Here is a 111,760-nt window from a genome sequence, read left to right on the forward strand (position 1 = left end):
CATGGGAAAGGCAGAGTGGTAGGGGTGGGAGTTTAAGGATACTGTTTTGGGAATGGACAGCAATCTCATGTAGATCTAAGTACATACCTCAAGCTGCCTCTGGAACACAGGCTGCATCACGGCTAGCTTCTCCAATCCCCAAATCCAAACCCTGACTCACAAGTTAAATGGCTTCAGCCAGTGATACAAAAGAAATTGAGACTATGGTCAGCAGGTACTACACGATGGTTGTGTCGGCAAATTTTGAACATGATGTGGAGGATTGTGAAGGATGGAATCCCATCCTTCTGCATGTGCCAATGGTGATTTGATTACTAATTTAATCACATTTTTGCACAAAATTGTGGGCCAAAGGGTCTTTTTGTGCTGTGCTGTTCTATGGTATTTGGTTATTGGTCTATTATTGTCACACATACTGAGGTATAGTAAAACATTTTGTTCTACATGCCATTTATATCAATAATTTCAAAACACAAGTAGATAAGGTAGCACAAGGGAAACTAACAAAATGCAGGTGATGTTATAGTCACAGAGAAAGTGCAGTGCAGGTGGATAATAAGATGCAAGTGCCAAGAAGAAGTATATTGTGAGGTTAAGAGATCACCTTTCTCACAGAGGAGTTCTGTTCAATAGTCTTGTAACAGCACAATAGAAGCTCTCTTTTATTGCATCCAGAACTGACTATCTGCCTTCAGGAACATATCAGGCATACCCAAACCAAAAACTGTCATAGTCTGCTGAGAGCTAGATCTGTGGCTTTCAAGTCTAGTGATTCAGAACTATATAAAAAGTCTAAGTACAACCTACAGAAGGCCATTTTTAGAGCAAACATTAATTCTCATTGAAATTAGAGATGGAATTAGAAGCATATCAGATCTGGCAGGGTTCGCAGGCCTTTAGGTAAAACCTAACAACATGAATGGCAGTGATGCTTCACTCCCAGGTGAGCTCAGTGCTTTTTATGTACATTTTGAAAGGGAAAATAAAACTACACCTGGTGTGAATCCCTGCAGCTTCTGGTGACTCTGTCATTTCTGTCTCGGGTCCCAACATCAGAACATCTTTCAAGGTGCCAGGCCTGATAGAATACCTAGTAGAGCATTGAAAACCTGTGCCAGCTAACAGGCAGGAGTGTTCTCAGGACATTTTCAGTCTCTCACTGATGCAGGCAGAGGTTCCCATCTGCTTCAAAAGGGTTATAGTCATACCAGTACTCAACAAGATATCAATAAATTAGAGAGAGTGCAGAGACGATTTACTAGGATGTTACCTGGGTTTCAGCACTTAAGTTACAGAGAAAGGTTGAACAAGTTAGGTCTCTATTCATTGGAGCGTAGAAGGTTGAGGGGGGATTTGATCGAGGTATTTAAAATTTTGAGAGGGATAGATAGAGTTGACGTGAATAGGCTGTTTCCATTGAGAGTAGGGGAGATTCAAACGAGAGGACATGATTTGAGAGTTAGGGGGCAGAAGTTTAAGGGAAACATGAGGGGGTATTTCTTTACTCAGAGAGTGATAGCTGTGTGGAATGAGCTTCCTGTAGAAGTAGTAAAGGCCAGTTCAGTTGTGTCATTTAAGGTAAAATTGGATAGGTATATGGACAGGAAAGGAGTGGAGGGTTATGGGCTGAGTGTGGGTAGGTGGGACTAGGTGAGATTAAGAGTTCAGCACGGACTAGGAGGGCCGAGACGGCCTGTTTCCGTGCTGTGATTGTTATATGTTATATATGTTATAAGAGCAGGGTGAGCTGCCTCAATGATCACCACCCAGTTACACCCATATCTACTGTGATGAAATGCTTTGAGAGATTGGTCATGACCAGAATCAACTCCTGCCTAAGCAAGGACCTGAACCCACTGCAGTGTGCCTTATGATCACAACAGGTCTACAGCAAATGCAATCTCACTGGCTTTCCACTTGGGCATGGATCACTAGGCAATTACAATTCCTATGTCAGGCTGCTGTTTGATTACATCTCAGTGTTAAACACAATCATACTCTCTCTACTAATCAATAATCTCCAAAACCTGGCCCTCTAGCCTCTTCTGCAACTGGATCCTTGACTTCTTCATTAGAAGACTTCACTTCCTCACATCTCTTCCTCAATGACAATCAACATTGGCGCGCCTCAAGAACGCATGCTTAGCCCACTGCTCCACTCTGTACACCCATGAATATGCGGCTAGGCATATCTCAAATGCCATCTGTAAAATTGTTAGCAGAATTTCAGATGATGACAGGGAGGCATACAGGAGTGAGATAGATCAGCTGGCTGAGTGATAATCACAACAACAACCTTGCACTCAACGTCAGTAAGACCAAGGAATTGATTGTGGACCTCATGGAGAGGAAGTTGAAGGTACACACATCGGTCCTCACCAAGGGATCAGCAGGGTGAACAGTTTCAAATTCCTGGGATTCAACTTATCTGAAGATCTATCCTGGGCCCAATAAATTGATGCAATTACAAGGAAGGCACATCAACGGCTATATTCCATAAGGAGTTAGAGGAGATTTGGTATGTCATTAAAGACTCACAGATTTCTACAGATGTACTGTAGAGAGCATTCTAACTGGGTGTATCACCAGGATCCGAAAGAGCTGCAGAAAGCTGCCTGCTCCATCATGGACCTCAGCTTCCCCAGCATCCAGAACATCTTCAAAAGGCGATGCTTCAAAAAGGTAGCATCTATCATTAAGGGCCCGCATCACCCAGGGTATGCCCTCTTCTTATTGCCACCATCAAAGAGGTGGTACAGGAGCCTGAAGATGCACACTTAACACTTTAGGTACAGCTTCTTCCTCTCTGCCTTAGATTTCTGAATGGACATTGATCCCATGTACACTATCTCACTAATTTTCTTTTTTTTTGCTCTTTTTTTTGCACTTATTTAATTTTTTTATATAGACTGTGAATTCCGGTTAATTGGGACAAATAGTGACCAATATACTCTAGTCCAATTAAGCAGCTGCTCCAATTAGCTGATGTTTTCATGGAAATAATTAAGAAAGGTATATAAAAGATAAACTACTATTTAATTGAGTAACCGTTTATGTATTTAAATGAAATACAGAACAAATTAGAACACTACGAATACTACTACAGTACTATAAAACTGTGTATTAATTTGTTCCCTATAGTTATTGAGGGAGGAATTACAGTGCCGTGTTCTTTTACTAGTCTAAGTGAACAATATCAGTGCAGACACCCAGTGTGGATAATGGACTGCCCTCATACAATTTTTGACAGTTGCATCCTCCAAAACTTCATTTTCATTGTAACATTCAGGATGACTGTTGATACCTTCAAATTCTTTATAGCTGAAGTAGTGAAATCATTTCATTTTCACCAATGGCTGTTTCTGGTATCTCTAAGCCTGAATGCTTGAAACTGTAGATAGGTGACCAAAATTGCACACAATAAATTAGACCTCATCAATATCTTATACAATTTCAACATAACATCCCAACTCCGTTGATTTATGAAGGCCAACGTGCCAAAAGCTTTCTTTATGACTCTATCAACCTGTGATGCCACTTTCAAGGAATTCTGGATCTGTATTCCAAGCTCCCCGATCTACCACACTCCTCACTGCCCTACCATTCACTGTGTAAGACCTGCCGTAGTTGGTCCTTCTGAAGTGGAACACCTGATACTCATCTACTTTAATTTCCATCTTCTATTTCTCAGCCCATTTTTCCAGCAGGTCCAGATGTTGCTGCAAACTTTGATAGTCTTCCTTGCTATTCACTACATCCTCAATCTTGGTGTCATCCACCAATCTGCTGATCCAGTTTACCACTTTGTCATACAGATTGTTGACAGACAGAGCACCGATCCCTGCGCCACACCACTAGTCACAGCCCTCTAGTCAGAGAGGCAACCATCTACAACCACTCCCATGCTTTATTTGCGAAGCCAATGTCTAATCTAATTTACTACAGTACCTCATCTTGAATGCAAAGCAACTGAACCTTCTTGACCTACCTCCAATGAGGAGCCTTGGTAAAGTCCACGTTAACAACTCACTGCCTTGTGTTCATCAACTTTCCTGATAACTTCCTCAGAGAACCCTATAAGATTGGTGAGACATGACTTACTACGCACAAAGCCATGCTGAATATCCCTAATCAGTACCTATCTGTACAAATATTTGGTCTCTTAGAATACCTTCCAATAATTTTTCCACTAATAATGTTAGGCTCACTGGCCTATAACTTCTTGGCTTATTCTTAGAGCTTTTCTTAAACAATGGAATAACATTAGCTATCCTCCAATCCTCAGGCACCTCATCCATGGCAAAGGATGTTTTAAATAACTCTGCTAGGGCCCTGCAATTTCTTCACCAGCTTACCACCGGGACCAAGGGAACACATTGTCAGGCCCTGGGGTTTATCTACTCTAATTTGCATCAAGACAGCGAACACCTATAATCTGTATAGGGTCCATGTTGATCTGCTGATCCAGTTTACCACTTCGTCATACAGATTGTTGGTATTTGTCTCCTAAGCAAATACAGATGCAAAATATCCATTTAAGATCTCTCCCATCTTTCGAATCTATGCATAGATTACCACAATACTCTTCCAGAGGACCAATGTTCTCACTTGCAATCCTTTTGCTCTTAATATATTTGCAGAAGCCCTTAGGATTCTGCTTCTCATTGTCTGCTATACTAACCTCGTCTCTTCTTTTGCCCTCCTGATTTTCTTCATAAGTATTCTCTCACATTTCTTGTACTTCTCAAGTACCCCATTTATTCCTTCCTACCTTTGCCTGCTATGGACCTCCTTTTTCTTAACCAGGGCCTCAATATCTCTCAAAAATCAAGTTTCCATAACCTTGTTATCCTCACCTTTTATTCTGACAGGAACATACAAACTTTATACTCTCAAAATTTCACTTTTGAAGGCTTCCCACTTACCAAGTACATCGTTGCCAGAAAATAACCTATCCCAAATTCTTTATGATACCATCAAAATTGTCCTTTCTCCAATTTAGAATCCCAACCCGAGGACCAGACCTATCCTTTTCCATAGTTACCTTGAATAAATAGCATTATGATCACTAGGTACAAAGTGTTCCCCTACACAAACTACCCTACCCTGTTTCATTCCTGAATAGGAGATCTAGTATTGCACCCTCTCTAGTCGGGACTTCTATGTACTGGTTAAGGAAACTTCCCTGAACACATTTGACGAACTCTTTCCCATCCAGCCCTTTTACAGTATGGTAGTCCCAGTTCAATATGTGGAAAGTTGAAATCATCTACTATCACAGCCTAATGTTTCCTGCAACAGTCTGTGATCTCCCTACAAATTTGCTCCTCTAAATCCTGCAGACGGGGTGGTCAATAATACAATCCCATTAACATGGTCATACCTTTCTTATTTCTCAGTTCTACCCATAAAGCCTCACTAGACAAGCTCTCCAGTCTGTCCTGATTGAACACTGCCATGACATTTTCCCTGACTAGTAATGTCACCCCTCCCCTTTTAATCCCACCTGCTTTATCATGTCAAGAATAATAGAACCCTGGAACATTGAGCTGCCAATCTTACTCCTCCTGCAACCAAGTCTCACTAATGGCTACAATGCCACAAATTCCATGTGCTGATCCATGCTCTAAACTCAACCACCTTTCCTGCAATACTCCTTGCAGTCAAATATATGCAGCTCAGAACATTAGTCCCACCATGTTTAACCTTTCGATTCCTGATCTTGTACATGACTTAACAACATACTTCTCCACAACCATTCTACTATCTGTTCTAGCACTCTGGTTCCCATGCCCCTGTAACTCTAGTGTATATCCCAGCTCCACCCCCTACTCTCATTCATGCAGCACTAACAAATCTTCTTGCTAGGATATTAGTCCTCCTCCAGTTCAGGTGCAAACTGTCCCTTCTGTGCAAGTCCTACCTTTCCTGGAAGAGAGCCCTATGAACCCAAAATTAGAAGGCCTCCCTCTTGCACCAACTCCTTAGCCAAGTGTTAAATTGTATGATCTTCCTATTTCTGGCCACACTAGGAGATGGCATAGGTAGCAATCCTGAGATCAAACCCTGGAAGTCCCATCCTTAAACTTTGCACCTAACTCCCTAAAGTCACTTTGGATGTCCTTGTCACCCATCCTACCCATATCATTGGTACCAACGTGGACCACAACCTTTGGTTGCTCAACCTCCTTGGACTTGATCTGAAGTTTCTCTGACCCTGGCACCCAGGAGACAACAAACCATCTGGGAAACTCATTCTCATCCACAGTACATCCTTTCTGTTCCTCTAACCGATAAATCCCCTATCACTCCAGCTCGCCTCTTTCCTTCCCTTCCCTTCACAGCAACGGATCCAGACTCAGTGGCAGAGACATGCTTGCTGCGACTTCTCCCAGGTTCATCCCTCCAACAGTATCCAAAGCAGTATACTAATTATTGAAGGGAATAGCCACAGGGGTACTCTGCACATTCTGCCTAATCCCTTTCCTTCTCCTGACAGTTGCTCAGGTACCTGCCTCCTAAAACTTAGGGTTTCATCCAAGACTTCATCTGAATTCTCTGCACTGGAATTAGCAATTGCTCCCTCTGCAGAGTTGACATTTGGACCACTTGTGGTTGGTGACTCACTACTGTATATCCCACTTCTGACTAACTACAAAAGTTTCAGTTTCTAAGTCTGTGCGTGTGTGAGGTCAAGTTCAGGATGTCCTCAGCTTTATTCATTTACTTAGACACTGATCCCTGGTCAAGTGAGAATCTCAAAAGACTTAAGGGCAAGAAAGGATGGTGATAGTGGTTGGGCTGGTGTGGAAGGGGTTACAAACATGAGATACACAAGGTGTAGTCTGTAAATCAGAAGAAATTGTGTTATATGGGGAAAATGGGGTTTGAGAGAAAATTACTATGAGGCTACCGTCGTTTTCAATGGCTATTGAAGAGTTCATAATGGTTCTCAGAAGAATGAGCACCCTCCAAAAAGATCCCATGAAATATTCACTGAACGTGACCACATTGTCAATTCATCCAAAGGCATGCAGTATGAAATGTGCTTTGCAATCCTCAGTTATTTAACATTATTACTTGGAGTAAAAAATTTTAAACTATAAACAAATAGGAAACTTTGTTTTGGTAATAATTTTGCTTAAAATTTATAAATACACATTGTAATTTAGCAGTATAATATAATTATTCATCTTCATATCAATATTTCAGAATGGATAAACAGTTCTCCCTGTACTGACATGCAAATAACTGTTCTTCTTGCCATGTTGACCTTTAAATATGTAATGCTTTATTAATCAGTTTCTTCTTTGCCGGTGTGAGTTTATCTGGAAATTTGATATCAAACTGGATGATGAGATTTCCTTTTTTTGATGGATCTTTGGATAAAGGCATTCCTTCTCCTGGGACTACCTTGGTGTATTTAGGACTGTGGGAAGAAAAGAAAATGAATTACCAGAAATAATTTACGTTTTCTGTAAGTTCAAGAGCACAGTCCACAGTTCTATACACAAATTTACTAAGTATTAAATTTGGAAATGGGGTAATTATAAGAGATGTCTCTTTCTTAAGTTGGGTGGTTAAATTTAAAACATTAATTGGTAATTCCTTACAACAAGGGCTGATTCCATTTTTTGGATGTTTTGTCAGCATAAATGCAAAAGAATTTTGTTAACACAGGAAATAGATTCTAAGGATTCCAGTTCTATGGATTAATGCTTCTTCTGAGAGCTAGTTGGGGATGCTGGTGCAGGTATTGTTATTTAGAGATCCATCATTCCTTGAAAGTGGTGTCACTGGTAGATAGGGTCATAAAGAAAGCTTTTGGCACATTGGCTTCCATAAATTAACGTATTGAGTATGGGATTTGGGTTTTATGTTGAAATTGTGTAAGACATTGGTGAGGCCTAATTTTGAGTATTGTGTGCAGTTTTAGAGTTATAGAGTCATAGAAAGTACAGCACAGAAACAGGACCTTTGGCTCATCTAATCCTTACTGAACTATTTTAGCTGCCTACACCCATCAACCTGCTCCAGAACTATAGCCTTCAATTCCACAATCATCTACAGTGGAGCAACCCTGTAGAATTTGCTACATTTCTGCATAAATATGACCTAAAATGTGATCAGATCTTCACGCAAGTCCTAAACCTAAAGAGAACCCAATTAAATAACACAAAGAACATTACACTTCTTCATTTACTTATTGAGAGAAATGATCCAGTATCATATATATTTGTTGGAAAAAGTATGTGAACTTCTGGGGTAATGCCTTCTACAAAAGCTATTTGGAGTCAGGTGTCCCAATCAATGAGATGAGTTTGGAAGTATGAGTTGTAGAGGTGCCTTGCCCTATAAAAAAGATACACAAAGTCACGTTACTGTCAAAGCACTGCTCTTCTCAAGAAAGATCTGCTTATGTGCATCATGCCTCAAAACAACTTTCAGAGGATGTTAGAAGAATTGTAGAGATGCATGAAGCTGGAAAAGGCTACAAAAGCATTTCTAAAGACCTGAGCGTTCATCAGTCCACACTAAAAGAAAATGTCTACAAATAGAAATAATTCAGTACTGTTGCTACTCTGCTAGGAGCAAGTGTCTTGCAAAGATTACACCAAGAGCACAATATGCAATGCTGAAGGAGGTGAAAAAGTACTCAAGGGTAACAGCAAAAGACCTGCAGAAATCTCTAGAACTTGCTAACATCTCTGTTCAGGTTTCCACTATAAGAAAAACACTGAGCGAGAAAGGTGTTCATGGAAGGACACCACAGAGAAAACCACTGCTCTCCAAAAACACATTGCTGCACATCTCAAGTTTGCAAAAGACCATCTGGATATTCCACAATGCTTCTGGTTCAATGTTCTGTGGACAGATGAGACAAAAGTTGAACTTTTTGGCAGAAATAAGGAAATGGCTGAGGCTTTGAATGACTATTCTGTGTCGGTCTTCATGGTGGAGGACACATCTAATGTGCTAAAGAGATATGTTATCAATGCAATGGGAGGTGAAGACCTCAATACAATAGCTACCACTAAAGCAAACTAGTTCCCTGGTCCTGATGGAATGCATCCCAGGGTACTGAAAGAAATGGCAGAAGTTCACTATAGCCCAGTTAGTTTAACATCTGTAGTTGGGAAAATGCTTGAAGCTATCATTAAAGAAGAATGGTTAGACATGACCTACTATGCACACAGCCATGCTGATGTCCTTAACGGTCCATGGCTAACCAAATACTTATATATCTGATCCCTTAGAATACCTTCCAATAACTTTCCAACTACTGATGTCAGGCTCACTGGCCTATAATTTCCTGGTTTATTTTTACAGCCTTTCTTAAACAGCGGAACAACATTATCTATCGTCCAATTCTCTGATACCTCATATACCTACAGGAAAGATGCAAATAAAATTGAAAGTGTGCAGGGAAAATTTATAAGGATGTTGCTGGGACCTCAGGACCTAAGTTATATAGAAAGGTTGAATAGGTTAGGGCTTTAATCCCTAGAGCGGGGGTCGGCAACCCGCGGCTCCGGAGCCACATGTGGCTCTTTTACGTCTGTGCTGCGGCTCCCTGTTGCTTTGGGAAATAATTGGTTGTGGCGACCCTTTTCCTGGCACATCCGAACCGACTCACAATTAGATAGCCTACGGGGGTTTGCGAGCACAGAGCTTTGGAGCCTCTGCGCCATGGGGGGCAGGTTGAGGGAGGCTTAAAAGTGAGGCTGAAGATTTCGAATAAAGTTTTATCCTTCGACTGCAGTTACCGACTCCGTGTCGTAATTTTAGCGCTGCGTTTAGCACACCGCTACATGGTCAGTATTTAATTAAAATGTATTTTATGTTAGTTTGTTAGTTTTTGAAATGTAATTCTAAATTTGAAGATTATGGTGATCTTGTACAATCTAAATAAGACGTTGTGGCGACCCATTTCCTGACACATCCGAACCGGCTCACAATTAGCCAGCGTTCAGGCTAAGGGAGATAGCCTACGGGGGTTTGTGAGTACGTGTCTTTTGCAGCATCCGGGCCCATGGGGGGCGGGTTGAGGGAGGCTTAAAAGCAAGGCTGTTTAGTTCGAATAAAGCTATCTTTGACTGCAGTTTACTGACTGCATGTAGCACACCGCTACAACGTGTTTTTATCGCTGGCTGTCCAGAGGGGAGGTGCTGAAACGGTTTGTCGCGTGTCTGGAAGAAGTGAAAACTTTCCTGGGCAGCAAAGGGCTCAACTTTCCTGAGCTGGAACAGCCAGAGTGGCTGGAAAAGCTACACTTCATGGTAGACATGACAGCGCACCTGAACACGCTGAACACAGCTCTTCAGGGGTAAGGACGTACAGCCCTGCACATGTTGGAGGATGTTTTGGCATTTGAGCGCAAGTTGACAGTGCTTGCCAGAGATTTACAGAAAGGCACATTGTCTCACTTCCCCAATTTGAGAGAGTTCAAACAAGGTCACGACATGATAAATTCGGAGTATTTACATTCTGCAATCATCGCAATGCAAACATCGTTTGGGAAACGCTTCTGTGAGTTCAGAGAGGAAAAAAACACATTATTCTTCCCGGTCACTCCCCTAAGCATCGATCCATCCCTACTGAATACGACTGCATTGTCAGGTGTGAGTCAACCTGACCAAGTATGATAAATATTTTAATTGCCTATTATTTTACATATATTCATATGTTTTCATTGTTCAGTGAAATAGTCCTTTTATTTTTCAGGTTGACAGCTGGCTGACGTTATTTTTGGTTTGCTGCTGGCGGCAAATTTAAGTTTGGCGTTTTTCATAAATACAAGAAGGACTCAAATAGACGTTGAGTATTTTACTTAAAAGTAACCTTCAACCCAACGTCTTTTTTTCGGAGTTCAAAATGTTTTTGTTGCATGCAGAAATGTAATTTCGTTTTCTCTGCAGGAGTTCATCAATTTCATAAATGCAACACATTATAGTTTGTTTATACATAGCATAAAGGCAAAACAAAACGTTATATGCAGTGTTATTTCATTTTAAATGTCAAACGGGTTTTGCGGCTCCCAGTGTTTTCTTTTCTGTGGGAAACTGGTCCAAGTGGCTCTTTCAGTGGTAAAGGTTGCTGACCCCTGCCCTAGAGTATAGAAGAATGAGGGTAGATTTGATAGAGGTATACAAAATCATGAGGGGTATATATAGGGTAATTACAAGCAGGGTTTTTCAGCTGGGGTTGGGTGAGAATAGAACGATAGGTCATGGCTTAAGGGTGAAAAGTAAAATTTTTAAGGGTAACATGAGGGGAAACTTCTTTAGACCTAAAGACCCAGAGACAGTTTTTAAGATTTCAGTAGAGGAATAACATATGTAATGAAGTAGAAGTGTTAGAGAGAGTAGTAGCACCACATTAGAGAGCAGCAGGCTAAGAAATATTATGAACAATGTGAAGATTGGCTCAGAATGTTTGTATAGAAACATACAAAGTACAGGTAATAAACTGTGGTGTAAATGAACATGAGACAATGAAGTAAAAATGATTAGGGTAGGGTGCTTAATATTTGAATACATTTTCAATAAGTATATGTAAACAATAATGGGAGGTGCGAGACAGAATCCATTTGTTAGAGCTGAAAAGCAAATATGATCATGCCACAAGCAGTGTGTCGTGGTTTTTCATGCCTCACAAATGACCAGGAGACGCAGAAGATTCTTCAAGAAGGGTTAAACTTTAATTTGCAAATCAAAGCTGAGACAGTCATTGAGCTAGTCGCTGTTTGCCCACCGATCCTCGGACACGGCATTTTTTATAGCAAAATCCTGGTCCAGTTTCACACGTACGTCCCATTGACTTAATCATGTTCCAATCCACATCTCCCAGCTGTCTCTCACCAACACACCATTGTCTTCCACATTCTTAAGATTTCATTCTCCTACTAAATTGGGTACATGCATAGCAAATAGCAAGTTCAAACTACGTAATCTACATCAAGGCTGACTACATAGTTTTGGTTACACAGCAAAGAAGTTCAAAGCAAAACATCACTTAGCTACCTCTCATTACCACACCATTGTCTTCTACATTCAATTGGATACATGCATAGCAAATAGCAAACTTCAAAGCTGACTACATCTCTTAGCTACCTCTCACTAACATATATTAACACACCATTGTCTTCTACATTCCTAGATGAAATATCTTGGGTACATGCATACCAAACTGACTACATAGTTTTGGTTACACAGCAAGAAATACAAGTTTTATACTCCATACTATTTTTAAACTCCAATATATGCTATAGGCCTTCAAACATTAAGAGAAGAGAGGGGGAGTGGGGGGGGGGTGGGTACAGAGAAAAGCAAATTTGTAAGGTGGTTACAAAGATGTACAAAACTATGGAGTGGTAAATCTGAGGGTCAAGAGCCAACGTTGGAGTAAAGAGAAAGGACTTTCCAAAATATAGAACTTTCTTGGTCAGTACGTTGTTGGTCCAAATTGGAAGGAGGAGGAGGGACAGGGCCAAAAACAACTCTTGAGTAAGAGCGAAAATCATAAGTTTTAGAATGATGATGGAGAATGGCAAGGAACAATCTGAAGTTGAATTCAAACTGACTGAGAGTTCAATTCAATGGGATGAGAATGAAACTAGCCAAGAAAGCAAAGAAAGAAAAACCAGCAAAGAAAAAAATAGGAAAGGAAATGTGGGGGAAGATGCTCCAAGTATAGTATATGGACATATCTACTGGAGGGAAAGGGAGTTAAAGCCAGGCCTACTAGCATTACAATTGTGAAATGCCTCTTCAAGAAAGGGCATGCTATAGTTACTGTATATTACTATAGTTACAATAATCATGGAAAAGATTAAAAAGTTAGGTTTGTGGCAAGCCATCACAGTTTTGTAAAAGACAGTTCACAATTGACTAAGTTAAATATGTTGACAAATTAACATGGAAGGATGATGATTGAATGGTGTAGATGTTTAATACATTGATTTTCAAAACGATTTAACAAAGAAGCACATAAAAGGCTAGTTATAAAAATTGAGCCCTATGGAATAAAACGGTCAGCATCAGCTTTGATAAACAATTAGTTTAAGGGCAGGAAACTGTGTGTTAGGGTAAATGTCAATTTTCAGATTGGAGATTCATATGCAATGGTGTTCCCCAAGGGTCCAGTTAGCCTATTTTGATAAATATGATTGACTTGCAAATTGAAATACAATGAAATTTCAAAATTGAGGTGTAGTAAACAGTCTGAAAGGCACCAATCAATTGCAACAATAAACAGATTGGCAAGAAAAGACAGACAAGTGGCCAACAATTAAACAGAGTAAATACTTACTGGACAATGTCATTGATTGGAATGCTGAGAAACCTGTCATCTAGTGTCTCAATTTCCACAGTGTAACCTGTTAAAGCCTAAAATCCAAATTTACCAAGAATTATTAAGATTTATGAATTGCACAAAAGTTCAAATCATAAAAATATGTATTATTCAACTGTTAATATATTCATTGGTAAATTAATAATTTTCTTTTTTATGAATTGAAATTGTTATACTTGTACCTGTTGGAGCATCAGAATCAGGGTTATTTTTACTGCCTTATATGACATGGAATTTGTTGTTTTGTGATAGCAGTACAGTACAGACATAAAATTTCTATCAATTACAAAATAAATAAATGGTGCAAGTCAAAGAATAATGAGACAGTGTTGATGGATTCATGGACCATTCAGAAATCTGATGATAGTGGGGGAGAAGCTGTTCCTAAAATACTAGGTGTGGGTCTTCAGGCTCCCACAGTCCCTAATGGTAGTAATGTGAAGAGGGTACATCCCAGATGGTGGGAGTCCTTCATGATGAATGCTGCCTTCTTAAGGCACCACCTTGTGAAGATGTTCTTCGACAGTGGAGATGATTATGCTCGTAAAATCTACAACCTTCTACAGCTTCTTGCGATTCTGTGAATTGGAGCCTCCATACCAGGTTGTAATGCAAACCAGTTAGAATGGTCTCCACATGCATTTACATGAAATTTGCAAGAGGCTTTGGTATTGTAACAAATCGCCTTAAACTACTAACGTAGCAGAGCCACTGAATTGCCTTCTTTGTGATTACATTAATGTGCTGGGCCCAGGACAGATCCTCTGTGATGTTGACACTCAGCAGATTTGTCCACCCTTTCCGCCGTTGACCCCTGAGTGCGGACTGGTGCATGCTCTCTTGACTTGCCCTTCTTGAAGTCCCTAATCTTGTCTTCCTGACATTGAGTGCGAGGTTGTTCTTGCACAAAACCAGCTGATCTATCTCATTCCTGTAAGCTTCCTCGTGCTCTTCTGAGATTTTGCCAAGAACAGTGAAGTCCTCTGCAAATTTACAGATGGTATTTGAGCTGTGCTTAGCCACACAGTCATGAGTGTAGAGCAGCGGGCTCTCTGAAATGTGCCTGTGTTGACTGTTAGTGAGGACAAGTTATCTATACTGACTGTAGTCTCATGTACTGTTCCATGGACAGTATAGCTTCTTGATCTAAGCATCATAAGTAAGAACAGCCAGATATTTAACTGCAGTGGCCACAGCTAAACTTGATTCTGTTCTCATATAACATTTATAGATACCTGATTTCTAGAAGGATTGCAAGATAAGTATCAGGGAGCTCTGATTTTTTTTTTGCTCTCTTCTCTAATCTAGGGCCATTTACATTAAAAATTATATAAATACAATAAGTATTTCTGTAAATGTAATGATCCATGACAATGGACTTCAGTGGTAGAATACCTAGTTTGTTCCTCCATTGTGCTTTCCTACATGGGGACCTCTTGCTCTCAGTCACATTATTAATAGAAGCAGATCAAATGCACCATCCCACCACCAAATTAAGAGTTCAAATCAATTTGCTTATCTCATAGATATTCCATTAATTTGACAAAGCACATATAAATTTAATATTTTACATTGGACTTTTTAAAAATAGAATTCTAAGTAGTTTCATAGAACTTGCACTTCTTAAAATAGGGTATAAAAGAGCATAATTAATAATTCATAATCTATAGAGAATCAGGAAAATCCAATCTCCAATCTGCTGATGCTGGTCTTTACTAAGCTAGTGAACTTCAAACATGATTGATAATGGGAGATTTCAGTTGACCTCAGTGTCTTAAAGTGAAGAGAATTTTGTTGAGAAAAGAAAAACACCAGCCAGGATTTTTGACCTGATCAATATTTTATAATCCCATGTTAGGTCACATAAAGAGAAAACACTGAAACTAATTAACAGGTCTAGTGGCTTCTGTGAAAAAGGATTATTACTTCAGGTTGATGTCTTTTCAACAGAACTTGGCAAAGCTTAAAAAAAAAGACCTGTTTTAAAGTGCAGAGAGAGTATAGGGGAGAGGGAACAAAGGTGACAAAGTAGAAACCACGAGAGACTAAGATGCAGATAGTGGAACTAGTTGAGAGTGAGTGGTGGAGACTCGTTACTCACAGCTGATCTGCCTGAAGGTGATGTAAACAGGAGATAAAAGCAAAAGAAACAATAAAAAAAGCAAAGCTGGATCTGTAAGGTATCAAACATTGCAGATCCTGGAAATTATGTAAACAATGATGGAAAAAACTCATTAGGTCAGGTTGGATTTGTGGAGAAAGAAACATTGAGTTATTGTTACACTTCAATGACCTTTTAACAGAACTGGCTAGTTCCAGTACAAATGGCTGGTTATCTGAAATTGTTGAATTCAGTACAGTAATGCATTTAGTTACATGAGATGCTTGTCCCTGAGCTTATATTTGACCTTGTTAGAATAATGTAAGAGGAGGAAAATGGAGTGTTTTGAGTGGGAGTGGATAGAGAATTAAGTGATGTTCAACTGGAAATTCAGAAAACCACTAGTTACCAAACAGAGGTGTTCTGAAAAATGGTGACCTGAACACTTTTTAGTTTCTCCAATCCAAAGGAGACTGTATTGTGAATACCAAATGCAGTCCACTAAGTTTGGAGTACAGGTGAATTACCACTTCACCTTAAAGGAGTGTTTGGATCTCTGAATGTTGGGAAAGGAAGAGATCATCTGTAAAATGAACTTTTTTCTCCTCTTTTTAGCAGTTCATCAGTATCAAGGAAGTTGAAGAGGATAGAATCAAAGTGATCCAATAGTTCAGAAAACAATTTTACCATCTCAAAGTCCAAAGAAGTTCAGTATATTTGGGTTCTTCTGCTAACCTTACAGAGGACTTCATCCCCTCACTACTAATCAACAAGCTTCAACATTTGTGGCTCTGTACCTCCCTCTGCAAATGGATCATTGACTTCCTCATTGGGAGACCACACAGACAGTGAGGTTCACTAATAACATCTTCTCAATTTGGCTTATGTTATTTTTCAGTTTAAACCTTTTCAAAAACGATTAATAGCTATCATTTATAAACAGTTAATGAATGCTTGCATGTCACCTAATGATAGGGTTCAACGTACCTGGGAAGTAGAACTTCAACATTCACTTTCAGATAATCAATGGAGTAAAATTTATTACTTAGTCAATAATTCATCTATTTGCGCACACCATATTTTAATTCAGTTTAAGATAATACATAGGGCCCATATGTCCAAAGATAAGTTGGCGCATATTTTTCCGAACATAAGCCCTATTTGTGACAGATGTAACACAGAAATGGCTACTTTAACTCATATGTTTTGGACATGTGTAAGTTTAAATAATTTTTGGAGGGATGTGTTTGGAATATTATCTAAAGTTATAAATAGGGATGTTCAACCTAATCCATTTACAGCAATTTTTGAGATTATTCCAGAGGAAGCAAGCAAAGTGTCTGCTTCCGCCCAACATGTGATAGCTTTTTCAACTTTACTGGCTAGGAGAGCTATTTTGCTGCACTGGGAAGAATCTTATAACCCACCTACTGTTTTCTATTGGCTCTCCTCCATTATGTCATGTCTAAGCTTGGAGAAAATTAGAAGCCGGACATTTGATACATCCTTTAATTTTGAACAAGTTTAGCGACCTTTTATTCAATATTTTCACATGATTTAATTTCTATTTATTTATTTATTTATTGATTGATTGATATTCTCTTTGGGGAAAATCCTTATCCATGAAGGTTCAGAGATGACTGAAAGGATGTGTTTTTTTTTCTCTCTCTCTGTTTTTTCTAATTTTATCCTCAATTGGACTGCCCAATCTTTCTTTTTCTTTTCTTCTTTTTTTTTGTTCCAGTTAGTGGGTTTTTTTTCCTTATCAATAAAATTTCCAATCTTTTTTTCTTATGATTGTTATGAGGAGTTGTAGTTTTTTTGACTATTGTATATTGTATTGTATATTGTAACAGCATAATATTTTACTTATTTGATTTTGATATTATATACTTTTTGTTTTTACTATTGCTGTTTATATGTCTTTTATATTGTCTACTTGTTATACTCCTCTTCCTATTTGTATATTCTTTATTTGGAAATCAATAAAAAGATTGAAAATGAACATCTTCTTCTCCTGTATCCACACAGGTACACCTCAAAGATGAGTACTTAGCCCACCGCTATATCTTCTTTTCATTTGTGACTATGTGGCTAGACACAGCTCAAATGCTATCTATAAATTCGCCAACAACACCACAGATGGTGACAAGATGGTCACCCCAGATGGTGACAAGAAGATGTACAGGAGTGAGGTGGTTCATTGGTGTCACAACAACAACTTTGCATTCGCATCAGCAAGACAAGCAATTGATTGTGGACTTCAAGAAGAGGAAGTCAGGGGAACACATACTAGTCACCATTGAGGGGTCAGTGGTGGAAAACGAGGGGTCAGTGAGTATCAACATCTCAGAAGATCTAACTTGTGCCCAACGTATTGATGCAATCACAAAGAAGGTATACCAGCAGCTCTACTTCATAAGGAGCTTGACGAAATTTGATACGTCACCAAAGACTCTTGCAAATTTCTACAGATGTATGGTGGAGAGCATTCTGAATGGTTGCATCACAGCCTGGTACAAAGCCTCCAATGCACAGATTGTAGAAGATGGCTGAGTGTTGCGGTTCAGCCAGCTCCGTCATGAGCATAACACTCCCTGCCATCGAGGACATTATTAGGACATGGTGCCTCAAGAAGACAGTAAGAACCCTGACCATCAAGGGTATGTCTTTTTCACGTTACTACCATTGGGGGAGAGGTACAGGGACCTGAAGACCCATACTCAACATTTTAAGAACAGTTTCTTCCCCTCTGCCATCAGATTTCTAAATGGCCTATGAATCCACCAACACTACCTCATTTTTTGTCTTTTACCTCTATACCTTTTTTCATAACACAGTAATTTCTATGTCCTGCTCAGTACTATTGCCACAAAACAATTCACATTATCCTGTATGTCAATGACAATAAGTCTGATTCTGATTGAATATATCCTCTTTACAGAATGTAAGGTGATGAAAACTGAACAACTATTCCAGAAATATTCTACAAGGGAAGAATTACATTTCTGGTTTCATATTTAACTGTTCAGGCTAAAGCTCCGACAGGGAGACACAAGAGACTGCAGATGCTGGTAGCTGGAGCAACACAGAGTCTGCTGGAACAATTCTATTTTGATTCCTCTCCCATTCCCATTCTGACCTGCCCAACCTGGCCTTCTCTACTGCTAAGAAATCCAATCCAGACTGGAGGAGCAACACCTTATATTCCACCTGGGCAGTCTGCAACCTCATACTGTGAATACTGAGTTTTCCAAATTTAGGTTACCCCCAACCCTCCTTCTTTTCTGATCCTCCATTCCGCCCATTTTATCCCCTTCTCACCCTCTGCCAAGCCCTCCCTTCACCCAAGTTTGCCCTTGTCCCTCCTCCATCCAATAACTTCACACGTGTCCCTTTCCCGCCACCAACCTCCTTGGTTGGAGGGTTCTAAACGAAGTAACTGAAAAAATTGTGGAGGCATTAATAATGATCTTTCAAGAATCACTAAATTCTGGAATGGTTCCAGAGGACTGGAAAATTGGAAATGTCACTCTAGTCTTCATGAGGAGGGGAGGCAGAAGGAAGTAAATTATAAGCCATTTAGTGTAACCTCAGTGGTTGGGAAGATGTTGAAGTTCATTATTAAGGATGAGGTTTCAGGATACTTGGAGGCACTTAAAAAAATAGGCCAAAGTCAGCAAAGTTTCTTTAAGGGGAAATATTGACTGACAAACCTGTTGGAATTCTTTGAGGAAATAACAGACAGGATAAACAAAGGCGAGTCAGTGAATGTTGTTTACTTGGATTTTCAGGCCTTTGATGAGGTGCCACACATGAGGTTGCTTAAGAAAATAAGAACCCATGGTATTACAGGAAAGATACTATCATGGATACAAGATTGACTGACTAGCAGAAGGCAAAGAGTGATAATAAAGGCAGTCTTTTCTAATTTGGCTGCCGGTTACTAGTGGCAATCTGCAGGGGTCAGTGTTGGGACTGTTTCTTTTCACTTTATATGTCAATGATTTGGATGTCGGAATTGATGGCTTTATGGCTAAGTCTGCAGATTAAACAAAGATAGGTGGAGGGGCAGGTAATGTTGAGGAAGCAGGGAATCTGCAGAAAGACAGATTGGGAGAATGGGCAAAGAAATGTCAGGTGGAATATCGTGTAGCTAACTGTCTGGTCATACCCTTTAGTAGAAGAAATAAAGGCAAAAACTGTTTTCTAATAGGGGATAAAATTCAAAAATTTGAGCTGCGATTGAGGGACTTGGGAGTCCTTATGCAGGATTTCAGGTTGAGTTTTTGTTAAGGAAGGTAAATGCAATGTTAACCTTTATTTTGAGAGGACTAGAATGTAGGAGCAATGATGTAATTATGCTGATGCTTCATAAGGCATTAGTAAGACTGCTCCTGGAATACTGCGAGCAGTTTTGGATCCCTTATCTAAGAGCAGATGTGCTGGCATTGGAGAGGGTCTAGAGGGGTTTCACAAGAATGGTTCTGGAATGAAAGGGTTAACAGGTGAAGGCTCTGGACTTGTACTTGCTGGAGTTTAGAAGAATGAGGGGAGCATCTCATTGAAACTTATTGAATATTGAAAGGCCTAGACAGAGTGGATGTGAAGGGGATTTTTCCTGTAGTAGGTGAGTCTAGGTCCAGAGGTCACAGCTTCAGATTAGAGGGATGTCTATTTAGAATGGAGATGAAGAGGAATTTCTTTGTCAAAGGGTGGTGAATCTGTGGAATTGATTGTCACTGATGGCTGGAGAGATTAAGTCATTGAGTATATTTAAAGTGGAGGTTGATAGGTTCTTGATTTGCCAGGGTGTTAAGAGTTGGGGAAGAAGAGAGGAGAATGCAGTTGAAAAGGATATTAAGTCAGCGATGTTGAAATGGCAGAGCAGACTCCCTTCTCTTCTTATGATTCCTATTCTTATCGTTTTTACCTAGCAAATCCAGCATTGACGTTTCTGCTTATCTCCCTCCAGTAGCTATCTACAGTCTCCTCACTCCCTTCTCCTACTTTGCTCCATCTGTAGCTTGTTTTTCTTTTTGTTCTCCTTGTCTATCTCCATCTATCACTCACCTACCACAGTCTTCCAACTCCAGCCCCCCCCGCTCACCTCGTCTACCTAGCACTACCAGCCTGTCATCTTACTCCCTTCCTCAGTCCACTCACTATCCTATCTTGCCACTCCTTCCCTCTCTATACCAGCCAACTTGCTCCTCCACTCTCAGTCCTGATGCAGCGATTCAACCCGTAATGTCAAACATTTCCTTCTTCCCACCAATGCTGCTCAGCCAGCTGAGTTCTTCCAGCAGATTGTGTGCTTCTATAGCTCTGCTTTCACACTACTGTTCTGCTGCTTATCGTGGACCTTCAGTGCTTCATTAACTACAATCCCAAACATCTCTCCAACTCAGCAGCCCTTCTTGTTTTATTTAGAGATACAGCATGAAACAGGTCCACCCAGTCAACGAGCCTATGCTGCCCAATTACACTCATGTGACCAATTAACCTACTAGCCTGCACATCTTTGGAATATGGGAGGAAATGAAGCACCCATGTAGTCTCTGGGAGAATGAACAAATAACAGCAGCAGTAAATTAACCGATGTCATTGGCACTACAAAGCATAGCGCAAACTGCTACGCTACCATGCCATCCTGAGTAAGTAACTGTACATACTATACATCGGGGATTCCCAATCTTTTTTATGCCATGGAGCCTTACCATTAACCGAGGGGTCCATGAATCCCAGATTAGCCAGTGCTGTTGTATATCCATCCGGAATTACACTGGCACAAAGGCATCATAATCACTAATCTACACTGAAAGGTCTGGATTGCTCATCCTCTCTGCTTTCACTCACAGACCACAAGAATTGCCTAGCTCCATGGCAATTGCAAGGGCTGAGGCTCCTCCTTGTGGATCCCTATATCCACCTCCCTTAAACAGCATTTTAATCTTGATGAACTAAGTAAACATAGGTAAATGTTTTGTTGCTTATTTTATTTTGCATAATAATATTTTTAAATGATTGATATAATTTTAGTGTGGTTTGAGTTTTCTTTTAATAACATATTATTTGAATTAGTTATATTCTCCTGAATAGCATTTAAATTTCTATGATTATCAGAAACAAGTAAAAATAGTTCAAAAGTTCTTTGACAGTAGCAGTTTGTCAAACACAATCAGTGTGGGCCACAGTGAGGACTTAGCATCTGCTGTCAGGCTCAATGTCTTTGTGTACCCACAAAGACTACTTGTTCCACTAGGCATCAGTATTATAGAATCTTTCAAGTTCACAAACACCTGCCTGCCTATAAAATGTGTAAAGGAGTGAAGTTTGAGCAGGAATGGGAATACAAAGAACCTAATCACCCATAGTGTATCAAACAGCCCTGTGAAAGCTCTGTGAAATTGTTGTTACTGCCAGTGAGAGACCAATTTGACACAGTGTAGGCTGAACCTGAACAAACCAGGAGACAGGCCTAGAATCAAGCAGGAATGAGGTCTGGAACCTGCTGGGACTTGGTGCTGACACCTGGTGGAAGCTCAAAGTCAAAGTGAGAATTTATTGCCATGTACAAATATATCTACGCACAGGTGCAATGAAAAATTTTACAAGCCCATAGCATCAGATACAGAACATTCACAAGAAACACATAAACACATAACTTTGATTACTTCTTTTTTACAAGATATAGCCTGAGGGAGTGATTAATGTTGTGCAGGTTGGTTCAAGAACTGAATGGCTGAAAGGAAGTAGCTGTTCTTGAGCCTGGTGGCACAGGAGTTCAGGTTTCTGTACCTCCTGCCCAATGGTAGCTGTGTGAAGACAGCATGGCCCAGGTGGCAAGGATCGTTGATGACAGATGTTGCTTTGTGTAGGTGCTACCAATGGTGAAGAGAGATATACCTGTGATATTTTGGGCAGACTCCACTATTCTCTGCAGCTTTTTACATTCCTGCACATTCAAATTGCCATACCAGACCATGATACAACCAGTAAGGATACTTTCAACGGTACATCTCTTGAAGTTTGTTTGAGTGTTCAGTGACATGCTGAACCTCCTTAACGTCTAAGTTAAAGATGCTGGCATGCCTTCCTTTTGGTTACATCTATGTCAATTGATATGTTAATGCCCAGGAATTTAAAGCTGCAACTTGAGTTAGATGGGGCCTAGACCCACTCAGCTAGATAGCAGAGTGAGTTTGATCCTTATCTTGAATCTTCAGTCACAGCTTCCTGATTATTACTCTAGGTCATCAGAAGGAACTGGGTGGTGATGTCACCAGTAATTTCTTGTGAGGAAAATGTGTGTGTCATGGGGATTCTTGGCCATACCACCATGGCCTTTCTTGGTTTTACAGGTATCCTATATCAAGTTCCAACTGTTCAAACAGCTTTTTTTTCAGATATAGAAATTACAGTACAATCATAGATGGACACCAAACCCTACTTCTCATGAACCACACTTCTTCATGGGACAGTCATAGCTATGAGCCCTGGAGGCTGTTGGGCTTGTAGAGCTATAATAATTAATTGCAGTTATGAGAACTACACAGAAGGAAGTGAAATGAGTGACCAAGATGGAGCATAATCTGGCTTATTAGGTCTGGAGTTTGTATTACTGAACAAAGTCAATGAGTTCCCATATGATTAACCTAAAGCTTTCTGAAGATCACAAAATACCCACCTGATATGAATTCTATCACCAACTTTCTAATATCTTCAAAATATTGGATCGTTGGAAAAATGGGACATATTCTTTTAGAAGCTGTACCAGAATTCCCGAATGATTTTCTTCTGAATGTCATCATATGTACCCCCTAACACTTTTCAGTACCCTCCAAGACGATCACAACCTTGTCTTGGTTTGAAGGCTTGCATTCTCAATGACCCAGAGAGCTATGCTGGCTAGAGACAAAGCCTTATGCTTTGGTCCTTGGTAGGATCACCCATGCCAAAAAGATCAAAAGGCAGAGGCCAGACTAAGAGTGGTTCATCAGTAATCCAGATTCAGGGGTTCTGCTCAGGGCTAACAACACTGACTTGTCAAACAAAACTGTAACGGAAGCAGCAACAAAGAATCAAGACCTTCATTGCTGCCCTAAACGCCAGGAGTGCAATAAGTAAGTACGTACTTTCTAGTACAGGCCAAAATCAAATTATTGATTTAATTTTAATATTTGTCAGGTTGTCATTAGGAAAGTTTGAACAGATAGGTTAGTATCTGCTGGAGTTTAAACAGCAAGAAGGGATTTGATTGAAAAGTTAAGTACCTGATGGGTCTGGACAGGATGAATGTGCAGAAAATGTTTCTTCTTGAAGCTTTTTAAGCTGAAGGTGACAGTTTTTTTTCTTTTTGGAGGTCATGATAAATTGGAACTACCTTCATTAAAGGGCAGTGGAAGCAAAGTTTTTGACTATTTTTAAGGCAGATATATAGACTGTTGAAAAGCAAGGAGGTGAAGACAGACTGAATTTAACGTGTGATTAGTCATAATCTTATTGAATGATAACTCTGGCATGAAGAATTGTGTGGCTTACTTCTGATCCTAATTTTTATGTTCCTGGTTTTGTTTGTGCTTTTATACTTTGGCAGAGTAGACTCAATTGGGCTAAATGGCCTAATTCTGCTCCAATGTCTAATGGTCTTACATATCTAAAGCTTGCACATACCTTTGCCAACTCTATAGGAACATTGTAAATGAGATCATTTTTGTCACGACAGAACCATGGATGGGGTTTCTCTTTCACAATAAATATTATGTCTGACGGAATATTATTTGGACCCTGCATGAAACAAAAGTAATAAACCTCATTAACCATTGCAAGTTAGCAGTTAAGTTTCATAGTACTTACAAACATCATTCAAGGAATCATTGTTTATAACTTTTAACAATTAAAGTAGATATATTTTATATTATCATATAACCAGCTTAGAAATATAGGTCACTGAGGCAAACAGCATTGACGTTTGACTGCCAGAATATAGGAGAGTCAGATTTAGTATCACTGGCAGATGTTATGAAATTTGTTTTATGCCACCAGTACAGTACACAATAAAATGCTACATATTACAATAAGAATTACTATATACAAAATAAGTAGTGCAGAAAGCAAGCAAAATAAAGAAAAAAATAGTGAGGTAGTTTATGTGGGTTCATTGGCCATTTGGAATTCTGATGACAGAGGGGAAAAAGCTGTTCCTAAAATATTGAGTGTCTGCCTTCAGGTTCCTGTACCTCCTCTTTGAAGGTAGCAATGAGAAGAGGGCATACTCTGCATGATGAGGGTCCTTAATGTTGGATGCTGACTTATTGATGCAGCGCCTTTTGAAAGTGTCCTCAATGTTAGGGAGGCTCGTGCCCATGATGGAGCTCCCAATGTGGCCTCCTTCACATTGGTGAGACCCATGGTAAATTGGGGGACTGCTTCCTCGAGCATTTCCACTTCATCCATCACAAGTGGAACTTCCCGGTGGCCAAATATTTGATTTTTGACATGCTGGTCCATGCCCTCCTCTTGTGCCAAGGTGAAGCCAACCTCAGGATGGAGGAGGAACACCTTCTATTCTGTCTGGGTAGCCTCTAACCTGATGGCATGAATATTGATTTCTCCCTCTGCTTCAAAAAAATCCTGCCCCCCCCATTCCTCTATTCCCCACTCTGACTATTGTTTTACCTCTTCTCACCTGCCCATCACTTCCCACTGGGTCCCCTCCTCCTTCCCTTTTTCCCATGGTCCTCTTTCCCCTAGTATCAGATTCCTTCTTCTCTCCACCCCAAACTTTTTATTCTGCTATCTTCCCCTTCCTTCTCAGTCCTGAAGATGGGTCTCGGCCCAATGGGTCTATTTCCATAGATGCTCCTGACATGCTGAGTTCCTCTAGCATTTTGTGTGTTGCTTTGGAGCTGGGCGAGTTTGCAAATTCCTTCGGCTCTTGCCAATCCTTGGTAGTGATTTGGATGTAACTGTGCAGTGATATAGAAGGACACTGATATGGACTTGGACAGCATCTCTGATGGCAATGTTCCACACACCATGTAATACATTTGATGTTTTTACTGTTACTGTTGGTTTTATGCCTTCTTAAATGACTCCACTTAAAAATAGCTAAAACTATTAGGCCAGCTTTTCCAAAGTGAATATCGCTGTCTGTACTTGCTGCTTGATTTCCTTTGACATATATTTGGAATCTAGAAGGAAGACCTTGGTGCCTTAGTCAGTTCTGCAAGTTAGCGGCAAGGTCTGAATGAAGACACCTGTAAATTGGTCAAGACTCAAGTTATTTATCACTTGTACATCAAAACACACAGTGAAATACCATGTTTGTGTTAACAACTAACACACCCGAGGGTGCACTGTAGGTAGTTTGAAAATGGCGCCACACAACCCAACACCAACATACGCTGCCCACAATGCCTGGCAGAACAACACAAAACACAACAAAACAGAACATAACAAGTAACAAAACAACAACAGCAAAGCAAGTCCCATTCCTCCCTCCCATACACACACGTACACAGTCCTCCAGTCCCAGGACAGGCCGTCTTCAGACTCAAGTGGATTCGGACTCAAGCACAGAGATTCACAGACTTGGGCTCCAGCCAATGGGCCTTGGTTTCTAGACTGTTAATTTTGACTCTCAGGCCTCAGTCCTCAGTATCAACCCCAGGACCCACTGATCATCAAATACTAGGCCTTGAACTCTGGTCTCACCGATCCACAAACCCAAAGGATCATTGACCTTGTACCTCCTGCCCACATGGAACATCGACTCCATAATCTGCTGACAACTCACTGACCCTGGGAGGGGCATCCACCACCCTTGTCCATGCTGGTCTGCCAGCCCAACATCTGACCACAGATGACCCACATCTAAATTGTTGACCTTCAAATAAAGAGCAGAGGTTCAGACTCCTGTCTAACCCCTAATTCCTCCACATTCCCGTTCCTAAACCCTAAGCTGATTCTAACTCTTTTCCAAATAACAACCCAAAAAAAATCAATTACATCTGAGCTGCAACCTTGATGGTTGATGGAAATCACAGCTCGGTGCCACCTTGGAAAGTCAGGCAGAAGCCAAGCATCTAGGGTATTTCAGAAATGCTACTGTTATGTTTTGTAACTCCAAAACATTAAACTAATCAAAAGGAAAGAAACAAGGGAGCCCGACAGATGGATGTAAACTTAATTTTTTTTATTTTTGGAGAGGTGCACTTATGACATAGTGGTATGGTGATGTATGCCATTAATGTACTTTTACATACAACGCATAATGAATTAAACTGCAAAGAATGCTTAATCAGACAATTTACAATGTTACTCAAATATTACTGAAATATTAAATTCACAACACTCCTCCCCAACTCAATATAGAATGTACCTCAACTCTTATAATATAAACACACACACACACACACACACACACACACACACATGCAGAGTATACTATATGCAAGGAGAAGGCAGAAGAAGGTGGTTGAGGGGATAATGAATCAGCCACGATGGAATGATGAAGCAGACTCAATGGGCCAAATGGCCTAATTTGGGTTTTGTGGTCTTATCTTCTAATTGAATTACTTGTACCTATTCTGCCATTCAATGCTCACCGAATTTTATTTCAATTCCATCCATGTATCCATTCCTGTTAATAACTTTGTCTAACAAAAAACAAACAGCCTCAGAATTGAAATTACTAATTGGTCTGATGTGTGCTACTCTGTTTTTTGCACTATTTGAATACTCAATTATTGTATGGTTCCTCTGAAATGGTTAAGGCAATGTTAGAGCATGAAAATTATTTACTTAATATTTCTGATGGTGGCAAGCCAGTCATCATAAACCCATTCTAAAATTCTGCCTAGGTTACTGCAGGTCTGGAACTGATCATCAGCCTAAACTGAAGTGAAATAAAGTCAGTGAAGGAGACTGGCATATGATGAATGGGTTATGACTGCTGCCAGGAAATTGGGCAGACAGTTGCAAATTCCATAAACCAGCTGTATGTTGAGGGAGTTGAATCTTTATTCACTTTCATTTAATATCGATACTGATCTTGCTGCTTGGGGCCGGGGAGAGTAGGTGAGGATTCAGCGGAATGTAGGGCAATCTATAGCTCTCCACATCTGGGAAAAGTCTCCTATAGGTAAAGCCAGGGCTCTCATTTTCCTCCTCACTGAATTCATGGGGAGAATCATTTAGCTTTGCTTTCTAGAGTAGAGAGCTTTGATTACCTCCCTGACACAGCAGTGGAGTGAAAACTGAGCAGTAAATGACATCACCTGCTGCAGTCTGAGATTGTGGAATTAGCATTAAATCCCACAGTGATGAAGGGAAAGGAGAAAAGGGATAGAGAACACAAAAGAGAAAGGAAAGGAAAATAAGCAAAAATGCAAAATTTATTTAAGACTGTATGTTTAATATTATAATGCCTTGATGTAGCACAAGAAAAGGGAAACCATGAGTTGCAGCTGGTCATGAATTCCAGCTCGCACACATCAGATGAATATGAATGTAAGGTTCCTTGCAACTCAGTCACATGACTGGCTAGCTGAGCGCCTGCTAAGGATGAATATTAATAAGAGCCTCAAGTTTGAGGCAGATGTAGCTGGCATTAAAGTTAGCTGACGCTTTAAATAACTATGTTAGGAATGGATAACTTCCCTTAAGGCTGCAAAATCACTCTGTTCATTTTCACTGCTTTCTAATCTGTGGAAAAATATATATGATCCATCTCATACACAATAGATCAACATAACCTGTGACCAGATGTTTAAAGGATACACAGGCATGTATTTTCAAGTCTAAAAAATTATAATTATAAATAGATTTAATCTGGTGTACTGTACTGCAGCCCTTATTTAGTGTTGTAACTGAGCAATCAGCATAAAGCTAGAAATAAAATCAGTGACTTGATTGCACCCATTTTTTGTGAGAATGTATGAATATATAAACAAATATATGAATAGGAAGAGGCACTCAGTCCAAATCTTTGTTGTTATTCAGTATGAGCCTTGGTTGATCTGCCCAACCCTTATATATTCTCTTCTTCGTCATTTCATCAAAGCTCTCAATTTCTTATTCTTAAAAAATCAACACTTCCTCTTTAAATAGCTCCAATAATCTCCCTTTGGATTAGAGAATTCCAGAGATTCACTGGTCTCTTCAAGAAGTTCTTTTGCACTTTAGCTTTAAATGATCTCACCTTAATCATGGAAATATGCCTCCTTGTTTGAGACTCTCACTAATGGAAATATTTCAACATCTGCATTATCCTATGTCATCAGGATCTTATATACCTCAATATGGGTCACCTCTAATTTTTCTAAACCCCAAAGAATATTGATCCAATTTATTTTACTGTTTATGATAGAACAATCCTCCCTTCCCAGGAACTAAACTAGTGCATCTCTTTTGGACTGTCTCTAATACAAGTAAGGGGACCTAAACCGTGTGCATTTTGGCCTCATACTCCAATTATAGCACCACCAGTATCCTGTATAATTGTAACAAAACTTTCTGATTTCTAAACTCCAACCCTCTTGCAGTAAATGCCAACGTGGCTTCCTAATGAATTGCTGCACCTTTCTGCTAACCTTTTGCAATTCATTCACAAGAACACCTAGAGCACCTTGTACTTTGCTCATCTGCAATCTTCCTCCATTAGCTAATAGTCTTACCAAAGTGCACGATCTGACATTTTCCCACATTAGACTCCATTTGCCGAGTTTTCACCCACTTACTCAACATCCTGTTGTGGAGTTTAAATATTCTCATTGTAAAATGCCCTCTCACCTATTTCTGTGTCATTGGCAAACTTACACTTTGCTCTTCTTTCACATCTTTACTGTAAAGTCATAAATAAATGAGTGAATAATGAAAATGGTCCTTGGGCCACTTCAATAGTTATGTCTTTCCAACTCTCTCTAACTAAATGTCAACCCTTGCTAACACAATTCCCCAAATATCATATGCTCTTCTCTTGTGCCACAGCCTTTTATGTACCAGCTTGTCAAATGTCCTCTGATAGCTGTGTGTCTCTCTCTCTCTCTCTCTCTCTCTCTCTCTCTCTCTCTCGGGGGGGGGGGGGGTTCATCCTCAAAGAACTCAAGCAACTTTATAAAAACATAATTTACTTTTCATAAAACCACATGGATAATATCAACCATCATGAGATGACAAGCCATTTCTTCTTTAATTATAGACCCAGTACCTTGCTAATAACAGACATTAAACTAATGGTCCTATTTTTGTCTCACTCTTTTCATGAATATTGGAGTCACGTTTACAGTTTTCAATCTACTGATACTTCCCCAGAATTTTGAATAACTTCAACAAATGATGGGACTATCCTTGCAACCATTTCCTTCATAGCCCTCTGGTGCAGGCCATTGTGAACTGGGGGCTTGTCTGTCTTTTGTCCATTAGTTTTTCCAAAGCAGATGACCCGTGTGAATCGGGTGTTGCATTTCTAGAAATGATCTATAATGCAGTTTTCCCATAACATTAAATCACAAGCAACACACACAAAATGCTGGTGGAATGCAGCAGGTCAGGCAGCATCTATAGGAAGAAGCATTGTCGATGTTTCGGGCCGAGACGTCGACAGTGCTTCTGCCTATAGATGCTGCCTGGCCTACTGTGTTCCACCAGCATTTTGTATGTGTTGCTTGAATTTCCAGCATCTACAGATTTCCTCATGTTGACATTAAATCACAAGTAATGTTTATCTTTTTCACAAAAATTCCATGAGTGAATTTTATTCAGCATTTCAAGTTTTTGGTTAATAATTTTGTGAATGCTATAAGAGCAATTTTCATTTTTTTGAATGGCCTTTATGAGGGGCTTGCTTGTACCATGAACCCTGCAATTGTGGTTGTTACAAGTTCCTCAAAACTGTTTTAAACTAGGCCATCAGACATCTTTGGGATATTTCTGGAGTCTTCCACTGTGAAGACTGATGTAAATTCTTAATTTAACTTATCTGTTAATTCCTTTTTTCCTGTTATTAATTTCCAAGTCTCACTCTCTAAGGGTTGCACACTAATCCAGCAACCACGCTTATTTTCTGCAATAATTTTAGTACTGTCAATGGCAATATAAGATCCAGAACCATTGACAACAAAATAACATTTTAATTTTCCTTCTCTCCTTGCACCTTGTGAAACCTGCTACAACCATCCTAACTGGTACATGACTTTATTGCACTTAAGCCTGAGTTAAGCCTTGGATATTGGCCTCTTACACATTATTTACAAACAAAACACTGAATTGACAAAATAAGATCTTCATGCCTAAATATAGCTCAGAGTTCTTGTAGGTAAAAATTAAAAGATCTACTTCCTTCCTGGGGGTAGAATTTTCAATATAATTCACAACTATATTTGACGATCTCAAAGTACTGACAGGCAGGAAAGGAATAACTGTCAACTACAGGCTAAAGATCTTTAAAAATAATTTGCAATTTGCTGCTTTCTCAAAAGCCAGATAGTGTTAAGAAAACAGGTTTTTTAAACTATAATAATAGTTCTACTTTCTAATATCAGGTTATAACATGCTAATATTGCTGCTTCATGCAGGCAGTCATTGGATCAGCAAAGTACAAGTGATAGAAATTTAAATAGATTACATCATTATCATCTCAATTTTTCCAATAATATACACTCAGTGGCCACTTTATTAGGTACACCTATTTTGTTAATGCAAGTATCTAATCAGCCAATCATGTATCTGGTTCCTTGTTATAACCAGGGATTGTGATGGGGGCACAAACTCCCACTATCTATTAAATGCTCCCAATGGCATTTGCCTCAAAGAGTCTCTGACAACCATGACCAGCTCCTGGCTTCACATGTGGCTTAGCTACTAAGCCTGGTGGACTATTTCTACTGACAGGAGAAGAGGCAAAGGTGGGTTACTGGTGCCTTACTTGAAGAAGGATATACTGGCTTTGGAGGTGGCACAGAGAAGGTTCACCAGATTGATTCCAGAGATGAGGAGGTTAGATATGAGGAGAGATTGAGTCACCTGGAACTGAAATTGTTGGGATTCAGAAGAATGAGAGATCTTATAGAAACATATAAAATTATGAAAGGGATAGAAAAGACAGGCAGGAAAGTTGTTTCCACTGGTAGGTGAGACTAGAACTAAGGGGCATAGCTTTGAGATTTGGCAGAGTAGATTTAAGACAGAGATGAGGAGGAACTACTTTTCCCAGAGAGTGGTGAATCTGTGGAAGTCCCTGCCCAATGAAGCAATGGAGGCTACCATAGTAAATATATTTAAGACCAGGTTGGGTAGATTTTTGCATAGTTGGGGAATTACAGGGATATGGGGAAAAGGCAGGTAGGTGGAGATGAGTCCATGGCTAGATTAGCCATGATTCTATTGAATGGCAGAGCAGGCACAACAGACCAGATAGCCTACTCCTGCACACATTTCTTGTGTTCTTAATACCAGTTGCTTTGAGAAGATGGGGCTTGTCAACCATGGTTGGCAGCTCATTGAGGAACGGGAAAATTCTGATCTGAAACCTCTACAGTCTTGCAGCTATACCCACTCATGGGGAAGGCTTTGGCAATAAACCCTGAGGGGAAAATCCAGAGCTGGAGTCCCTAAGGCAGCCTGTTGAGGCCAACATTGACTTGGCAACTGCTACGACGATGCTGGTGCCAAACAGTCTCTGCCGTTCCTTTGGGTTCTTTAGATGCGTTAAGAGGGAGAGCTTGCTCCACGGGAAACAGCTTGCTCTCCATATTGTATTAACCAAGATTGTGTATCTAGACAACTAGGATGCAACACCCGTGGTCAACCCTAACCAACGGAGGCCTCACTCAATCATGTAAAAGTAACTCGATACATAAAAGCGTGCAGACATGGGCAAGAGCTTCAGTTGTTGTTCACACAAACACCAGAATTGAGGAAAAATGTGATCTAACTGAATTTGACCATGGGATGATTATTGGTGCCAGATGGGACAGTTTGAGTATCTCAGAAACTACAGATCTCCTGGGATTTTCACACACAAGTCTTTCAAGTTTACAAAGAACAATGCAATAAAGAAAAGCCACCCAGTGAGGGCTTAAATATCTTGTTAATGATAGAGGTCAGTGGAGACTGGCCAGGCTGGTTCAAGCTGATAGGAAGGTGACAGTAACTCAAATAACCACATATTACAACAGTGGAGTATGGCGCATGGCCAAGCGGTTAAGGCGTTAGACTAGAGATCTGAAAGTCGTGAGTTCAAGCCCCAGTCGAGGCAGTGTGTTGTGTCCTTGAGCAAGGCACTTAACCACACACTGCTCCAGTCCACCCAGCTGAAAATGGGTACTCCAGGCAAAATGCTGGGGGTTAACCTAGCGATAGACTGGCCCCCTATCAAGGGGGTGGATAGTCTTGTACTCTCAGTCGCTTGTGCTGAAAAGCATCTCTGAAGGTACAATGTCAAATCTTGAACTGGATGGGCAACAGCAGCAGAAGACCACAAAGATACACTCCTGTACTTAATAAAGTGGCCACTTAGTGTTCGTGGTTGCTGGGAAAGGGATAGAATTTAAATGCGCTGAAATTAATTTTCAGTGCAGCTCTAAGAATCTAAAAATATAATAAATAAAGCAAAAATCTATTCCTAATCTTGAGGAAGAGAATGCTGTAAAGTGGGAAGAATTTCTGACAGACATTTCCTCGGATCCTGAAGAAAGCTGGCACTGTTCTTTCAACGTGGTTCTCCAGCCATAAATTAACCTGCTTAACAGTTTAGACTTACAATTGTGTAAAGAATATTTTGAATGAAGTAGGTTGCTATGGATGTGAGCTACTGGAAGGAGAGTGTGGTGTCTAATACCCAATTTAAGAGGTTAGGTTTCAACGATGTGAGTTCATGAAAGAGGAGAGGGATGTAGTGCATGCCTTTTCAGTAAAATCTTCCCTCTCCTTTCTATACCCACATTATATCTGGAAGTGTGGTGAAAGGGAGGGGTGGTTGGAAATGGATTGGGTATCAAGACTCGGTCTTTAAAGTTCCAAGATCCTATTCCAATTTGCTTTTCCCAGGCAGCTGGTGTTATGATTTTTATTTTCAATTACGCTCCAAGTACCTGGTCTCCTTCATTTGGGAATGTGATTTTGGTTCCTGACAACCAGCCTGGTTTAACTTGAATGGTTAGAATCTTATCCTTAATGCTTGAAGTGTGACCATCTTCATTCATAACCTGTTTAATGATAACAAACCAAATGAATTGTAATTTAACATAAAATTATTAAAATAAAGTTCTAATCAATTCAGTTAGAAAGTAAATGTGCCCAGACCTACATAAAAAATCAACTTATTTATGGAGGAAATGGTTAAGTGTTTAAGGTTTTATGCTGTGTTTCTGCATGTGAAGACACTCATTCTTTCACGAAATATGAGCATCATTGGCAAAGCCAACATTTAACCCCCTCCCTTCCAAACTTGAGAAGATAGTGGTAACTAAAGTTTTTTTTGTGTTACAGATTGTGTAGTGATGATCTAGCAACAACAAAGGTACACTGATGGATTTCTAAACCAGGATAACATGTGACTACAATGGAGTTCATAGGTAATGCTGCTCCCATGCAGCCCTCCTCCTAGGCAATAGAAGTTACATATTCGAAAAATGCTACTAAAGAATCCTTGCAAATTACTGAAATGTGTTTTGTATGGCACTTCTGTACAGACAAATGACCATAAACAATCTTGAATTTGGTGTGGTTTGCAGTGAAGGTCCATCAGTGGTGGAGGGGTTGAATGTTTAGGGTGGTAATAGGGTGCCAATCATGCAGGTTGCTTTCATGTGGATGGTGTTGAATCGAGACTTGTAGTGAAAAAGCTTTGAAGAATCAGGTTAGGAATCACTCACTGGAAATTCCCAATCTCTGACAAGGTATTATGTCACAGGTTTTTAATGTGGTTGTTATAATCACATTTTTGGAGACCACCAAGGATGTTGATGTTAGCAAAATTGGCAATGGAAATGTTGTTAGATGCCAAGGAAGGAATTAGACACTTCGTTGTTGGATTTTTTATACTCAAATTTTGGATGTTGGCATCACTGGTAATGCCAACTCATTGCTCATCCTTACTTGTCCTTGAAATAGTGATAGTGAGCTGCTGCCTTAAACCAATACACTCCTCTTGAACGTGAGTTTAGATGGGGAGTTCCATTATTTAGACCTAGTATGAATGAATACCTATGATGATTCCAAGCAGGATGATGTACAGTTTGGAGGAGAACTGCAGGTGGTGGTGCTTACATGCACATGCTGCTCTTGCTGATAGAAATCTTAAGCTTGGGACTTGTTGTCAGATAAGCCTCCATGACTAACTGAAGTGCATTTTGGATTGTTATACAACAACCATAATGCATCAATGGTGGAGGGAATGAGTGTTTAAGGTGGTAGATGGGAAAAACAAAATGTGTGAAGTTGTCATTACTAGGGAACAGCTACTTGGGGAAACTGTAAGGTCTGAAGGTAGTAAGTCACCTGGACCAGATGATATACATCCCAGGGTTTTGAAAGAGACTTTGGAGGCATTAGTAATCTTTCAAAAATCAGTTGATTCTGGCAATGGTTCCAGAGGAATGGAAAATTGCAAATGTCACTCCACTCTTCAAGAAGGGAGAGAGGCAGAAGAAAGGATATTATAGACCATTTTGTCTGACCTCAGTGGTTAGGAGGATATGGGAGTCAATTGTTAAGGATGTGATTTCAAGGTGCTTCAAGACACATAATAAAATAGGCTGTAGTCAGCATGGTTTCGTCAAGGGAAAATCTTGCCTGACAAATCAGTTGAAATTCTTTGAAGAGATAACAGGTAGGACAGACAAAAGAAAATTGGTGGATGTTGTCTACTTGTATTTGCAGAAGGCCTTTGACAAGGTGCCACACATGAGGCTGTTCAACAAGGTAAGAGCCCATAGTATTACAGGAAAGAGACTAGCGTGGATCGCATGTTGGCTGACTGGCAGGAGGCAAATGTGGGAATAAAGGCAGTCTTTTCTGGATGGTTGCCAGTGAGTAGTGGTGCTCAACAGGGAGCTGCTTTGAGGAAGTAGAGAGGTTACAGAACGACTTACAGCAGATTAGGAGAATGGGTGAAGAAGTGGCAGATAGAATAGTGTCGGTAAGTGTATGATCATGTACTTTGTTAGAAGAATTGAAAAAATTGACTATTTTCTAAATGGAGAGAAAATACAAAAAACTGAGGTACAAAGAGACTTGGGAGTCCAGATGCAGAATTCCCTAAAGGTTAATTTGCAGGTTGAGTAGGTGGTGAGTAGGGCAAATTTGATGTTAGTATTCTTACTGAGAGGATTAGAATATAAAAGCAAGGATGTAATGTTGAGGCTTTATAAAGCAGTGGTGAGCCCTCACTTGGTTGGAGTATTGTGAGTAGTTTTGGGCCCCTTATCTAAGAAAGGATATGCTGATACTGGAGACAGTTCAAAGGAGCTTCATGAAAATGATTTCAGGATGGAAAGGCTTGTCATTTGATGAGCGTTTGATGGCTCCTGCCCTCTACTCACTGGAATTCAGAAGAATGAAGGGTGACCTCATTGAAACCTTCGAACGTTGAAAGACCTCGACAGACTGAAGGGCGTCCTGCTAGAATGGAGATGAGGAGGAATTTCTTTAGCCAGAGAGTGGTGGAGAGTCAGCTTTGGAGGCCTAATCATTGATTATATTTAAGGTAGAAGTTGACAGATTCTTGATTAGTCAGGACATGAAAGGATATGGGGAGAAGGCAAGAGAGGGATCAGCCATGATGAAATGGCGGAGCAGCCTCAATGGATCAAATGGCCTAATTCTGCTCTTCTATCTTATTTTCTTATGGAAGGATGAGAAATGTTATTTTTTATATGGGCAGGAGCTATCTGGGGAATTTTCCAATTGTCATGTAGATGTGACTATTGTAGTTGTATTGAAAGAATCTGGCTACAGGCACAAACCCTCACCACCACAGCCAAAATGTTAATGAGGCAAACAGCTTTTAGAGTATTCAATGCATGCAGCTGTTTCATGATCTTGAATAGACTGAGTTAAATTGGCTGAAGATTGGCATCCAAGATGGGTGGAACCTTGGAAAATGGCCAAGATGGATCACTCATTCATGGATGAGGAGCGTTACAAACACTTCAAGCTCATCTTTTGCTTTCTGCGTTCAGCTCTGTGATTATTCAGAACAAGAATGTTCATCGATCTTCATCCTTTCATTAGTTCTGTAATGTTGCTTCTACAGTTAAGCATGCACGTAGTTTATGCTGTAGTTTTTCTTGATTGATACCTTTGGGTGATCCTGGCATGCTCTTACAATCACCGTGGTTGGTGTGCAATGATGGAGTGAGGATTATGTTGGTTTATGAACTCATATAAGAACATGAAACTATAAGAGAATGTAACAGCAAAAGGTCATAGAACCTCAAATCTATTCTATTAATTAATATCACGATTGATCCTCTGTCTTGTGCAATATACCACCTATCATCTTATTCTGCTGCATTGCAGCATTTTGGTAAAACTATCTTGGAAGTTCAAAGGTGAGACTTCTAGCAAGAGGAGGCTGATGATAGGGCAAAAGTGCAGTCAACAGGATGAGTTACAACGTAAAAGGTGGACAAAATCAAAAAGGGTAAATACAGGACTGAAGATGTTATGTTTAAATGCACACAGTGTATGCAATAAGGCAGATGAACTTATAGCACAGTTACAGATTGGCACTTATGATGTTCTAGGCATCACTGAATCATGGCTGAAAGAAGATTATAGCTGGGAGCTTACTGTCCAAGGATACACATTGTATCGAAATGACAGGTAGGAAGGCAGAGGGGTGGTATTGTTCTGTTTGTAAAAAATGAAATCAAATCATTAGAAAGAGGTAACACAGGGTCGGAAGGTGTTGAATCATTGTGGATAAAGTTAAGGAAATTCAAGGGTAAAAAGACCCAGATGGGAGTTATATATAGACCCCCAAACAGTAGTAAGGATGTGGTCTACAAATTACAACAGCAAATAGAAAATGTCAAAAAGGCAACATTACAATGGTCATGGGGGATTTCAGTATGCAGGTAGATTGGGAATATCAGGTCAGTGCTGTAGCTGAAGGGGGAGAAATTTCTAGAATGTCTATGAGATGGCTTTTGAGAGCAGCTCATGGTTGAGCCCACTAGGGGATCAACTACTCTGGACTGACCATTTGGCAATGAATGGGAATTGATTGGAGAGCTTAAGGTAAAAGATCTTGTAGTGGAACATGATCATAATATGATCAAATTCACCCTGAAATTTGAGAAGGAGAAGCTGAAGTCATATGTATCAGTATTACAGTGGAGTAAAGGGAATTACAGAGGTATGAGAGAGGAATTGATCAGAATTGAATGGAAAACAACACTGACAGGGATGACGATAGAGCAGCAATACCTGTAATTTCTGGAAGCAATTCGGAAAGCACAAGATATATACTTACCAAAAAGAAGGAAGTATTCTAAAGGCAAGATGACTCAACCGTGGCTAACAAGGGAAGTCAAATCCACCACTATATAGGCCAATTAGTCTGACCTCAGTGGCTGGGAAGATGTTGGAATTGATTGTTAAGGATATAGTTTTTGGGTACTTGAAGGCACATGATAAAGTAGGCTGTCATCAGCATTGTTTCCTCAAGGGAAAATCTTGCCTGACAAATCTGTTGGAATTCTTTGAAGAAATAACAAGCAGGAGAGACAAAGGAGAGTCAGTTGATTTTGTGTATTTGAATTTTCAGAAGCCCTTTGACAAGCTGCCACACACGAGGCTGCTTAAAATATTGCAAGCCCAAGGTATTACAGGAAAGAGTCTAGCATGAATAAAGCAATGTCAGATTGTCAGGAGGCAAAGAACGTGAATAAACAGCCTTTTCTAGTTGGCTGCTGGTGACTAGTGGTGTTCCACAGGGGTCTGTGTTGGGACTGCTTCATTTTATATTTATATGGTAATGATTTGGATTATGGAATTGATATCTTTGTTGCAAAGTTTGCAGGCAATACAAAGATAGGTGGAGGGGCAGGTAGCTGAAGAAGCAGAGAGACTACAAAAGGACTTGGATTAGGAGAATGGGCAAAGAAGTGACAGATGGAATTCAGTGTTGGGAAGTGTATGGTCATGCACTTTAGAAGAAGAAATGAAAGGGTTGTTTATGTTCTAAATGGAGAGAAAATACAAAAATGAGGCACAAAGGTATTTGAGATTCCTTGTGCAGGATTCCCTGAAGGTTAATTTGCAGATTGAGTCTGTGGTGAGGAAGGCAAATGCAATGTTGGCATTCACTTCAAGAACATTAGAATATAAAAATAAGGATGTAATTTTGAGACTTTATAAAGCACTAGTGAGGTCTCACTTGGAGTATTGTGAGCAGTTTTGGGCCCCTTATCTTATAAAGATTGTGCTGAAATTGGACAGGGTTCAAAGGAGATTCACAAAAATGATTCCAGGATTGAACAATTTGTCATATAAAAAGAGCGTTTGATGGCTCTGGGCCTGTATTCACCAGAATTCAGAAGAATGAGGGGTGACATCATTGAAACCTATTAAACGGTGAAAGGCCTTGAGAGAGTGGGTGTGGAGAAGATGTTTCTAGGAGTTTAGGACCAGAGGACATAGCCTCAGAATAGAGGGGCGTCCTTTTATAACAGAGATGAGGAGGAATTTCTTTAGGCGTTAAATGGTGAATCTGTGGAATATGTTATCTCATTCAGCTGTGGAGGCCAAGTCTTTATGTATATTTGTGATAGAGGTTGATAGATTTTTAATTAGTCGGGGCATGGAAGGGATAGGGGGAGAAGGAAGGAGATTGGGGCTGAGAGGAAAATTGGATCAGTGATGATGAAATGGTAGAGCAGACTTGATGGGTCAAATTACCTAATTTTGTTCCTATATCTTATGGTCTTATGTCAGGATTCATATTCATATCTCTAGATGATTAGTCCAAATTTCTTTTAAATGAAAAGAAACATTGCTGCCATTTTTTAAATCAAACAAGCTTTCCCAGAAATATTTTCAGTCGGTTTACCAAGGCTGAAAGAGTCACTAGATGCTTACAGACCAAAAAACTGGCTAAGGAGTTTCTTGAGTCAGTGGACCTTTGGGCAGTTGTGAAAAAAGGTACTTCTAGACAGACAGCTAAAAGTGTTTAAACTTTGAATCTTTGGAACACTGGTAATTTTCACACTTGCCAATCATTTTTATGTATTAATCATGGTCTTAGTTACTCCTTAACTCCGTCCCAAGCTGCAAAAGGAGGAGGATGGGGCATTGAGCTAGCAATCCATCCAGTAAAAGCTGAGAACTACAGAAGCTCCAAAGACCTCATCCCTGGAATAGGAAGGATCTTTGAAGATGGGCTACACCTGGGGACAACTTGAAAGACTGGCCCAGGATAGAGAACACTAATAAGATGCTGTTGATGATTTATGCCCCAGTAGAGGTGACGGGCTTAAGAAGACTGGGGGGAGGGGCACCGTTACTCCTTGGAACAGACAGTTTACATGTTGTCATAGCTATTTTGTTTTCACTGCAAGTAATAGTTCTAACTACAAACGTTTGTAGATAGTGAAAAGTACAATATGTACTTTATACATCTCACTTCTGGTGTGAATTAAAGGAAAAAAAAATCTAAAGACTTAGTGAATTAAAGTATAACCCATTTCACAATTTATCTGTAATATCTGAAGTTAAATTTCATCAATGCTGAGTTTATTGAACACAACTGTGTCAATAGATGACAGTCCCATAAATTTTCAATGATCATGCTAATTCAATGAATTAAGAGTACTGTACCCTGCGTGAGATTTTGATCTTTTTCAAACATCCATGATACAAATCTTCCAAAGATAAATGCAACTCCCGTTCAATAGGAGGATCCTGTTTCTTAACTCCACGTCCTCGTAATCCTCCAAATCCCAGATTTATCTCTGCTTTCGTGTCAAAAAAATCTGCAAATGAAAGTAAAGTGTGGAATGTGGAACTGAAACAGAGAACCATAGGTGTTTATTACAATTTTGTGTTTCTGATCAGCAACAAAGTGGGAGAAATGTCTGTGAAAATGATACCACTTGTCACATGTTTTTATTGTATAATGAAAGCCATGCTAATTGTGAAAAAAGATGGCACCATAAAGAATATTTTTGTGCTAATAGGCTGCATTCTGACAGTAAATCTTTACTAATTCAATTCACTTGCTTTTCACTTAAAAATGTTTGGATATTGCCAGTTATTTACAGTTCTCCAAACAACAGTTTCCTTAGTGGATTATTTTCTAGCATCTCTTAAAATCTATAAAGGATTTACTTTTGAATCATAGAATTATAGAGATTAATAGCACAATAAAATATATTTTACTCATGGAATCCACGCTTATCAAAATGAACTTGCCTTCATAATCACACTTCCCAGCCGCACATTCACAGCCTACTAGATTACATCTCATCAAGTACTTCTTAAATCAATGCAAGATTCTGCTTTTACCACCATTGGCTCTAGACCCTTATTATTCGAGGAGTGAATGAATGTTTCCTCAATAATGATTTTACTCCTCTATTATTAACCATAAATCTAAATTCTCTCATTATTAACTTAATGGGTATTTCCTATCTGGTTATCATAACCTTATATTCCCTGGTCATAGAATTTTACAACATAGCAACAGGTCCTACCACATCTATGCTGAGCAACAATTACCCATCTACACTAATCCCATTCACTAAGTCTTACGAGAATATGTTGAGTAAGCTAGGGCTTTTTTCTTTGGACAGAAGGATGACTAAAGGTGACTTGATTGTGGTGTACATGATGAAAAAAGGCACAGATAGAGTGGACAGCCAGAGACATTTTCCAGGGCAGAGATGGCTAATACCAGGGAGCATAACTTTAAAGTTTTTTGGAGGAAAGAATAGGGGGGAATGTCAGAGGTAGGTCTGTGGTATGCACTGCTAGAGGTGGTGTAGAAACAGATACATTAGGGACATTTAAGAGACTCTTAAATAAGCATATCTAAGATAATGGAGATAAGATATCTAAGATATCTAAGATAAAAGAAAATGGAGAATTATGTAGGAGGGAAAGGTTATATTGACCTTAGAGTAGGTTAAAGGGTCAGCATAACACTGTGGACTGAAGGGCCTGTAATGTTCTTTGTTCTACATTCATTTGGCCTGTATCTTTCCATACCTTGGCAATTCAAGTGCTTGTCCAAATACCTAAATCAAGATGAGTCTTAATTTGCAAGATTTATATGGTTCAGTCATGTACAGTTTATGTGGACATACTGATATTTCTACAACCTCCATGTTTAAATTAGAAAATATTTGATTTTAAATATTCACATTAATTTTAATATTGGCAATTCCAGACTCTGTAGTTTAGGGCATAAAACAAATTGTTTATTTTTGATGTATTAAACCTTCTAGCTAAGAATCTAGCATGATTTCCCCTGGCTCCAATATTACTAGGGCTTTTAGTGGATAAGGTTCCACTGCCTATTCCTATTCTGACATGTTGGTCCATGGACTACTCTACTGCCACAATGTCACTGTCAAATTGGAGAAACAACACCCTATATTACTATTGGTTAGTCTCAACCTGACAGCATGAACATCATTTTCTCTAACTTCTGGTAATTTCTGCCCCATTCCCCTTCTCTCTTTTTCCATTCCCCATTCTGGTTCCCCTCTTCCTCTTCTCCTCACCTCCTACTGGCACCCCTCCTTCTTCCTTTCTCCTGTAGTCAACTCTCCATTCCCATCAGATTCCTTCTTCTTCAGCACTTTACCTCTTCAACCTACCACCTCCCACCTTATTTCATCCTCCTCCCCCTGATCCACCTCCACCATCACCTGGCTTCATGCATCACCTCCATATGATGGAGAAACTCAGCAAGCCAAGCAGCATCTATTGACAAAAGTACAGTTGACGTTCCAGCCTGAGAATCTTCGGCAGGACTGAAGAAGCATTTTGTGTGTGTTGCCTGGATTTCCAACATCTGCAGAATTTCCTGTGCTTATTATTAGGGATAGGATCTTGGAGAATACTCTTAAATGAATGCTTCTTAGGAGAGTGCAAAACCGAGGATCTCCTCAGGATGATTGGTGCAAAAGACAAAGGACATGGTGCCACTTGCCTCTGATGTTTATAGTGGTTAACAATGTGGTAGTTGATGGGTAATCCATTACGTAAAAGCAGACAAGCAGAACAGAGAGCCCATATAATATGTTGCCAAGGTGAAGGACACATCAAACTAGTTTGATTTGATATCGGAGAGAGGGAAAGAGCTAATTGTTGTTATATTTATTGGAACAAATAGTGCACAAAAGCACGAGGAGTAACATTTTAAAAAGAGACATTATTATTTACATCTTAGTCTGTTTTCACTCTGATTTTATGGAATCCAGAGTTAACTGTGACACAACAACAGATGTGGCAAGAAGTGCCTAATGGTGCAGATGGGTGAGTGGTTTATGAGGCAATGTTTAGAAAGGTCTTTTGTGTATTTCCAGTCTACAGACTCAAGCTTCTCAATACTAACCCAAATGATTCCTCTCCATTTCAAGGACCAAGGATTTCCATGAGTCACTGGGATAAATCTAATTTTATCTTATGTTATCTATGTTGCTTTTTTTTTCCAAGGAAGTTTTGACCATATTCTTGAATCATTACTCTCCAAGATAGAGCTTGGAATAGAGTACTTGCTTCAAGAATCAGATGTCGGGCCTGCCCAATGCGGCAGAGTGTAATTAGTGCCATAAGGCTGTAATTATAATCTCTATATTATTACTCAATTCATGTGCAACTTGGCATGGGATAAACAGATTACAAAGGAGGATGCATAGCTGGAAGAACTGTACAGGAAAGTTTCTATGCTAAGGAAAATGGATACCACTACTGGAACAGCAAGAACTGGGCCATGAACTAGAACAGGCCAATTTCATCTGAATTATCCAACTTCCAGGAAGAACAGTCCATGTTTCAAGCTTTCCCCAGTAATGCTCCCCAACTCTTCCTCCGCTACATTGATGACTACATTGTTGCTGCTCCATGAACCCACACTCAGCTCATCAATTTCATCAACTTTGCCTCCAACTTCCACCCTGCTCTTAAATTCACTTGGTCCATTTCTGACAACTCCCTCCCTTTTCTCAATCTCTCTATCTCCCTTTCTGGAGCCAAACAATCAACTGATATATTTTATAATCCTATCAATTCCCATGGTTATCTTGTATATATTCCTTCCTACACTACATCCTGTAAAAATGCGACTTCCTTTTCTGAGGCCCTTCCTCTCCACTGCATCTGTTCCCAGGATACAGCCTTCCATTCCAGGGCATCAGAGATGTCCTCCTTTTTCAAAAGAAGGTGCTTCCCTTTCTTCATTATTGTTGCTACTCTCACCTGCATCTCCTCCATTTCCTGAACATCTACGCTCACCCGATCTTCCTCCCATCTTAACAGTGATAGTGTTCCTCTTATCCTTACCTATCAGCCATGAGCCTCTGCACATGGCGCATCATTCTCTGCAACTTCCATTATCTCCAAAGGGACCCTACCACCAAATATATCTTTACCACCCCCTCTATATCTCTACTTTCTGCAGGGATTGCTCTCTCTATGATTCCCTTGTCCACTCGTCCCTCCCCATTGATCTCCCTCCCAGCACTCATTGCTGCAAGCAGTCAAAGTACTACACCTGCCCATTCATCATCTCCATCACCTCTATTTGGTGCCCCAAACAGTCCTTTACCTGTGAGTCTGCTGGGGTCCTCTGCTGTGTTTGCTGCTCCCAATACAGCCTCCTCTACATTGGTAACACCTGTCATAAACTGAGGGACTGCTTCATGGAGTGCCTCCACTCCATCCGCCAAAAATGTAACTTCCTGGTGACCAAACAAGGATGTTAGGGATAAATTTGTCTCAGTGAGGAAGATAAAGAATGATAGGGTGAAGGAACCATGGGTGACAAGTGAGGTGGAAAATCTAATCAGGTGGAAGAAGGCAGCAGACATGAGGTAAGGATCAGATGGGGTTATTGTGGAATATAGGATAGCAAGAAAGGAGCTTAAGAAGGGGCTGAGGAGAACAAGAAGGGGACATGAGAAGGCCTTGGCAAGTAGGATAAAGGAAAACCCCAAGGCATTCTTCAATTATGTGAATAACAAAAGGATGACAGGAGTGAAGGTAGGACCGATTAGAGATAAAAGTGGGAAGATGTACCTAGAGGCTGTGGAAGTGAGCGAGGTCCTCAATGAATACTTCTCTTTGGTATTCACTAATGAGAGGGAACTTGATGACGGTGAAGACAATATGAGTGAGGTTGATGTTCTGGAGCATGTTGATATTAAGGGAGAGGTGGTGTTGGAATTGTTAAAATATATTAGGACGGATAAGTCCCCGGGTCCTGATGGAATATTCCCCAGGGTGCTGCACGAGGCAAGGGAAGAGATTGCTAAGCCTCGGGCTAGGATCTTTATGTCCTCATTATCCACGGGAATGGTACCAGAGGATTGGAGGGAGGCGAATGTTGTCCCCTTGTTGCAAGAAGGTAGTAGAGATAGTCCGGGTAACTATAGACCAGTGAACCTTATGTCTGTGGTGGGAAAGCTGTTGGAAAAGGTTCTTAGAGGTAGGATCTATGGGCATTCAGAGAATCATGGTCTAATCAGGGACGGTCAGTATGGCTTTGTGAAGGGCAGATCATGTCTAACAAGACTGATAGAGTTCTTTGAGGAGGTGACCAGGCACATAGATGAGGGTAGTGCAGTGGATTTGATCTACATGGATTTTAGTAAGGCATTTGACAAGGTACCACACAGTAGGCTTATTTTGAAAGTCAGAAGGCTTGGGATCCAGGGAAGTTTGGCCAGGTGGATTCAGAATTGGCTTGCCTACAGAAAGCAGGGGGTCATGCTGGAGGGAGTACATTCGGATTGGAGGGTTGAGACTAGTGGTGTCTCATAAGGATCGGTTCTGGGACCTCTAATTTTTGTGATTTTTAATAATGACCTGGATGTGGGGGTAAAAGAGTGGGTTGGCAAGTTTGCAGACAACACAAAGGTTGGTGGTGTTGTGGATACTGTAGAGGATTGTCGAAGATTGCAGAGAGACATTGATAGGATGCAGAAGTGGGCTGAGAAGTGGCAGATGGAATTCAACCTGGAGAAGTGTGAGGTGGTATACTTTGGAAGGATAAACTCCAAGGCAGAGTACAAAGTAAATGGCAGGATACTTGGTAGGGTGGAGGAGCAGAGGGATCTGGGGGTACATGTCCACAGATCCCTGAAAGTTGCCTCACAGGTAGATAGGGTAGTTAAGAAAGCTTATGGGGTGTTAGCTTTCATAAGTCAAGGGATAGAGTTTAAGAGTTGCAAGGTAATGATGCAGCTCTATAAAACACTGATTAGGCCACACTTGGAGTACTGTGTCCAGTTCTGGTCGCCTCACTATAGGAAGGAAGTGGATGTATTGGAAAGGGTACAGAGGAGATTTACCAGGATGCTGCCTGGTTTAGAGAGTATGCATTATAATCAGAGATTAAGGGAGCTAGGGCTTTACTCTTTGGAGAGAAGGAGGATGAGAGGAGACATGATAGAGGTATACAAGATATTAAGAGGAATAGAGAGAGTGGACAGCCAGCGCCTCTTCCCCAGGGCACCACTGCTCAGTACAAGAGGACATCGCTTTAAGGTAAGGGGTGGGAAGTTCAAGGGGGATATTAGAGGAAGGTTTTTTTACTTAGAGAGTGGTTGGTATGTGGAATGTACTGCCTGAGTCAGTGGTGGAGGTAGATACACTAGTGAAATTTAAGAGACCACTAGACAGGTATATGGAGGAATTTAAGGTGGGGCGTTATATGGGAGGCAGGGTTTAAGGGTCGGCACAACATTGTGGGCCGAAGGGCCTGTCCTGTGCTCTACTATTTTATGTTCTAAACATTTTAATTCCTATTTACATTCACAATCCTGTTCCAACATGTTGGTCCATGGTCTCCTCTTTAGCCATGATGAGATGGAGCAGCACCTGATGGCATGAATAATGATTTCGTCTTCTGGTAAAAAAAATCCCTACCCTTCCCCTCTTCTATTCCCCACTCTGGTTTCTTACTTCTTCTCATCTATCACCTTCACCTGGACCCCCTCCTCCTTCCCTTTCTTTTAAGGTTCACTCTCATCTCCTATCAGATCCTTCTTCTCCAGCCATTTACTTTTCCTAGCCAACTGGCTTCACCTATCATCTTCTAGCTATCCTCCTTCCCCTCCTCCCATCTTTCTTAATTCTGGCATTCCCCCCCCCCTTCCAATCCTGAAGAATGGTCTTGGCCCGAAATGTCGACTGTTTATTTACTTCCATATATGCTGTCTGACCTGCTGAGAGTTGATTCTAGCAATGACCAACTTCTCAAAGCATTTCATCACAATAAATGTGAGTGCTACAGTCACTGAATTAGCTTACCATTGCAAGGTGATATCTTTAATGCACAGTGATTTGAATTTGCATATAATAATAACTGCACAATTTTGTTCTTCAAGGGATACACCTGGACTCTACAGAGAATGAAAAGAATTAAAGGAATGGATACTTGACAAAGATGGAAGAATAAGGTAAGGCTTTTAGAAGTTTTTAAAACAGAAATTACAGTGGTTTGGAAATCTGTAGCTTGAGTCTTCCCATTGTTACTATGCACAACACTGACCAATTCTCATATTCAGAAGCAATCGCAGTACGAAGATTCACTGCTGCCTTCAGGGTGCCAAAATTGCCTTTAATCATCTGAGGAAAAGTTTATTTGATGGTCTCCTTTCAAATGCTGACAACATTATAGCAAAATTCATCAAATCCATGGTTAGATAAGGGAACCATTGTCAATGTTCTCTATCAGGCTGACATTGTTAGCATTGCCCTAGATCTGCAGAGCACATCATTTGCATTTCAACATCAGTCTGCTGAAAAATGTTGCCCCTTAAGAGTCCCATCACTGTCAAAGATTTGTAGGTGGGCACAAAGGGTATTCTCAGAACTCCATGTAAAAGTATAACATCTCCTCCTACTGGGAGGACACCCTAGTTCATCAGCACTCACAATGAAGACGCAACATTTAGATGATGGTGGATCCAACTGTTTAGCTGAATTTCTTTGCAGTTTAACAATACATTATCCACTTGTATTTTAAGTAGTTCCTGTATGCATATAACAACTTAATATGCTTTTAATGGTTATACAAAGTATAATTCTGGAAAGCTCTGGAAGCTTCTTTGTTCTGCATTATTTGAATAAGTGCTTTCTCAGTGGTTAAATCTTATCTACAAATTTAAATGGTGTTTTCTTTATCTCTGCAGTATAAAAATAGCTGACCATAGGACAATGCCATCCTACATCTCAGTTCTTTTGTCCCTTTGCGCAATAGGCCTTTATCACCGTCCATTTAAAATTTTCCTTTGTTCTATCAATGCTTAGTAAAATGATTGTGAAGCAACAGATTTTGGGTCTCTTTCCTCATTTCAGAAAGAACCTTAAATCGAAATGTCAGAATTCAACAATGGCATTTTGAATCTTACATCCAGTAGTAGAAGCCATATAAAAGGTACAATGAATGCATCACCTCCCAAATTACACATCCACCTGCCCCGCTAAGTACCTTCTGTTCCACCTGCAGGAGTGTCTTTTGGTCCCATATTAATCTTATTGGCTATCTCTGAAATTGCAGAGCTGGACTGGACAGTCAGTCCTGAGGGATTGCTTAATCAGGTGTGGAAGAAACATCGATTTTAACGGCGTTTTACACCTTGACATCAAGAATATAAGTCTTTCAAACACCTTCTGTAACGTTAAGAATTCTGCTATATATATCAAATGCATGCCAATTGTGGTTGAAAGCATGTATACTGAATTTCTCTAAATAGTTCTAAGTTCTCCTTTTTTGGTCACTTTATGGCAGCATCTGAGATTTCTAATGGTTTCAATTAAGGTTCAACTAAAATGTATATAGAAAATTCAGCATCCATTAAAACGTAATTACTTTTACTAAAATTATTTTATCACATGTCAACTGGGGCTACAGCAGGCACTGAAATGGTTCATCTGAGTTGCAACAGAGTTCTACAATTTATCTCAAAATAAAATAAAGTAACTTGGGTGATATGAAAAGACTCGAAAGCTGAACAGTCATGCTTTGTTTTTAATTTTGAATTTTTTAATTTTATTAATTAAGCTTGGTAATCTTTGAACATGCTGTGCCAGATTTTGCTGGACTGATAATGGTGTTCCAGTAACGCAGACTATCAACAGTTCACTAAGCAACCAGAAACTTGAAATGTGTAAGGCATGCCCTGTGAATTGTCAATCCCAACAAATTTGAATTAATTTTCCATCAACTTTGTAGAAGAACCATCTCTAACTTGCTCCACAATTTGCCTGAATTGTAGCACCCGCATGATAATTACACTTTAAATTCACCATAGGTATGTTTAGTCACTAACACTGTAAGCAAGATAATTGTACAAAAGAAAGCTTCATTAAAGATATGAAACCAACATAATTGTTTAGAATTGCAAATCAATCTAACCAACTCATAAAATGAGTAAACATGTAATCTCTTATTTGATACATTCTTTCAAATATGACTATTTTGATATAAAAATATTTTCATTTTTAACAAATGTCACTTTTTATATCCTTTCTATTACTTTCCTGTTTGCTTCTAAGTTGGATTTTGCCACATTTTTTTTGTCAAACTCTCAATTCTTCCACAATTTATTTCTTCCTAGTTAAATCTCAATGGTTAAAAATATGTACTACTAGTCTCATTGTTTAGGAAAGCCTCTAAATAATATATTCACTAGATATTGTCAGCTTATTTTTCCAGTAATGTAATTTTTTTTAAAGTTTAACTAAATGGATATAAGGCAAAATACTTCCCTCTAGTAAAATCTGAGCTGAAAAATTGATGTAAATAATACATATTAATTATTATTAAATAATTTAAGTAATAAATAATTTAAATATGCATTTAGCAGCAGCACTTTTAAGCTGCAGGAGCTCTGATAAATTAGTAAGTCCCTTATCAAGCTGATGGATACATTATTATACCTGGCCAAAGCTGATTTTCTGGTCATAATTTCTATTTTTAACAATTCTTGTGCACTTTTTAAAAAAGAGAAATTGTCTTGCTTTTACCAGGAGAAGCTGCCTCAATTTAATTCCTCTTTACACAGTCTTTACCCAGTCTTTTCTTATCGAGTCAACTGACTGGTATAAACCATATACCATTCAACCATCCCTGCTTCCTCCAAATCATGGGAACAGTTCTACCAGACTTTTTTTATATTAATGAATGAAAAGTGAAATGTATTTTGCAGTTAGAAGGTAATTTAGTAAGGTAAAGCTTAAAAGACAAAATTAAGTTGTTGGTAATGCTAGACACTATCAGGAGCAGTGATCTAACAAAGTGTATAAAGAGAGGGGCATACTTATGCTGGGTGATGTACAAACTCCAATATAAAGGACAATGGCTGGTTATATCACAGGTTAATAGTAACAATAAGGTCTTATAAGGTAAGGTTTCCTAATATTGGAATCTAATATATAATTCACTAATTCTGATGGTGACCATTTATGTTCTGCCATATATTTGAAGTCTGTCAGGAAGGAATGTTATAAGAACATACTAACCTTTAAATTATGTATTTGTATCAGATTTGGCTGGCCTAATACAACAACATGTAGAACATATTTACAGTGTTTTCTTACAAGCCAGGAGGCCTATCGAGTCTACGTACACTTTTACAGCATCCCTCTCAGTCCTATCATCCTATGTATTTTCTTATCACTGTTCACATGCTCTCTGACATAGTTATCAGTTTTTCCTATTCTGCTGTCATCCACCTACACACAAAATAATCTAGAGTAGCCAATCTTTGGGATTGAGAAGAAACCAGAGCGCTGAAGGAAATCCACATGATTACAGGGAGAATGTACAAATTCGACACAGATAGCACAGGTCAGGACCAAATGTGAGTCACTGAACCAGTGAAATGGTGGCACTACCTGCTGGGCTACTGTGCCACCCCCAATGATGACTTATCAGAGTCTATTTGCCATTGTAAACTGCCACGTCAACACTGCCTGCAAATCATCTGTCACCCTGTAGTTACAGGAGGTGGCCACAAGGTAGCCCTATGAAGGCACTTCATAAGGTGCACTTTCAGATCCAGCATCGATATTCCAATAACCTGCTAATGCTCAACAACTGACTGTGAATAACATTACTGCCACACCGCTCTTATACCACTAAAGTACTGCCTTTAAGACAGAAATACTGGTAGTATGAATGCCAGCTTTGGGTTAGTGGTCGTACCGTCATTTCTGAGTCAAAAAGTTATTAATTCATCCTATTCTTGAAACTTCAGAAAGGGCTACAGTTTCAGCAGACCCTCTTTTGAATTTATTGTGAAGCTGAGACCTTACCAGCTTTTTTAGGTATGTTTAAAAGGTCCCAATACTCAACTATGTCTCAAGGTTTGGAAAAGTTGAGAGAGAATTTCTCAGGCCTGTGATACACAGGGCCTTGCTGTGAAGAATCAAACCAGAAGGATTGCTTTAGTTAAGCCAACGCAGGATTAGAATTCGATGATAAGAGGCATAGATCAAGTGGACAGCCAGAGACTTTTTCCCAGGGCAGAAATGGCCAACACAAGGGGGCATCATTTTAAGGTGATTGCAGGAAAGTACAGGGTGAATGTCAGAGGTAAGTTTTTTTTACACAGAGAGTGGGTGCATGCATTGAAAGTGCTACCAGCGTACTGGTAGAGGCAGGGGCGTTTAAGAAACTCTTAGGTAGGCGTATGGGTGATAGAAAGATGGAGGGCTATGTTGGGGGCAGGGTTAGGTTGATATTGGCATACGTTAAAAGGTTGCCACAATATTGTGGACTGAAGGATCTGTAATGTGCTGAAATGTTCTATGTTCTAAGTTGGCTCATTGCTGATAGCAAGGTCTATTAAAGTTCTATACTAATAATATTGTATCAAAAGACAACTAAGAAATAAAACAGCATTTTTTTCATATCTTACATGACATTAAATGATCTGGTTTCAATAAGAAGGTTGATAGTGAGCTAATATCAGGGAGTAATATTGTTCCTTTTGTTATTAATTAATATATTTATCTGAAGAAAAAGAGAGTAGCTCTTGATCTATGGCCTTCTGCACCACTACGAAGTGGTTTACAGCAAGCTTAATTTAAGAACAGCATCTCATTTTCCATCTGGGCATGTTGCAGTGTTCCAGACTCAAAACTGAATTTTGCAGCTTAATGAAGTTCAAATTTAATTGTCATTTAACAATACAAATGAAAACAGTCAAATGAAACTGCATTCCTCTGGGGCCTAGGTGCAAAACAGTACCCATAGTCACACACTGCATACAGTGCACATATAATTACAAAAGTACTAAAACATGCAGTCACAAAAATAGTAAGTCCCTGAATGTCGAGGCCTGTAGATTGATGGTACATGGGATGTTGTCCTGGAGCCACGTCTCTGCAAGAACAAGTACGCAGCAGTTCCTCACCTCATGCTAGTACAGGCACAGACGAACACAATGCAGTTGTCTTCCACCAAGCAAACACTACACTAGAGGGCAGCACTGATGGAAGGTGCCAGCCTCCAACACAGCCATGCCACACCACCTCTGGCGTTTCTTCCCCTGGACGGCTGCAATAGGTGACCCCATGGAACGAGGGTCTGGTCTGCACAACAACCTATGCCATCAGTCTCTTCAATGAACTAGACTTGGCAGTATTCTACATTACCAATGTCCAGCAGGTCACCAGAAAAATGTCAAAGACAATCATTTGCACCATTTGTTGGACTGCGCACTACCTCAGGACACTGCCTCCTCCTTAGGTGGCTATACCAGGCAACATGGTACACACCAAGTCTAGTTCCACTGCTATCAAGGGACATACCTGAAGTACTTGATGTTCTTACTATCCAGCAGTGTCTTGTAATCATAAAAAACATGGCAAAGGATGAATAATTATACTTTTGTTTGGGCTCCCACAGGCTGCTACAACTGAGCGCACAGCCAACTTACCAGAATTCAAGTAACTCCTTTCTGTCTGCATCTGAACTGGCATATTCCACTGCAGGATATCAATATGTAATATTGGCAAGTTTTTGCATTCTCCACTAGCTTGACCTGAGCTGCTTTGTATTTCTAATAGCTCTGCATTTCACTGCATTTACACTCCTTTGCCTGTGTTCTCTCTAACTTCCCTCTTTAACCTATCATCTAGATACGAACTTATCCCAAAAGCAACATTAGCCTCATCCTGTCATTGTTATCTCCATTATCATATATACCTCTCTCTCCTCTGCTCTGTAACTTAAAACTAATGTGTTTTCCCATTTCTGACAAGTCTTCGACCTGAGGTGTTATCTCTGTTGATCCTTCCACCAATGCCTTCAGACCTGTTGAGTGCTTCCAGAATGTTCTGATTTTTAAAGCAACTATTCTTAATTATTCTATTCAAGACCCACATTGTTTTATTTGCCCAGTAGTATTATGTATCTGATCATTAAATTTACTTGAAGACTGAGCTTGGTTTTCTCTCCAAAGAAGCCTGCTGTACATTTCTATAATTTTCTCTTTTTATTTCTGATTTTCATTATCCACTGTATTTTGCTTTCATAAACTTATGGGTAAGATTGTTGTAGGAATGCTCAAATGAAAAAGGGAAATAGACTGATGTAAGGTAACTTATTATCCAGTATATTCAAATAACAAATTAGAAGTCAAGGATGTAGTGATCAAGTTACACAGGACCCTGAAAACCACATGTAATTCCAGTTGTTCAGACACAATGGAGGCATTCAAGACTTGAGGCTGTTCTCTGTTGTCTACTGTCAACATCTGAGATATGAAGAATTTCTGGAGAAATATACTTTAGCATTTGTTTTCACAGATTGGCAGTCTTTGGCATTATCTTCTAGCTGGCATGTGTAAACAGGCAGGGCGTTCATGACCCAACAGATAGAAACATTATGCTCTTTTCTCATTGTTATTAAAATATTTAACAGAAATACCTGCAAATGGATTATCTCCACCAAAGAAATCTCTGAAGGTTTTGTTGGGATTGCCATGAAAAGTATATCCTGTTGTCCAAGCTCCTGTTTCACCAAATTCAGAGGGAATGCCTCCCTTCAAGCCCTCTTCACCAAATTTGTCATAAGTAGCTTTTTTCCTTACTGAAAAAAATGATAGGAAGAGATTTGTTATGTCAACAAAAACACTCAAAAACTTCTATAGATGTACCATGGAGAGCACTCTGACAGGCTACATCACTGTCTGGTATGGGAAGGGGCTACTGCACAGGACCAAAACAAGGCACAGAGGGTTGTAAATTTAGTTGGTTCCATCTTGGGTACCAGACTACAAAGTACCCAGGAATCTTCAAGGAATGGTGTCTCAGAAATGCAGCATCCATTATTAAGGACCCCCAGCACCTACGGCATGCCCTTTTCTCACTGTTACCATCTGGTAGGAGGTACAGAAGCCTGAAGGCACACACTCTGCGATTCAGCAACAGCTTCTTCCCCTCTGCCATCCGATTCCTAAATGGACATTGAACCCTTGGACACTACCTTACTTTTTTGATATTATTTCTGATTTTTGCAGAATTTTAAAAATCTATTCAATATACGTATGCTGTAATTTATTTATTATCTTTTTCTTCTTTTTCTGTATAATGTATTGCATTGAACTGCTGCTGCTAAGTTAACAAATCTCACGACACATGCCGATGATAATAAATGATGATAATTAACGTCGTCACTACCTCCTCCCATAGATCCTGTCTGGCCTGCTGAGTTCTGCCAGCATTTTGTGTTTTTATTTATTTCCAGCATCTGCAGATTCACTCGTGTTGCCGATGATAATAAACCTGATTCTGATATTTCTCAGTTTATTTGGATTTCTAAGTACCAAAAAAAGCTTAAAATTTCAATGGAATTATTTATAAGATTCCATTTTAGCTTAACCACAGTAGTGAGTTACCTATGTAGATTGAATTTGATCCATACCCTGGTGTCTCCACAAATGAACAACATTAATGTATTTTCACTCATTAGATACCTGTAATTATCAAGATTATTGTTCAAAGTCAGAGCTTAGACATCAACAAAATTTTATGGTTTAGAAGATGGTATTTAAATTAGACTGCAATAGGGCTAAAATCTATAACAATTAAGCTTTCAAAGATAAAAACACATTAATTTTGGGAGATTCTTATAACATTGCAGCAATTATTGGGGTTAAGGGCTGGTCACAAAACCATGCAACTCGACTATGAAAACTTTTCCACCAAATCCCAGGTTTGTAATGAAGAAATTGCTGCTATTATCAAGATTATGTTCTTATGACCTGAGTCATTAATTTTTTCTTTTTCCACAGATGTTGCCTGACTTTGAGTATATCCAGCATTTTCTGTATTTATTTCAGATTGCACATCTGCAATTTTTCTGATTTTCATTTGAATTTAGGATGCTGGGTCTTTGTCAGCCTAAGCTGGGCATGTGCGTAGCCTTTGCCAATATTGACAGCACCTACAGGAGATAACATCACCTGTAGCATCTATCATCAAGGGATATCCAGGATATGCTCTCTTCTCACTGCTACCACCAGGCAGTGGGTACAGATCCTAAAGTCCCACACCATCAAGTTCGGGAACAGCTACTTTCATACAAGTTCTTGAACTGACCAACAAATCCCAAATCACATCTCAGCTACAGAACATGACAAGCTACCTCTTGCACTAACATTGACTCTTCTCTGATTGTGTCATTAAGACTTTTGATTTATTTTGCAGGCTTATTTTCTTTTCACTGCTTATAATTTATGTATAATTTATATTCTGTGTGTTGTCTGCATATACAGTCTTGTAATGTTATTCATTGTATCTGTATGTCACTAAATTGCATACATGACAATAAATTTGATTTGTCTTGACTAACTAGGGCCATTAACTTGCAGCAACAAAGCAGACAAGTCAAAAATTCTAAAACGAGATTTCCTGGTGGTGGCTGATGGAGTAACAAAAATCTCCCATTGCTCCAACTCTAATTATCTTACTATTTCCAACCTGCCTTGAAACTTCCTTTTTAAGTGTGATATTTTTTCATTATGGCTACATCAAGGGGCAGCCGAGGTACTAAAAAGGATGATCCCCCTGCTTCTTCGGATTCTGTTATGGATTTGCTGCAAAGTCATACACGAGAAGCCTCTGAGAAGTTTCAACAATTCAGCTTTGAATTTAAACAAATAGATGGCAAATTGGATTCTATTCAGCAAACCCTTAATGAACACAACAAACTTATAAAAGATAATGAAGCAAGGTTGTCGTCTCTAGAAATAGAAGTGGATGAATTGCAAAAGCTTTGTGGAAAGCAATCGAAGTCTAACGAAGAGTTAAAACAGAAGATTATCAACATAGAAGATAGAAATAGAAGGAACAACCTACGGGTTCTGGGTCTCGAAGAATTAATTGAAGGTACTCATCCTATGGAATTCTTTGCAAACTTTCTGCAAGAACTATTTCTGGAAATTTTGGCGTCTTTGCCTATGATTGATGGAGGTCAAAGAGGTATGATTGATTATTGTGGTGGCAAGATTAGAATTGTTGAAGATTACTCGCCTGAGGTTATGCAGGAATGTGATAACTTCAAAGAAGTTATGTCTGAGTTTTTTAACAAGAGTTTTAAACCCTCCCTTCACTATCCAGCTCGTCTCAGAATCACACTTAAAAGGGTGGAATATTAGATTCTTGAAAACTATTCACCTAAGGTTATATAGGAATGTGCTAAGTTTAAACAAGCTTTGTTGAAATTTTTAACAAGGGTTTTAACTAGTCCCTTGGCTACTCAGTTTGACTGAGAATCTCATTAAAGATGGACCCTTTGAATGGTTTTGTTTGAATGCTGAAGCATAAAGATCTTTTAAAATTTGAAAGCTAACTGCTTAGCCTGTTTTTTCATGAAGATATAAGATTAAATGTTTAATGTCTTTCTGTATGAATAATGGTATCTTTTACTTTTGGTAAACCGTTGTAACTAATTTCCTTTTGTATTTTCTTAATACTGTATTTTTGATATATGAGAATTGAATTTCTTGTTTGGATATTGTTTAGTCTAGGTTGGAATATAAATAATCTTGAAACTAATTGGAGCGGTCACCAGGTTTTTTGGGGGTTGTTCATAGTTGTAGATGCCGGCTTTCTAATAGTTGGTTTTCCTTCTTTGGGAGGTGGATGGGGGGGGGGGGATGTTTTTTTCTCTCAGGAGCTGTTTTTGAAATTTTTTTTAGCCAACTTGTTGCTTGGTTACCATTTCTCAAGGTTTATGGATTGGTTTTAACTTACATTTTAACCTTTCCTTTAAATAATACTAAAAATGGACCAAACTATTAATTTACTCAGTTTTAATATGAAAGGGTTAAATCACCCTGTTAAACGTAATAAGATTTTTGCTTATATTAGGAAATTTAAGGTCCCTATTATTTAAGGTCCCTCATACACGCAAATCTAATAATCTACGTTTTTTTAGCCATTGGAACAGACTTTGTTTTCATTTGTCTTTTCAGGCCAAATCTAGAGGAGTTTTGATTCTTATAGATAATACACTTTCCTTTGTCCAACATAAAGTAGTGTCTGATACTAATAGATGTTTTGTTATAGTTTCAGGAAAAATAGATAATAAATTAATAGTATTTGCCAATATGTATGCCCCAAATGTAGATGATCCAGGATTCAGAGAGTGTTTTTTTGTTTGTTTTTACCAGATCTGATTCTTTATTCTTTGGTGATGGGAGGAGATTTTAACTGCTGGCTAGACCCAATTTTAGACTAATTATCGTCTAAACCAGTGTCTCTTAATAAATCAGCTTTGTTCATTCAATCTTTTTTTTATTGAAATATGGTATTGGTGATGTTTTATGTTTCCTACATCCTTTAGATAGGGGGGTACTCATTTCTTTCCCATGTTCATCATACATATTCCAGGATTGATTATTTTTTATTGATAGTCAAATGATTTCATCAGTTTGTTCCAGTGAATATAAAGATTTTGCTGTTTCATATCATGCTCCTGTATTTCTATCTTTAAATCTCCCTGGTCTTCCTCAAACAAACAGAATTTGGTGTTTTAATACAAATTTGTTATCTGATAAGGAATTTTTAAAATTTCTAGAGGCATATTATTTTGTTTTTTGAAGAGAATAAAAAGGAAGAGATTTCTAATCTTATTGTATAGGATACTTTCAAGGCCTATATTAGAAGATAAATTATTTCTTATACTGTGAGTGTTAAGAATAAAGCTAATAAAAAAAGAATTGAATCAATTAGATCAAAAATATGCTATAGCTCCAGATACTGTTTTATATAAAAGACGTCTTGATGTTAAAACTAAATACGATCTTCTGTTAACATATCCAATTGAAACTCAACTTCTTAAAGATAAAACTTAATTTTACATTCATGGAGATAAATCAGGCAAAGTATTAGCAAACCAATTAAAAACTTCTGTAGTTAAACAACAAATTAAAGAAATTTGCAAAACTAATGGTGATAGGACAACTGATCACTCTGAAATAAATGATACCTTTACAGAATTCTATTCTAAACTTTATAGTTCTGATACCCCTTGATGCACCATCAATAACTCACACTGAGACGTAAGGCGAGATATCGGCTTTTATTGACTGGAAGAAGGAACCAGGAGTGAGTGTCCATCATACTATGACCTGGAGACTGAGGCCGAGCGTCAGACCTCGATCGCCTTTATACAGGGGCCTGTGGGAGGAGCCACAGGAGCCGTCAGCAGGGGGCGTGTCCAGACAGGCACATAGTTCACCACACCCCTAAAGATAATACTGTAATGAATAATTTTTTAGATCAATTAAATATCCCTGCACCTACTGCAGATAATTGTAAACAGAAGGATGAACCCATTTCTTATGAGGAAATTGCCGAGGCTATACGTTCATTACACTCGGGGAAGGCTCCGGGTCCAGAGGGATATTCTGGAGACTTTTATAAGGCTTTTTCTTCATTAATTATATTGCAGTTACACATAGTCCTTTTGGATACTTTCAAATTGGGTAGCTTGTCTCAATCTTTCTATGAAGCCTCTACTTCGCTTATCCTAAAGAAGAACAAGGACCCAACTGAATGCTCTTCATATAGGCCAATTTCATTACTCAATGTCGATACTAAAATCCTTTCTAAAGTTCTGGCTCATAGGATTGAAAATACCCTACCTTCTATTATTTCTGATGATCAGACTGGATTTATTAAAAACCGACATTCCTATTTTAATATACGTCGTGTATTAAATGTTATTTACTCTCTCTCTTAGGAGATATCAGAATGTGTGATATCCTTAGGTGCTGAGAAGGCCTTTGATCAGGCTGAATGGAATTATTTATTTAAAACCTTAGAAAAATTAAATTTAGGACCAGATTTTATTCAATGGATTAAATTATTTTATCTATCTCCTTCTGCTCGTGTTGTTATTAATTTTCAAAATTCCAAACCATTTAAACTTAATCATGGAACTAGACAAGACTGTCCGTTGAGCCCTTTGCTCTAGCTTTAGAACCTCTTGCCATTGCTTTTTGAGAATCTAATGATATCTGTGGTGTATTAAGGAGAGGTATTACTCACAAAATTTTGTTTTACGCTGATGATATATTGTTGTTTACCTCTAATGTTGAGGCCTCGTTTCCTTGTGTACTTTCTTTACTCACCCGTTTTAGCCATTTTTCAGAATATAAATTGAACCACATAAGAGTGAATTATTTCCTTTAAATAATTTGGAATCAATTAATACTAATCTCCCTTTTAAAGTTGTAAGGAATCAATTTACTTATTTGGGTGTAACAGTCACTAAGAATTACAAACACCTGTTTAAAGAAAACTCTTACTTTATTGAATCATGTAAAAAGGATATCATTAAATTGGTCACCTATTTCAATATCGTTGATTGGACAAATTAATTCTATTAAAATGAATATTCTACCTAAATTTGTATATCTTCTTCAGACTTTACCCGTTTTTATTCCTAAATCCTATTTTGACTTTCTCGATTCTACCTTATCCTCTTATATATGGAAAAATAAATGTCCTCATTTAAATAAAGTTCATCTTCAAAAATCTAAAAAGTCTGGAGGTTTAGCCTTACCTAATTTTAGATTTTATTGCTGGGGAGTTAATATATATCTTATGTTTTGGCTATATTATATTTATCGTGTAGATTGTCTGGTATGGGTTTCTTTAGAAGCTAACTCTGTTAGTAAATTTCTCTTCTTGGATCCTCACTTTTTTTTAAATCTGTAAGTAAACTAACTGATAATTTAATAGTTAAACATACTCTGAGGATCTGGATACAATTTAGAAAACACTTTGGTTTATTGAGATTTTCCCTTTCAAGTCCCATTTATTCTAATTCTTTTTTAAACCCTCCATGACTGATTTAGTTTTTAAAGAATGGGACAAGTTGAGTATTAAATGTTTTTGGGATCTGTTTGCTGGAGGAAACCTTTTTTCATTTGAACTATTGTCAGCTAAATACAGTTTACCCAAAACTCACTTTTTTAGATATTTACAAATCACAGACTTTTTGAGATCTCTATTATGTACATTTCCTATAAGCTCAGATAAGAACTTACGAGACATAATTTTTAGTTTGACACCTTTTCATACTGGTTCTATATCTAATACTTATGTTATGTTACTGGAGACGAAGAATGTTCCTTTCTACAAAGTTAAGAATCTCTGGGAACAAGATTTACAGAAATCAATATCTGAGGAAACTTGGAATGAAATTTTTAAACTGGTTAATACTTCATCGCTATGTGCTCATCATTCCCTCAGACAATTTAAGGTGGTACATAGAGCTCACATGACTAAGGATAAGCTATCTCATTTTTATTCGGATATATCTCCCTACTGTGACAGATGTAATAACGGAGAAGCTTCATTAATTCATATGTTTTGGACTTGTCCGAATCCTGAAAAATATTGGAAGGAAGTTTTTCAAACTTTGTCCTTACTTTTTAAAGTCAGTTTTAAGCCTAACCCTCTGATGGCCCTATTCGGTATTGTTGCAGGACAAGATATTAAGCTGAAGGCATCTGATTTACATATTTTGGCCTTTAGCTCTCTCATAGCTGGGAGGACACTTTTGTTTAAAATGGAAAGATGTTTTTCCTCCTTTTCATGCTCAATGGTTATGCGACATTATGTCATGTTTAGATTTAGAGAAGATTCATTGTTTAATTTCTGAATCTCGTCAAGACTTTCAAACAATGTGGGGACCTTTACTGAATTATTTTCAAAACCTTCAATTCGTTGTTTAAACACAGATGTTGGCTATTATTAATTTTTATTACATTAGAAGGTATTTTACCTTCTTTTTTCCTTAATGAACAGCTTCAGTCTTGGTAGGGGTTAGATTCTTTTTTTTGTATTAAATTAGTATAGTTCAATATAACTATAGATTAATTTATATGAATACGGATAATGAGGTTGTTATTATGAACAGATACAATGTAATTGGTAGATTTTAAAATCTTTTTTGACCTTTTATATACACTTTCTTGTACTCTGTATTTTTCTATGTAGAAACTAATAAAAATATTGGAAAAGAAAAATTCTAAAACAAGAGAAAATCTGCAGGTGCTGGAAATCCTGATGAAGGGTCTGGGCCCAAAATATCGACTGTTTTCTCTTTTCCATAGATGTTGCCTGACCTTCTGAGTTCCCCCAGCATTTTGTGTGTGTTGCTAAGTCAGAAATTCTTATCATGACCTGAGCAGCACAGATATTTTAAAGATGAAAACATAATTCTTGGTTACTTGAGGCACCTCTATTAACTTCATGCACCCAATTTTTTGAAAGATCTCACTATTACTGGATTGAACCAATTTTTCTGAACAAGTCAGGGGAGACAAATCTGTAATACCTTCATTTCATTAAAAATAAATAACTTCCCCAAAGCTATTACACATTTGAAACTAGATTTTTTTTTACAATTTGCAGAGCAAACAGAAACAGCTCTTTCAATGAGTATCTTTTTGTTTATTCTTAGAATGTATCTATTGTTGATAATATGAGCATTATTTCCCATTCTTAGATTACTGGTGGTGGGCCATTTTCAATAGATGCTTTCCTTGTGTATTTTTTGCAGTGGGCTTGAAAACAATTTAGATTTTTTTCAAAAAAATAGTTAAGAAACGGTTACATACAGCATGGGACTGTAGTCACGTGCTGCCCAAACTTGGTAAGAATGAGAAGTTTGTTTTTATAAAAGAATAGTAATCTTTTGCTGCCTTTTTATAAAATTCCACCAGCCTCATGGCTATTTCCATTGATATAACCTTTCATTTTCACTGGCTGTTAAATATGACTCCTGATTGTCAAAAGTGCATGGAGGGACTGGAACACATTTCAGACTCTGCATTACCAAGTTAGTAACACAACCATTTAATTACAATACTTTTTGTGATAATGTCTACAATATTAAACATTAATGCCCATGACATCCAAATCTAACCCCACAACATCACTAAACTCCGCCTCAGTTTATGAAGTCTACATGGTGCCTTTTAGACATACCAATGGAATGTTCTACCACCCATGTGTCCTACTTCATTGAATTTTCTGTGTTTCACCTTGAAATCTACATTGGTCTGGTGTACGTGAGCCCCTGCCACAATGGTAATACAATTTGTTCAGCCAGGAAGGTTTTTGTTTAGATGTTGCAATTTTGTTCACGCTCACTTTCATTCCTGACCGCAATTCAATTGCATCTCTAGCTGCTGTTTCATTTTAACTGTTCTTTTAAATGCGTGTTGTACTTCAGTTAAAAGCCATTTCTGAAAGCTCTCTTGTAAGATTCCACAAACTAAACGATCTCTCGGTACATCGTTAAGCCCATTACTGAACTGTCAATGCTAAGACAATCTCTTCAATTCAGCCACATAAATGGACTCTCCTTCCATTTGATTCCACTTATGAAACCTAAAGTGCTCGGTAATCAATAATGGTTTTGTTTCTAAATGTTACTTCTTTACATTCATGATATCAGCAAAGTTCTCTTCAGCTGGTTTGGTTGCAGCAGTCAAATGTCTAAGCAAACTGTATGCTTTTCCACCTATTGCACTCAGCAAAACTTGCACTTGTTTCTCATTGGCTACTTCATTTCCTTCAAAATGCTGCTCAATTTGTTCAGTATACATCAACTATTTATCTGTTGTGCAATCAAGTGCATCTGTCTTTCCAATGTAGGCAGCCATTTCTGTTTTTTTTTAATTTATTATTATCATCAGTATTTATGAACCTGTGAATTTCACCTGTTTTTTTTTTCAAAAAAAAACTTGAAAGTCTTTCATCTCTTGCAAAAAAAATGGGCTGTGCTTTTTTTTAAAAAAAACTTCCAAATATCTTTCTCGCCCCTTTGAAGAAAAACATGCTACGCTTCATCTCGAGTTCGTTTAAAACTTCCCTGTCACCACTGTTATATTTTGTAATTCCAAAACATAAAACTAATTGAAAGAAGAACACAGGAACCAGGGATAACTTGTGTACTTTAGTGAGGCGCATACTTATGACATGTGGTGTAATGACGTATGCCATTCACATACTTTGACATATAATCTGCAATAAATTATGTAACCAAACAAAGAATGCTTAATCAAACAATATATTTACAATATTACTGAAATATTAAATACACTACAGATATTATTTTTCTGAGCATGAATATTCCATGATTATATTTTTCCACTGTTACTTTACTCATTGCTTTAAATGTTATATACTGCATTAGCACAGGAAAATGGGAAATGAAACAACGTGTGGGACTGTGTACCTCTTTCTGTTCCTATTTCTTATCTTTTTATGGGCTCCAGCTTGCTCCTTGACAAGGAATAATTGTGCAAGCAACAAGGACTCCCACATTTTGTTTAAGTAATAAAAAAGGGCTGAAAATAACTGCAGACAAGCGGTCTACTAGATTGTGAACAAAGAAAATTGGGTATCTGACCTTGTTGTTTCATGAAACATCAGAGACAAGCATTTTCAGTCAAAGTAGAGTGGAGTTCTTCTACTGGGCTTTAGTTTCTTCTGATAACCACATGTTAACCATAGAGTAATTCAAGTTGCAAAAGACATAATCTTGATTTCTTTTAAAAATAAACTTATAAACTGCACAGCAATGACAATGATTATGTATGAATAGGAACACAGAATACATCTTTCTACAAAATATTCAAAACATCACTCCTTTAAACATTGTTCAATAAAGTGCATGAACACTGAAATGTTCCTCCATTATGAAATACATTTTCATAATGAAAAACTGCATGGAAAATTTTTCCACGCTGAATTAAAAAGATGCTTTAATCATTTAACTGTATTACATGCAAAACATTTGGGTGAGGATTTTATTAACCAGAATAATGGAGTTCAGTACTGGTTTAAATTGTATTTTAAAACCACAGAAGTATTGATTTCAATTAATCTGCATTTCAATATAAAACCAATGATCACTATTTTTATAAATAGTCTGGTTAGATATATGGCAAACATGGTCTTAATATAGTTAAGCTAATCATGAGGTTTGCAATTGGAAGCTGTGAAACTATAAAAATCTCTATACTCACAATCACTCAGAACATCATAGGCTTCTGCAATCTGTAAAAACTTTTCATTTGCACAGGGATCTGCAGTTTTATCTGGATGATACTTTAGGGCTAATTTTCGGTACCTACAAAGACAGATAGACATCCTCAACAAAATATGGTAAAAATCTCACTTTCCATCCATTTTCTGTTGAAGCCTAAGCATACAAATATAAACCTCTTCATAGCTTAGTGAAATACTATGTGCTCATGCCAACCAAAATTTACATAAACTTATTTCCAAAATAAAGATAGAGCCCATAGCACTGCTTCTAGGTGACAAAATGTGTTAATTCCCTTTTTGTTTACAGAAGGCTGAATTTTCAAATCTGTTAGTATCACACCTCATCATTCTATTTTGTTTTAATTGGAAAGCAAAATCCCATTATTAATGTAGCAAGAAACATGGAAGCACAGTATTACACTTGCCTTGTATTTCTGAACCTGAAAAAGTAGACATTTTCTTTGGGAAAAATATATTAAAGCATATTGAAGTTGGGAACTCCAAGATTCAAAATTGTTTATTGCTGATCTTCAGTACACGAATGTAAAGGAGAACAAAATTGTTGTTACTCCAGATAAAATGCGGCATAAAATACACAATAAGAATAAAAAGCAATAAAAATACAAAAAACAATAAATATGAATGTAAAAGCAATGCTATAAAACTATTTACAAGTAACAGTTATATTCATAGACTGACTCTATGTACATAACGTGGAGCTAAGTGATAAGTATGAGTTAATGGTAGGGGTGGTCTCTCTATCGCCATTACATCGCTGGCATTTAGGGCACCAGTGAAGATCCTCCACCCCTGGCAGTGTTCAGGGCTTCCTTCATCATGACAGTAGCTCAGTTTTCACCGTCCATCATGCAAGTTCCGGGTAGAGAGTCGGGAATACTGTGGCTCTCAGATGTGGAAGGATTCTTCATTGCTATTTCCATAAAACAGTTTTGTTTTGTTCTACTTCCTGAGCCGAAAACCTGAACCTGGAGGATGATGGACCACTCTTAGTCTGGGCTCTACCCTTTGACTTATTTGGCATGGGTGACCCTACCCATAAAGCCCTGACTCCACCTACTAAAGCTCAATGAGTCATTGAGGCACACGAGCCCCCAAACCCTACAACACATTTGTGGTCCTCCTGAAGGAGTGGGGGTGGTAGGCTGGGTTAATAGCTAGAGGTGTTAATTGCTTGACTATTGACAGACTTAAGGTATTTTAAATGGAAATGAACAATGAAAAGAATAATTTGTAGAGGGATCTGAAAGCAAAAATGCAATGAAGCCTAAGACCGTGACATTCGGAGAATGGTGCATCCTCAGGCGAGTCTACCCACAAGCACGTAAAACAGGAATGCAATTCATATCACCTTGCACAATTCAATGGATAAAAAATGAATAGAATGAATCACAGAAGAAATCAGTAATGTCCACTATCGCTCAATATATTCAATAAGTATAGACAAAGGAATTGTAGAGCACATCTCAATAAAGATCAATATTGAGCCAGCTTCCAGTTGCTTCATCTGAACTGTAAAGAACACATTGTCAAAGCCTTACAAGATCAATGAAAATAATGGAATGGGCCTCCCATGGGCCTTCCAGTGTTTCATAGACTTGGCTAACACCAGCACGTGCACACTATGGATTCCTTAAGAAGGGAAAATACTGTCTGCACCTTGCTGAGAGCTCCCTTGGGTTTCTAGAGCAACTGTACCCACATATACCATGGCAACCATGAACACACATGACCCTTCAGTTCACATAACACAACTTTTGGAGCAGTGAGCGGTAATTCTGAGACTAATGTGCCAGTAGCAGAGAAAATATTGATTTTCATCAACATCATTTATACATAGATGACACTCCAGAAACATTGTGAAATGTTGGTGGCAGCCATGGACATTTGTCAAATGTACTATTTGGTCAATACTTGCACCGCAAAATTAGCTTGAATTTAATTAGTCATCAAAGAAACTTGTGCATATTACAAAATGCGTGCACTTAAATGGGATATTGAGGGCAAGTAGCAAGTTGGTGGAGGAACTGAATAATTTTTCAACACACACACACCATAGGTTCTCAGTAATTGTATGGATATGCAAAGGTACCTTCATGCAAGATAAGAGATAAAAAGCGACAAGGCAAAAGGAATACGTAATAAATGCACATTTTTAAAGAATCTGTGTTATGCTAATTTTTGTGGTTGTCACTCTTTAAAAATCATCTTTCACACCCCTTCAGAATATCCCACTGCTCTCTACAGCCAAAGTAGTACTTCAGAATTGCTGTCAATTTTTATATAATGTGTACAACATTTTAAAGTCCAATGGTCGATAATATTATAATCAGCAAGCAGCTTTTGGAGGGAAAGAATTGGCCATACACTCCCGTTCCATCTTGAAACATCTCAGGAGCTTCTACATAGTTGTCGAACAAACCCATACATTTTATTTTAAACTCACGCTTTTTTAATATCCGCGTCTGTTGCATTTCTAATAATGCCCAGGATGCTGTAGTAATCCTGACCCATCTTCACTCTTTAGCAGTTTTTACACTTGAATGATGTTGGCTTTCTCACTTCTGTTTGCTTCCCGGCGGACCTCCGTTGCTGCGGCAACGGGTTGACCTGAAAGAGGACTACGTGAGATCGGAACCATGGTAACCGATACAAGACCTTCTGGGAATTGTAGTGCTATACAAGACCATTCTTTTTAATTTTTTTTCTGTCCGTTTTTATCTTTTTCTTAATATTTTATGAAATATTTTATAAAATTTGTTAGCAAACAGTTAAGTTAATGTTTCATTATTTTGGTTACCTTTAAAAATGCCTTCTTCAGGTAAACAGTACTTCAAGTACTCAGCATTCCACAAATTCCACATTCTAACATCTAAAACAAAGGTCTTTTTTTAATTTTTGATTCAGCTTTGATATTGATTCTTCAAGTTAATTTGGTCTTCTTCATTTTGTCTGTTAAAATGTGCGGTTCCTAAGCAATAATCAAATGGTACAGTGTCTAAAAGCAATATGAATACAATAAAATGGTGGGGTCGGGTGGGGGAAGTGGGTGAGCAGGTCCATCAGCTTCCATGGAAAGAGAAAAAAAGAGTTAACTGTTTCAGATCAGAGGCTCCTTAGAAAAAAACAGAACACTTAGTTGTTCTATTGCAATTTTTTATTTATTTTTATCCTGCCATTTAGGTAGAGTCTTAACCACTAGGTTGAGCAATACACACACATTGCTGGGGGACCTCAGGAGGTCAGGCAGCATCATGGAGTGAAATGTCTAGTCAACATTTCAAACTGAGATTCTTCATCAAAACTGGAAAGGAAGAGAGCAGAAGCCAGTATTAAATGGAAGGGGGAGGGGAGGAGCTCAATCTGGCAGGAAATAGACAAAAGGAGAAGATAGGTGGGTAAGGGGGGGGGGTGTGAATGAAAGCTAATGACGTGAGAAGCTAGGAGGCGATAGATGCAAGAAACAAATGGTTGAAGAAGGAATCTGATGGGAAAGACATTAGGCTATGGAATAAAGGAAAGGCGGTGGGGAGCTAGAGAGAGCTAATGTGCAGGATATGAGGGTGAAGGAGAGTATGAGAAGTGGTGAGGAGGATACTGGAATGGAGGAAAAAAACATGGGTGGAGAGGAAAGCAAGATGTGTGTGGTTTTTAGAAGTTAGAGAAATTGATGATGGAAACTACCAAGATGGAATATGAGGTGTTTCTCCTCCAACTTGTGTCTGGCTTCATTGTGGCTGTAGAGGAGGCTGTTGGCGTAGGAATGGGAAGTGGAATTATGGAATTGAAATGGGTTCCCACCGAGTGATCCTGGCCTAAGCAGCAGATGGAGTAAAGATGCTTTCTCCCACCTTCATGAACTCTCATCACCTCCCTCCCATCACCGTCCTCCCAGTCTTGACTATTCAGAAAAAAGGAAAATGCACCCAGAGATACAGTACATGGAAGTCTTGCAAACTTGGCAGAGGAAGCACATCACCACTGTCTATCACCTTCCTATCCCGTCACACTCCATCGACCCTTCAGTGGCTAATTCTGCAGATCCTGCAGTGACTGCATTAGAATTCTCAGAGGTAGAATAACAATTTCCACCTCAAATTAAACACCACATTCAAGAAAAAAAACAGCTCTTTTTATCCAATGAATATCATATATTGCAGCTGGCAGACTTAAGGAGAATAATCTTCACTGTGAACAATTGAATAACCTATTTTGGTGTTTGTATAAAGCTCTTCATAATTACCTTTCTAATTTGGTTTAGTATGCAAACAAATTGAATTGTTAGTGCCCAATATTTTATCACTCTCTGGTGCCTCATTCGTTGACAATTGTGTGGATATATCTTTGACTGACAGGGAGGAAGGATGACACCATAACAGGACCAATTGATTATGGGATAATGTTCCGGATTTATCATTAACAACCTTGTTTTCCCGCCAGTTTTGCAAAGAGCAAAAATAAAACCCTTTCTAGTCTTCCCAGTCTGTTGCTTTATCTTCTATTTTCCAAAATTTTGGAACTTTCTCTGCTGTGCCAATATTCTGGGCTTCTTCAAAACTGTAAGTGTGCTTTCAGTAGGTCAGCTGTCCCCTTTCAGTGCACCAACGTGACATTTTCAACACTGAAAGTACAACTGTCCTGGACCCATCAGGTAAATATAATTGCATAGAAAGGACAACAATGCCTCTACTTCCTCAGGAGTCTGCAAAGATTCAGCATAGCATCAAAAACCTTGACAAACCTCTTTAGGTGTATGGTGGAAAGTGTGCTGATCAGCTGCATTACAGCCTGGTACAGGTGTACCAATACCTTTGAGTAGAAAATCCTACAAAACGTAGTGGATTTGGCCCAGTACATCATGGGTAAAACCCTCCCAACCATTGAAAGCATCTACATGAAATGTTGCAGTAGGAAAGCAGCATCCATTGTCAAAGATCCTCACCACCAATGCTCTTCTCTCGCTGCTGCCACCAGGTGCACTACTAGGTTCAAAAACAGTTACCACCCCTCAACCATCAGACTCTTGAACAGAGGGAGATAGCTACACTCATTTCAGGACTCTTTTATCTTGTTACTTCATGCTCGTTATTTATTTAAATTCGCATTTGCACAGTTTGTTGTCCATTGATCCTGTTTACAGTTATTGTTCCATAGATTTGCTAAGTATGCCCACAAAAAAAGAATCTCAGGGTTGTATGTGGTGGCACGTACGTACTCTGATACTTTGACTTTAGTGTGTGAATTGACTGATCACTGAGTAATCTCTTACGTACAAGCTTGAGACATTGTACACCCTGCATCAAGCCTGCTTTTGAAGTCATTTGAGCGAATCTACGAAGCAGCTTTGCAAATCAACTTTGTTGCAGATGGATAGCATATGACATAGAATGGCTGCTTGCTTTGCATCAGTCTCTTTGTAAAAACAGTATCTGCGCACAGCAAAAGGTTAGAAACAGGCCTTACAGCCCACTACATCCATGCTGGCCATCAAATATCCATCTAAGCAAAACTGATTTTCCAGGATTTGGTCCATACCCATCTGTCCCTTTATGATTCAAATGCTTTTTTAGAATCTTGTTAAGTGTCTGTCCCTCCACCTCAGGTGGTACTTTCCAGATTCAAAATATTGTCTGGGTAAAAAACAAAATCCTTAGTTTCTTCTGAATCTTTTATCCCTTACCTTAAACCTATAACCTCTAGTTCTGATCACTCTACTAAGTTAGAGTTTTCACAGGAATTTGTAATGAATACTCAGTATACCCATTGTCTTGCTATAAGAACATGTTGCATACCTGATGCACCATCAATAACTCACTCTGAGACGTAAAGGCGAGATAGCGGCTTCTATTGACTGGAAGAAGGAACAAGCAGTGGTTGACCACCATACTACATCCTGGAGACTGAGACGCCGGGCTCAGGCCTTGATCGCCTTTATATAGGGGTCTGTGGGAGGAGCCACAGGAGCAGTCAGCAGGGGGTGTGTCCAGACGGGTATGTGTAGTTCACCACAATACCTGGACATCAAATGGAGAACTTCTACCTATCAATGTTGGAGTTCTTACGAAGAAAATCACAGCTGTGACGAATGGAGCTGGTCCAGCAACCCTGAATAATTTACATTCTATTTCGTTTTAATGGAACTGGCACACAGCAAATGGTTACCATGTTTGAAGAAACATTATTCTAAATCTTTCTAATTAAAACCTAATTTTGTTAATCCCTTTAGGAAAAAGGACTGTAATTACTATGCAGAAATTAGTGAAACGTTTCTCCCTGGTTGCTAGATACAATACTTAAAATATTGCACCATTTTAGTCAGAGTGTTAGAGAATCATAGGATTGTAGAGTACAGAAATGAGACAATTAGCCCACCATACCCATGCCAAATCTTCTGGCCACATTAGATTTGTATATTTCTATGATCTGCCTATTCAACTGCCTGTCTGAATGTCTCTTGGTGATTGTATCTGATTCTACCATCTCTTCTGCCACAGAAATCCAGATATCAACCACTCTATGAAAAAAATAACTCTTAAATCTTTTAAAAAAATTATTTCCTCTCAATTTAGACCTATACCCTCTTCTTTTTGATGTCATTACCATGCCATCTATGCCTCCTATAATTTCATATCCCTAACAAGATACTCCTCAGCCTCTTTCACTCCATGGAAAGCAATTTCAAACTATCCAGTCTTTCCCAATCTTTAAGGTCCTCCATCCCAGGTCGCATCCCAGTGAATCTCCTCTGAACTTGGTCGGTTGCAACCCATCCTTTCTATAGTGTGGTGACCAGAACTGGACACAGTGCTCCAAGTGCAGTCTTCATCGGTGGATAGAGGAATAAGGGGTGTTAGCTACAATTGCTAAGCTCAGTGTTAATTCTCCAGGACTGCAGTGTTACCCAGGTGGGGAGTAATATACTGTAGGTGCTGGAATCTGAAGCAAAAACAGTTGTTGGGAGAACTCGGTAGGCCAAGTAGCATTCGTGGAGACGAAGGGATGGTCTATTGAATTCAAGATGCTGAAGGAACTCAGTATGTGAGCCAGCATTTTGTGTTTTGCTCAAGATTTCAAGCATTTGAGAATTTCTTGTGTTTATTGCATTCGATGCTCATAATGTAGCCTCCTCTATATTCGCAAGACCAGCTTAGACTAGGTAACTGTTTTGCAGAGCACGTACCCTCGCTCTGTATTGGCAAGCTTGTGCTTCCATGTCTTGGTCATTTCATCTGCCTTTTCCATTCACACTGATCTTCCTGGGGGAAGGGGAAGGAGTAGAAGCAGGCAGGTGATAGGTGATTCCAGCTGAGATGAGCAAGGTAGGTAGATGGGGGAGGGGAGAAACTGGAAGTGATAAGAGGTGAGATCAAGATTAAGATCGTTTAATGTAATTTCCAGTATATAAGTGTAAAGGAGAAATAATTAATTGTTACTCAGGTTCCAAAGCAGCACACAAAAAATCCCAACAAGATAAAGAGCACAATAATAATCCTCCCTCAATGTCCAAAATACAAAAGAGCTGATTGTGGATTATGGAAGGAATAGAGACAAGCTTGTCCCAATCAGTATTGATGGGACTGCATTTGAGAGGGTGAGTAGTTTCAAGTTCCTAGGTATACACATCACTGAAGATCTCACCTGGACTGTACACACTGGCTTTGTGGCAGAAGAAGCACAGCAGTGTCTCTTCCATCTTCCACTGAAGAATTTCATCATGAGCCCCCAAATCCTCAAGACCTTCTACAGGGGCACCATTAAGAGCATCCTGACTGGCTTTATCATCACCTGGTATGGAAACTGCACCAACCTTGATCTCTGGGAACTGCAGAGAGTGGTACACACAGCCCAGTACATCTGTGGATGTGAATGTCCCTCCACTGAGGACATTTACAGCAGCAGGTGCATAAAGAAGGCCAGGAAGATCATTGGAAACACTAGTCACCCCAACCATAAACTTTTTCAGCTGCTCCCATCTGGCAAACGCTGCTCCATAAGCAGGGTGGGTGGAATCTTTCATAATATTGCTGGTCCTTTTCTTGATGGGAGATAAGCCAGTGATGCATTGGGCATTTTTGATTATCCTTTCTGGAGCTTTCTTGTCTGCCAGTGTGCAATGATGCAGCATGTTAAAATGCTCTCTACTGGCCTTCTGCAGCATGGCCTGAGTGTTGATGTGCATAGTCCAGCTCTCTTCAGCCTTCTCAGTAAGTAGAGGCATCCTCTTGACAAAATTAAAACTGCCTGGGAGCAAGATTTAAATTTTTCAATGTCAGAGGAGGTATGGGATGAAGTCCTCCATTAGTCAACTCAACCTCTTTGTGTGCCCGCCACTGTCTGTTACAGTTCAAGGTCGTACAGAGGGCCTATATGTCTAAAACTAAATTATCTCGCATTTACCCAGATGTTAATCCCTGTTGTGACAAATGCAAAAGGGGCAAAGCTTCCCTTATCCATATGTACTGGACATGCCCTAGCTTGGAAAAATACTGGAAAGATGTCTACCAAACACTATCCCAAATACTTAGTACAATCTGGAACCTCATCCTTCTGTTCCTTTTCTCAGTACCTCCGGAGAGGAAGACATGCGCCTAAGTCTGACCAAAATGTTGCATACTGTCTTCTGCCTCTCTTTTGGCCAGGCGCGCAGTCTTGCTCAGGTGGGGGGATGCTGCCCCACCCACTCATGCTCAGTAGCTTAGGGATATCATGTCCAGTCTATACCTTGAGAAGATCCACTACTCAATCCTCAATTTGGACATGACGTTCCAAAAGGTGTGGGGACCCTCTCTTGAATATTTTCAAAAGTCCCAGCTAGACTAACGGTCCATTCTCTCTCTCTTTCCTCAGTACATAAATCCCTGATCTCCAGCATTTTCTGGTAAAATTCTTCAGACTAGATTTGTTATCATACAACAGCCAATACACCTTCTCTATACCAATGCAGCTCTGTGGGGACAAAGGTTCTATTTAACCCTTTTTGCTAATGCATTGATGGCTTGGAGTTGGGGACTGGGAGGGGTGGGGCGATAATCAAAGCATGATTGTACTATGGGTGCATCTCTTTCATAAATGTGAATTGTACATTTGTTATGCACTGCACAATTTTCCTTTACACTATGTTCTCTTTATTTAAAAAAAACAATAAAAATATTATCAAAAAAAAGGTAGAGGCATTGGTGAGCTGTCCTGACTGCGTAGAATGTTCTTGTGCAAGGTGTGCATTTCCAGGAGTCTGCAACTCCTCATAGTTTCCACTGTTGTGCCTTCAATGTAATGAGGGGTGCGAGTTCTCCTAAATTTGATAACCATCTCCTTTGTCTTATTACTTGCCTAACACCAGGCCTCAAGCTCTTCTACCTCCCCTCTGTAGAATGTCTTATTGTTGTGGGTGATGAATCCCACAATTGTCATTTGCAAACTTGACAACATGATTACTCGGATGTTTGATTGTGCAGTCATGTGTGAGCAGAGTGTACAACAATGGGCTCAGCACACAGCCCTAGGGGCACCCACATTGAGGATGATGGAGAGGGAGGAGTGGTTGTGTATCCTGACTATCTGAGGTCTGTTGTTGGTTAGGAAGTCCAACACCCAGTTGCGCAGTGGTGTATTTAAACTGAGGAGTAGGAGTTTGTTCACCAGGTTCTGTGGGAGAGTAGTATTGAATGACAAACTGAAATCCAGAATCAGCATTCTGACATAATTGCCCTTGTTTTCTAGGTGAATGACAGATGCTATGGTATCCGTCACAGAGGAGTAAACATATTAGGTAAACATATTAGTGAGCGTCCAGTGTTACAGGAATGGGGTTTTTGATATATGCCATTACCAGCCATTAATGATGATTGGCATCATTTGTTCTGAATATGTAGAGTTTTTTTGGTACAGGGATGATGGTGGCTGATTTGAAGCATGTGGAGACACCAGCCTGGGTAGATGAAGTGTTGAAGATGTCTGAAGACATCAGTGAGCTGGTGTGCAAACTTTCTGCGTACTCAGACTGGAATGTTGTCTGGCCTGGCCACGTTATAGGGTTTGACTCTCTGCAAGAGTCCTCACATCAGTTGCTGATACAGATAGTGGCTGCTCACCTGGGAGTGGTGTAGCCTTCATGGACAGCATTGCATTGCATGCCCTGAAGTGTGCAGAAAGTTGTTTAGAGCAGGAGGCGTCATTTTTACAGTAGATGCTGTTTTTACTTGCGGAGTCAGTAATGCCCTTGATGCCCAGCCACATATGCCAGGGTTTGTTCCTGAAGTTTTTTGTACATTGGTAGTCTTTGCCCTGTTGATCCCCAAGGTGAGGTTGCTCCTGGCTGCTCCGTGACTGAAAAAGGACTGAAGAAGGAATCTTGTAGGAGTGGACACTGGTCAAAGAATCAGGAGAAGGTGGGTAGAACAGAGGGAGGTGATGGGCAGGTCATAAGGGCAGGGGAGAAGCCCACCAGAATGAGGGAATACAAACAGGATGAAAGGAGACAGATGGAAATTGGTACCAGAAGTTAGAGAAATTGATGTTCATGCCATTAGGTTGGAGACTACCAAGATGGAATATGAGGTGCATCTGGCCTCATCACAGCAGTATAGAAGACAGACATATTACTGTGGGAATGCAGACTGGAATTGAAATAGGTGCCACCAGGAGATCCTGGCTGTTGTACTGAACAGAGCAAAGGTATTCAATGGAGCAGTCCCCCAATCTACAATGGGACTCAGCAATGTAGAGGCCGCACTGTGAGCTTTTGATGAAAGGTCCTGGTCCTAAATATTGGCTTTTTATTTCACTCCATAGATGCTGCCTGACCAGCTCAGTTCCTCCAGCATTTTGCCTGTGTTGCTCAAGATTTCCAGTATCGGCAGAATCTCTTCTGTCACCAACACAAGTTTAACAGGGCAAATGCCATCCTCTGCGTTCAAAGGAAATATGAAAGATTATGACTTAAAGTACAGGGAAGCTCAGCATTGCCCTCAGATTGAACTTCTTCAATATAGTTGCCTACTCTGCATTTGGCTTCTCCAGTGTCAAAGAGGTCACAGTGTGAATACTGAATGCAATGCACTAAATGTGAACCAGTAGCTTTGGGTAGATGGGTCAACACCTCATCAAGGAAAAGGAAAACTCTTCATCACAAACCACTGCTGCCTTGTGGCTATACCCACTCACGAGGAAGGCTTTGGGAGTAAACCCTGAGGGGAAAAACCCGGAGCTGGAGTCCTTAAGGCAGTCCTACAGTGAGTTCGATGTTGACTGGCAACTCCTGTGACGCTGCTGGTACTAAACTGTATCAGTCTCTGCCATTCCTTTGGGTTCAGCAGCTGTGTGGAGAGGGAGAGCTTGCCACATGGGCAGCTTGCTCTCCAAATCATACTGCCCAGGCTTGCGTATCTAGACAGCGAAGACTCAATATTCATGACCAATTCTAACTGACGGTCAGAGGTACTACAAATGATAAAATTGCATGGTAAAGCGAATAGTTGGTGGAAAAAACCCCAGAAAATTCTGGATATACTCAACAGATCAGACAGTATCTGAATAGGGGGTCTAGGTCCATAGATGCCTCAAAGTTGCCGTGCAAGTTGATAGGGTGGTTAAGAATGGGTATGATACAGTGGCCTACATTAATCAGAAAATTGAGTTCAAGAGCCACAAGTTAATGTTGGAGCTCTATAAAACTGGTTGGACCACACTTGAAATATTGCATTCAGTTCTCGTTAACTCATTCATTACATGAAGAATGTGGAAGCTTTAAAGAGGGTAGAGGAGATTTATCAGGATTCATCCTGGATTACAGAATATTTCTTACGAGGCATGCTTGATTGAGCTAGGGCTTTTCCCTTTGAGGTAAAGGAGGATGTAAGGTGACTTGATAAGAGATATACAAGATAATACGAGGCATAGACAACATGGACAACTAGCACCTTTTTGTCAGTGAGGAAATGGCTAATAAAGGGGATATATTTTTAAGGTGATTGGAGGAAGGTATAGGAGAGATGTCAGAGGTAGGTTTTTTTTACAGAGAGTGATCAGTGCATGGAATGCATTGTCAAGAGTGGTGGTAGGGGAATAAATGTTAGGGAGATTTAAAAGATGCTTACATAGGCACATAGATGAAAGTAAAAAAGAGGGCTATGTGGAAGGGATGGGCTACATTGACATTAGGGTAGACTGAAGGGCTGTACTGTGCTTACTGTTCTGTTTTATCTGTGAAAAGAGAAAGAGTTAACATTAACTCTGTCTTTATTTCAGATTTCCAGCATCTTCATCTTCTTGATTTCCATTTAAGAATAGTTTGTGGAGTTGATAAGAGTAGATATTAACCCAAATGTTCAGTATTTATCTTTAAATCAATATAGATAAATGAAAAGTATCACCTTATTTTTAATTATCTTGTGGGTTTTTATTTTTTAACCCTAATTAGCAAAAAGTGGCCTTTCTAAACTGCTGCCATCCTTGGGGCAAATATACCCCCACTGTACTGTTTGGTTGGAAATTCCAATAATTAGTCACAATGACTATGAAAGAACACAATATATTTTCAAGTCCACAGCATACAACTTAGACCACAGACCGTAAAACATAGGAGCTGAATTAAGCTATTTGGTCCATTGAGTCTGCTCTACCATTCGATCATTTCTAATTTATTATCCCTCTTAACCCTTTTCTCCTGCCTTCTCTCTATATCCTCTGATACCCTTACGAATCAAGTACACATCAACCTCTGCTTTAAATATACCCAATGACTTGCTCTCCAAAGCCATCTAAAGCAATGAATTCCACAGGTTCTCCATCTTCTGATAGAAAGTCTTCATCATCGCTGTTCTGAAGAGATGTCCTTTTATTTTGTGGCAGTACCCTCTGGTCCTGGATGGTGTAGAGGTTTCCACTAATGGAAACATCCTCTCTGCGTCCACTCTATCTAGGGGAAAGTTGAAGGGGAACTTGCAGTGAGAAGGTTCCCATGGAACTGCCACCCTGGTTCCTTCAGTTAACAGATGTGGCAGGTTTGAGATGCCCTGAAGAACCCTTTTGAGATGACCTACAATGCATTTTGGAAATGCTGTGCACTGTTCAACAAGGAAAGGCATTCCTGTTTCCTGTGCATTGCACATACAGTACAAAATACTGCTGGCCATGAAGAAAACCAGAATTCATTTTATTATTGTTTTTTATTTAGAGATACAGTACTGTGACAGGTCTTTCTCACCCAATGAGCTCACGCTGCTCAATTACACCCATGTAACCAATTAACCTACTAACCTGTACGTCTTTGAAATGTGGGAGGAATTCAGAGTAACTGTAAGAAACATGTGGTTATGGGGAGAACACACAAGCTCCTTACAGATGTTGGCAGAATTGAACCTGAGTTGCTGGCACCCTAATAGCATTAACACTAACCACTATGCTATCATGCTGCCCACATTTACTTGAAATGTCTAAAAATATAAAAGGATTGGGGAATTGCTTGTATAATCAGCAAATTATGGGTGATCTGCAAGACATAATCACAGGTCAAAATTAAAGATATTGAGAAATGTACAAAAACAATCCTAGCCAACTTAAAATTTTAGCATGACTGGAAATTATTTTTTTAAAAAGAGGAAACAAAAGTGTATTTATTGCCTTAGATACTTTTCTCAAACTGCATTGAACTGAACTCCATTGTGTATTCATAGAACTCAATTTAATAGAAACTATAATATGATTTTATCATACGATTAAAATCACTCTAAATAATGCAACGTAATTACCACAAAGCAGCTGCTTCATTTATTTTTTTTTCTGTGTATTTTGTCTTCTATTTGCTGATGCAGGCAATATAGAGCAAATCACAGAGACTGTATTATAACCTACAGAGCTAAGCTCTGAATTGCTTTTAACTAAAAAAAAGTTTTGTTTCATAAAAACAGTAGACGAAAGGCAAAGTGAGACTGCAGTTATCCAATACTCTCTCCCAAAAACAATGCTTTAAAGGGTTCAGAAATTCTGTAGTTGGTACTTCCGAACAACACTGTCCCTGGAGCATGTGTAGGCAAACCTTTCCCTCACAACAACCTGAAATGAGATAAATACAGGTTAGGGCATTGAGCAATGGGTCAGCAAATGGAAAACGTTCTAGCACAAATTTTCATATAACACGAACTTCTGAGACATTTATAATTCTTAGTGCTGTGCATAAAATGATATATTATTGATTACAGTGTGGGATTCAACTGATTACATTTTCCAACCATTCATAATCATGAATGGAAAAACTAGCTCACAAATTAATTTTTTATGATATTCAAGCCAAACACAATAAGCCACCATTACTTTAGTTACCTTGTATATGGGGTCACAGTCAGGCCCTGTAAATTCAATGACATAATCTTGATCCTGCTGAATAATATAACAACTTCCATCACCTGAAAGAATAAGGCAGTTTTAAATGAGTTATTTTCAAATATTTGGCTGTAGTTTAGGTCTGCAACAGTTTCAGCAGAACTCGCTGATTACTATGAACCCATTTTCTTCTAGAGAAAGTAAAAATATTTCGACACACACCAAATGCTGGAGGAGCTCAGCAGGCCAGGCAACATCTATGGAAAGGAGTACAGTCAATGTTTTGTGCTGAGATCCTTCACGAGTCCTGATAAAAGGTCTCGGCCTGAAACATCAACAGTTTATTCTTTTCCATATATACTGCCTGGTCTGCTGAGTTCCTCTAGCATTTGTTGTGTGTTGCTTGGAGTTCCAGTGTCTACAGATTTTCTCTTGTTTGTTAAAAATATCATAATTCCAATTCTTGTGAAAATTTGTTTTCTCCATTAAGTATGCTAATTTCTGCCTGGGGTACAGATTCTCTGTTGCAAGAAATATTCTGGCATTTCACCTAAGCAACATTTTTTTAAAATGAATTAAGTCTAATAACTGAGTGTCAATAAACTTTCTAAGTTGAGAGGGTTTGCATGGGTGTAAGACTAATTGCACAAAATTTCAGTCCTCAGCAAAAATATATAGAAAACATATGAATCCTGGAAGATCACACTTGTCTTCTTTTCCCCAATTTCCACAATTTTCCCAATTTTTATTATGATTTCACAAGAAGCAGAATGCATGAAATTGACTCCAGTGAAATGACTTTCAAGGAAAGTCATTGTGTTTTTCTGTAATAAATAGAGTTTTGGACTTCAGGGAATCATAGAATACAAAAATCAGAAAGCCAAGTGAACTGAGACAAAATGGTAAATCAGCCATGATCTTTCGAAAGGCAAAATATGTATGACAGATTAAAGAGCAGTTTAACATTTGGTGCGATGTGGATGTCATTAGCAATGCCAGCATTTATTGTCAATTCCTCATGTCACTTCAGTTGAGTGGCTGAATATAATTTCACAGGTAGCTAACCTTGATGGTTCTGGGATCACAAATAGACCACTCTAGGTAAGGGCAGCAGGTTCCACATCAATGGGACCAGTGAACCAGAAAGGTTTTTAACAACAGCCTGGTAGCTTCATGGTCACCATTACTCGTAAGTCTATTATTTACTTACTTCAGTTTAGGTAGGTGAATATTTTGGGAATAGTGTCCACAATTCATTATGTCATAAGATGGTTATAAGAATAAAATTGAATCTTGCAGGAAGATTTTAACTTGGGACAAAATAGGACAGGAAAGACAAGACAAGATAGGAGCTAAGAGCAAGTACTGTTGGACAAGTTCATGTCTGACATGCGGGAGCTATTTAACAACAGCTGATCAGTGTTCAGGTATGGAATTTCTGAATTCCTGAGGAGGAATTTTTTTTAGCCAGAGAATGGTGAATCTATGGAATTTGTTGTCACAGGCAGCTGCGGAGGCCAAGTCATTAGGCAGAGGTTGGTAGATTCTTGATTGTTCAGGGCATTAGGGATATGGGGATGATTGGGGCTGAGAGGAAAATTGGATCAGTCATGATGAAATGGCAGAGTAGACTTGATCAGCCAAATTCTGCTCCTACATCTTATGGTCTTATAAGTCCCCAGGGCCTGATGGCATAAATCCCAGAATACTAAATGAAGAAGTTGGGACATTACTGGGATTTGGACAAAGATCTTTGTGACTTCACTTGTAGCAAGTAAGGTCCCAAAGGACTGGCAAGTAGCAAATGTTTCATCTTTGTTCAAAAAAGGAAACTGGCTAATAATTACCTAGTGAACCTCACATCAGTGAAAAGGAAGCTCTTGGAAAAGATATTCAAGGATGGTATTTATGCACATTTGGGAAGGCACATCTTGCTTAGGGACAGTCTGCATAGCTTTGTGCAGGGCAGGTCATGCCTTAACAGACTTGACCGAGTTTTTTTAAAGAGATTACAAAGGAGCTTGATGAGAGTAAAGCTGTGGATATTATCTACATGGACTTTAGTGTAACGCCCTGATAAAGGTTTCACTGCTAATGTAATGGTCTTTCTGTAGAAGCAGAATTTGAGTTATGGTTAGAGATAACAGGTGCTTTGGAATGTGAGCCGTCCAATTAGGGGAGTGGGTTTTCTTTTTGTGTGCCTGACACTGGTGTGAGCTGGGGTCTTTCATCTGGCAGGAGATGCTGGAGAGAACCGGTTGTAGGATTCTACCCAGTGGGGGACTGTGATTTGATGGAGCAAGGTGTGGAGGTCTACTGAGGTTCTGTGAATATGACTTTTGGAAGAGTTGAGTTCCAACTGGTGCACACTTGACTATTTAATTATAATGGACCCTTTTTGTTTTTTTCTTTACCAACCCTTTAGTTAAGTTAGCATTTATAAATATAATTCCTTTAATCATATGCAGTGTGCTGTCTGTTATTTCTTGGCATCAAGTTGTAACAGCATAGCAAATTATATAGCATTCACACAAACCGGGGTTTGGGGTGGGAGAGCCGTCCCAATCTCACAGATTTGGTGGGACCAGAGTGTGTATTCCCTAGATGTACACAGCCCAAGGAAACCGGGATTTAGTTATTATCCTTCACCCATCAGGTCTTTGAACCAGAGGGGATAATTTCACTCAACTTCACTCCCCCCTTCAATGAAATGTTCCCACAAGGTCTCCCTTTCAAGGACTTTTCATCTCATGTTTTTAATATTTATTTATTATTTCTCTTTTTATTCTTTTCTTTTTGTATTTGCAAAGCTCACTGTCTTTTGCACATTGGTTGTTTGTCCATCCTCCTAGGTGCAGTTTTTCATTAATTCTATTGTGTTTTTCATGTACTTACTGAAAATGCCTGCAAGAAAATAAAACTCAGGATTGTGTATGGTGACATATATGTACTTTGAACTTTGCCTATGTTGGTGGGGGTGTTAAGTAAAAGAGTAAGGAAGTCATGTTGTAGCTCTATAAAACTTCAGTCTGATGGCGCTCATTGAATTGTGTGCAGTTCTGGTCATCCCATTACAGAAAGGATGTGGAGAGGGTGAAGAAGAGCTTTACCTGATGCTGCCTGGTTTAGAGGGCATCAGTTTAAAAGGAAAGCTTGGACAAACTTGGCTTGTTCTCCTTCAGAGCATCAGAGGCTTAGACATGACCATATGAAGGCATTGATAGGGTAGACAGTTGGAATCTTTTATCCAGGGTAGAAATATCAAAAGCCAGAGGGCATGTTTTTAAAGCTGGGGGAAGGGGGTAAATTTACAGGAGGCATGAGGGGTGAGTTTTGCTTCTTGTACACAGGGAATGGTAGATGCCTGGAAGATTACCACGGGTAGTAGTGGAATCAGGCAACCTGGTGCAGTTTAAGAGGCTGAATGAAGGGATTAAGGAAATAAATGATAAACGGACGGAGGAGATTTAGAATGTAGGCATCAAAAATCAACACAACATTGTGGGCTGAATGGCCGGACCAGCGCAATAATGACCTATGCTTAAATTCTCCAGCTGTCATCTCCAGGTCATTAAGTTACTGAATACCAGACCAATGAGTTAAGCACCATGCTCCCATACAATGTATTTAGAGAAACAAATATAGCCTTACTGTGGCTAGCCATAAAGCCTTCTCTACAGGGCAACAAGGAAAGGACTGGAGCACCTGATCGATGGATAACCTGTATGGGTGTTCTGTAAAGACAAAGTAAATTGAAAGTTAAAATGCAAACTAAGCATAGATCAGGACAATGTGGCATGTTCTAGCAAAAAAAATTTTTGTATATAAAGTTACATATTTAAATTCTTGCTAAATTCCACTTCTGAGCCCCGTTGTTCAAAAAGGTTTATATTATCTCTCATTTCTTTGGGAATGTTCCCCTCTTCATCCAATTCATATAGTTATCCCTGAAAGATAATCACACTCTCATTTTATCTGTCCTGTATGCAACCTTTCCAACTCCAGATCCATCTCCACTGAAATTCACAGTTCACTTTTTATTTTTCTCACATCCCTCAGGATAGTTAAAGAGAATGAATGACACTACTACTCATACAGTGATCTGGAGCTTTAACCCACTTTCTTTGCAACATTTAAGGTGGTTGTTCACACAAATCTCCTTCAAATTCTCTGCTCTCCAGATTCATGGGAATGCCATTGCATGGGAGTTCTTTGTCTTTGCTCTGCAATGGCAGTAAAGCTTCTGTCATAATCACTCTTTACTTACTCTTTCTGCATTACATCAGTTTTTTAAACCACATCACTCTTCTCCATATTGCATCAGACGCTGTAGTACTTTTCTTCGATTCCCCTCTTCTCCTTACCTGTCTATAATCCCCCCCTCTGATGCCCATCTTCCTTCTTTCTCCCATGATCCACTTCCTTCTCCTCTCCTATCAGATTATTTTTCTTCAGCCCTTTACCCCTTCAACCTATCACTTCCCTTCTTACTTCATCCTCCCTCTCCCACCCACTCACCTACCTTCCCCATCACCTGGTTTAACCTATCACCTTCCATCTCATACTCCTTCCCCTTTCCCCACTTTCTTATTCTGGCTACATCCCCCTTCCTTTCCAGCCGTGATAATGGATCTCGGCCCAAAACTTCGACTGTTTGTTTATTTCCATAGATGCTGCCTGACCTGCTGAGTTCCTCCAGTGTTTTGTGTGTGTTACTCTGGATTTCCAGCTTCTGCAGATTTTCTTGTGTTTGTGGTACTATTGGAACTGCACATCTGATTTACTTTCATCTTTAAAAATCTCTTAGTATTTGTTTGACCAATGCTTCTAGTGGATGTCTTTTAGTTAGCAATATTTTCTTATAAAAGGGCATTCTGCATTTTATTTAATTGCAGATAGCTTTCTTGATACTTTTAGATTATCCAGGCAATTGGGATATACAAAAAGGATTGTGACTTCTCATTTACACTTTGTGATTTACCATAATTAACAATAAACAATTTGAAGCTAATGAAAGGGAACCACAGATCAAACACCAGTTTAATTTACTGTGGTGTTGTGCAGTTTACTTACTTTGTGTTTCGGACATCCAATTGATAAATGTTACCATCGTGTGTGCCTGCAAGGACGTAGGTACTTGAAAAGAAAGTACAACAGTTGAAGGCATCGGATCCCTCAAACATAAATATCTGGAAATTCAACATAAAGAATGACATCAGATTTATCTGCATTTTTTATGATCACAAAAATTATTAACATTTTGAGCCACTACTCTCAGGTTTTTTTAAAAAATGCCCAGAGAATAAATGTTACTATGGCACCCAACATCAGTTTAAAAGCAAAGCCATTTTCAACGTCATGAAACCGCTGCACAAAAGGCAAAATATCTTTCTTCCCCCCCCCCCACTTTTTTCCTTTTTTTAAGCAATTGAACATTCAGTTCTACTTCCCACATATTAAATAAATTTGGAATAAGAAGCTGTAATCAGTAATGGCAATCATGAAACTATCATATTTTACAACACCATTCATAGAACCACTTACTTAAGAAAATGGTATATAGTAGCATGCAAAAGTTTGGGCACCCCTGGTCAAGATTTCTTTTTCTGTGAATAGTTAAGTGAGTAGAAGATGAACTGATCTCTAAAAGTCATAAAGTTACAGATGAAACATTCTTTTCAATATTTTAAGCAAAATTAGTGTATTATTTTTGTTTTGTACAACTTTAGAGTGAAAAAAAGGAAAGGAGCACCATCCAAAAAAGATTTGAGCTCTCAGATAACTTTTACCAAGATCTCAGACCTTAATTAGCTTGTTAGGGCTATGGCTTGTTCACAGTCATCATTTAGAAAGGCCAGGTGATGCAAATTTCAAAGCTTTATAAATACCCTGGCTCCTCAAACCTTGTCCCAACAATCAGCAGCCTCTAAGCAGCTGCCTAGCACTCTGAAAATTAAAATAAATGATGCCCACAAATCAAGAGAAGGCTATAAGAAGATAGCAAAACGTTTTCAGATAGCCGCTTCCTCAGTTCGTAAAGTAATTAAGAAATGGCAGTTACCAGGAACGGTGGAGGTCAAGTTGAGATCTGGAAGACCACGAAAACTTTCCGAGAGAACTGCTTGTAGGATTACTAGAAAGGCAAATCAAAACCCCTGATTGACTGCAAAAGACCTTCAGGAAGATTTAACAGACTCTGGAGTGGCGGTGCACTGTTCTACTGTGCAGCAACACCTGCACAAATATGACCTTCATGGAAGAATTATCAGAAGAAAACCTTTTCTGCGACCTCACCACAGAATTCAGCGTCAGACGTTTGCAAAGGAACATCTAAACAAGCCCGATGCATTTTAGAAACAACTCCCATGGACTGATGAAGCTAAAATAGAACTTTTTGGCTGCAATGAGGAAAAGTATGTTTGGAGAAGAAAGGGTGCAGAATTTCATGAAGAGAACACCTCTCCAACTGTTAAGCACAGGGGTGGATCGATCATGCTTTGGGCTTGTGTTGCAGCCAGAGGCACGGGGAACATTTCACTGGCAGAGGGAAGAATAAATTCAATTAAATACCAGCAAATTCTGGAAGCAAACATCACACCGTCTGTAAAAAAGCTGAAGATGAAAAGAGGATGGCTTCTACAACAGGTTAATGATCCTAAACACACCTCAAAATCCACAATGGACTACCTCAAGAGGCGCAAGCTGAAGGTTTTGCCATGGCCCTCACAGTCCCCTGACCTAAACATCATTGAAAATCTGTGATTAGACCTCAAAAGAGCAGTGCATGCAAGACAGCCCAGGAATATCACTAGAAGCCTTCTGCAAGGAAGAATGGGTGAAAATCCCCCAAACAAGAATTGAAGGACTCTTAGCTGGCTACAGAAAGCATTTACAAGCTGTGATACTTGCCAAAGGGGGCGTTACTAAGTACTGACCATGCAGGGTGCTCAAACTTTTGCTTCAGGCCCTTTCCCTTTTTTGTTATTTTGAAACTGTAAAAGATGGAAATAAAAAGGTAATCTTGCTTAAAACATTAAAGAAATGTGTCATCTTTAACTTTATGCCTTTTGGAAATCAGGTAATCTTTTACTTGTTTAGCTATTCACAGTAACAGAAATTTTGACCAGGGGTGCCCAAACTTTTGCACGCCACTGTGTTTACCCATCTGAAACAGTCACATTTCTTTCAGTGTCTACGGAGAGGAACAAACATTTGGCGCTCTGGGCTTTCAACAAAACAGTCCTGATGAAACGTCCACAATGAAACTTGGCATGAAACGTCGACTGTTTATTCCTAGCCACAGATACTACCCAATCTGGTGAATTCCTACAGCATTTTGTGTTTGTTCCTCTGGATTTCCAGAATCTCTTGTATTTACATTTCATTTTATCCTGTATGCATCCTTTTCTTTCCAGCTCCCTGCAACTTCTGCCAAAATCCACAAAAGACCTTTCAATCTTCTCATAGCACCAAGAAAATTCTAACCAAATGACATTAAAGACTTCTGCTAATCATTTTTGTGATTTGGAGCTTAAATCACTCATCTAATCTACATTTGATGTGATTAATAGCACCATCCTCCTCCCTAGTCTGCAGTGTTCAGCTCCACAGGACTGCCTGTGGATGCTTTCACAGACACTTTTTGAGTGCTTTTGCCAGTAATGGCTTGTCTGTTGTCTGTCACATTTTCACCAAAGGATCTATTTTATTCACTTTCTTCAATAATATTGCCTGTCTAGGAATTGTAACAAATTTCTCTCCAGTCAAGACAGGAGGGAAGTTATAAACTTTGTGCTGCCATTGGTAATCTTCACTCTTTGTTGATTGGGAGAAGTTGGATTTTAACCCTGCATCCTAATGACTGGCAATATCACAGACCTCCATCTTTACAATAATGCTACTTTCATTTCAAGTCTGTTTCTGTTGCATGTATCTTGTTCAACATTGACTTACCATTCATATTTCTAAGGATGTATTTTGATTCCTGCTCCCAAGGCATAGAACATTCCACTTTCTGCACTTTTCCCCTTCCTGTGTTTCACCACTGGTAGTAAATTTATGAACCCTCTATTTGGCTGCTCTCTTCTGGTATTTACTGCATGTAAATTAGCTGGTAGTTCCTGCAATTACTACATTTCAAGATAAGAATATCATAACTGAAAACAACAAAATATACTTACTGGTTCTCTGCTGAGCAGTCCAATGCTTTGCAGTTTTCTATCTTCACGAGCTAGAAGTAACAATTTTCCATCAGTTCCTATTTCACGTTCACCTGGTAAGAATACAATCTATTTTTAAAAAGTGCTGAAGGGGAATATTACATTGAACATAATTGCATCTAATTAATATATATGCTAGAGATTTTTTGTTTAAAAAGTGCTGTCTGGCTTTAAGGCATTCTCTTTATAACAAACATAAATGATCTTCCAGAAACAATGGAGAACATAGTATTTGTGAGAGGGAGGATGTACTGCTGGTCATTTTCCATAGCTTTATACACTGGAAGAGTTTGAAGGAAATGGAGGGCAGCTAATATAATTCCACTATGAAATGGAGGCAAAGAAATTACAGAGCAATAGGCCAATTAGTTTTGACATTGGTAGCAGAGAATAGAGTCCATAATAAAATAAATAATAGGAGGGACCTTATAAAACAGTGATAGCATCAAAGTCAACATGGATTTATGGAAGGGAAATTGTGTTTAACAAATTGTTTGAAAGTTTTTGAGATTCTAACGAACAGAATAGTGGAGGGAGAACAAGCAAATATGATGTACATGAACTTTCTGAAGTCTTTCAATAAGGCCCTACATAAAAGATTACCATATAAATTTAAAGCACAAAGGATGGGAGTAAGGTGCTAACATGAACAGAGAACTGTATGGTGGACATGAAACAAAAAATAAATAAATGGGTCTTTTTCAAAGTTTCAGGCTTGTAGGATGCACGAGTACCACAGTGATAAGTACTAGAATAACAGCTATTCACAATATGTAATTTTGGTTTTGAAGAGGTAATTAGATGTAACTTAGTTAAGCTTGCAGGTAACACAAAGCTTAGTGGAAATGCAAACAAGTTCCAATATGATTTGGCCAAGTTGAGTGAGTAGGCATATAGATGGTAGGTGCAATATTTTATGGATAAATCAGGTTATTCACTTTGGTACTTAGAAAACAGGAAAGCAGATTATCTGAATGACAACTGACTGGGAAAGGAACGGTGCAGTGAGACTATCCAAGTTCCTGAAAGTAAGAATGAAGGTGCAGCAGACAGTTAAGAGATATTGACCTTCATAGTGAGCAGATATTCAGTATTTAGGAACATGGGTGTACAACTGCAATTATACAAGGTCCTGGTGAAACCAATCTTGAGTACTGGGTGCAATTTTGGTCTTGTCTGAAGAAAGGGGATCGCAGCAAAATTTCATTAGACTGATTGCCAGTACAGCAAGGCTGACGCATGAGAGAAGTTTGAGTTTATATTCATTGGAGCTTAGAAAAACAAGAAGGAATGTCACAGAACCTGACAAAAATTCTAAGAGCACTGAACAGTCTGATACAAAGGAGTCCAAGACTGAGGACAAGGATAAGCATAAACCATGTAGGACTGGGATGAGGAGAAATTTCTTCACCCAGAAACTCGTGAAACTATATTCCATCTCAGAAAGCATTTTTGAAGCCAAATCATTAAATAGATCAACGAGGAGTTATAGTTATTAGGGCTAAAGGGGACAAGGAATATGCAGAGAAAGCAGGAGCAGAATATTTAATTTGGATGATCACCTATAATCATAATGAATGGCAGTAAACTCAAAGATCTGAATGGCCTACACTCTCCAAAATATTTCTCTGTCAAGATTTCTCCTGAAATGACCTATACTTTCACCTGAAAATTTATTTGGACTGAGATTTGGACTTTCTAAATGCTATTGCCAGATTGCCTGCATGCACGTGAAAGAACGATACACAGGGTAACCCACAAATCTTGGAAAAACTCATGTACATCATTTTGAAAAGCTGTCATGGCCCCATATACCCTGACAAAGATGGAGAAAAGGCTAGCAATAAAGACTTAAATCCCAAGGCCATGGCACAAAGGTAATAGAATAAATTAAATTAGTTGTTATTGCATTGCATTTCTGAATTTTATTAGTATTTTGGGATCTTTTTGAAAATGTTTGTTTTTAATTCTTCAGTAATAAATAAGCCTTGCTTTCCTCTGTATGTGTACTTTTAGGATTAATGATTCTGATTTCTGCATAACACAGATAGAAACATCTGCTCCTATGACAGCTTCAATCACCAATAAAGAGATATGACAATCAGGGCCATCAGCACTATAAGTGCTTGAAGACACAACAAAGCAGAGCTCATAAGTACATCAACTACCAGATTTAGAAAAAGTCCTACAGAGAGGCATGTCTGATGAAACAGGATTGTGAATTTTTTTTTGCAAAATGATGCTCAGCTGCCATCTCCATCGAGATCAAGGCTCAGACTTGCTTGTTATTTTAAGTTTGTAGGCATTGTTTTGGGGGAGAGAGGGGAGTCAGAGTCAAGTTAAAGCTTAAAGGCAATGATGAGGACGACTTAGTGGACAGGCTTCTGCTCAATGCTTTGTGTTCCACTTTCAAAGTCCTGACTCTACATCTCCACTCCATGCTCAAGGGCCATTGACATGGATGGGTGACGAGGGAGATCCATGGATGTTGGGCTGTCCCAGGTCTGTTTAGCCTGGGATTGGATGTTACTACAAGCAGAAGGCACGAGGGCTGGTCAGTTGGTGTGCCAGGAGTTCAGGGTCCCGTCATCAGCTAGTTGGGAGTTCAAAACCAAACTGTAAGTTGAAGACCATTGGCTGAAACCTCCAGACTAGAGGATGGAGGCCCATCCTGGAGTTGGAGAACTATCCATGTGTGTAGATGGGTAAGAAGGAGAGTGGGAGGGAGGAAAAAAGCTTGTTTTGCTGTTGTTGTCTTGTTACTTGTGTTCTGTATTGTTCTACCGAGCATTTGGGCATGCTAGGTTGGGGGTGAAATATGGGCTGTCCCCAGCACATTCCCTAGGTAGAGTTGGTTGTAAATATAAACAACACATTTCACTGTATGTTTCAATGCACATGTAATAAGTAAATCTGGATACAAATCTGAATCTGATTACGACAGTTATATTGACTGTTTCTTTTAAAATTCAGGTTCAAATATGGAGAATTTGACTCAATATATGGTCAACTTAGAATGAAAAGCAGAATAAAAAGAATGTAAAAGGTCACCAACTCAACCCAAGTGTGGGCTTCCCTTTTTTTTAAGCAAAACATTGTCTACTAGTATGGAGAGAAAATACTCTCCCACGACAGGAAGCAACATGAAGGACACAAACTTCAATCCCTTCTCATCTCCATGGGACTCGAGCCACCTGAGGTGTTAGTGAGGCCATTTGTGACAGACTGCAATCACAAATGTCACCCCTGGAGCATTTTACACTTAACTGCACCTATCATTCTACAAAAACAAACTAGTGCTCATTTATAAGCAACTAATTTGAAATTTTCACTAAATCTTAATGACTACTGCAAACTCCCACTAGCAGATGTAATAAAACTGGAGAGTGGATATTCACAGGGACTCCCCCTGTGGAAACACAAAAAGAATGGCACCATTATTTCAGTGATGAAGCACAACAACCTGTATTTAGATTGCAGTATAAATGCAAAATGCTTCAAAGGAGTAGTTATTTGAAAATGGTTGTGAGCCAAGGCAGTCAATAAGTAGTGCTGATGTCTAATTACATACTATATGTTTTTCTTAATAGAAGGAAATAAAGAAAGGGGAGTGGGAGGGGACAAAACATAGAAAACCTACAGCACAATACAGGCTGTGCCGAACATGTACTTACTTTAGAAATTACCTAGGGTCACCCATAGCCTTCTATTTTACTAAGCTTCATGTACCTATCCAGGAGTCTCTTAAAAGATCCTATCATATCCACCTCCACCACTGACACCAGCAGCCCATTCCATGCACTCATTACTCTCTGCGTAAAAAGCTTAAGCTTACTCCTGACATCTCCTCTGTACCCACTTCCACGCATCTTAAAACTGTGCTCTCTCATGTTAGCCATTTCAGCCCTGGGAAAAAGCCTCTGATTATCCACACGATCAATACCTCTAATCATCTTGTGCACCTCTAACAGGTCACCTCTCATCCTCTGTTGCTCCAAGGAGAAAAGCCTGAATTCACTCAACCTATTCTCATAAGGTATGCTCCCCAATCCAGGTAACATCCTTGTAAATCTCCTCTGCACCCTTTCTATAGTATCCACATCCTTCCTATACTGAGGCGACCAGAAATGAGCACAGTGCTCCAAGTGGGGTCTGACCAGGGTCCTATATTGCTGCAACATTACCTCTTGGCTCCTAAACTCAATCCCACGGTTGATGAAGGCCAGTGCACCGTATGCCTTCTTAACCACACAGTCAATCTGCGCAGCAGCTTTGAGTGTCCTATGGACTCAGACCCCAAGATCCCTCTGATCCTCCACATTGCCAAGAGTCTTACCATTAATACTATATTTGACCATCATATTTGACCTACCAAAATGAACCACCTCACACTTATCTGGGTTGAACTTCATCTGCCACTTTTCAGCCCAGTTTTACATCCTATCAATGTCCCACTGTAACCTCTGACAGCCTTCCACACTATCCACAACACCCCCAACCTTTGTGTCATCAGCAAATTTACTAACCCATTCCTCCACTTCCTCATCCAGGTCATTTATAAAATTCACGAAGGGATCCCAGAACAGATCCCTGAGGCACACCACTGGTCACAGACCTCCACGCAGAATATGACCTGTTTATAATCACCTCTTGCCTTCTGTGGGCAAGCCAATTCTGGATCCACAAAGCAATATCCCCTTGGATCCCACGCCTCCTTACTTTTTCAATTAGCCTTGCATGGGGTACCTTATCAAATGCCTTGCTGAAATCCATATACACTACATCTACTGCTCTACCTTCATCAATGTGTTAATTCACATCCTCAAAAAATTCAATCAGGCTTGTAAGGCATGACCTGGCTTTGACAAAGCCATGCTGACAATTTCTAATCATGTTATGCCTCTTCAAATGTTCATAAATCCTGCCTCTCAGGATCTTTTCCATCAACTTACCAACGAAAGAGGCAGGTAAAGAGGGTGGTTGGTTAGCAGGTGGACGATGAAAGAAGAGATGGAGAAGAGGGGGGTGGGGTACTATGGGGTAAGGAGTTTCAGAGTTAACATTCAACCAGATGAAGGCAAGTAATGTAATTCTAGTCTTTAAAATTCTAAATCTTCCATTGCACAGATGATAGCTATGCTATAGTCTTTATGAATTTTGGCTCAACTCAGAAAAGTATGATTTATTAAGTTAGTAAAAGCTAGTATCAGAAATGATCTTGCAAGTGTGAATTGGGACAGGCTATTTTCTGGCAAAGGTGTATTTGGAAAGTGAGAAGCCTTCAAAAATGAAATTTTGAGAGTACAAAGCTTGTATGTGCCCGTCAGAATAAAAGGTAAAGATAACAAATATAGCGAACCTCGGTTTTCAAGAGATATTGAGGCCCTAGTAAAGAGGAAAAAGGAGGTGTATAGCAGATATGGGCAAGTAGGAACAAATGAGGTGCTTATGGAATTCAAGAAATAAATCAAGAAGGCTAAAAAAAAAGGCATGAAGCTGCTCTAGCAGGCAAGGTGAAGGAGAATCCTGAAGGATGGTACAGGTATGTTAAGAGCAAAAGGATTGCATAGGACAAAATTGGTCCGCTGGAAGACCCGAATGGTAATCCAAGTGTGCAGCCAAAGCAGATGCAGGAGATCTTAAATGTATTCTTTGCGTCTGTATTTACTCGGGAGATGGATGCAGAGTCTATACAGGTGAAGAAAAGTGGCATCAACTTCATGGACCCTATATAGATTACAGAGGAGGAGCTGTTGGCTACCCTGAGTCAAATCAGTGTGGATAAATCCCCAGGACCTGAAAAGGTGTTCCCTCAGACCCTACAGGAGGCGTGCAGAAAATGCCAGGGCCCTAGCAGAGATATTTAAAACATCCTTAGCGACAGGAGAAGTACCAGAGGACTGGAGGATAGCCAATGATGTTCCACTGTTTAAAAAAAGGCTCAGAAACCAAGAAATTATAGGCTAGTGAGTGTTGTGATGGAAATGAGAAAGATTCTTTGGGTTTCACAGGCAAGAGCTCAGGACACACTGTTTTAATAATGAGGAGTTTACTTACAAGGGGAGATAAAGCTTGGGAACAACACAAGCGGCTACAGTATTCATACAAATGTGCTTAGAATGGAGGAGTGTGGGAAAAGTCCGGTCTGCAGTACAATACACGGGAGAACGGTGTGGGAACGTAGTACAGGTACACATACAAGCAAGGGAAAAGTAACTACAATATTTGCCCCCCCCCCCCCCCCCCGGCTATGGGCAGGCACGGCTCTTTGCTAAAGGGACAACAATAAACACTCCCACAACCCTATTCAATGCACACCTTACCACGTGTCTCCAGCGCTGTTCTGCTGTTTTCAGCCTGGAGTGAATCAGGGTGGTCCCTTGAGGATGGCAAAAGAGAGCCAGCCAAGCACATGTAACACCCTTTATAGGTCAGGGGGCCAACAGCTTGGTGCTAGACTGGTTAATCCAATTAAGGTGGCCAATGGTTAAGTGTGCATTGATTAGTTGGGAGGGGCAAAATGTTGACTGGCAGGTGGTGTGACCTCCGACCAGGTCAGGGCAGTGCTGTCATGGGACGGGCACAGCTCTCTGGTTATAGTGAGTCTGACAATCGTTGTGGGAAAGTTGTTGGAAGGTATTCTAAGGGTCCGGACATATAAATATGTGGATAGACATGGACTGATTAAGGATAGTTAGCATGGCTTCATGTGTGGTAGGTCATGTCTATCAAATCTTAAGAATTTTTTGAGGAAGTTAGCAGGGAAGTGGATGAAGACAAGGCAATGGATATTGTCTACATGGACTTCAGTAAGGCAATTGACAAGGTCACACATGGGAGGCTGATCAAGAGGGTTCAGTTGCTCAGTATTCAGGACGAGGTAGTAAAATGGATTAGACATTGGCTTTGTGGGAGAAGCCAGAAATTGGTAGCGTAGGATTGCCTCTTTCACTGGAGGTCTGTGAATAATGGTGTGCCACAGGTTCGGCGATGGGTCGTTTGTTGTTTGCCATATTCAGATTCAGATACAGTTTATTGTCATTTAGAAACCACAAATGCAATGCAGTTAAAAAATGAGACGACGTTTCCCCAGAATGATATCACAAAAGCATATGACAAAACAGACTGCACCAGAAAATCCACATAATGTTTGGCAATCCCCAATCCAGAGTCCGGAGAGGCTGCTGCGTATTAATATTGCACTACCGTCTAGCGCGTTCCCCGGAGAGCAGCTCCAAATCCACCAGACAAAAACAAGACCAAAAACTAAAGCTACAAGACATGCACAAAACCACATAATTACAACATATAGTTACAACAGTGCAAACAATAACATAATTGATAAAATACAGACTATGGGCACAGTAAAAATAGTCCAAGATGTTAAAGGACTGTAAGTTCAAAAGAAATCACCACAGTTTCCACAAGTCCCCAGGGGACTGACAGACTCGCCATCCCATGCCGGTGGCAGAAGGGATTACTCCAGCTACGGACTTCTAAGGTGCCGCCCGACTCAGCCTCGCAGACGCAGCACACAATGGAAGCTCCGTCGAAACCAGCCTCGCAGACGCAGCACACACCGAAAGCGACCTGAGTCCGTCGAAGCTCCGAGCCGACGACCATCCCCTCCTGCACAGCTTCTCTGAGCACCATCCTCTGCCGAGCGTATTAAGACGGCCCCGCCAACGGCCATCGGCAACGCAACCCCGAGGACGTATGAAGTACCATATATATGTATCAATGATCTGGATGATCATGTGATTAATTGGATCAGCAAATAAGCAGATGACACCAAGATTTGAGGTATAGTGGATAGTGAGGAAAGCTATCATGGCTTGTGAAAGGATCTGCATCAGATGGAAAATGGGCTGAAAAATGGCAGATGAAATTTAATGCAGACAAATGTGAGCTTTTTTTTTACTTTGGTAGGACCAACCACACCAAACAGTGATTGGTAGGGCACTGAGGAGTGTGATAGAACAAAGGGATCTGGGATTATAGGTATATAATTTCATTGAAAGTGGCATCACAAGTAGTTAGGGTTATAAAGAAAGCTTTTGGCACAATGGCTTTCATAAATCAATGTATTGAGTACAGAAGATGGGATGTTATGTTGAAGCTGTATAAGATGTTGGGGAGGCCTAATTTGAGTATTGTGGGCTGTTTTGGTCACCTACCTACAGGAAAGATGTAAATAAGTTTGAAAGAACGCAGAGAAAATTTACAAGGATATTGTCAGGTCTGGAGGACTTGAGTTATAAGGAAAGAATGAATGGGAGAGTACTGTATTCTTTAGAACGTAGAAGATTGAGAGGAAATTTGATAGAGGAATTATGAGGGGTACAGACAGGGTAAATGCAAGCAGGCTTTTTTCACTGCCAAGTGGAACTATAACCAGATGTGACGGCTTAAGAGTGAAAGGTGAAAAGGTTAAGGGGAACATAAGAGGAAACTTCTTCACTCAGAGTGTCACGAGAGTGTGAAATAAGCCAGCAGCATGTGGTCCATGCGAGCTTAATTTCAACATTTGAAAGAAGTTTGGATAGGTACATGGTTAGTAGGAATTTGGAGGGCTATGGTCCCAGTACAGTGGAATAGGTTGTTGAAATGTTTTGGCATGGACCAGATGAGCCTGTTTTTGTGCTGTACTTCTCTACGACCCTAAAACTAATAATCTCTCCTCTAACCAAACAAATGCTTTCCAGAAGTAGTTATTACATCTTCACCTTTGCCTTATTATATGGTTTGATGTGCAACTGGAGACTAAAACAAGGACTTTCCTGGCCTGTGTACTTCAATAATTTACAGAACAAACTCCAACTTTAGAGGAACTTGCAAGAATCTATCTGAACAGTTTACTTACTTATTTGATGCATAGGAGAACCCAAATTCAATGTGTTTTCAGCAATCCCAACTGAACATCCATTAATTGGAGTCCCACAGTCTGTTAGAACTGCAAGACAGGTGGACATGCCACAGTCCCATAGTCTTGCTGTTCCATCCCTAGAGGCTGAGATAACATTTCTTCCACGTTCTACAATTGCTGTATCAAGAATACCTGTTTAAAAAGAAACACACCATAAACAAGCATCTTCCTCTCAATTCATACAATCTGCAAACTAAAGTATTTTAAGAATTGAGTAACCGATTCAATTTTTAGGAGCAAAAATAACTTGTGAAACTTCTCATCTCCTTCAACAGAATTTTAAAGTTGAAATTACCTGCAGTTAGTAACTACTTTCTTTTTTTTTTGGTTTTTATGTTTTCACAGCCTTAAGTAAAAATCTGTTTTTGAATAGGATTGAGAACAAACACATAGAGAAAACAAAACAAAACTGCTAGAGGAACTCAGCAAGTCAGGCAGCTTCTCTGGAAACAAGGGATAGTTAATGTTTTGGGTTGAGACCATGTATTGTGACTGGCAGAGCATTGATTCAAAATTCAAGGTTGTCTAATGTCAATTCCAGTACAGAAGTTTAAAGTGACAAAATAATTGTTACTCTAGATCCGGTAGAACACAAAGAACACTAAGATAAAGATAAAAAAACACAATAAATATAAAGAAATAAGATAACCTATATACATAGATTATTTGTATGTCCATAAAGTGACGTTAGACACAGGAGTGTCTGAACATAAGGTGACTCTGAGCCGAAATGATAAAGTGGTGGTGGTGGGGGGGTGGTGTTGATTAGCCTTACTGCTTAGGGTAAAGTAACTGTTTCTGAGTCTGATGGTCCTGGCAAGGATGCTACATAGTCTTCTCCCTGATGGCAGTGGGTAAACACTCCATGAGCAGGGTGGAGGGTTCCTTCATGATGTTACTGACTCTTTTCTGGGGAGGTGGGGGCGGTCAGCTGTTGTCGGTTACATTTTGGGTCGTTTCAACAGCCAATATAAAAGAGATGAGAGATAGTAGTCAGGCAGGAGCTGGTAGGTGCAAAGAGAAAATACGTGAGGAGGAGGATGGAGGGTAGTTAGATCCAGTGGAGCAGGCGCAGGTAGAAAATTAAAACTATAAAACTGTGGGTTCAATTAACAAAACAAATGAATGCACAATCGAGATACCTTGCTAAAGAAATATTTACATAGTCTTAAAACATTAAATGCAATGAATTATTGTGTTTTGTTTTGGCAAACACAGAATAGCAGCAGTATATCTCCAACAAAGCCACTCATTGGTGTACAAAGGTGTCAAGATCTGCTCATTATTGCAAACAGAAAAGAATGACTGCAGGTCATAGGGCAGAACTGCAAAGCAGCAAGGATGACTCTTACAGTTTTCTTGGTTTAACTCTCCTTTTGGCATTTCTCTCTCCAGCGTGGGTACTTTCAAAGTTTTACAGTTAACAACTTTCATTTTGCTTTCAGAAAACATATACTGATTTATTGATTTTTTTTTAAGAAGTCACTTCTGCATAAGTAAGCTGCTTGCAATGGAGGTTTTTAAAAAAAACTTCATAATATTAAAATGCAAGAACACAAGTTAACTTTAAGTTATTCATAAGCCCAAGCCCTTAATGGGTTTGTTTCATTATTTATTGATCTGTTTCAGAGCAGCTTTATTTTCTTTAATTTTACTTATTTTATGTAGAGATACAGTGCACAACAGGCCCTTCTAGCCCAATGAGCTGTGTTGCCCAGCAATCCACCAGCATTTGACAAGGTACTTTTATGCAAGGCTTATTGAGAAAGTAAGGAGACATGGGATCCAAGAGGACATTGCTTTGTGGATCCAGAAATGGCTTACCCACAGAAGGCAAAGAGTGGTTATGGATGGGTCACATTCTGCATGGAGGCCGGTGACCAGTGGAGTGTCTCAGTTCTGGGACCCCCTACTCTTCATGATTTTTATAAATGACCTGGATGAGGAAGTGGAGGGATGGGTTAGTAAGTTTGCTGATGACACAAAGGTTGGAGATGTTGTGGATAGTGTGGAGGACTGTCAGAAGTTACACCTGGACATTGATAGGATGCAAAACTGGGCTGAGAAGTGGCAGGTGGAGTTCAACCCAGATAAGTATGAGGTGGTTCATTTTGGTGGGTAAATATGATGACAGAATATAGCATTAATGGTAAGACTCTTGGCTGTGTGGAGGATCAGAGGGATCTTGGGGTCCAAGTCCATAGGACACTCAAAGCTGCTATTCAGGTTGACTCTGTGATTAAAAAGGCAAACGGTGCATTGGCCTTCATCAACCGTGGGATTGAGTTTAAGAGCTGAGAAGTAATGTTGCAGCTATGTAGGACCCTGGTCAGACCCCACTTGGAGTACTGTGCTCAGTTCTGGTTGCCTCACTACAGGAACAACGTGGGAACCATAGAAAGGGTGCAGAGGAGATTTAAAAGGATGTTGCCTGGATTGGGGAGCACGCCTTATGAGAAAAGGTTGAGTGAACTCAGCCTTTTCTCCTTGGAGGATGAGAGGTGACTTTAGATAGAGGTGTACAAGATAATGAGAGGCATTGATCATGTGGATAGTCAGGTGCTTTTTCCCGGGGCTGAAATGGCTAGCATGAGAAGGCATAATTTTAAGGTGCTTGGAAGTAGGTACAGTGATGTTAGGGGCAAGTTGTTGTTTTTTTTAAAACGCAGAGAGTGGTGAGTACATGGAATGGGCTGCCAGCGGCAGAAACGATAAGGTCTTTTAAGAGATCCCTGGATAGGTACATGGAGCTTAGAAAAATTAAGGGCTACGGGTAAGCCTAGGTAGTTCTAAGGTAAGGACATGTTCAGCACAGTTTTGTGGGCCGAAGTGCCTGTATTGTGCTGTAGGTTTCTATGTTTTTATTTAACCTTAGCCTAATCACAGGACAACTTTACAATGACCAATTACCTACTAACCAGTACATCTTTTGATTGTGTGAGAACCGGAGCATCCGGAAGAAACCCACGTGGTCAAAGGAAGAATGTACAAACTCCTTACAGGTGACACTGGAACTGAACTCCGAACTCCAAGGAATGGCCCCAAGCTGTAAGAGTGTCGCTCTAACTGCTACGCAACCATGGAGCCTTAGTTTTGGGGTCAACATAAAAAAAAAACAAAGATAATTGCAATAAAATTAGAGGACGTTGGGAAATACGTAGCAGGCCAGGCATGAGCTGAGGTATAGGGTTGATGCTTTAGGCCAAAGACACTCAGATGCTGCTATAACTACCAAATTTTCCCCCTTATTTTCTATTTATATTTTAGTTACTAGCAATAGCTTTTTTTAAAATTTTCAAAGATACCTGCAATATGGATAACAATATTGTTTTCAACTTGTAGAATATTTTACTCAATAACTTAAACACTGTAAATCTTCATGGAGCCAATTAATTCAACAATCTAGTCTTGTAGTGATGTTTACAATAATCTGTCAGGAAAGTTTTCTTCAGAATCCATTTTCGTCTATCATTTGCCCTTGCATTTGTACAGAAAACTTGTTATCAACTCTACATACCTCCTTTGTGCCCAGTTAAAGTTACAGAACAAGTTCCATCTTCAACAGACCAGATCTTTAACTGAGCATCCATTCCTCCACTTAGAACGACAACACCAGATGGAAAAAATCTACAAGTGTTCACATCATATACGTGGCCAACCAGTTCTCTCTAGAAATTAACAATTCATAAATGATTAGAAATGCAAATATTATTTTCAATTTCAAATTCTTTCTTTGAATCATTACTTTGAATTATTACTTGCAAGACATCAACATCTCATGATTTATTGATATGTTTATAATGATTACATTTTAATACTCCAGATCTTTGGTATAGTTATGTAACTGATGAAGCATCTTGCCCTGCATTCACACTACAATCTGGAACAAACACAGCAAAATGTAACGAAATTACCTGCACAATAGGGATCAGATTTAACAAACTTTATTACCTACATCAGAATGATCATATGAAAATAATCTTACTCCAAGATTTCATTACAATGGTTAGAAATCGATTCAGCAGTAACTTCCTCACTTATAAGGTTACTGGAAATTTTTGATGGCATTATGGCTTTGTGATCTCCCCTGGGTTAACTGCTGTTGACTTTACAAAGTAAAAATTACTAAGTAGAAAATCTCTTAAAGTCCTTGCAGTTAAAAACAATGCACATTCAGTTTACTATGATGTTTTAATGCAATTCAAAAGTCAACTCAGAGTAAAAAGGTCAATCAGTCACAAAGGAAACCGCTGAAGACGGTCTTTGACCCAAATAATGTTTACCACTTAGACCAGCAGAAGGTAAATGTAAAGAAATGGAAAACTGATACTTTTGTGAATTTACAGTAAATTCTTTCTTACTAAAAGCTGAAAAGGAATTAAATAGGCACTAACCCTCATTTCACCATTGTTGGCCTGCCAGACTCTCATGGTTCCATCTGTACTGCAAGATACCCCCAGACCCCCACCACTGGATATATCCATGCTGGTTATCTAGATGCAAGGTTAGAAGAATCAATGTTATGCTTAAATCTAACAAAATACCCAGTATTTTTGAAACACACACAAGGTATGACAAAAAGCAGTTTAAACAAACTGCAAAATCAGATTTCCACAGCCACTCGCAACTTAATTTATAACTCTTAACATTTGTAACATTACAATTTCATAATATACACAACTAATTGAAACTATTTAATAGAAACTATGAATGCATATCAATTAAACGTTCTATTCATTTGGATTAGCGGTCTTAGCAATAGTACTGAAGTAGGGTGGCAGAGGGTAAGAGAATTGACATGTGGGAAAAAACAAAGCAATACCTCTGCCTCAAATCAGTTTTGTTTGCTTATGAGTCCGTGTATACACTCAATAGCCACTTAATTAGGTACACCTGCTTGTCAATGCAAATATTGGCCAATCATGTGGCAACAACTCAATGCATAAAAGCATGCAGACATGGTCATGAGGTTCAGCTGCTGTTCAGACCAAACAGCAGAATGGCAAGAAGTGTGACCTAAGTGACTTTGACCATGGAATGATGGTTGGTGCCAGATGAGGTGATTTGAGACCATTACGAACCCCCACAGCCCCCAATGATCCAGTGATTTCAGTCTCTGAGTCCGACATGAGAGCAACCTTCAGGAGAGTGAATCTATGGAAAGCATCAGCCCAGGTGGGATACCTGGCCAAGTACTAAAAAATCTGTGCTGAATGTTCACTGAGATCTTTAACCTCTTGCTATGGTAGTCTGAGGTACACACTTGCTTTAAGTAGGCTTCAATTAAACCATTGCCTCAGAAGAACGCAGTAACCTGCCTCAATGACTATCATTCAGTAATTTGAGAGGTTGGAGATGAAACACATCATCTCCTGCCGAGAAGCAACTTGGATCCACTCCAATTTGCTTAACAGCACAACAGGTCCACAGCAGATGCCATTTCATTGGCTCTTCACTCAACCCTAGAACATCTAGACAGCAAGGATGCATAAATCAAGATGCTCTTTATCAACTACAGCTCAGAATTCAATATTATCATTCCCCACAAAACTAACCAATAAGCTTCAAGACCTCGGCCTCAATACCTCCTTGTGCTTTACACTTATGACTGTGTGGTTAAGCACAGATCCAATGCCATACTTAAATATGCTGATGACACCACTGTCATAGGCCGAATCAAAGGTGGTGACAATTCACCATTTCAGGGGGAAGATTGAAAATCTGGCTGAGTGATGCCATAACAACAACCTCTCACTCAGTGTCAACAAGGCCAAGAGCTGATTATTGACTTCAGGAGGAGGAAACTGGAGGTCCATGAGCCAGTCCTCATCACGGGATCAGAGGTAGAGCGAGTCAGCAAATTTAAATTCCTCCATGTTAGAGTGTTCAGAGGACCTGTTCTGGGTCCTACACATAAATGCAATTACAAAGAAAGCACAGCAGTGCCTCTACTTCCTTGGGAGTTTGCAAAGATTGAGCGTGACATCCGTAACTTTGAATAAATTCTATGAATATGTGCTGGAGAGTATAATTGACATGTCACAGCACATACTGGTATGGAACACCAATACTCCTGAATGGAAAATCCTGCAACAAGTAGTGGATATGGCTTAGTCACAGGAAAACAGCATCCACTATCAGGAACCCCCACCACTCAGGTCGTGCCTTCCTCTTGCTGCTGCCATCAGTTAGAACGTACAGGACCCACACTACCAGCTTCAAGAACAGTAATTACCTTTCAACTGTCAGGCTCCTGAACCAGAGGGGATAATTTCATTCAAATTCACTTGCCCCATCAGTGAACTGTTCCCACAACCTATGGACTCACTTTCAAGGACTCTTTATCTCAAGTTCTCGATATTTATTTCTGCTTATCATTATTTCCTTTTTATCCTCATTTTAGTTTTCTGTCTTTTGCACACTAGCCCTGTTGGTATGGTATTTCATTGATTCTATTAAGGATACTGCATTTATTGAGAATGCCTGCAAGAAAAAGAATCTTGGTGTTGTATATGATGACATATATGTACTTCGATAATAAATTTTCTTTGAACTTTGAATTTTATCTCAGAAACTGCTGATCTCCTGGGATTTTCACACACAATGGTCTCTAGAATTGACAGAGAATGGCACAAAAAACAAAAATCATCGAGTGAATGGAAGTTCTGTGGGTGAAACCGCCTTGTTAATGAGAGAGGTCAGAGAATGGCTAGTCTAGTTCAAGCTGTCAGATAGGTGACAGTAACTCAAGTAACCACATACTACGATAGCAGTGTGCAGAAGAGCATCTCTGAATGCACAACACATCAGACTTTGAAGTGGATGGGCTACAGCTGCAGAACACAAACATAAAGAAATACAGTCAGTGGCCAATTAAGGCTCAGGTGGTACCTAACAAAGTGTCAATTGAATGTATGCTCATTCTGCCATAAAACACAGCACAATTTCCAGCAGTGGTACGTTATGAGCACTTCTTGCTCTCGTCACCTGATATTAGAAAATGTGAAGGAAATATGACTGGGTTGGTACACATGAGATGGTGTCCACTCACCAAGCTTCGAAGAATAGCTAGAAATCTATATCCAATGATATAACTATGAAGTTGGAACAGACCCACAGCAAAATAATTGGCATATGGACTAGGCAGAATGGCTGTAACCTATGAAACACCAATATAGCGGAAAGTGACATACTTCACAGGCAAGAGGAGAAAATTTCAGGAAGGATGAAAGTCTGGATGAACTAAAAATCTTCTTTCAATGTTTTAAAGTTATTTAGTTGTAGCTTTATGTGGAGAAAGTTTATGTAATTGCAAATCTCATCATAATTATGAAGGACTCTGAGGTTTGATGTTTAATATTCTGTGTGTTATTTGCTCTCTTTTCTGGCTCATTGGGTGTTTGATGTTTTCTTAGAACAGATTCCATGCTGTTTATTTGTTTTGTGGTTGTCTTTGGGAAAACAAATCTCAGGGTTGTATACTGCATATGTACTTAGATAATAAGTGCACTTTGTACTTCAATTATTAAAAAAATATATATTTTATTTGACACTTTTCAGTAGCTGCTATGTGATAAAAATGTATTATTTTGTGAAATGAAATTTTGCATACCAATTTTTGGAACATTCTCTCTTCTTGCAACAACTGGGAGTTCATTTTCGGGCCCATGCAATAAAATAGTGATTAAATTGTAGAGTCATCTCTCTAAAATGCAATCAGTAGCTTGGCACTGGAAAAATTAACTAAATTAATATGAACTAATGAGTGTTATAGTAGATAAATAAAACATAAAATTTGGTGCAATAACACCATTAGTTGAGACTACATTCCCATTAGTATAGTTTGAACAGTTTTGTTGAGGAACTTCTTTACCCTAGATTTGTGGCAGGTGAAAGATCTCAAAAAACGTATCACATCAGCCAAATACTGAAATAACTTCACTTCCTATTACACATGAATAAGATATCTACTACATCCAAGCCTAATGTGGGCTTGAATGTCAAAAAAGGGTTTGTGAACTATTGTAACAATTAGTAGAAAAGGTACAAACCAATCTTATTGGTGGATAAATGAAACCACAATCATCCACTAATTGACTATTTATTTGGAAATTCCGATAGTTCAGTATCTGGCTCACCAGCTGATGATTCCCATGTTCCCTGACAAACAGGAGGTCCAGTTCACATGCCCTCTTTCGCTCAAAAGATCTCAAAGTTCTCTGTCATTCACCAGGGTCACAGTTCCTGCCCTTTTTTAAAACTCCATCTGGTTTTATTTCCTGTACCCTTTACCCCTGTACCCCTGTACCCCTTTAGGCTTGGATTCACCCCCGCTCCCTTGAGCTCACTGAAAAATGTGTTTTTCGACTATACAATGCCTAAAAATGTTAATTAAAAATATGTTGGGTTATTAATTGAAGTAACACCAATTAGTTCGGAACTATCAAAGTGCCTAGTAAGCCAGATTATCAAAGCTTTACTGTATTTCAGTCTCCAAAAAAACTTAAATGTTAAACTAATTATATGTTATTAGGCCCATTAATCTTTTTCCTCAGGTACTTCAGAATTCTCGATCTTAAAAAAAATCCTCAGCCAGTGCTAACACTGGAACAAGAGGTGCTCATCAAAAAAGTTAACATGTTCCATTGACTCTCATGTATTAATTACACAAAATTACAATGAGATTTTTTAAATATGCAATTTTTCAAATGAACATCACAGTCAAAATAGGCTCAAAGTAAAGACAGTTTTTGTTCTAGGAAATCCTTCAGTTTATGCAACCGGACAGAATCTCAGAGAAATATGAACTTACACTTTTGGTGTGTATTCTAGAAAAGACTGCATAAGGCATGAGAAATTTTGAGGCTGTATTCCCATCTGGACAGGAAATTAAAATACTCTTCTGCAAGGGAAGAAAACAGAGTTTTAAAAATGGAGTGATTCACAGTCTGATGCACTTCATTTTCACCAATGGTAATATGAAAGAAAATGATGTTAAAGAAAAGGATCTCACCTTTGTAACTTCAGTTACTTCAAATCCTTCCGAAGCTGTGACTACTGGAATGCTATCCTTGCCAACCCCTTGGCACTTTATACAGCCGTATAATGTAGCTGTTCCTAAATGATCAAAAACGGACATTACCTAATAATTACATAACCCTTCAATGTAATTAGAAGCCATTTAGTCCTCATTTTTATGGAAAGTCATTTGCAAATAAACTTTCCAACAATTGTCTGACATTGCAATCTTTTTGATGAGATATTAAATAAGTTATTGTTTACTGTCTGAAAAGATTACAGCATTTTGAAAATGGAGATCCTTCTGGTACAATGGGTAATGCTCATCTCTAAAACCCTATCTAGACATTATCACCTTATTATATACACATTACAAGCCATATTCCCCACATTAAAACAATGAATAAGAAAATACTCCATTTGCTCTAAATGCCTTGAAATAAGTTTAAGTTTATTGTTGTTTGACTGGACATCTACGCAACCAAACAAAACAAAGTTCCTCTAGACCATGGAGCACCCACAAGACATCTATCACACACAGCGCATAAACCAAAATATTACAATAAATTATAATTTGAAATGCATGTAATATGCAGCATAGGTAAACAGAACAGTGAATAGCTCAGTCTTAGTGATAAGACCTTAGTGGTGGCAGGGTATTCATTAGTCTCAGAGGCTGAGGGAGCAAGCTGTTACCCAGTCTAGCAGTCCTAGTCCTGATACTTTTGTACCGTCTTCCTGATGGTAGCAGGCCAAAGAGATTGTAGGATGGCTGGCAGGTATCCTCAGCAATGCTGCAGACCCTTAATCTGCAACCACCCTGGTAAATGTCACAAATAAGGGGGAGGGAGGCCCAATGATCCTCTTGGCAGTTTACACTACCATCTGTAGGGTCATGTGATCTGATGCCTTGCAGCTTTGATACCACACAATGATGCACCCATACTGAACACTCTAGATCAGGGTTTCCCAACCTTTTTAATGCCAAAGATCCCCACCTTTAATTGAGAGGTCCGTAGATCCCAGGTTGGGAACCCCTGCTCTAGATGGTGCTCCTATAGAAAGTTATTAGAATGGAGGCGGGAGCCTTGCACACCTCAGATGTTGTTGTGCCTTCTTGATTAGTGAGAAGGTGTTGTGGGTCAAGGTCAGATCGTCCATTATAAGCACACAAAGGAACTTCGTTCTCTTCACTCTTACCATGGCAGAGTCATTGATTTGCAATGGATAGGTTGACCTGGGCCTTCCTGAAGACCACAATCATCTCTTTTGTCCATAATGAGATTCCAGTTGGTGTTCCTGCACCATTTCAGAAGCTACTCTAGCTCCTCTCTGTATGCCGACTCATCATCGTTGCTGATGAGGCCAACCACTGTAGTACCACCTGTGAATTAGATGATGCTCCACATATGTTGGTATAAAATTGTTACTATTGTTGAGTCATGGCGACCCTATGGTAATTGTCCATAGGGTTTTCATGGCAAGATACAGAAATAGATTACCAGGCCCTCCTACTGCGCAGATACTGCCAAAAAGGATTAAGCCTTGTAGCTGGCTGATTAAGTCTGGAATGGGGTTCTGGAGCCACATTTCTGTCAGGTGCAGTGTGCAGTAGTCCCTCGTCTCCCATTGGTTCAGACGTAGACACAAGTAATCCACCTTATTCTCCAGTGATTGAATGTAAGTGAGTAGAATCATCAGGAACACAGCCTGCAGGGACCTATTTCTCAAACTTCAGTTATGCCTCCCAACCCCCCCCCCCCCCCCCACACACACATTTCCCATCCCCTTTTCTCTTTCTCTCATCTCATAATCAACTTCCCAGCACTTCACTGCATTCCTCCCTTTCCAGGTTTCACCTATCACCTGGTGGTTCTCTCTCCCCTCCCCCCACCTTTCAAATCTATTCCTCAGCTTTTTTTCTTGAGTCTTGCCGACAGGTTTTGGCCCGAAACATTGTCTGTACTTTTATTCCATAGATGTTGCTTGGCCTGCTGAATTTCTTCAGCATTTTGTGTATATTCCTCAGATTTCCAGCATCTGTAGATTTTCTCTTCTTTATTATTTTACTTAATACCTTTGCATTTTATATAGACAATCCAGGGCAAGTCACAGAATCATGATCAAATCATGAATACTCGGATCAAACCAGTGTTTGAATCCTGCATACAGTTCTGCAAAACTGGCTGATTACAGAGGACTTAAAAGTGAAAAGAAAATTAAAATAAGAGAGGTTAAGAGACTATGTGAGAAAGACTAATGACAAAATAAATAGTTCTGTAGGAATAGAAATAGAACAAAAATAGGAATGTGCACGCACAATGTACTAAAAGAGTATTTTACATCTGTCTTCACCGGGGAAAAGGAAGCTTCCAAAGTACAAAATGCAAGAAGCAGTTGAGAAACTTAAGACTTTAAAAATTTTCAGCACGGAGGTATCAGAAATATTGATTGAACTTAAGCAGTCAAGGGATGTACCCTAGGATCTTGAGGAAAATAGAGGAGAAAAGCATGAGAGCATTGACCATAATCTTCTAGAGCTCATTAAGTGGTGCCAAAGTATTGGAGGATAGCAAGGGAAGGTTATTCCCCTATTCAAAAAGGACAAAGAAAATCAGAATCAGAATTAGATTTATTATCACTGGCATGTGCCTTGAAATTTGTTAACTTAGCCCAGCTATCGCAGGTCTGTCAATTTCATCTTGGTAGTTGGAAATTTTTTAGAAACATTGAACTGGCACAGGGAGGAAAGAGGATTAATTAAACAAACCAGCATGGATTTGGAGGATAAAGGAGTCAAAATGGATTCCCACATAGCTTTGGGTAAGGTGCCAAAATCAAAGTATGTGGTAAAAAAGGAGACTGTGATAGCACGAGTACAAAGTTGACTAAGTAATAGACAACAAAATGTTGAGATGAATAGTTGTTTTGCAAAAGGGAGATAAATGCAAAGCAATGTTCTCAGTGTTCCTGCCTTTGCTGTGTTCGTTAGTGACCCAGGCTTGGGGTGAGAGCGGCAATATTTAGATGCAGATTAGTTTATTGCAGCAAAGATCCTCACTCATGTGAAGCTCACAGTGTAAAGTGAACGTGGTAATAATAAATAGAACAAAAAACACAGTGATGAGCACAAATCAAAGGAATGGTGCACAGCATAGGAATGTAAACTGAAGGACGGCAAAGAGAAATGCTAAAGCAACAATAATGGAAGGGGTAACATTAAGGGTATGTGGCAGCAGCTCTGAGAAGGAGGTGAGAGAGAGGTGATTGTTTCAGAAGTCTGTAAAGAAGCTGTTCCTGAGTCTGATCATTTGGGCTTTCAATTTCCTTTACATTTGCAGATTGACATAACTTGGCAGCATTGTGAACTGCAAAGTCCATATAGTTTGATTACAGTAGGATATAAAGAAGCAGATGCATGGCAGATGAAGTTTAATGCAGAAAAAAAATGAAGTGATGAATTTCAGTAAGAAGAATGAGACGCAATACAGAATAAAAGGAGAAGAGGATACTGCACAAAAAGAAAGAATTAAAACATGAGAAACGTATTCTTTTTATATGCAGTACTTCGTTGGAATCTAAAATGCACTTCTTACAAAAATGTGGAGGCTTTTTCCATTGTAGCCTTCAAGATGAAACTAGATAAGTATACTATAGAAAAGCAAACTGACATGCAATGAAGGAAGGGTTATGATTTGTTTTGGTGAGAGCTCTGGTCTGACAAGATGGATGAATGGCCTTCATCCAAGCCATAACTGATTTATGGCTTTATTATTTTGCTCTGGTGAAGGTAAAAAAAAAATCGATGTTGTTCTGAATGTTGGGAATACACTTTTCAATTCCTCAAACAGGAGCTTGGGACCTATGATATCTACCCAAGCCACTCAACAGGTCGACAAAATATTAATTTAAATTTGCCAAAGCACTGACCTCCTAAGAGTGCAACATTCCAAGCTGACACTAACATCTTAAGTATAAATTTTAGTTTTATTTTAATAGATACACAAAGGATAAAAAATATGCTCTTATATAGAATCTTCAGTGTAGAACATCTTCCTGGACTCAAGCGAAGGAAATATTGGAATAAGTGACTAAAGCATGGATGAAGTGGTATCTTAAAGCGGAGAGGAAGAAGAAGAGCATTTGAAAACCTGTAGCTCAAGTACGGGGGAAGGGGGGGTTTTGATTGCTAATAGTCAGACAAACCGAAGTGTAGAGGAACAAGAGACCAGATTCACAAAAAAAAAGAATTTGTAGGATGCTGAAGAAATGGAGGTTACAGAGAAGGGGAAGATAACACCATGAAAGGATTAGGGCAGTTAGATGAAATGTTTAAATCTGAGCCACAGGGTATAGCCAATGTAGGTTATATGGGGTGAGGAGCAGTGGATGCCTGGGAAGGTGGCAAACATAATAGATGCAAGCAACAAGAGGTTGGAACAAGGAAGTTTAATGCAAGTTAAGAAAACATAGCACACAACAAGACAGCTTTGACTTTTCCGAACTGTACAGACAAGAAAGATTAGAAGAGCCCAAGAGTCAAGGACAACACAGACAAGATGGGCTGAACAATCTCCTCTTATGGGATGTTCCCATAATGACCCATTATTCTATTTACTACAGAATATTTGTGTAATGATTAGGAGAAGCAATAAGCACAGACTAGCAAAAATACCCTAATTATCTCTGAAACCTATTTGGAGAAACACACTAATGTGCTACAAGTATATGCACCGTGTGCTGGAAGGTGGGCACAGGCTGAGTAAATGTTCCCCATCAGCTACACATGCAGGAGGGTCACAGTTACTTCTTTACACCTTCATTTTCTATTTCCATATGTAAAAGGATTAGGATTCGGGGGGGAGGCAATATACTGTAAATGCTGGAATTGGAAACAATGAACAAACAGCTGGAAGAGCTCTGTAGGTCGAGCCATGTCTGAGGAGGCACTTCGGGTTGAGACCTTGCATCAAAACCTCATCTCTTTATACCATTTTCCCTCGACACTCTCATCATGCATGAGATATAGGCAGAAGATGGCCATAAGACAAGACACAGGAGTAGAATTTGGCCATTCAGACCATCAAGTGTGCTCTACCATGGGTGACTTATTATTATCTCCACCACCCCCCACCCTATTCTCCTGCCTCCTTCTAGTACAAGGAGGTGGGAGAAGTGAGACTGGCTGGTAGGTCGAACTAGCTGAGGTGGGGGGGGTGGGGTGGAATCATGGGCAGATGGAGTTGGAGCAAGAGAAGTAATTTTTTGAGACAGAGGCTGGTGAGAAGAGTGAAACATAAGCAGATGAAGCCAAGTAGGGAGGTAGTAAGGCAGCAAATGGACAGGTAAGATTATGATTAAAATTATGGCTGTCATGCAGAATAATTCAGTGACAGTTTTATAATTCTGTTTAACCATGAGGCAAAACCAATCTGTTCAAAATCTTCAGGTCACAAGCGGGAAAAGGTCTGCACTTGAATAGAAAAAGTGACAGGTTCTGGAAGGCAAATTTTTATTACTAATTCTACCCGTCATGCTGTTTAGAAAGGGGTTGGAGGCGATTGCAAACCAGTGGAGTGTCACCAGTGGAGTCTTGATATGTATTTGAAGCCAGATTGAGCTCCGTCTCTCAGTGCTTACCGGGAATTTTACAGGAAACCCAAGCTTCCCTCTCATTCTCCCTGTTGGGACAAAAACCGAAAACTCAATTAAAATCCTGTCGGCGGAGAGAGGAGTCTGTGTCTCCATAAAAGAACTCACTGATCATCTGGTATCAATTCTACTCTAGAATTACCACAAGGCCCGTGCCCAGTCGCTCTGGATGAAGATCCGACCTCCTGCCATGACGATGCCCTACTGCCGTAAATCGCAGCGTGTGTCGCAAACGGCCCGTGTTGTTCTCCTCGCCTCCCTCTGCTAAAAGTGGCAGCTGCAAGTTTTGCGTTTTGCTACTGAATCTATTTACGTGCAGGGCAAACTACAGAGTTAGTAAACCTGACGCTTTATATTTAAGGCTAAATTGTAAATACATATTTATTTTTAAGGACAATATTTTACAGGGAGTTTACTTTTATAAAATACTAGTTCCAAACCTGCTATGTTCACATTGTTGGCACTCTGCGTTAATTATTTTTCTTCCATCTGCCAATCAACCCTCCTTTCCTGGATGCACTTATCGCTTGCCGACTCTTGCTAACCACCCGTCTCTTCATCTCTTCAGACCGGCAATCTCCTCCCTTGTTTTTCATTTGTGGGGACAGTTCGGTGATGGGGTATGTAAGTGAAGTTATCGGTCTTGTTCAAGAGCCAGATGGTTGAGGGGTAATAGCAGCTCCTGAACTTGGTGGTGTGGGTCCTGAAGCTCTTGTACCTCCTTACTGATGGCAGCAGGGAGAAGAGAGCATGACCTGGATGCTGGGGGTCTTTGATAATGGATGCTGCTTTTCCTACCAAGGTGCTCCATGTAAATGTGCTGGGTGGTGGGGAGAGCTTTACCAGTAATAGATTGGGCTGTTCCCAGTACTTTTTGTAGGTTCTTCCATACAAGGGAATTGGTGTTTTCATACCAGGCTGTGATGCAGCCAGTCAATATACTCTCTGCCACACATCTATTGAAGTTTGTCAAATTTTGTGGATGACATGCCAAATTTTGGCAAACTTCTAAGAGAGTAGAGGCAAGTGTAAGCAGGAGCATTATCCTGGGACAACTGTGTCAAAACCGAACAGTGCTGTGAAGGTGGGCACTCCCTGGACACTAAACAGTACGTACCTGTAACGTGGTGCCTAGACGTACCTGTGGCTTCCCCCGTGATGGTACATCTGCTACTACCCAGGATAGATAGTACTGTACATACCTCCTTAATAGTCTGGATGACCACACTGCCCATGAGGGTTGGCCACAGAAATATTCTGGATGATGGTCTTTCCCCTGTATGTTATGGCCATGCTACCTCAGGAACTGATAAGCACATTCTCTGTGCTGGAGACGCTGGACAACATGCTGGCCACAGGGCTCAAGCGTACAAAGGATGC

The 111,760-nt window shown here is 39.4% G+C and overlaps 2 protein-coding genes across 4 annotated transcripts; both read right to left on the bottom strand.

Annotated features, from left to right (window-relative positions):
• Positions 1–1,657: 1,657 nt before the first annotated feature.
• dnajb13 (DnaJ heat shock protein family (Hsp40) member B13) lies at positions 1,658–66,832 on the bottom strand. Of its 2 annotated transcripts, none has more exons than XM_059963940.1 (8): positions 66,693–66,760; positions 64,207–64,310; positions 53,577–53,738; positions 40,286–40,440; positions 33,553–33,666; positions 24,131–24,244; positions 13,312–13,388; positions 1,658–7,429 (listed from the first exon to the last, which is right to left on the bottom strand). In XM_059963940.1, exons 1-8 carry the CDS (start codon positions 66,758–66,760, stop codon positions 7,276–7,278), a joined length of 948 nt encoding a protein of 315 aa, XP_059819923.1. In that variant the 3' UTR covers positions 1,658–7,275. The 2 variants fall into 2 exon arrangements, with proteins under 2 accessions (XP_059819923.1, XP_059819922.1); XM_059963939.1 differs by lacking the exon at positions 1,658–7,429 and adding an exon at positions 11,699–11,905 and having other exon boundaries at positions 66,693–66,832.
• An 11,158-nt stretch (positions 66,833–77,990) lies between these two features.
• LOC132391132 (proteasomal ATPase-associated factor 1-like) lies at positions 77,991–110,619 on the bottom strand. 2 transcript variants are annotated; one of them, XM_059963942.1, is made up of 12 exons: positions 110,523–110,619; positions 110,369–110,409; positions 104,724–104,827; positions 104,523–104,612; positions 100,105–100,203; positions 99,228–99,378; positions 95,648–95,842; positions 86,746–86,795; positions 83,639–83,754; positions 82,217–82,299; positions 78,566–78,648; positions 77,991–78,298 (listed from the first exon to the last, which is right to left on the bottom strand). In XM_059963942.1, exons 1-12 carry the CDS (start codon positions 110,570–110,572, stop codon positions 78,221–78,223), a joined length of 1,140 nt encoding a protein of 379 aa, XP_059819925.1. In that variant the 5' UTR covers positions 110,573–110,619; the 3' UTR covers positions 77,991–78,220. The 2 variants fall into 2 exon arrangements, with proteins under 2 accessions (XP_059819925.1, XP_059819924.1); XM_059963941.1 differs by having other exon boundaries at positions 86,746–86,837.
• Between the last annotated feature and the right edge of the window lie 1,141 nt (positions 110,620–111,760).

Source organism: Hypanus sabinus, chromosome 3 (genome assembly GCF_030144855.1).
Source record: "Hypanus sabinus isolate sHypSab1 chromosome 3, sHypSab1.hap1, whole genome shotgun sequence".
Classification (NCBI taxonomy): domain Eukaryota; kingdom Metazoa; phylum Chordata; class Chondrichthyes; order Myliobatiformes; family Dasyatidae; genus Hypanus; species Hypanus sabinus.

Excerpts from the sequence above, each read along its gene's own strand:
- dnajb13 (XM_059963940.1), bottom strand. The coding sequence starts at position 66,760 with ATGGGTCAGGATTACTACAGCATCCTGGGCATTATTAGAAATGCAACA. Across the intron at positions 40,441-53,576 it reads TGGAGATAATCCATTTGCAG|ATTTTTTTGACACGAAAGCA; the intron begins GTATTTCTGTTA and ends TTTCATTTGCAG. Across the intron at positions 24,245-33,552 it reads TCCCAAATGAAGGAGACCAG|GGTCCAAATAATATTCCGTC; the intron begins GTACTTGGAGCG and ends TGTTTCATGCAG.
- LOC132391132 (XM_059963941.1), bottom strand. The coding sequence starts at position 110,572 with ATGGCAGGAGGTCGGATCTTCATCCAGAGCGACTGGGCACGGGCCTTG. Across the intron at positions 110,410-110,522 it reads GACTGGGCACGGGCCTTGTG|GGAGAATGAGAGGGAAGCTT; the intron begins GTAATTCTAGAG and ends TTGTCCCAACAG. Across the intron at positions 86,838-95,647 it reads TTCTCCTATGCATCAAATAA|GTGAACGTGAAATAGGAACT; the intron begins GTAAGTAAACTG and ends TATTCTTACCAG.